The sequence below is a fragment of the Chelonia mydas genome, chromosome 5 (assembly GCF_015237465.2).
Source record: "Chelonia mydas isolate rCheMyd1 chromosome 5, rCheMyd1.pri.v2, whole genome shotgun sequence".
Taxonomy (NCBI): Eukaryota; Metazoa; Chordata; order Testudines; family Cheloniidae; genus Chelonia; species Chelonia mydas.
Window position 1 is genome coordinate 122,165,525 of NC_051245.2, and position 141,605 is coordinate 122,307,129.

The following is a 141,605-nucleotide window of genomic DNA, read 5'->3' on the forward strand; positions in this document are numbered from 1 at the left end:
CGTTAAGGCCCCATCCACAACTCTGGCCGCACAAAGGAGTCCTAGGGTGTGGCTGCAGAGCAGCTGTGGGTGCCATTTGCCGCTCATGTAGCCATGCCTGCACTTTAGAAAACTAGCAGAGAGAGGATGCCACAGGGTGGGTTTCACAAGCATGCCTGCCTGCCCACCCCCCTGCCCAGGTACACGCACACACGGGGCCTGCACAGACGCTCATGCTGGAGCATCCTCACTTTCCATTTCAGTGAGCTAGGTAGAGCACAGCTCGTGCTGGTACATAGCCACCAGCTGCAAATCACACCACCAGCTGCAGCACGCACAGCCCCCCACCGCCATGAGACTCAAGCCTTCGAAATCTAGTTTGGGTGGGGTTTTTTCCCCCATTTAAATGGGGGGGAAAAGCGTGTTCAACAAAGGTAGGTGGCAACAGCACTGGGTGAGCTAATGAACTTCCCTTGATGTGCACTTTATACTTAGAAACATTTATGCTTTGTTCCTGGAATATATCCTGGCAGTACAGGGGGAATAGGTAACGTGGGGTGACAGTATCAGTTTGGAGTATCTTCCCTGCAAGAACTGTTTTCATCCTATTGCTTGTTTCAAGAGGGCAGACAGCGGTGGTTAGTGGTGGGGTGGGGGAAATCAAGAGTAAATATTCTAACATTAATTAGATACTAAGTAGCAGAAATATGGGCACAGCATTACAAGAGAAACTTTACTAGATAAGAGCGGTGTGTTTTACCTGTGAAAAGATTGTTAGCAGTTAACTGCTACACTGGTGTAATTAACTACTATAAACCCACATTGCTTACTTGTAATTAACATGACAGTAAAAACCTTAAAGGGATTTTTGTACATCTTCTCCCCCGCCCCAAAGAGGAACTGGTAGTACAGTGGTGCAGACGTTTCCAAAACACTAACAAAAACATCAGCAAGAAATGACAAATTCCGGTTGGTCTGTATTTGAATCCCAGGGATGACCCTTGTTTTCCAGCGATACACCAATGAGGTAGAATGTATGAAACCGATGAGCTCATTATGCCACTTGAGCCGCATTTCACTGTACACAAGCTACGCTGATGCCTCTGCTTGAAATAATGAGGGAGGAGTTTGCTTCCTCTGGCCGTGCAGCCCATTAACATCACAGAATAAAGAGTCGTCTTGCGTGTTGCTAAGCAGATGCGTTTTCCATCATATAGCTGTGTCCTGGAGAACATAGCCTTTTCCAGGAGGAACTCCAGCTTTCAACGCTTCTGGCCAGCTCTGGGTCTCATAGTAAGTTGATAAGGCATCAAAGACTGTCAAGAAGAGTGATCAAGATCAGTATAAATACAGCGATCACTGGAAATCTGGGCTCGTTAGAACAACACAGTCTGGAAGATTTGACAGCTGACATCAGCCAGGCATCGTTGCTGTTGGTTAGAATCTGATGGGCAGGCAACCTAGGAAACTCGTTTGTGACCAGAGGTTATGTATTGGTAGCTAAAGATCAATGGCATGAGGAAATTCTGCCTTCTAGCTGACAGCCATGTTGACCTCTTGACAAGCCACCATGGAACAACTACAGCTTCCCGGAAAAGCAGAACATACCCAGGGCCTCTCCACTAAGAACAGCTTCTCCAGTCACACTCCTGTGTTTCCTAACGCTGCTCGTCATGTTTTGTAACTTTAAGGTGAACACTTTCACGTTTATTAAACTTGGGCCAACTTTTCACACATGGGTGCCTCAAGATAGCTGCGTACTCCGGAGCATTAGGAAAAACAATCAGGCCCCCTTCAGCAGGTGCCTACAGTGGGCGTAGCTTCTGGCACTCATGTTTGAGAACCTTGGCATTCCCATTTAAGGCAAGCTGATGTGAGTACTACTTCCCGTGCCTGGGTCTACTCCTCACTGCTTAGACTTGATTCTTCTGATACATTCAACAAATACATGCAGACTCTAGCCACTTTCATGTAACTACCCCCTGCCACACACACACACCTATCCTAGGCAGTATTTTGAATGCTCCTCTTCATTATCCTTTCCTCCACACACCACACCTTCATTAAGACCTATATGGACAGCACCAGCAGGGTTCCCCAATACAGCAGCCCTACTGCGATGCGCAAGGCAGCTCTGAACCCACCCGCTCATCTGAGCAGTAGCAATTCATGTGTTTTGGTAAGATGGGGAGGGGAATTTCAGTCACAAGGGATAATGATAACTCATTTTCCCACAAAGAAAAGGAGTACTTGTGGCACCTTAGAGACTAACCAATTTATTTGAGCATGAGCTTTCGTGAGCTACAGCCCACTTCATCGGATGCATACTGTGGAAGCTGCAGAAGACATTATATACACACAGAGACCATGAAACAATACCTCCTCCCACCCCACTCTCCTGCTGGTAATAGCTTATCTAAAGTGATCATCAAGTTGGGCCATTTCCAGCACAAATGGGCGGAGGGTGAGAAAACCTGGATTTGTGCTGGAAATGGCCCAACTTGATGATCACTTTAGATAAGCTATTACCAGCAGGAGAGTGGGGTGGGAGGAGGTATTGTTTCATGGTCTCTGTGTGTATATAATGTCTTCTGCAGCTTCCACAGTATGCATCCGATGAAGTGAGCTGTAGCTCACGAAAGCTTATGCTCAAATAAATTGGTTAGTCTCTAAAGGTGCCACAAGTCCTCCTGTTCTTTTTGCGAATACAGACTAACACGGCTGCTACTCTGAAACCTGTCATTTTCCCACCCCGCTGCAATTACTGCCCTCAGTCCTTACGAGGATGTTCATGAGTCAGGGAGCAGTTCTCCAGCCAGAATACCGCATGGATTGGCAGCAACCAGCGTGTAGACGCAAGCTGGCCCAGGTCTGACAGAGCTTGTCCTCAGACTAGTTCTTAGCAAACAGGCGTTTGCTTTGCCGAGCTATGGCACCTCCACAATCGGTGGCTCTTCCGCTGGCAATGTTAACGTGAATGGGCATTGGCTACCGAGCTAGCCTTCCAGCAGAGTGAGGGGCCACGTGCCCATGTTAAGGCAGAGGTTCGGGAAAGCTTCATAGATTATCAGGGTTGGAAGGGACCTCAGGAGGTCTAGTCCAACCCCCTGCTCAAAGCAGGACCAATCCCCAATTTTTGCCCCAGATCCCTAAATAGCCCCCTCAAGGATTGAACTCACAACGCTGGGTTTAGCAGGCCAATGCTCAAACCACTGAGCTATCCCTCCCCTCCGCTATACATGTGCAGAAGACAAACTGGTATCTAGGCCCTACCACACACTCAGCCGTATCTTTTGGTGTTCTAGTCCAATTAACTCTGGTGCCTGAACTTTCCTCCCCATTCTCTGGCCCATGATTGATACCAGGGTGTAGAGCTCTGGCCTGTAGCTGCATTCTGGCAACAACCAGCCTGGGAGCCATACCTTGATTGATTGCTAACGTCTCTGAATGATAGTTCTTCACATTGGTGTTCCTCACCATGTACTCTGCAATGGGCAGCCGAGCTGTCTGCAAGGAGTGCTCCTGTGCCTTCTGCAAGGTCAGTTTCTGTAAGTCAAAGTAAGAGATTATGCACGCACATGCCAGCACCCTGACCTTTTATAGTCTGATGACCTTGTAACACACACACACACGCACACACCCCTTTGCTTAGGAGGGGCTAGGGGTGTGGGAGACAGACCCACACCCTCCATGGCTGGGTAAAGCCAATTAAGACAGACTGGAGCTGTCCCTGTCCCTCCATTCCCCATGGAAATTGCCACCTCAGAACAGACCGGGGCACCAGCTGCCTGAAGCAGGCAGTTCTGGAAAAACGTGCCCCCAGGGGAAGTTCCTTCCCAGACCCCAAGGGGCAGAGGTTAGCTCATCCCTGAAGCATGAACACTGATCTCCCTCCCAGAATGTTGCGAGGAAGCTGCCAGCCACACTTAGTAACAAGCAATGGGCAGGCTGCTGCCCAGAAGGCCATTCGGGACATAGTCTCCTGCCGGTTCCCAGCCCGTTTCTACCCTCCCTTCCGCAGCTGGCAGAAGGCGAATGAGTGGAAACAGATGGACACTGGAGTCCAGACTTCTTTGATCTGTTTCCAGCTGAGGCTAGACCTGGGTTTGGCGTGGGGGGGGACAAGTTCCATTGCCTTGTTTGTGGTGCCTACTGGGAATGGATTGAGTGGCTTTCAGTTTGGCTCCTTCCTCTCAGGGAAATTCCCTCCCTGAGGGCCAGCCGTGCACGGCCTCGGGCAGGGTCCCAACCTGCCAGCCCTCCTGCTCAAGGCCTGTACGAAGCCAGGAGCATAGCCCGAGTCAGTCTGCGCAGCCACGGGCTGGGGGATTCACCTCGGTCCCCCTGGAATCGGCAGCCTCCTGGCACTCCCAGTGCCTCGCAGACAGGAAAGGAAGGCAGTCGGCCAGAAGCGCTGCTTGTCGGCAGCGGAGGAATGGACAGCGCGGACATCTGCACCAGCTAGTGAAGATGTATTTTCCACTGACACATGAGCCGAGGGGATCCCTCGTTGCTCCTGGATTCCCAGACAGCAGCAGTAGCTGGCAGTTCCTGTCACCATCTACCACAGGCCAGGAGCCTGTAGACGTTCCTCCCAAGCATGGCTCCTGCATCTGCGTGTTGGTGCCTCCAGGCTAGACTGCTGCATGCACTCTACACAGGGCTTGACCCTCAAAAATAGTTAAGTCCCTAATGCCCACAGCCTTCAATGGGAGTTAGGTGCCTCCATACTCTGAGGGCATGGGCCTCACTGACGATCTTTAAATTGTGACTTGTCTGGGCCATGCTTAGTCAAGAGCTTGCCCGTCGCCTACACCCCGAGTATCTGTCACCCAGACCCTGGCCCAAGGGTGCCCCTCAGCTGGGGGACTCATGCTGTCAGAACCTGGGTTTAGCGCCTCCAGGACAGCAGCAGTGCTTTCCCTGCCCATGGACTCCACGCCCCTTGGAAGGCGCCACGTCTAACAACCTCCAGGGCACAAGGTGAGACATCTATTCGGGTCTGGTGCCAGATGCTATGGAACTTACAGCATCACACACTTGAAACGCTTTGATTAACACTGCGAGCCAACGGCTTTCTAACACACTGCCTTATCTGCCCTCTGGTAATTTGCGTCTCCAAACATGTCCGGCGGCGGGATGTGTGTGGCCCCAAACCCACAGAGGGATGGCGCCGTTCCCCACTGGGACTCTTTGCGGTGCAGGGGTCCATGCTAGAGCATCCGACTCAGGAGGGGGGCCTCAGCGATCAGGAGAGATGGCAGGGTTGGAAGTCACCAAACTTACATTCACGACATAGTTTTGTGACCATCCATTAGGAATAGTTTGCAATAACCTGATCGCACTGCTAGTGAAGAGGAGAAAACTGCACGACGGCCGGCATCATTTCCTGCCAGGGGCTCCACTCGTGCTGGGTGAAGGTGCCAAGTGTTTGGTGCAGCTTCCACCGAGCACTCACCTTCTGAATGCTTTCATCCACGAGCCCGCCGAGGACGTACACTCTGTGGGGGTCGATGTCCTGCAGAGCTAGAAAGGAAACAGAGCGCACATGTGGCCACCCTAGCGCCATGGTTAAACAGAACACTAGGCCGGTTAGCAGTAGCAGATCTGCTGCAGAGGAGGGGTTGGCTCAAACTGTTCTCTCTGCCCAAGCCGGGCCCCGTGCGCTCCAGGAAGCTGGGGCCATGGAGTGTGCTGCAGAAGCCACCCGGTGCCCCAGAATTGTGCTGCGTACCCTAAGTTTGTATTGGAGGACGGGGTCTAACCCTAATGGTTACAAAGGAAGCCGTCAAAACTTGAACATCTGCCTGAGCCTGCAGAGAGCCTGAAACAACCGCTCCGAGGTGGGCTGAAAACTGAGGAATCGGAAGATGCAAACTGCAATGGCAACACTTGTTAATTCTTTCACTGCTGATCATTTTGACATGCAGCTTGTGTGCTTACCCTACAACCCCAGAGAGCCAGGCCTCACCACATGCCAAAGGCTCCAACTGTATCTACAAAGCTTCCCGCACACACCTCTGAACAGCTTCCATAGACCCGATGCACCTTTCCACTACGAAATTTTGCAGCAGACTGTCAGTTCAAAATAGAGGAGCAGCATACAATACATTCACTAGCAAGCCATAAGAAGGACCGTTTTATTTTCATGTTTACTTCAGTAAAAACCTCTTTTTTTAAGATAGATCTGAAACAGCCACTGAATTTCCAGCCTGCTGCCCTGGAGTACTGCAAAGTGCAGGGTTCTACCCACACAGCACATGGGTCAAGACATTCAAAGGTATTGAAATGCCAAATTCCCATTGATATTAATGGGAGTTAGGCGTCTAAATACCTTCAAGGATCTGGGGCTAAACCTTCATTCGTTGCTGGGACATCTTGAGCATTGATTAGTGTAGATCAAATCCAGATAGAGATCCCAGCTACACCAGTTCGGAACTGATCTGTCTGAAGTAGTTTTAAACACGGTTTAAGAAAGGCTTTCAAACCAATCTTGGGTCAATTGTTTTTTAAAATAAATTCTAGATTTTAACAACATGAGTTCTCTCCCGCCACAGCTCCCCCAAACAAGCAAAGGGCTCACCATTCTCTGAGTCAGGAGTGAGGTAGATAATTGTCTCTAAAGGAAATAGGTCAAGATAACTTTCTGGAGTGGTATCCATCTGAAAAATGCAAAGGGAGAACACGCATGTGAAGTAGACAAGAAGTGTCTTCAGCTAGAGTCCATCTGCCGGGGTGGAATACCCTTCTCAGACATGAAGCATAACAGAATTGGTAAGGCTGCTGGGTCATTCAGACCCACAAGGGCAAGATATTTTTCAGAAGAAACTAACACACATGCCATATCTATAAATGCCACTGGTAATTTTCAAGTTTTGTTAAATTATTTCCTGACCAAAATTAGGAGACGTATTGAGGGAAAGAGATTAGCAATAATCCTAACTAATTTCACTGCCTCTGTTGAGAATTAGAATGTTCTCCATGATTAGTTATCGCAAAGTCATGCATTTTCCCCCTTTAAATGCCCAGCTCGTGAAGTTTATTGGAGGGAATAGAGCTCAATAGTATCCAGGGGTCAGGACTCCATGGTGCCAGGCGCTGTACAACGCACAAGACAAAAAGATGGGCCCTTCCCCAAAGAGCTTAGTGGGCTTGATTCATTCCTCGATTGCTCTGTCTTTTTCCCATGGAGATGCTGGCTGGGAGAATCTGAGTTTTATTCCCACAGATTGGCTGTGCGACCACTTGTAGGGCAAGCCATGTGGGCCAAAATTTCTCATCAACTGCTCCTCTGCAATTCCACTGATTGGCACCAGGGAAACACTGTTGCTCTGAAAACAGGGTTACACAGGTTTAGCTTAGGTCATAGTTTGGCCTACAAAGCCTTAACTACGGCTGACCATGGGCGCGGAGGAAAAAACCCAGCTTGACTCAGCCAATCTAGGCTGAGGTTGCAGGGCTGGCGGTTAGGAAAAGCATCTTTTTAATTTGTGAACTGGACAAGTCTGATGTGAAGTCTGAGATCCAACAACCATGGAACACCCCTCCTCCCGCAGGCCATATTCCAAGTATAATTACCGATGAAGCCAAATCTCAGTTAGCAATGAAAACGGAACATGTGAATTGACGCAGTGGGTCAGACCCAGGGTCCATCTCACACAGTATCTTGTCTCTACTAGTGGCCAGCACTAGATGCATCAAATCCCCACATATCTGCCCAAAAAACAGTGTCCCTCCACTGCACCAGGGGCTGTCTTTTTGTTCTGTGTTCACACAGCATCAAGCACAATAGGGCCCTGGGTCACGGCTGGGGCTCCTAGGCACTTCAGCAATGCAAAGAATTAATAATAAGAATTTCCCTTTCATCTGCAGCAGTTCTACACGCAATTTTATGATCCCACTGAGTGTCATTCACTCTTGTTTCATTGACTTTGAATAAGACACTTGTCTCGAAGATCAAGCTATGATACATATTTTAGAGTAACAGCCGTGTTAGTCTGTATTCGCAAAAAGAAAAGGAGTACTTGTAGCACCTTAGAGACTAACCAATTTATTTGAGCATAAGCTTTCGTGAGCTACAGCTCACGAAAGCTTATGCTCAAATAAATAGGTTAGTCTCTAAGGTGCCACAAGTACTCCTTTTCTTTCTAAGATACATAGCGGCTGTGTTCATAGGAGGAGCATACGAAAAGGTACAATGAAGACGGGAAAGATTCTAGCTTGTGTTACTGCGTTTTAAAAACAAACAGTCTTCTAGATTATATTGATATGAGTCACAGGAGCAACGTGTTTTGCTGTGTAAAAAAGGGTAGTAGCCACTGTCTTGTAGAATTCGCTCACGTCAGTTACTTTTACGATACTTACGAGGTAATTGGAAAACCCATCATTCATTCGGAAGCACTCTTCAGAAATAGGACTGCCTGCCACAAATCCAGTAAGGCAAATCCAAAAGGGCTTTCCAGCTTTCTTGTTGGAACCATACAGCCTCCTTATCTGAGCAGCAAGGCGACTTATTTCCTTCCAAGAGATGACAAACATCTTCACACAACTGGCCCGGATGGGTATGGGCTCAGAGCTAAGGGCACCACTTCCTCCCACCTCAGGCCCAGCTTGGAGATCTCCCATCACAGCCCAGCTTAGCATGCAGAAGCCGAGGAGGTGGTTGAGCTCCTACCTTATACAGATGGACTAGCAGGCGTTTTAAAGGCCATTCATGAGGGACAGTGGAGATTTATGCTGGCCAGGGAGAGTGGGGTAACTAAGGCTCTGTTCTGCCCTTGGCCTTTGGGTTCCCATCCTGTGCGCTGCGTTTCGGAGAGACAGCATGCCAAGGGCAGGGGCACACTGCATGGGTACAAAGCAGGCCGAGGACAGAAAGGCCAATCAAATACATGCAGCTATTGGAGAGCAAGCTCTCTTGGGAAGCAGAGCTCTATGCCTAGTGGTTGAGGGCTGGGATTTTCCCCCATGTAAAAGCCTTTGTTTTTTTTACAGTAGCCCCTGACACTCCAGCCCTGGGATAAAGCTTTGCAGAGCAACCCTGCTTGCTGAGAGATATTGTTGGCATTGTTGGACCAACCCGCCACCCCTACCCCCAGCTCCCATCCCCCATCCAATCTAGCTCTGACCTCACTGGTTATTTAAAAGGAAACACACTGGTTGTGCAGCAGACGAGCGTCAATAGCGGAAACAAAAAAGAATCACCCGTCAAAAAATGGATGCCTAGACAGTAACTCCTCGCTTAACGGTGTAGTTCTGTTCCTGAAATATGCGACTTTAAGAGAAACGATGTTCAGCAAATGCAATTTCCCCATAAGAATGAATGTAAATGGGGCGGGGGTTAGGTTCCAGGGAAATTTTTTTCACCAGACAATAGTCATATATACACACACACACACACACACACACACACACACACACACACACACATTTTAAACAAACAATTTAATACTGGTACACAGCGACGATGATTGTGAAGCTTGGTTGAGGTGGTGAAGTCAGAGGGTGGGATATTTCCCAGGGAATACCTTACCGCTAAATGGTGAACTAGCACTCAGCTGAGCCCTCAAGGGTTAACTCATTGATGTTAATGTAGCCTCACACTCTACAAGGCAGCATGAATGGAGGGAGGGGAGACAACATGGCAGACAGAGACACACACCCTGTGTGTGAGAGAGAGATGCGCACTGCCCCTTTAAATACGCTGACCCCACTCTGAGTACACTGCCTTGTTCAGTTAATCAGCAAGCTGAGACGGTAGCTGCTGCCAGGAAGCTCCCTCCATCCTGAGCCCTGTCGTGTGTCCCCTTCTGCTCTATGGAAGATGGGTAAGTGGGGTGCAGGAGCAGGGAGGAGGGGGACAGCCTGACATTAGCCTCCCTCTTTCCCCACCCCCGCAGCAAGCAGGAGGCTCCTGGGAGCAGCTCCAAGGCAGAGGGCAGGAGCAGCACATGGCCATGCGGGGAGGGACAGCTGAACTGACGGCAATTGGTAGCCTGCTGCCGCACAGGGAACTTAGGGGAGCGGGGAGCTGATAGGGGGGCTGCTGGCCCACCCTGGTTCCAAGCCCCCACCAGCTCGCTGCAACGGGCTGCTCTTCCTGCAAGCAGTGGACAAAGCAGGTGGCTGCCAAATGACACGTTATAAGGGAGCACTGCGGAACGAGCATGTTCCCTAATTGGTCAGCGATGTAACAAAGTTAACCGGGACGACTTTAAGTGAGGAGTTACTGTAAATGAATCGTTCTTACCAGCCAGGCCCCAATCCTGCAATGGGACCCAGTGGCTCAGATCTGTGCAATGGGACCCACTGGCACGGATCTCTGCTAAATACCTCCCACCGACCTCAGGGAGATGCCTCTGCTGGCAGACCTCATTGTAAGATTCCTCCCCAAGAGGCTCCCAAGCACTCGGGACAGTTAGCGGTTGCAGAGCATACCTTCTTCGTCATGTGGCTGGTCAGACTCAGATCTACACACAGCCAAGGCGCTGCCTCTTTGGCCGCCAGAAGCCGCTCCTTGGCAATCTCTTTTAAAACACGTTTGCTGTGCTGGTGAGCAGCACCTGGAATGCAGAGCAGAGAGAGAGATGGGAGGGGAAGTGTTAGGGTGAGTTGTGGGGAGGGGAAGAGAGGGAATTTAATCGCTGAAATTATGCAGGCACCTGTAACATTGCCCTAAATCCTAGGCCCCAGCATTCTTGTTGGGGTCCTCAGTGGCAGATGAGCTTTCCCCCCTACCCCCGCCCCATTTCCCTGCTTGGGTTCCCCACCCCCTCACTCCCCCAGTGGCCCCTCCCCCACAGATCTATGTTGGTGTGGGGGCGGCAGGGTCTCCCGTTGGTCACATCCCCTGGTGAGGTATTTGCAGTAGAGAGAGAGACATATTAATGCCGTTGCCCACGGCACTGGCAAGGCCTCTTGCAGAACGCTGAATTCTGCTCACCGTGGTCCAGGGAGAGGAATTCAGCCTGGAAGAGGTAGCGAGAAGGGCTGCTAGGGTGATCAGGGGAACGGAGGGCCGATCTCACGAGAGGAGGCTCACAGAGTTTGGCTTGCTCCGTCCAGCAAAAGGAAGGCCGGGAGGGGATCTGACTAAACACACCAGGGAGGGAGAAGAGCTACTGAAGCCAAAGGACAAGGCTGGCACAAGAGCCAACGGGGATAAACTGGTCAGGAGTAAATTCAGGCTGGAAACGAGAAGAAGGTTTCTAGCCACCAGTGGGGCGAGGGTCTGGAACAGCCTCCTAGCAGAAGCCAGGGGGGCAGACAGCCTGACTGCTTTCAAAATGGGCCTTGACAAGTCCATGAACAAGATTATCTAGTGGGGTTGCCTGCGAGAGCAGGGGCCTGGACTCTCTGACTCAGAAGGGCCCTTGCAGTCCTTGTGTTCTCAGGGCTGAGCCCCGTGCCATGGAAACGGAAGAGAAGCTTGGTCTGGCAAGCAGCTGCCTCGCCACGTGATCTCCTCCCACTGAGGGCCACGGAAGGAGCAGAAAAGGGCGGTGGTGGCTGCAGTTACAGAGAGGATCCAGGGATATGCAGCAGCTTTCCTTATCCCCACTGCCTCTCATGTCTGCTCCACACCCCCAAACTACTGTGACCCCCCACGAACAGGCCGGGAAACGCTGCCTTAAAGAAACACAAAGGGGATGGTTTGTTGGTTTCAATACGGACATGCTCGGTCTTCGATCTCAGGGCTTGAAACAGATTTAGGTCATTGGCTGGTAAATTTTCACACCAATTTCTTGGTGGCAGCCACTCTAAATGATTGTAAGTTTCAGATTTTCCATGAGGAGCTGCTGGCCTCAGAGAGGATTCTTGCTGCAGTAACTGCATGGAAAGAAGCCTCTGAAGAAGGGCCACATACAGATTCCTCCAAAGGAGAAATTTCTCAGATGGGAAAGGCATGACGAGGTGTCCCATTCCTAGACACTTGTACCTGAAGATATTACAGGTGTTACCCTGCACTCACTCACACGTGGGAGTAACTTCACGCAGATAAGGATTCCCACGGACGTACATGGGAACGCAGCAACGTGAAGTACCTGCCTGCACAACATTAAAAATGTGTGTGTATAAGTCTTTGTAGGCCTTAACTGGCAGGACGTTTCATTCTGATGTTGAACAAACAACTCCAGGTAAAATTTACGTTTTAATAAAGCACGGGCCTCAAAAATCAAACCGGCTAATGTTTTAGCAGCTCATATAAGATGGGTTTGTAAAAAGGCAATATCATTGTCTTGTGTAGATTGCTCACTTTTGTATCGTTGGATTTAGTTCTATATTACAAGGGGGTTGGGCTCTTTATGAATATGCCAAACTCCAGAGGTATTTCTGGACACCGTGTTTGGTGGCTGCTTATTTTGAAGCAGTTTTAAAATGGATTCCCCCACCCCCCGTGTTAAAAGCTTGATACTCTGTTGTCAATAAGCAGCAGAATCTTGGAGGAGGACTCTCTGTGAGCGTCGATGGGCTTGTCTTCACCGCAGGGCTATCTCAAGTCTCAGCCACACACACAAATCTGTGAGCATGGTGGTGCTTTCATTTGCAATGGCCAGCAGGACCAGAGGGATAGGCAACAAGTCAAGTTAACACAGTCACTCTGTGCAGCTCCAGTGTTATTCTGCAGTGTAGCCGCTTTCACTAGAGCTAGGCTAACTGGAGAGGACTGAACTCAAGTGTAGATCGTTTGACTTAACTCCACAGTAAAAATAAAACATGCCCTGGTCTACACTTGAAGTTTAGGTTGACATAGCTACATCCCTCAGGGGTGTGAAAAATCCACACCCCTGAGCGGCAGAGCTCTGCGACATCACCCCCGGTGTCCTCGGGAAGGTGGTGTTCCTACAGTGGCGGAAAAACCCCTTCCATCGGCGTATGCTGCATCTACACCACGACAGTACAGTGCTGTTGCTATGCCCATAGTCCCTGTCGTGTAGGCCATGTCATAGGCTAAGAATCAAAGTCATTAAACCACAGAGCCAGATTCACAGGTGCTGTAAGATGGCCATTGTCCACCAACTGAAGAGCTAACCCCATACTTTTCAGTTTGCTTGTACCTTTATCTTCAGCATGTTTAGCTTTTCTCCTCTCTTTTTCCTGTTTTCTCTTCTTCTTCTTTGCCGTAACTATTTTCTCCCAATGCCTCTGTTTCCTCAAAACATTCCTCTTTTAACACAAAGAGAGCAAAAGGATCTGAGAAGCTCATAAAGATGCAAAAGATTTAAAGTGCTGACCTAACCAGGTTTTCTAAAACCCAGACCTAAGTTTGAGTCACCTTTCACAAAAGGACACCAAGTTTTCGGCTGCAGCTTTGTGCAGCCATAGCCCTGAACGTGTGCACACAAGTTGAGCAGATCCCTACCTACCCAACTTGTGTGCACAAATTTAGTTTTTGCTTGTGCAAAATCATGGGGGCAAATCAATAGGCTGCACTGAAGCACCATTAAACGTTTGGGCCTAAACAACAAAATTTAGGGGTGGATTTAAAAAAAAAAAAATTGTTTTGAAAAGCATTTTTGTCTTTCAAACTACGCAATAACAGTCAAGGAAACAAAGCCACCAATCAAGTCTATTTCTCTTGATAAGAGCCCGTTTCAGCTAAACTCACTTGACTTCCAGGCTGCAAGATCAAGCCTCTACAAATATTTTCTTTTTCCAAGATTGCTGCTGAGTGACAGTTCCTGTTTACATCTAGCTCTGTCATGAATTTACCAAAGGAACACTGTCAAAATTAACACCATACAGCTAAAAAACCACCTTTCTTACCTGAGTCACTAATGGCTCAGATCATTAAAACAGAGCTTTAAAAGATCCACTATGCTTTCCCACTCTCCCACATTTGTGCTATTTCTCCCCTACTTTGTATGTGTCTCTCAGCCTGGAAGATGCAAACAGACTGGTCAGTTTCATGGCCTGGGGACCAGTCTCTAGCAGGATGCAGCTGTGTTTGGGTTCCCAGTTCCACTAGCGGGGAATGTTTACATGGGTCTGTTAAAGAATATAATTTCTAGTTTTAGTCATTACTTTTAATAGATCCAGCATCTAGCTCTGACCTTGTGTGGAATGCTGTTAAGCCCTGATCCTGCCACTGGATCTGTACGGGCAGTGCTGTGTGCCCATGCAAACCCCCTGGCTGCAAGGGGCTGCCCATACGGACCCAGTGGCAGGATCGGGGCCTTACCTTATACTGTACGTACCGAGTACCACTTCTCGCTCCCCACAGGAAGGTCCTTTGGGCTGTCACCGCCCGTGTCAATCTGCAGGAGCCGGAAGCTTTCACAGATGCTTTCCCTGTCCCCTCCATCATCCTGCCAGGCAACGTCGCATTCCCATTGTCGATCTGCTCCCCCCACAGGGTCACTCTCCTCTGTGTCATGCTCTGCATGTTTCATCATTGCCCTGTGCTCCGGCACGGTGCGGAGTGGTGGCACTGCATAGAACGGGAAGGTGATCAGAGTCTAATGGAGACTTTGCACATTTAATTCAACGGACCGGATTGATACTTCCTAGGCGCAACGCACACCTGCTTGGCTCACGGCGCCCGGCACCGGAGGCAGAGAAAATCAAGCAGGATTTCCACTGCTGCCCTCCTCCAGGGCTTCTACTGGGGGAAAGCAGCTTTGGTCTGACCCCCAGGAGCCTGCCAGGGAAGGCTGCAACAGGGTATGGGGCTGCAGCCCATTCAGGCTGCACCAGCTCTCAAAGGCTCCTCCAGAAAAAGGGAGGTTGTAGGAACCTTGAACCACCAGGGGATTCCCTGGCCCGGTGTACACAGACCCTGGAGCAAATCTGGCCCCATACATCTTTAAACCCTGCTAGGTGAAAGTGCAGGCAGTGACATAAATACCCACTGAGCGGGGAAGAAAGCAAGAAGAGGTTTTGTACATTTCAAGATTAATGAGCCTGCTGAGTCACTAACAATGTGGGGCTCTCCCAAGGGACAGTCAGATGCAGACAGGCTGCAGCAGGATGGGATTATTAGAATGTATGCGTGGAAGGAATCAGCCTTCTGGCACTGGGACATTTCTCTTTGGAGAGGAAGTGAGTAAGCAGGGCAGCAGATTGCAATTGACTAGCAGATAGAAATATAGCACCCCATAATCCAGAGGGACAAACTCATGACACACACAACCCTTCTCAGCTACATCTTCATTTTCCACATTTTTATAACAAAGCATAAAAAATATTAAAAATAAAGTTCTGACATTTTTTACCCCAAAGCTTTTTCAAAACTGAACCGACCCTTCTTTGTAAGGGTGATGGTACTTGATTGTTCCCTAGTGCTTAGGTATACCTTATCCCTTTTGGGCAGGACTGTGACAGAAACCGAAGTGAAGATGGCTTAATTACACTTCTCTCTATTTGGCAAAAGAACTCCAAACTCTCCATGCTACAAACTGCACCTGAAAAAGAGCTCTGTGTAGCTCAAAAGATTTTCTTTTTCACCAACAGAAGTTACCTTTTATTGGACTATTAACTCACTCACCTTGTCTCGCTAACACCCTGGGACCAACACGGCTACAACTACACTGCAAACCACAAACAGCACACACTCGGTAGGCCAAAAAGAAGAAAAAAAACAAACAACAACCCATATTATGCTTATGCGCTAATAAATTTGTTAGTCTCTAAGGTGCCACAAGCACTCCTGTTCTTTTTAACCCATATTACTGTTACCCCATCCACCCTTCCCTGTTCTCTTGGTTCAACCATCTATTGCTATCCTAAAACTAAGCTTTTGAAGGCAAGCATTGTCTTTTATTGTATGTCTATACAGTGCCTAGGGCTGTGATCTGGGTGTGACCTCTAGGCACTGCTGTAATAATAATGCTGCTGAACATAGACAAGCCCATAAAATTCCCAGCATTCCCTTCTCTATTACATATAGATTTTGCAGTCTCAGCTAAACTGGTTTAAATCCAGAGTAACACCACTACAGCCAAAGGAGTAAGGGAGTTACTGGACATAGACACTGGTGTAGGAAATCAGAATTTGGCTCCATGGCTTTAAAATAAAAATACACATCTGGCCTTCAGCAATTCCTTAGTTCTAGTAACAGGCTATCCAGAACCAGCCATGTGGAGGCAGGGACACCAATATTTCATACGATTTCATTCTTTACAAGTCTGAATGTTTGCTACTCACCAGGCACGCTTGGTCCCCTAGTGACAATGGCCAGCGCCCAGGACACGACCAGGCTGTAACAGCACCTGCAGCTTTAAGAAGCTTGCAGGCACCAAACTTCCCGAGTGATGGCTGGACATAGTCATGTGGCTCACCCTCAAGGTCACTTCCTCTGCTGAGCCAATTGCATTCTAGGAGTTGTAGTCCTAATACTCTGAATAGCTAGGAGAACGAGCACCTTGGACATCTAACATTGCTGGTTTTAAGCCATGTGAAAGAAGACAGAAAGAGCTGCTCTTGCTCCTCTCTGGCTTCTTTTTTAACCTGAAAGCAAACCTTTCTCCCCTTTAGTAATGTTCTAAACCCTCTTTTCCTTTGGGAAATTGGGGGTTAGAGGGTTTTTGCTTTAGATTTTATTTCCATAGTTCATATTTCTTGGTATCTATCCTTAGTTCAGGTTGTCTGACGCTTCCCACTGTAAGCCCCTGTTCTCAGTTGCCTATAACTTTGCCAAACTTTAAACGTTTGTGCTGAAATCTTCCATGCCAGGTGTCTGCCTCATGCTGAATTTTTTGGAAAGTTTCAGCTAAAGTGATTCAGTTGTTTCCAAGAATGAGATTAAAGACATTGTTTAGCCCATATTAAAATAATTCTTTAGAGTTGTTTCTCTGAGAAGCACTAGTGCATCCATGTTTTGGAGCAAGGACTTGAAATCTAGCAGGGAAATTTTGCCCTATAGTGTCAGAGAGTTGCCATTTGTTGTCACTATGAAAATCCGCCCAAATTTTGCCAAATTATAAACTTCTGAAAAATTGCAGTTCACACATGCTCAGTATAGACTTGTTTGAGTTTGGCAGCTAAATTTTCCAAAGATTCCATTTGGACCGAACATGCTCCATCCCCACAGAATTCCCACCTGAGACTCACACCATGTGCCATCCCGACAGAGCAACGGAGCACGTTCCATCCTGGGCCTGCAGGGGCTGAGCAGGACTTTTCCTGGAACTATATGGGCAAAACTTAATTCTGGCATTTCTTAACTTTTGAGCATTTGACTTTGTAACCTAAGTGTTCTTTTAACGTAGACTGTCGTTTAAATGCAACTATGTCATCTTTGTATTATGGTGGTTCATAGAGGCTTAAACTGAGATCAGGACCAAATAAGGGCTTGTCTACACAAACAACTAGACCACAGCAGCTAACTGTCCATGTATACGCTACTGACACACGTTAAGAAATTTGTCTGAGTGCTTTGAGCTAGTCCTGTTTCAAAGAGGAGCATATCTTTTAAGTTAATACGTGTTACATTATTCTCACAGCAGGGAAATATACCCATTTTACAGCGAGTAAGCTGAAGGCAGACAGCAGTTAAGTGACAAGGCAGTTAGGTTCTCCACAGGTGCAGCTGACTGACTGACTCCCACCAAGTCCCACCAAGGAATGGTTTTCATGCAAGCTCAGAAGAACAGCTGACAGTCTGCAGAGTAGGAGCCACATAGCAACTCCAAGCATAGGCCTAGAGGGACCTGAGATGACAGGTGGTTACTATCCTGATTTTGCTAAGCAGTTTAGGATGTTGCCCTACCTAAGAATAGATCTCACAACAATCATTCGATTGATTTAGCTGTAATGGGCTGAAATATGCATGCATACAAGTCAGCATAGCTGTCTTTAGAGCCCTGACACACATCATGTCATGAAGTCATACAGGTTCCTCCTCATTCTTGTCATAAATCAATTGTTTTCTGGGTGATTCCTTCCTCTGAAATGTTGTTAAGGTAGCTCTGCGAATCCACATCAGCATTCTTTGATGAGTGAACTGCAGGTCGACTCAGCAAGCAAATAGGGGGGAAAATACAGAGAAATAGTAAACTAAAAAGCTGACACCATGAAGCGGTGAAATGGCAGTTACTGGTATTGCTGGCTCCTTGGAGGATCTGGGCCCAAGTCACCATGTTCCATAAAACCCCCAAACGAATGATATGCCTGCCTTCTCTGTACATTTGAACAGCAGCTCTGGAGAGGACAGGCAAGCATTGATCTAGCTGGCCACACTGAACTACTCCTTCTGTTTAATTAATGTATTTGACTAAGATAAAAGCCTACAGGTCATGGCACATTTTCTTTGATGTCTATAACAGAAGCAAAAACAGTCGTTGCCCATTAACTGCCCGGCACACATTATAACAACCCAATACACAATGACTTTCCCATACATCATTACAAACTCTTTAGTGTACACTTTTCTACCCACAACTCACTCCTCTTGACAAACTGACATCAAACGGGGTTATCTCAAAGGATGTATCTGGATTTGTAGGGTATGTTACCAGGAATGGATTTAACCGGATTAGCACACAGTGTAAACAGATGTTATCCTGGGTGTTTTCTCTCCAAAGGCTTGGAAATGATGCATCTAAAATTGTCTGTCAGGGTAAGGAAGCAATCATCAGGATTTCTTGAGATTCTTTAGAATGCTCCTGGGAAACTCATCCAAAATATTTGCTGGGCTTGGCTTCTCAATCTGACAAGAGAGTGCGTGGGCTAATTCTGGGGTTCTGAAACAGTGAGGGGAGAGGGTCGGTCAAAAATAGGCACTGAGGGGGGGGTTTCCAATCACTCCGCCTTTCCCTGGTGCTAAATGGATGTGACCAGGATACAACTGGCCTACTGGACTGGCCATGAGACGGGAAGCAGGAACTCTTGCGTTCTAATCATGATCTATTAGTGAGTCGCTGCATGGCCTCGGGAAAGTCACTGAGCCACTAAACCATCTTATTATTTTACTTGGAATAAAGCGATCTCTTCTGAAGGGCCTCAAAGAATCAGTGAGATTTCAGCTGTGCCCTGGGGCCTCTTTGGCCTCCGGTTTCTGAGCCCTGGATGCTGACTCCAATCACATTCTCAACGAGCAGGGCTAGCAACTGAGCAGTTTGAAATGAAAGCTGAATTCTCCCCTAATCCCAAGACTCCAGGAGCTGAGCCACTCCAGGCTGATTGTGGTTTCTGGCACTCTGGGCCTTAGAGGGGGATGGAGGGGAGATTCCTTAGGCCCCGGCTGCCCTCAGACTCTCCTGCTGTCCCACGATCTTGTCAACCTTCAGGAAAGAGGCAGTGATAAGTATTTCTAATATGCTGTTCTCTTGTTTAGTCTTGCAAAAAAGAAGGCCGAGGGGGATATAATGCTCTCTAAATACACTGGGGGAAGGGAGGTAAATACCAATGAGGATGAAGAACTATTGAAGCTAAAGGACAAGGCTGACACAAGAACAAATAAACTGCCCAAGAACAAATTCAGGCTGGAAATTAAAAGGTTTCTAACCATCAGAGGAGTGAGGTTCTAGAACAGCCTCCCAATAGGAGCCGATGGAGCAAATGACTTAATTAGTTTTAAGAGACAGTTGGACAAATTTGAGTGAGATTATATGACATGGTTGCTCATGATGATGATGGGATTCACTGTGAGTTTACATCTTACGTTCCCAAAGTTCATGCTTCAGGGTTTCAGCCAGCCACTGGCAAGGGTCAGGAAGGAATCCCCCCCTTGTATTCTGGGAGGGTTCATATGCTTCCTTTGAAGCATCAGGATGGTCACGGCTGAAGATGGGATACTGGACAGGGAGGGCCCAGGCTCTGAGGTGGCACTGAGTATTCTCTCTCTCTTAGGTGTTGGCTGGCTGGTTCTTCCTCACATGCTCAGGGTCTAACTGACCACCATTTTCACCCGGACTGGCAGTGACGGGGTCGGGGGGGGGGAAGGGGTGGTCATCTTCCTCTGCAGGGTGTGGGTGACTGGCAGAATATCTGGGTATATCTCATATAATCATTTCCCTGCCCTTGCAGGAGCCTCTGGCACTGGTGCACCTCGGGCCCTCCTCTTCTCTGTCTGTGACAGGTAATAGCCTCCTGGGGGTCTCATTGACTTTGGTCTCACTTCCGTTGTTGGGTTTAGTGTGTGGTGCTGGGTGGTGTTGGTGGCCTGTGATATATGGGCAGAGGGGTCAGATTAGATGATCTAGTGATCCCCTCTGGCCTTAAACTCCATGAGACTAAAGCCCCGATTCATTCACCCTGCCCCGGGCAGGGCCGTTTACCACTCACTGATTTCTTCTGCAGAGATTCCAGGGTGCTTGGAGATCCTGCCAGCCACCTTGGGACCCAGCTACGACTAGCCCCTCGTCTTGTGGCTCCAGCCAGGAAAAGCAGGGCAAGAAGAGTCCCTTGTCCTTGGGCTGGGCACCCTGGGGGACTACTCCTGGCTCTGGAGTGACTGGGTGACTGGGTGACTGAGGCAGGCAAGTCTCCGTGCCTCAGTTTCCCTCCTCCGTGCAGCGCGGATGAAGACACGGGCCTCCTGTGTGCGGCGCTGTCACACCCTCCGGGCGCGGCGGGGCAGGCCGGGCCGGCCCCCGCCGCCCAGCGCCGCTGCCGGCAGCCCGGGCACTTCCCGCCCGCCAGCGCCATGAAGGGGCCGCTCCTGCGCCTGCTGCTGCCGCGCCGCGCCTCGGTGAGTGCGGCCCCGGGCACCCGCCTTGCCCGGGCCGAGCCGGGGAGCCGGGCCCAGGAGCCCGCGGCGCTGCACTGGTCGCTGCCGGGGCCCGCGGGGGACTGGAGCCAGGTCTCCCCGGCTCCGCCGCAGGCCCGGTCTCCCCGCGGGGCCGGATTCCCCCTCTCCCGCTGCCTGATCCTCTCCGCCCCGCGGGGCCGGATCTCCCCCCCGCTACCGGATCCCCTCCGCCTCGCGGGGCCCTACCCCCCCGGATCCCCTCCACCCCGCCGGGCCAGATCCCCCCTCTTCCCGCTGCCGGATCCCCTCCGCCCCGCGGGGCCCTACCCCCCCGGATCCCCTCCACCCCGCCGGGCCAGATCCCCCCTCTTCCCGCTGCCGGATCCCCTCCGCCCCGTGGGGCCGGATCCCCCCCCCGCTACCGGATCCCCTCCGCCCCGCGGGGCCGGATCCCCCCCACCCCCCCCGCTACCGGATCCCCTCCGCCCCGCGGGGCCCTACCCCCCCGGATCCCCTCCACCCCGCCGGGCCAGATCCCCCCTCTTCCCGCTGCCGGATCCCCTCCGCCCCGCGGGGCCGGATCCCCCCCACCCCCCCGCTACCGGATCCCCTCCGCCCCGCGGGGCCCTACCCCCCCGGATCCCCTCCGCCCCGCGGGGCCAGATCCCCCCTCTTCCCGCTGCCGGATCCCCTCCGACCCGCGGGGCCGGATCCCCCCCGCTACCGGATCCCCTCCGCCCCGCGGGGCCAGATCCCCCCCCCCGCTGCCGGATCCCCTCTGCCCCGCGGGGCCCTACCCCGCCCGGATCCCCTCCGCCCCGCCGGGCCAAATCCCCCCCTCTTCCCGCTGCCGGATCCCCCCCACCCCCCCGCTGCCGGATCCCCTCCGCCCCGCGGGGCCCTACCCCCCCCGGATCCCCTCCGCCCCGCGGGGCCAGATCCCCCCCGCTCCTGCTGCCGGATCCCCTCCGCCCCGCGGGGCCGGATCCCCCCTCTCCCGCTGCCGGATCCCCCCTCTCCCGCTGCCGGATCCCCCCTCTCCCGCTGCCGGATCCCCTCCGCCCCGCGGGGCTGGATCCCCCCTCTCCCACTGCCGGATCCCCTCCGCCCCGCGGGGCCGGATCCCCCCTCTCCCGCTGCCGGATCCCCTCCACCCCGCCGGGCCAGATCCTCCCACCCCCCCGCTGCCGGATCTCCTCCGCCCCGCGGGGCCGGATCCCCCCTCTCCCGCTGCCGGATCCCCTCCGCCCCGTGGGGCCGGATCCCCCCTCTCCCGCTGCCGGATCCCCCCTCTCCCGCTGCCGGATCCCCTCCGCCCCGCGGGGCCAGGCCCCCCCCTCCTCCCGCTGCCAGATCCCCTCCACCCCGTGGGGCCGGGTCCCCTCAACCCCCCGCTGCCGGATCCCCTCTGCCCCGCGGGGCCAGATCCCCCCTCTCCCGCTGCCGGATCCTCTCCACCCCACGGGGTCAGATCCCCCCTCCTCCCGCTGCCGGATCCTCTCCACCTCGCGGGGCCAGATCCCCCCTCCTCCCGCTGCCGGATCCGCTCCACCCCGCGGGGCCAGGCCCCCTCCCCCCCGCTGCAGTATCTTTTAAAATCACTTTAGAGCATGGTTTCTAATTGCACATCAGGATCTGGCTGCCGGAGATAGCTGTGTTACCATTTCAAGAAATTTGGACAGACTTCTTTCCCTGATTAATAACAGTAATTTGTACTGCAGTGTCTAAGCAGCTCACTCATAGACCAGGACTGCATTGTGCTAGGTGCGGTACAAACAGTGAACAAAGAGATCCCTGGTGCTTACAATCTAAGCAGTATAATTTCCATTTAAAAGTGGCAGTAAGATGACAGCCAATGCATTTCCACAAGTGATTCTGTGTTCTGGGATGGTACTATGTGAAGTTCTAGGCTGCAGGGTATGTGTGGATTATTACACCTTTCTGGGAGAAAGAAGGAACAGAGTAAATGATGTTCGGTGGTAAGAGTCGGGGGACCTAAATTCTATTCCTAGCTCTGCTACTGACTTACTATCTGACCTTAGCCAAGTTTCCTTCCACCCGGTGCTTCAGTATCAGAAATGATACTGACCTTCCTGTGTAAAACACTTTCAGATGTACGGATGAAGAGTGCTACATAACAGCTAAGCATATTAGGCTAACCCAATGACAGCAGAGTTCTGAAGTAAGGGATGTGATCCAGTTAACTAAACCCATGCCAGTGGGGTAGGAATTGCTCAGGTTTCAGCAATTGATTGTACTTTGGATGGTGGTGCCGCTTTACAGTACTTAGAATTAGGATGGATTTTGTTAAAAAAACTGAATCCAGGAGTCCCTAGTATCATTCTTTACTGAGGGAGGTGTTTCTGGACAATTCATTGCACAAACATTTATAAAGCAAGCCTCTAGAAATAATGCTATTTTTTCATCGTGTCAGTTAAATGCCCATACACTAACTATGTCATAAGCATGAGTGGGCATGGTTGTATTGATTTTTGTTGATGCACATCTCAGAGGCAGGGTATGACCAGTATTTGAACCCACAAGCACTGGCATCCAAAGCTGAGGTGCTAAACCTATGCCCCAGAGCAATTCAGCAGAGGTTGGTGCATTTATACCAGTGGTAGGTTTAGCCCTTTGTTGATACCATTAATTTTGGTTAATTGATTTGATGTATTTTTTCTTGTAGGGTACTGCAGTGATGGGCTTGTGTTGCATTAGTTCTGAGAAACAGCTTTGTGGCTTTAAGAGGATACCATGTAGAAGTGGAGAGGGTGAAGATAATACACCAGCATGGTCATTGCAGCATTATTGCAACAGTGCCTGGAGGTCCCAGCTGAGAGCAGGGCTCCATTGTGCTAGGAGCTCTACAAACACATCCTGAGAGACAGTCCTTGCCCTGAGCTGCTTACAGTTGAATTAGGGTGGAAGGGGAAACTGAGGCACAAAGTGAGGCCCTGAAGAGCATGCAGCAGGTCAGTGGCAGAGTCAGGAATAGAAGCCAGGTCATTTGGCCCAGTGCCCTGCACACTAGACCATGCTGTCTCCCAATGGTCAGTTGTGTAGGTTGTCATGGTGAAGTGAGATCTAGCAGTGCCTGTGGTTTACATGAATCCTGAAGTAGTATCAGAGCAGCTAAGCGGAGAAGGGAGCTAATAACCATCCTGCTGGCTAAACAAGCCTTTCCCCTCTCTCTCTCTTTAGCCTCGGCCTCTCCTTGTGTCAGGGAGCCTGTGGGGAAGAGCGCAAATGGCAGCCATACGCCATGCATACAGTACGCAGGCAGGGAGCACCAGGAGGCCGACTGGGCGCTATCCAATACCCAACAAGAAGGACCTGCCGTACGATATAGTGGAGCTCATGGAAGAAGTCGAGATGAAGGTAAGTAGAGTCTGCTGAGAAAAGCTCTTCCCAGAGGACACAACCCAGCCTCTGAGTTTGGCCAATAGCAAGAGACAGTTTCTGGATCAGCATTAGGGATGGCCCCGGCACCCTTGGAGTTCTATGCAGGCCCACCACATGGAACAGCTTGCAGGATCAGGCCCTTTGTTGGAAATACTTGGGTGACTCAGCGTGGTTCTTATTCGCCTTGTTTGTTCCGGGAGGTTACTGTTGGTTCCAAATGGCTTCTAGCTCAAAAGGGCAGCAAGCGCCATTCCCCCACCTTCCCTGTTCGTTTTACTGGGGGAAAAGGGGATGAAGTTAAACCTGATCCGAAACATTCTTTTCATTACTGATGATGCATTGAAAAGGCCGGCAAGATTTTTCTCCTGCTTGTTTTTCTCCTTTCCTCAAAGCTAAAGAGCGAGAGTGGGTGTGAGATGCTTTTGCATCCAAATGGGTGTACGTATTCTAAGGAACACCACAAGGTACAAGGCCATGGAGAATCAGGCTCCTTGTCTCCTTTTTCTCTTCCCCCGAATGTCTTTCTGCTCCTTTCTGTCCCACTCCCCAGAACCCCCCTCCGGGCACTATTTCCTGCTTCCCTGCCCTGTTCCTCTCTGCGCTGCCTCCTAGCCCTGAGCCCCCCTTCTCTGCTCTCTCCATCCTGAACACCCTCACCGAGGAAGATCTTGGCTAGGCTTTCCTGGGAGCTTTGGTCCATCAGTTCCTACCTTTTTCCTGTTGGGCTAAAATCTCTGCTCCCTGATCCTGTTATATGGCAGTGGCCCCTTGTGGAGTCTGCCAGCCTTGTTCCTCTTTTCCAGGCATCACAACTTTCTGTTGAGCCTGGTGGTTTGTAGAGTCTTCCCCTGCAATATCCCTCTCTCCCTCCCCCAGGTTCCTTCTGCCTCAGGCCCATGGTGTACCTTTTTATTCCCCCTGTATTGGAGCTAACAAGACCCACTGGGTCTGACTGCCAGGAGGAATCAGCAGCAATAACTCTGCCTCTCTGCACCTGACTGGCTATTAGTTATTTGTATTACAGTAGTGCCGGAAGCCCCAGCTGAAGTCATTATATCAGTAAAACATGGCATAGGCCAAAGTGTATTGTAACTGGGCTGTCTAAGCAGTACCCCCTTGTGGCCCATCAAAGCACAGCCCACCCAGCTGTGGGTCTCTGACAGTCAGCTGACGCCCTTGCTCCAATCCAGGGTAGCATGCCTGGGCACACTGCAGTCCAACCCTTTCCAAGGTATTAGAGTCCAAGAAAACAAAGGCCAACTATGACCTCAAAACTCAGGGTCATGCTAGGGATCTCAGCAGGACCCTGCCCTTCCGCTCAGGGTTTGTGTTGCCGGTTTCTTCTGACAGTCTCCCTGGGCCCCATTGTCACCTCCACCAGGTAGGAGTTTGCCTCAAGTTTGGGCTGGAACCCAGCATCCCTCTTTGAAAGAGATGAACTCTGCACTCGTCCCTGGCCAGCCCTGAGCTGGCCAAGGCCTCCTCCTTTTATCACCCCATGACTGACATTGGCTGTAGGCGTAGTGGGCAGGATCAGCTGGGTCCACGGGCTTTCCTCAATCCCCCAGTCCCCAGTGTGGAGCATACCTGCCTCATTAACTCCATCACTACCAACATAGGGCCGGTCAGCCACATGGTACGTATTTTCCACCTTGAGCTTCTGTAGCATGCGCTCTCTGGAGTCAGGTTACAGCCATTGACTTCTCTTCTCTTTACGCCTTGAACAGAGTGGATTTTTGCCCAACGTGTTCAGTGTGATGTCTCATCGGCCTGCGGAGTTCAGAGCGTTCTTCGCATATTACAATGCCATCATGAACAAAGAGAGAGGTAAACGATGCAGCCGCCTTGAAACTGCCTTTAGCTTTGTAGGTCAAAAGTTGCTAAAACGTGGCACTTGGCTCTGAGTTCTGTATGTCCTGCAGCCAGCCTCATCTTCACCTAGAGAGTTACAGCCAGCAGAGACGACAAGCTCCAGCATGCAATGGTAATCCACACTCAGTGAGGTCTGGCTGGTCCACATAAGAGGCTTGAGTCGGCTGCTGCTTCCAGCTGAAATAATATTTGAGGCTCATGCATTTAGCGCTGACAGTCCTGGGTTCAAAACCAGCTGTCAGACGAAGCAGGGCTGCACAGTTGCTCCGTGTTCTGCTTTGTGGATTTCTAAGCCAGCAAAGTTATTCATATCCTGTGGGAGCAGTAATAATGTGATATGCTTTTTGCAACAGTCACTGGAAGCAGTAAGGTTGCAGGATATGCTCTCAGTGTTTCTGTAATGAAAATAGAGGTGCCCGTTGGCTCTTTCAGTACTGAAGAGCTGTTTTGACCAAGTGTGGTGTGCATAAAGAACTGCTCAAATCACATGGAAATCTTTAGAAAACATTGTATTAGGAACATTTCTGTATGCGTCACATTTTCAGTAGGGGAGAGGTCCCCTCATTTATTTTACCTTGGAGGACATTTCCATAAAGTCGGAATCTCTTAAGACGCCTTGAAAATTTTGACCTAACCTCTATTGGCTTGAAAAAAACAATCCAACCCCCTGTTAGCTAGAGGCAGATGCAGAAGAGCTGTGTCTTCAGAGGAGGGGATGTCACTAAGATACAAGAGCAATGCCCTGGAGTGTGACCACACCTTTCAGAGGGCGCTGCATCTCCTACCATGGTGTTTTCCCTGGTCTTTGCTTGTGGCTTCATATTTTGCAAAAGTGGCTGGCTAGTAGCTGCCTAGTAAGCTTGAGCCCTGCCCCTCTCCCCTCAATTCTAGAAGGATTTTTCCTTTTCTTTCTTCTCTACCCTCCATCACCAAGTCTCCTGTCAGCAGCTCCAGTGACTACTGTAAAAAAAAAAAAAAATCACAAAAAGAGTTTCCTTCTCCTAACACTGAACTTAAGGTTCTCTCTTTTCTCTGTTTCACTGTAGAGCTTCTACCTAGAGCCTTACCTAGGCCTGCCTGCCTGCTACTGATTTAAAAGAAAGTAAACCAGTAGCCTCACACCTACCTCTGCTGCTTGGCCCAGTAGCCAGAAGCCTGCAATGTGAAATTGACATGATTTTCATCAGTGTCACAGCTGCCTACAGAATTCTGAAAGCAGCAGTGAAAATGAAACTGACCAGAGTTTTATTTCATCGGGCTCAAGCTTGGAAAGCTAGCAGGAGCAGCAGAAGTGGGCTCAGGAACACAGCATAGTATAGGTTTTCATGGGGAAGGCTGTCTTCCCAACCATAAGGGCAAGAAACATAAGTTAAAAAAATGAAATGCTGCGAAAATCGGTGGCTTGTCTTGAGAACCTGACTGTGTTTGATGTTGCATATGTAAATCCCTAGATTTATATTTAACTCTATCACAGCTCAAGTCACATTCCTAGGACTTCTTTGTAGAATGATGGGCTTTAGTCTGCTCAGGGTATTCAAACACCTACCAACAATTACTGAGAAAATCAAACTCTCTGGAAGCTTGGTCTAGGTGACTTGCCCATCCTGATGGTTATAAAACATGATCTCAAGCCCATCAACTTAAGGAGAACCTCATTATTTCTATTTTGTCTCCTGCACAAAAGCGAACCTCCCCCTATCCCCTTGGTGAATAGGGCCTGCAACATTGCATTTGCCTATAAGAACAAAATTCCAATTGAAAATTAAGGGTTCAAGAATCAAGTAACAAGATGCAAACTTATTAATCATTTGACTCTGAAATAGCCGCAGAAAAGTACTGATTAAGGATCTGTATACTGCAAACATTTAGGCACATTAGTATTTTTACTTATGTGAGAAGTTGATAGGACTAATTAGCAGCTCCACTAACTACTTACATGAGTAAAATTACTTTTGTTTGAAAGTTAGGGCCCTAATTATCTCATCAAAACTTAAATAGGAATTTTGCCTGAGTGAGAACTGCAGGATTCAACCCTCTATCTATTAAATTACTGGCATAACTGTACTGATCAAACATAGGTGCTGGAACTAGGGGTGCGGCAGCACCCCCTGGCTTGAAGCAGTTTCCATCATCAACAGGCTTTACAGTTTGGTTCAATGGCTCTCAGCCCCCCGCTATACAAACTGTCCCAGTACCCCTGTAGTCACGATGTCCCTCTGTATGCTTTCCTATGTACTTTCTTGCATGCTTCAGTACATGCCGACCACTGACTCTACAGCAGGGGTTCTCAAACTAGGGGTCGGGACCCCTCAGAGAGTCGTGAGGTTATTACATGGGAGGTCGCGAGCTGCCAGCCTCCACCCCAAACCCCGCTCTGCCTCCAGCATTTATAATGGTGTTAAATATATAAAAAAGTGTTTTTAATTTATAAGGGGGGGGGTCACACTCAGAGACTTGCTCTGTGAAAGAGGTCACCAGGACAACGGTTTGAGAACCACTGCTCTACAGCATCTGTTATTTCCCAGTACCATTGATCCGTGTGTATTTTTTTGTAATAAAATGAAAAGCTTCAATAAGAAATCCCCCTTAGATTATTTATTTTTCCCCCCATAGGAAGACTCAGCAAGGCTGACAAAGAACTTATTGTTGTGGCTACAAGCGTTGTTAACAGATGTCCCTACTGTGTAATTGCACACGGTGCTTTACATCGGATATATTCTAAAAAGCCAGCTTTGGCTGATCAGGTTAGTGGGATTGTTTGTTTTTAAACTAAGTAATGAAAATATCAGAACAAAAGGGCATACTCTGTGCCTGCTTTGTAGGCTGTCTTGAGATGGGGAAAAAATATAATCAAAATAAAGTCTCTTCTTTTCCTGACTGCTGAAGATGTCTAAGGTTCCAATCCTACAATCTGTTCCATGCAGATGGACCCCACTGGGACTGCGTGAAACAGTTTGCAGGATTGGGGCCTAATACAATAGCTCTCTTCCTCCAAGCTAGTCCATTTGTTTCTCTGCCCATGACTGGGTTATCCTCTGTTAACAGCCAGCACAATAAGCTAATGCAGAATTTAGTAGAAAGCTTTAGTGGGGACTGTTTAATCCATCCTTCACGTCTGAGGAGCATTGAAGCACTCCTCAAATTGATAGTGCACCACTTTATTTGCACTCATATTTTTAGTGGCGGGAAGGTCTGAAAATTGCTTTGTGAGGACCAAATCCTGATTACCTCTGCATAGCCCGGGTAAACAGGCTGGGTGCATGGCATCTCTGGTAGGGGTTCAGAGGAAACTAAATCTTCTTCCTCTTCCCACCCTGCGTGGGGGTTTCCATCAGATGATTTGTGTAGGAAATGGCCAGTAACATCACTAACTTGCTCCCACCTCTGCTCTGGAGAGACCTGTGACAAAGCAGTGATCTCCAGCGTGCTGGCTGTGTCTGGCCCCCTCTGCATAGCCTCTGTGTGGCTTTTCCCTTCTTCCCATATGCTCAGCAGTACTGCTACAGACCCAGTGCATCTAGGGCCTGCCAGATGCCGGGGGAGGCACTGAATTTGAAAGAAAAAGAGATACTTCTCTATCACAACAGCCAAGGGCAGTCACACAGAAATTGACCAGCCCAGCTACCAGGGGTGAATTCTCCATTCTGTCAGAACTCCAGTTGGTGCCAGAATGGAGGGGTAGGGGGCAAAGCCACATGCACTACCCCAAAATCTGATACTGGCTGAGGGCCTGCCTGATCTAGGCCAGGCCAGATTTTTCAGATATGCTGAGCAACCTACAGCTTCCATGGACTTCAGCTGGAGTTGTGACACTGCACTGCTGACAGTCAGCTGCCCCTGGTCTCTCAAGTTGGTGTTCCCAGAATCAGTGGCCAGTCTGGGAAAATACTGGCCTTGATTTCTCCTTTGCTGCCATTGCATATGTCTTTTCAGTACTTGTCTCTCTCCTAGGAGGTAAAATTTTCTAGTGAACATCTCTCAGTTCTTCCATGAAACAAAACAGCCATCTACTCAGGTGCCAGTTCAGGACAGGGCTGCAGGCTAATTCACTCAGATGCTAATAGAAATTAAAGGAGTGTCAAAAGATATTGTAGTGTAATCAGACTGTGACGGGGTGTACCTACCCTGCGCTGGGGTGGAGGGGATTAACCCCATGCTATAGGCTGAGGAAGCCACGCCCCCTCACCCCAGCTGAGCACAGCGTAAGAGGGAGCAGCTCAGTCTGGGTGGGCTGCTGATGGGAGCAGATATGTGCGGAAGGCTTCTGCTGGGAGACTGTTGGATCCACCAGATGCTGATGCCAGCCAGGTTGATGCCTCTACCAAACTCCAGCCAACCACTGAGGCTGACAGAGGCAAGGCAGCGATTGCCGGGGGCCCCCTGCATTGGAAGAAGGGGTAGGATGCAACCCAGGGAATGGGATGGTAGAGGCAGGTGACTGAGACTGAGCAGCGAGGTATTGGTTCCCTAGGGCCTTGGGTCAGGACCCGGTGGAGAAGGGTGGGCCCGGGTCCCCCTATCCCATCTGACCTGCTGTGGACACTTCCAACGGGCAGGGAGGTGAATTGGGCTGCCAAATGCCATTACATAGACTCTGGCTATTGCGCCATACTATCCTGGGAAGAAAGGTTGCTACTTAGACTTTGGCTACTAGACCTTACTGCCCTGAAGCCCAGGTCTGCCTTAGTTGACTTGGGCTGCGAAGCCATATTGCCCTAAAGGGCTGACAGGGTGTACCTGCCCCGCAACACAGGCCAATTCACTTGTATTGGTTTGGTTCAAAGGAAATGTTAATGGTATTGTCTTCACTTATCTATAACCTGTTGATTTTTATTGCATTACGTTATGCATATCCCTGTAACTTCTTAACCCGAGGTCAAAAGGTTAATGTTAAGATGAGAATGTACTTGAGTAAACTTCATGAAAACTAATGAAGGATTGTTTACTCTTCCATTACCTTTTATATTGTGTATATCCCTGTAATTAAATTACCCATCAGATGTGGTTGGAGCCTTGGCAATGTAAATTAAGAAGAGTGCTACCTTCAAAGCAAGGGCCATTTTATTCAACAATGGAAATTCACTGGCCTTTGTGGGTAAAGACATTAATCAGATTGTCTTTTGTGAGCATGAACTATAAATAACTGATTCAAAAGAATAATCCTGCATCTCTGGACAGTTTGAATTCTAATAGGGTGGAGTTTCTGGACAAGGAGACAGTGATCCCAGAGTTATTGTGGGTTACCCAGAAAAGACTTCTGGGAAACTAGCAGACTATCTCTGCTATCATTTTGGATTACAAACTTTGACTCACCTGTTAACATATTTTACCTGTTTTAACCTCTCATTAATGGATCTCTTTTCTTAGCTAATAAATCTTTAGTTAGTTTACTAGAGAATTGGCTGTCAGTGTTGTCTTTGGTGTGAGATCCAGAGTACCAAATTGATCTGGGGTAAGTGACTGATCCTTTGGGATTGGGAGTAACCTAATGTAATGTGGTTTTTGGTTTACATAAACTTGTATCACAAAATCCAGTTTGTCTAGATGGCAAGATAGACTGGAGGGTTGACTGTGACTCCATAATGAGACTGGTTCAATGATCCAGGAGGGCACATTTGTTACTGGCTTGGTGAAACCTACTTTTAGAATATACCATCAATTTGGGGTATCTGCCCTGCTTTCTGACAGTCTGACCTGAGATTGGCACTCACAGTTGTAAGCCACTCCAGACAGCCTGACAATAGCCTTGATGAATGAAAGGTTTTTAAGGTTTTGACCCAGCTGCATTGTTTTATAGGCGCGGAATACATTTTTCTGTAGCTTTTTTTTCTTTCTTGCAGGTTGTTGTGAATTGGAAACTGGCTGATCTAAGTGGTCGGGAGCAGGCAATGCTGGAGTTTGCTCTTGCAGTCAGTCACAGTGATAACATAACTGAAGAGCACTTCCAAAAGCTGGAGGCGCAGGGTTTTGACCGGGAAGATGCCTGGGACATAGGCATGATTGCCTCCTTTTTTGCCCTGTCTAATCGTATAGCTCACTTTACCGACCTGCGTCCAAACGAAGAATTCTACACCATGGGCAGAATACCTCGGGACAAGGAAAAGGCAGAAACTCCCTAATGCCGCCCACAATTTTGTGAAGACCTATCAAGCACTTAATGATGTGGCTAATGTTGCTAGTTGCTGAATATATAAAAGGCACAAGCTAATAGCAGATTGTTACCAGAAGAGATCAGATGGGAAAATGGGTTACACTTTCCTCCAGCATGCAAAAAGCTGGAAAGGGTTTTCAGCTATGGGCCAGTGTCATAACGCTTTTAATTCCTAAAGTAGCTGCAAGATCAAAACTTTTGTCTTAAACCTTGTTTAGGTTGGGATAAATTTTCTGGGTAACATATCGTGATTGATAAACAAGCTGATAGCAACTTTGTCATCACATCTGTAACAGAGTAAATACCAGATGAGCTTTTGTATGTATAGTATTGTACCATTGTCAGACAGGGAAGGGCTATAATAATTTCTCATTGCACTTTTGCTAATTATCAGAGATTAATGTATAAATAAGGGTTAGGGAGAAGGTTTTCTCAGCCCTATTAATTACTCTTATGTGATCCTGCAGTGAAGGCATAATGCTGCTGGTGTAATAGCACGAACATTCCAAAACATCCCACTGGTGTCAGTGGAAAGTCTCTGCTTGGCTTCATTGGAAGTCAGATCAGGTCGTTAGTGCCAGAGTGAGCAGAGCTGTGCAGTGCAGGTGTGACAGTGGGAAGTTTTTACTCAGTCACGGTACCGTATCAGTAATAACGGCCTGTAGAAAGTCCCTGACAGTGAAATATTGGTTTTTTTCTTCAAATGCTCAGATGAAGAAATTCTCTTGACTAATGCTGCTGGGCTGAGTGGTGAAGGAATGAAGCGTTTGTGTGCATGATACAGTGTGGCCAACTCTCGCAGTTTTATCAAAGGTCTTGTGATATATGGTGTTCTGCTTGCAGCCCTAGCTGCTGGAGTGAGGTGATTTGGGTGAGAATCTCATAGTCCATTGTTTAAAAAAGAAAGTTTCTAGCCCTCATGATTGCAGAGACTCTTGTGCATCCTAAAGACTTAAAAACCCCCTGACAGAGAACCCCCCAGTTTGTTATTTTGTCAAATCTCTTGATTTCTATGTTTTACGGCCTGACCTATGATTTTTGAACACTTTGGATTGGCAACATTGCAACTTTCCTCTATCCAGTCCAGGGCCGGCTCTAGGATTTTTGCCGCCCCAAGCAAAAAAAATTTTGGCCTTCCCTGCCACTTTTTTTCATGCCCCTTCCCAACCCCTTCTCCAAATCCCCGACCCCGCCTTCTCCCCCAGGCCTGTTGCATTCCCCCCCCATTGCTTCCTGTGGCTCCCACCCCGCAATCTCCCACGCTCGCTCACCTCCGCTCCGCCTGCTCCCCTGAACACCCCGCCACCCCACTTCTCCCCCCTCCCTCTCAGGTGAGGGAGAGGCAGGGCGTTCAGGGGAGCAGGCGGAGTGGAGGTGAGCGAGGGTGGGGGGAGCGCAGGAAGTAACGGGGCGGGTAGAGAAACTGTTCCCCGCCCCAGCTCACCTCCGCTCCACCACCTCCCCCTAGCGCTGCTGCCCCTCGGCTTTTCCCCCCCCCCTCCCTCCCAGGCTTGCCACGCGAAACAGCTGTTTCGTGCGTGGCCAGCCTGGGAGGGAGAGGGGAGAAGCGGAGCGGCAGCGGTGCGCTCAGGGGAGCAGGCGCAGGCGAGCTGGGGCGGCGGGGGCACATTTCTAGGGGCGGCATGGCCAGCGCCAGCATATCACCCCTAGAAATGTGCTACCCCAAGCACCTGCTTGTTTGGCTGGTGCCTAGAGCCGGCCCTGATCCAATCTACTTCTCACAACTTTTCTAAAATGTCTCTACCGTAAATGGATCATGGACAAACTCCATTCACTCACTCCCCGGTAGTTAGGAAATGTGATTTTCTTGCTTGAGTTGTTTCCAACACAAAACCATGTCTGTGAAATGCAATTGTCTTGCCTTATGTGTATTTTAAAGTAAATTGTAACATTAAGGTTCTTGACTCAACTTTTAGTCATACAGGTCAAAAAATATAAGCCTTTTTTGAAAATGGTTGGACTGTGTGAACTGTGATCTTTTCTCCTTTCTCGGTGACTAGCTGACCCCCCCCCCCCCCCATTTTAGTGATAAAAGGTTTGTAAGTGAGAAGCCTCCGGCTAGATCCAAAATCCACGGAAGCCAGGGAGTGCCAAAGGAGCAGCAGCTCTTCCCGCCGGTACTACCCTGCCCCCCACGCCCCCTTCCCCAGCTGACAGCAGGCGGGGCGCTTCCAGGGAGCGGGGGCAGCCGTGCAGGGGGTGTGCACGCGCGTGTGCATTTCTCGGCGTGCCCCCCCCGCCCCCAGCAGGATTTGCTCAGGGATTGATGAAGAAGGGGTGAAAGGGGCGGTAACGCGGCAAGATCCCTGACTTCCCTCCCTAGCCCCACCCCATTCACACCCTCTTCCCCTGCCCCAGCTTCACTCCAGTGTGTGTGTAGACAGGACTCCCCCATGCCGGGGGGGGCTGGGCTCATCCCGCGCGCGGGCTGGGTCCGGCCCTGGGGGCACGTGGGCGGGCCGATGGCGGGGGACGGGAAGGGGCGGGGCCTGTGGGTGGCCCCGCCTCCGGCGTGGGCGGGGCCCGGGCGCGCGCGGGCGGTTTCCGGCCGGCGGCGCGGGCAGCAGCGGAAGCGGCGCTCGGGGGCCGGGCCCCGCTGCCGACGCGTCCCGCGCGCTGTGATGCGAGCGGCCGGGCGCGGCGCGGGATGAGCTCTGCGCGCGGGGAGGCGGACGGCCCCTCGGGCCCGCCCCGCCGCCCGTCCCCCGCCCCGCCGCCGCCCGGCATGGAGCCGCCCAGCGCCAAGGAGCCGCCGGGGGAGCCGCCGCCCGCCTCCCCCCAGGCCCCGGGGGGGGCGGCCGCGGGCGGCGGCCTGTTCGGGTGGCTGCGGGGCCGCTGCCTGGGCCGGGGGCTCTTCGTGGACCCGGCCCGCGACAATTTCCGGGCCATGACCGGGCTGTACAGCTCCATCCAGCCCGCCGACTCCGTGTACCTCAGCACCCGCACGCACGGCGCCGTCTTCAACCTGGAGTACTCGCCGGACGGGTAAGGCCCGGCCCGGCCCCCCCCCGCGGCCCCGGCCTCCCGGCCCCCTCCCCCCGGCACCACCCTGCGGTCGTGTCCCGTTCCGGCCCCGCGCCTCCCGGCCCACATCCCTTCCCCCCCGCCGCCTCGATCCTCCCGTCCCCAGATACCCCCTCCCCACAGCGATCCTCCTGGTCCCATCCCTACCCCCATCTCCTCCATACACACACGGATTGCAACTCTTGCTCCTCCACACACACACACGCTGCTTTTCCTCCCTCCTGGCCCGGACCCACGTCCAGCCCAATCCTCAAATCCCCTGCCCAGAAACCCCCCCCCCCCCCCTTCCCCACACAAACACACCTGTGCCTGTCCCTGTCCCTCCCCCACCCCTGGTCTGGACCCCCCCACACACCACAATCCTTTCCTGCACCTCCCTCTGCCCTATGCTGAGCCCCCACTCTTTCTAGCCTGGACCTCCACCACGACAGGGACCCTGTCACCTCCCCTCTCTGGGGAGCCCCCACCTCCAGATCAGTAAGAGACTGTGACCCATCTGGATATGTACCCTTGGGCAGAAAGACTCCTTCCCATTCAGGTGGGGGACTGAGGGGAGGCCCTGCTGGGGCATAGTCCAGTATCTTCCCACCCCCGCACCTGGACAGGTAGGAGACTGCTGGGAGCCACCTGAGATACTCCCACCCTGACATTCCCTGGGGGAGGGACCCCCTGAAATCCCTATGGGTACCACAGAGCTTCCTACCCACCATGGGCAACCAGTGGAGATGATCTGCTCCCTGGCGGAGCCCCGAGAGACTCTCTCATTCCTGGTTTCAGAGTAGCAGCCGTGTTAGTCTGTATTCGCAAAAAGAAAAGGAGGACTTGTGGCACCTTAGAGACTAACAAATTTATCTGTGCATAAGCTTTCGTGAACTACAGCTCACTTCATCGGATGCAACTCTCATTCCTGGGACAGAGGGATTTTGGCTCTGATGGGGATGGAGGGTGTCTGCCATGTGTGGAATCGGGTGCAGATGGGCCTGTCTCTGCACCCCCATGTGGGTCTGATGGGGTTTGGGATGATGCTTAGGTCACACTATATGACAGAGGACTGAAGGGTGCGTAACACTGTTGTACTCAGCTGCAACAGTAGGTATCATGATCACAGGATGGACATTAATTGCCTTGAGGGGGGAAATAGAGGGCCAAAATCCACTCATTAAACAGCACTTAGATGACTAGAATGTTTTTCAAAGGTTGAACTGTATCTCTAACCAGTTGGATGCTTAATACAATTACAATTAATAGTCTGTGGATCTCAAGGAAATTGACTGAGGTCAGTAACTATCCCTAGCCCTGCTGGGGAAATTGAAGGAGAGTGAATTGCACAAGATCACACAATAAAGCTGTGAACAGAACTTGAGTTTTCCACCTCCTAATCCTCTGTCCCATCTGCTGGACTTATATGATAATGGAGGATAAAAGTACTGATAGATGCAACTTACGATCCTTGGGGAAAGTCTCTAACAAGAAGCTGCTAAAATTGGCAACTGCAAGATGACAGGAGATATCCTGTGAATGGGTAAACTGGTTAACAGGCTGCAAAAAGTAGGAATAAACAACCAGTTCTCTGTAAACAAAATGTTGAGTAATGGGGTGTGCCTCACCGACGAGCACCAGTGGTCAATACCGGACTTTAAAGAGGAGTAGATGGTGAGGTGGCAAAAGTTGCTGACACATGATTTGTTAGTCAAGATTTAGGAAGGGGTTGTGAAAAATTCCTACCCAACCTAGCAGCACAGAGTAACTGGGCAGCATGATGGCAGATGCAAGTGATAGAAAACAGTTCAGTATTCAGTGGTGGGTAAAAAAGTGGCTTAGATGTTAGGCTGTATTTAGGAGAAAATAAAGAATAATACGGAAAACATTATGTAAACTTGATGGTATGTCCTCACCTTGAATAGTTCATTCAGTCTCTCTGCTAAACCTCTCGAAAGCAATGAATGGGAAAGGCCAATTGCATAATAAGGGAACCAAGAGGGTGCCCATTAAAACTATGAAATCAACTACTGAAACCAATATATTTAAAATATATCTAATTCTGTGGAACTTCCTATGTTAGGTTATTAGACTGAACAGTGATTAGACATGTATATAAACAATAAGCAATAAATGGATATGCTATTTTAAAAGAAAGCACAAAGTATCCTTTCAGGGCCTATATAATCTAATAACGATTTGGGATAGGAAAAAAGTCTTCTTCATAGACCGGGGGGTAGTAAAGTAGATACTGGGACAAGACTGACTCTTGACCTGTCTTGGAATAACAATAGCTGTATTCCTACTCCTAGGCAGGTGTTAAAAGTTAAACCGTGTTTCCTATTTGACAAACCCATTCCAGTTTCATTTGCTGTTCTGAAAGTTTAACCAGTACAAATCCAATGTTGGTGTGTGAGTGCATTATTAAAGTGTGTGCTTTGTTATTTGGCTGAAGAGAGAATGAATCTATAGGTCTCCTGTTCACTGATGTGTGTGTGAGAATAAGGAACTGAGCAGATGCCGTTAGAGACGCTGTCGAGATTTGTAGGCCAAAAAGTTTTGATCACTTCTTGCTTGCAAAGTCTTTGTCGTTCAGTGTGGTAATTTCACCAAATCTTTTAAAAAGATTTTTACACTAATAAAGTGGGGTGTATTCATGTTGCGGGTAGGGAAATTCAGTAAAGAAATAAATCTGTCTAATGTTTCAAGAGTTGATTTTAAAAAAAGCTACGCTGCCAAGGCTTAACTATACAATGACACCGTGTATTGGGACCAAAGATTTTGTGTTAAGGCTGAATCCTGTTTGCCTTACATATGCAAATAGTACCACTGAAGTCAGTGGGACTTGTGAATAAGTAAGATGAGCACAGCTTGGCCCAGGGAGTGGCGTGGTATGTAAATGGTTACAATTCTGTTGTAAAACAGCTGGTCACAAGCTACTGGAGACAACTTTGAACCTCTTTGACTGAACCATCGCTTTAATGACTACCTGTGCCATGTTTGAGCCAATGGGCATCTGGGTTACAAAAACTAGTTCAAGGTCTGGGACTTGCTGTATTCACTTTTGTGCCAAAAAGATAGTGCTAGGCTGGGGGAGACCAATGTCAGTTCTAAGGTCTTACCTTGGGAGACCCACCTGGACTACAAACAAATGACTTGAGCCATTGGAAAGCTGTGGATCTCCACTGTCCAACAATATAAAGTATTTGCTTATAACTGCAGCAGGTCCTATGACGGGATTACGTAGTCGAGATCTGATTACTATCTTGTTGCTTTTTCCACTTCCATTGACTCTAGTAGAAGATATATTACCAACAGTGAGCACTCAGTAACAATAGTAGGAAGCATTTATGGAGGATTAAACAAGTGCTGTTTTGTGTGATGAGATAAGTTTTCTTACACTGGGACTCTTGCACTGGCATAGCTACAATGAAGCATCACTTCATACCCCTAGTGTACATGTGCTGCACAGATATAAAAAGTCACTTGCAATGGTGCCAGCGTAGCTTCCTCACTACAAAAGTACTCATTGTAGACAAGGCCTAAGCTGCCTTTACACATCCGATGATCCTGGGCTGATTTGGGAACCAAATTGACACTTGGCGCAAGTTAGCAGGCACAGGCCTACTGTAACTTATGCTAGCTAGGACATTCCCCATGGGATCATTCTACTGGGTGAGGATTTGGTGGAGCACATTTTTTTCTTGGCTGAAATACCCCATTGCATCACTCTACACCACTCAAGAATCCTCTTATGTTGGGGAAATCCTTAGCTTCCCATTTAAGGCAGCTCTGACATCAGTTTATGTAGCTCTAGGGATGCAAAGTGAGTTTAGTAATGCTCATCATCTGGCTCAGTGATACTCGGCTAATTTTAAAAACATAAATGTTGTTTGGTAGTGAAATGGGATACCCTTGACTCATGCAGAACCAGACTTCCCCAGAAGATTACTGCCATCTTATATCTATGTGCCTCTCTGGGATTTTTGTAAATTGTCTTGCTGCCATTTGCTTTCCTAGTATTATCTGTGAACATGCCCCGAAAAGGATCTTAGATTCTCAGATTCTGCGAACAACTTTTGACAACTGTTAACATCAGTGAACAGGTACACCTAGGCCAGTCTTCACTGCATTTATAGCAGGATAATTAACACCTGCTAGCTATCGGTCTGTAAAACCCTCGTGGAGAACAAGGCTTTGTAGTTTTTATCGCAAAGTGGGGCTCAGTGAGGTGAACGGGATGTTGATCTTGCTTACGTACATTGTGGTAAAAGCTACCTGTGTCTTACCTCCTCTAGGATTGTACAGTGAGATAGCTAACCCACATTTAGTTTTATCCTGCTGTAAATAACTACCTTTTGGTTGTGAAGACACCCTTAGCCACAGCTAGTGACAAATGACACATTTGCAAATCGTTCCTCTGACTTCTGCCTGTGTTTTAAATCTTTAAGATTTAGTAACCCACATCAGCTTTATTTTCTTCCAAAGTTTTAACAATAAATGGTTGAGTCCTAAAATAGCCAAGTATTTTAAAATTCTAAATGATTGCCAAATTCTGCTCCAAAAGCGTGGGTTTTTTTTCACATGCAGAATAATTGAGAAGTTTAACAGAGCTCCTGGAATGGTCAGATTATCCTTAAATGGCACTCTATTTGAATTTTTTTAAAATTAGTCAGTTTAAAGGAATTCTGCTTTCTGACAGAGCACTATTTAAAGAGTGCTCTATCCTGAATGTTTTCTTTCCACTGACTTCAGTAGGCTTTGGATCAGGCCCCAAGTAGCAGCTACCTAACTCAAAATTATTATAGAGAAAGGGATGAGCTATTATGACTGAGTGCAAACTAATTTGACTTTCAGAAACAGCTGCCTGAAATGAAGTAATTATCTGGTTTGGTTAGTATTGGTAAACATCAAATAGTTTAAATTGCAAATTTTTTTGTTTATATTTACTGGTCAGTTGCTGATTACAGAACACCTGCCTGTGTATTAGTTTGAAATGATCCAAACACATACATTACAACTGGCAGGGTGGTGAGACATGACCCAGATTCTAGAGTTCTCACATGTGTTCCAAATGTACTTAAGTACTGCTACTGTCCATTGCGTGTGTATTAGAGGTTTCTATCTGAGGATCTCAACACATGAATTAATATAGCTTCACAGTACCCTTCCGAGAGGCATGTATTCCCATCGTATAGCTAGAGGAAGATTGTTAAATGCCCAAGGTCGCATGGGAAGTCCGTGATAGAGGTGGGGAATAGAACCCACACCTTCACTATTACTCTTCATCCTTCTTTTCCTGTTCTTATTACAGACGATAATCCTTAACCAATCAGTGCATGCTTTCCCACCTAGGAACCCCTAGGTTAGAATATAAAGTACTGCACTGATAGGGCAAAGTGTCCTTAAAGAACACTGTAAAAACTGTACTAAAATATACCTAATTGTGTCAGCAAATGTTATGAAGTAACACATCCGTTCAATAGCTATAAAACAACCATACTACATATAAAACACTCTGAATAAAAAGATCATGTGATCACACCAGCTGTGCATCAATGTATGCCAACAGCCAGGCTGTTGAGGAGATGGAATCTTTCTGAAAAGGTAGTAGAGGAATTGACTTGGTAAGGGAGTAAGCAGTAGACCAGTTTCCACTGTACAATCATGAAGTAGGAAGGGTTTGAGAAAAGGTAACTGTACAAAGCCCATTAGAACCGTATCCATCTGTAAAATGTGCACATTTTAGCAATAAAACAGAGATGAAACAATGACAACAGCTGTAAGGGTTACTCGTCAGTGTTTGCAGCCTTCATTTCTCTTTACTAACTGCAAGATACCTCTCTCCCTTTTCAGGTCAGTGCTGACTGTTGCTTGTGAACAGACTGAGGTCCTGCTTTTTGACCCCATATCTTCAAAGCACATCAAAACTCTCTCTGAAGCTCATGAGGACTGTGTGAATAATATCAGGTTAGTATCATGGGAAACAAAACCAAACTTTCAGTAAATAGAACTCCAACATTTTTCCTAACTGTAGGTGTTAACATGTTCATGATGCTGTAGTGATATACAGATCAGTCCTGTGCTATTCTGTGCTTTTTGTGTTGTCGGCAGACAATGTGGTATAACTATACCAGTTCACAAACTGCAGTATGGGTGTGGGGAGAAAGCTGATGGAAAATCTTACAAATAAGAGAGCGCACAATGCAATATTGAACATATACATATGACGCACCTTTGTCCCTTTAAATCTCAGGAGCAAGTATAGCTAGAAGAAGGAATGTTACTGGAGGCAATGTAGTATAGTGGATAAGGGCCTGCACTGTGCATTAGGAGACGTGGATTCTAGTCCCAGCTCTGCCACTGCTTTACTATGTGATCTTGAGCAAGTCACTTCACCTCTTTGTGGCTTTTTCCCCTTCAACACTTTGTCTGTTTTTACTGTGAGTAAGCACCTTCTTCCATCCTTCCTAGAGGTGGGGATGGGACAACTCCCACCCAGAGGTGGCTGTGAAAGATAGGCCAGCGTGACATATGGTGGGAAGAGTGCAGGGACTGAGTTTCTCAACATGGCATTGACCTTCCTGCTAGAGCCCTTTACTCTTGTCTTTTATTTCCTCTAGTTTATAGATACTTGGTGTATTGTCAACTCCGCTTTTGCTTTTAGAGATCCCACTCGCTGTAAATGCTCATTCTGATACCCTGCCCTCCTTTATATTGTAAATTTCCAAACCTGGGATTCTTAAAATATTCTACTCCTGAAAAGTGAAAGAGTAAAGATGGCTAATGAGGTTCTGGGTTCTGTATCACAATGTTTTTCTTATCAACTGTGCTCAGTTTACAACTAAACCTGTGGTGATTTAACCTGCCAGCCCTACAAATGCAACGTGAGCTCGGAGTCGAGCTGAATTCTTTCCTCTTCACGCAGCATCACCAACAATAAACCAGACCAAGTACGCCCTCAGTGTACAACCCAGATACCTAAGAGATCTATGGATGATAATGTTACAGAAGTAATTTTTTTAATGTGTAAAGATAACTGACTGGAACTGAGTTGATCTGCAAGGAAGGGTAGAATTAAGCTCTCTCAGCCATAGCTATGTTGGCCCGATAGAGCTAACCAGGGTCCTCTCCAGTGTATTTGGTCATGTCCACCTTGAGTGAAAAGGTGCCATTTTTACATAGTTACTGAGCAATGTAGAACTGGTTTCTATTTTGAAAAATACAACATGTCTCTGGTGTGTTATCACCATTCTTTTTCCGTGGTTTGGGGTTCTTGCCTTGCTGCAACCTCTCCCCTTAAAGCCAATCCCTGCTGCACTGTCTTTATTTATTCTGGATCTGTTTAATCATTTCAAGCACCTCCCTTACAACGCTTTCATCTGCACAAACAGTCTTGTCATTTTCCTCTGTGCTGAAGCAAAGCAAGCTCATAGATTTTAATGCCAGAAGGGATCGCTGTGGTCATCTAAGTGGACTTGCATTGTGTAGGTCATAGAACGTCACCCAGTGATTCTCCCATTGAGCCCAACGAACTTGTGGTTGAAGCAGAGTGGATATTTTTAGGAAGAATCTTGATTTAAAGACTTTCAGTGATGGAGAATCTGTTCCTTCCCTTTTTAAGCTGTCCCATTGGCTAATTACTCTTACTGGTTTTTTTTAATCACACCTTATTTCCAGTTTGAATTTTTCTAGCTTCAGCTTCCAACCCCGGGCTCTTGTTCTGCTAGATTAAAGAACCTTCTGGTATTGGCTGTCTCCTCCCTGTGTATACTTGTAGACTGTGATCTAGTCAAGTCATGGGTCTGAACCAGGGTTTTTGTCTGAAGCCCAGAGATTATCAGGATAAAGAATGCTATCAGGTGATACCTAAGTGCTTCATTTGATGACTGTAATAATCTGACTAGACCATCCATAGTCTTGCACCATTCCCGTTTCAAAGTCTTCTTACTTGGCAGAAGGTAAAGTGCCTGACTTCTATTTTTCCCAATGTGTCTCCTCGCTAAATAGTGGAGAGCCACTATGCACATTTGCGGCAGACGTTGGGTGGTGTGTACAGACTGATGCAAGCGTGTAGTACATCTGCCTCGTTTCATGCATAGGTTAGTCAGTGTGGAGTGAATGAAGTCGGGAACAGCACATTGAACGGTCAGAATACTCAGGGTGGATAAAGATCATGGTTTTCTTAAAGATTTTGTTAACCGTTTCTTTTTTAAATATATGTTTACGTTAGTTATTTTTATTTACATGTTAGTTCTTTACTTCCTGTTTTGTAGTCTTAAATTACTGAAGCTGGTATACTCATTTTAGTGAGCATCCTTTCAGACTTTTTTTCTTCTAAGAACTTTTGCACTTAAAATCCATGTCCGTGCTGAAAAAGAAAAATCGGGGGCGTCACTGATATATTTACTGTCAGACATAAAACTGATATGCAAATGGCTGTAAATATAGCACAGGCTAACACCATGTTCCTATAGATTGAAATTCCATAAACCAAGAAAGCTGATATGCTTTGACCAGGTTATGCTCCTTCATCAGGGTTTGCAACCTGAAGTCAATGGGATTTAGGATTTTTGGAAAAATCCCACTTTTGCGTGTCTAAATATAGGTTTAGGAGCCTAGGCCCTGCTTTTGGAAACTTTGGCCCGTGTATTAGTTAATAACTTTTTCACTGTTAACGTGGAGCAATTTTTGTTTTCAAGTGACAGATTTTGACACTAATGCTTTCAGTAATGATATCCCTGATGCTGCGGGCACTTATGGGCATGCTTAACTTTAACTACACTGATAGTCCCACTGAAGCCATTGGGACAAATCATGTGGGTAAAGTTGTTATCTTAAGCATTTGCAGGATCCAGACCTTCACTTCCAATATTCTGTGTTTTTTGCCTCTAGCAGTTTTGCAACATTGCGGTGATACTGTACCAATAGTGGCATTTAGAAAAACAGCACTTATAAATTAGGTTTCGGAGTAGCAGCCGTATTAGTCTGTATGCGCAAAAAGAAAAGGAGGACTTGTGGCACCTTAGAGACTAACCAATTTATTTGAGCATAAGCTTTCGTGAGCTACAGCTCACTTCATCGATGAGGTGAGCTGTAGCTCACAAGCTTATGCTCAAATACATTTGTTAGTCTCTAAGGTGCCACAAGAACTCCTTTACTTATAAATTAGTTCATTTTAAATTCTAATCTAAAGTTGCAGTATCATACATTTTTAAATTAGTTTTACAAAGCCTCAACCTGATCTAAATCAGTGACTTTTTAGAAAAAATCCAGTGGCTTAAGTCACCTTGACTTTATATTATTCCACCCTGAGAATAACTAAATTATTGAATTGCCATGTTCACTGTTCAGTCCAGCGTGTGCACTGAGTGAGGCAGAGGTCCTGTACAGGAAAAGTGTGCGGTTGTCATTAAAAGCTGGATCATAATCCAGATGCACCAAGGGGTGGAGTTCCAGCTGTGCAGGCATTCCCTGGCTCTTGAGTGCGTGACTACACAACTCAGTCTTTTAGTGCAGACTTTTTAGTATGGAATTATTTAAGATTTTAAATTTCTTTTTGTAGAGGGAAGTGATTGGGGTTGGGGGGGAATAAAACTGTAGGACCAAGTAGGGAGAGGTTGGAGGAAGATGGGGAGAAAGGCCAAGAAACTAGAAGAATGAGGTCTGGCAGCAGAAGTTAGTGATTGGAGAAAGGTGGGAGGAAGGTATACCTGACCTCCTATGATGGCAAATCCTAGGAGAAAATTGCACAGGTCTGTCTTACTCCTGTTACCGCTTTTTTAGATATGTGTTCAATCCTGTACAGAGCTCCCTCTGCTGGCTCTTGTCGCCACAGCGAGCAATATTCCCAGAGTTTTACTGTCTTCATGCTGGTGCCTACAATAGGCAGTGAAGGAAACTACAGACGAAACCAGTAGGGACTGAAGTGTTTGCATTTGAGATTCTGGAGATATTACGAACACTCTGGATAAATAAAAAGAAACAACGCCAAAACATCAGTAGTGTCTTTAAACATTTTCATGAGTCGCAGTAAAAAGGCAAATACTAAGCTAGGAGGATAAAAATGCATATTTCACTATGTCCTGGTCAGCTCTTTGTTGGACTAACTCTCCTGTATTGTTGAAGGGCATCTTTATACACTTCTCAGTCAGTTTGGGGCCAGATTTTCAGAAATTCTTGTACTCAGGGTAATAATGCAATTACCCTGGGTGGTGGAGTACAAACATGGCCCTGCCCAGATTTAGTTAGTTGTGTGGCAGCACGTCTGAAAGTTTGACTACCGTTAACTTTCTTCAGGCACCAAAACTTTGAAACAATCTGCTTTGTCAATGCCATTAATAGGTCACAATGAGGTGAGGTCTCCTTGTGCTCGGGTCAAAATCCCATACTAATTTCCTTGGATATTTAAGTGACAGTGGTGTGCTGTATAAAACCCCAAGGAGTTTGTGACTTTGCCAGAAAATATTTCAGGCATAAAATGCACTGGCTAACCCAGCTAGGTGAGTGCTTTTTACAGTGGGACAGAGTTTAATAATGGGCTAATATTGGTAGGCTTCACAGAAAATGTGTTGTTTTTTTTTAAAGGAGGGATTTGAATGGAGAGAAGCTAGTGATTTTGTCCAGCAGGGATGGAAGGGACAGCATGGGAGGAAGAGTCAAAGGATGTGGTAAGGAGGGAGGGGAAAAAAGAGTAAAGAACAATACCATGTCATCTTAATTCAGTGAAACCTACTAGAATCTTGTGCTATCTAAAGTGTGGAGATGAGGATTCCTGTATCTTTCAGCACTCTGCCTGCTGACAAGAGTGGAGCGATTCTGAAACCAAAGTGAAGGCTGCAGGTCTAAATGAAGTCTGACAGCCTTGAGAATATCCCTCTAATAAAGAGGCTCCCCAATGTGAGTCTCATGCTAACGGTGGTCTGAAAGCTGGCTGGTCACGTGATGCTAATTTTTAGCGTCCAGCTGCTAAACTGTACTAAAAGGCAGTTAAAAATACAGTCAATCCTTCCCTAGTATCTTCCGCATGAGCAATTGCTTTAGTTGCCACAGGGATGACAGGCTATATATAGTACAGTGTTGGGTGCCTATATAGATCTGTAGAGAAATAAATGACTAATTTAATAATATTTGCTTGATTCTCCATCAGTTAAGAAATGTATTTTATTCCCCTGCCCAAAAAGTATTTGTGGGGGAGATCAGTGTCACCAGTGCTACCTAAGACTCATTTGGGCGCCTTTTCTATTTTAGTGGCAAGCCTTATAAATCCAATAAACACTTACCGCACATCTTCCATGGCAGTTTGGCTTTCAGTGGCGTCATTCCATACATCTATTAAAAGGCCAGCCATTATTCTACAATCTGCTAAAGATGTGGTAGCAGGTAGTGGGACATGGAGGGACTTGGGGGGGTCATTGCATTCAAAGCACATGTACAGCGCTATGGCCGCAAGTGCTAATGGATGTATAAACAGATCAGTCTCAAATAGGAGCAGGGGGTGGCAATACATCTGCGTTTGGCATTGGCGTGACCATTACTGGAATGCTGTATCCTGGTCTGGTGCCCACAATTCAAGAAGGCTGTTGATAAATTGGAGAGGTTTCAAAGAAGAGCCACAAGAGTGATTAACAGAATGGAAAACATCTTGTAGTGAGAGACTCAAAAAGCTCCATCTATTTTGCTTAATAAAGAGTAGGTTAAGGGGTGACTTGATTAGTCTGTAAGTATCTACATGGGTAACAGAAATTTGATAATGGGCTCTTCAGTTTAGCACACAAAGGTGTTTAACAAGATCCAATGGCTGGAAGTTGAAGCTAAACAACTTCAGACTGGATATAAGGCATACATTTTTAACAATGAGGGCAATTAAAAATTGGAACAACTTATCAAGCGTTGTGGTGTATTCTCCATCACTGGAAATCTCTAAAATCAAGTCTGGATGCTTTTCTAAAATATATGGCAGGTTCAAACAGGAATTAATTCAGGAAAGGCTTGTGTCCTGTACAGGAGGTCAGACTAGGTGATCACAATGGTCCCTTCTGGCCTCATAATCTATGAAAACCACGAATGGGAAGATGTGGTCCATGCTATGAAAAAATATTGCCCTCCCCTGCTCTATTTCCATAGATCTTGTTAGCTGCTCTCTTTAGTTTGTCCCTGGAGATGAAATATGAAACTGATACTTATGTTTTTGCCTCAAGAAGAGTGGTAAGATTCACATCACTAAACTGTCTGCTACTGCAAACTATCCATCCTTTGTGTGTGGCTTTATTTTTATAAATCATGATTCCCAGTTCAGGAGTAACAGTCTGAAACATCTTAGACACACAAGGCAGACAAGACTGTGCTTGCTTTACAATATTTAACTGTCTGTCAACTTCACAGGTTTCTAGATAATCGACTGTTTGCAACTTGCTCTGATGACACTACGATAGCACTTTGGGATCTGAGAAAGCTAAACACAAAAGTGTGCACTTTACATGGTCACACCAGCTGGGTGAAGAACATTGAATATGACACCAATACCAGACTACTAGTAACATCAGGGTTTGATGGTAATGTGATCATTTGGGACACCAACAGGTATGTGAATATGGGTTATGTATGGTCATTAAATATATGAACTGTGATAGGGACAGGGCTCTTTTAAAATAGATACATTCATCTTGGATGAAACTCTATTGCTCTGAATGGAAACTTAATACATTCTTAAATTTTGTCACTGATGGCTCATCAGCCAATGGTGACGATCAAGAATTAGGATTGCCTTATTGCGATGAAGATCTAGCAACTCAAAGGAGGCTACGTAGGTCAGATTGAAACAAAGCTGAAAATGTGCTGTATCAATCTAGAAATACAAGTATGCACATTGAGGATCCCCACCCCCCTATTTAAAGTCCAGTTTAAATGAGATCCATAAGAGTGTACAAATAGTGGATGAGTCAGTGGGGGACACAGAGTGCTCAGCACTTTGAAAATCAGCTCATGTGTTTATGAATTGACCTGTGGATTTCAGAATCTAACTTTAGACTCCTGTTTTTGTCAATCTTGGCCCTAATCATCTCTCTCATTTTGCACTATCCAGGTGCACTGAAGAAGGATGTCCTCACAAGAAGTTTTTTCACACCCGTTTTCTCATGCGGATGAGACTGACACCAGACTGTTCAAAAATGTTGATCTCCACCTCCTCTGGGTATCTTCTGATTTTGCATGACCTTGATTTAACCAAGTCCTTAGAGGTTGGCAGCTATCCAATATTAAGAGCCAGAAGAACTGCATCAAGTTCAGGTGAATTCTTGTTAGTAAAAATCTGTACATTGTGATCCATTTGATAGAGGTATACGTATACTGTTCCCTTAGAGGAGTGGCTAAGAAGATTCTAGCAGGAAAGTGGCACTATGATAGCTATTTTACCTTGTTCAGGAGTGACTCTGGCCTGTAGTTAAGCTGACCTAAGTCCCCATATAGACAGCGCTAGATGAGTCAAACAACAAAATTCTTCCATTGACCTAGCTACTGCCTCTTGCGGAGGTGGCCTACCAGTGCTGACGGGGGAATCCCTCCCGATGGTGTAGGTAATGTCTACTCTGAAGCTTTGCTAGCAGTTTAAGTGTAGATAAGCCTTAATAGGATACCACCAGAGAGTGATCAAATATGAAATAACTAATGTGGGAGACTGACAGACCAACAGGAAACACATGGGTGCTGTGAGATACTTAGTAGCAGGGGGAGGGATAGCTCAGTGGTTTGAGCATTGGCCTGCTAAACCCAGGGTTGTGAGTTCAATCCTTGAGGGGGCCATTTAGGGATCTGGGGCAAAAATTGGGGATTGGTCCCCTTTGAGCAGGGGGTTGGACTAGATGATCTCCTGAGGTCCCTTCCAACCCTGATATTCTATGATCCAGAGAACTCAGCAGTAGGAAATTCTGTGGTTCGTGGTTCATTTTGCCACATTGCAAGAACTTAACAAAATAGTCCCCCAAATTAACAATGTACTCTGCGCCTCCCTTACTGTTTGGTGTCAGTCACTTTTGTCTTAGCAGAGCTACTATAGGCTGCCCAGTGGTCAATACAAGGTAACCTACTAAACATGCAGTGCTGCTTTGAAAAGGGACTTTACAAATGGCATAATGGGGCTTCATGTTATTTCCTAGCAACTTTTCTGTAGTTACTAGTGAATGGAGCAGATTTTTTCTAATTGCTGTCTGCCATTCATACAGACCCTGAATCCAAGTTGAATTTTGTTGTTTGACTCATCAGCACTGGTGGCAAAGATGCTGCGGGTCAGACCCTGACCCAAGTTACCCCTGTGCAGCCTCGGTCTAAATGGAGTTGCACAGGTGTGAATGAGAGACTGTTTTACCTTTCGGCATCCATTACTGCAGAAGCATGAGCAGGAGAGAACCCAACTCCTGACTCTTAGACCCTAGGTTGAGTTTGTAGTGCTGGCAGTTAGTTTACTTGTAACAGATGCAAACATGGATCCATAATGGTACTTCTAGGGTTGTTTTTCAGAGCAGAGCCACACTTTAAATTGAAAAGAGTGCACTGAACACTAGCTTATTTGGGGTTAGAAGGAGTGGTTTGGTGCTCAGTTGTTTGTGGTTTAAGGCACTTCTTGGGAAAGCACTGTCTTCATTAGTGAGCCATATTTGATTAGGGCTGTGCTGGTTTACGTTCACAGGAGGTTAAAATGAGATACATACAAAGCAAAAGAGCTTATCCCATCTGTCAGATTTACATGGCTGCTACTCTGGTTTCAGACACGACAGCTACCAGTTCATCTGGTCCTAGAGCTGTGGGTTCACCATGTCACCAGAATGATTCCGGTCCGTTGTCTGAGAAACATATGTCGCGACCCTCCCAACGAGAAGGTATGTTAAGACTAGAATAAAATGCATAGGTTCTTATGTGTAAGTGGGTCCAGTGAGTAGCCAAAATGTAAACGTGAATAAATAGTGTGTACTTTACTTTCCTACCTCTTATTGCTTAGGCTATTTTAAAAATCTCACTAGGCTTTACACAAATTCCGTACTATATATCATCACAGAATATAGAATGGTGATGTCCGGAGTTCTAATGTTGTTGCTTTCAGATTTCAAAAGAGAAACAAGACACTTGTTTTACATTTTACATTAATGTATAATATGTGGACAAATGGATGAGTCCAGAGGGGAGAGACGGGGAAAAAAAAACGGGGTTTAGAAAACATGACATATGAGGAAAGGTTGAAAGAATTGGTATGTTTAGCCTAGAGAAGAAAGGGCTGAGGGAGAACATAAGTCTTCAAGTATGTAAAAGGTTGTTATAAAGATCAGTTGTTCTCCACTGAAGGAAACACAAGAAGTAATCGACTTAATCTGCAGCAAGGAAGATTTAGGTTAGACATTAGGAAAAACTTCCTAACTCTAAGGATATGTAAACACTGGAACCAAGGGAGGTTGTCGAATTCAGGTCCTTGGGGATTTTTAAGAACAGGTTAGCAAAAACCTGTCAGGGATGATCTGCCTCCGTGCAGGGGACTGGACTGGACTAGATCGAGGTCCCTTCCAGCTCTACAGTTCTATGATTCTATGACATAAGCACCTTTATGTACATGATGAAATCACAGTTATTTTTTTGTGTAGTATTTCTCAGTGCAGCTTATTCATTTGAGTACACCTCTACCCCGATATAATGCAGTCTGATATAACACGCATTCGGATATAACACAATAAAGCAGTGCTCTGGGGAGCAGGGCTGCTTTATCTTGTTATATCCAAATTCGTGTTACCGCAAGTGGTTCCTCTGCACCCTCCCCCTTACTTGCTGCCCCCCCGCCACAGCTCATCTCCGCTCTGCCTCCTCCCATGAGCGTGCTGCAGCTCCGCTTCTCTCCCTCCCAGGCTTGTCAGGCCAATCAGCTGATTGGTGTGGCAAGCCTGGGAGGGGAGAGAAGCGGTGCTGCGGTGCGCTCGTGGCGGAGCGGAGGTGAGCTGGGGCGGGGGGGGCTGCAGCAAGTATGGGGGGGTGCAGAGGAAACGCTCCCTGCCCCAGCTCACCTGGTGTGGGAAGCCTGGAAGGGAGGGGGAGAAGTGGAGCGGCGGCAGCGTGCTCAGGGGAGGAAGCGGAGGTGAGCTGGGGCCGGGAGTGGTTCCTCTCCCTACCCCGATATAACGCATTCTCACTTACAAGATAGTAAGATTTTTTGGTTCCCGAGGACCGCATTATATCAGGGTAGAGGTGTAGTTGGGGCATTTATGCCACCATTGCTAGAGGAAGACATACAGCTTCTTTTAGTAAATGGAAGCAGTTTTGAAAGAGTTTACACTTGGAAAAGTGATTGTGTAAAAATAACACCTTCTTACTCAGTACAACTACTCCCCGCTGCTTGTATGTTCAGTTTCTTCTGTTTGCTAGAGACAGGAAAAAAACATTTACTGCTTCTCTGAGCCAACCCAGTGGAGAGTGAGACAGATTTTATTCGTCCTTGGGCATCAACAGAATTGACCATGAAATTCCAGTTACAGGGCAAGTTGTAGACCTCTAAAAACCTATTAAAGTGAGAGAGACGGAGGGTGGCTTCATGCTTCATACGCTGGACTGGGACTCAGGAGAGTCACTGCTCTGCCAGAGACATTGTGTGACCTTGGGCAAGTCACTAAATCTTTGTGTGTAGGGCTGGAGGGGCTTTGAGTGGACATCTAGTCCAACCTCCTTTCCCAACTCCATCCCACACTGAGGCAGAACCAAGTATATCTAGACCATCCCTGACAGGTGTTTGTCCAACCTGCTCTTAACCTCCCATGATGGGGATTCCACAGCTTCCCTTGGTAACCTATGCCAGTGCTTAACTATCCTTAGTATTAGGAGAAATTTTCTAACTGTATCTAACCTAAATCATCTTTGCTGTGGGTTAAGCCCATTACTTCTTGTCCGACCTTCAGTGGACATGGAGAACAATTGACACAGCTCTCTCTATAATAGCCCTTAATGTGTTTGAAGAGTGTTATCAGGTCACCCTTCAGTCTTCTTGACTCAAGACTAAACATGCCCTGTTTTTTACTCTTTCCTCATAGGTCAGGTTTTCTAAAGCTTTGATCATTTTTGTTGCTCTCTTCTAAACTATCTGCACTTTGCCTATATCTTTCCTAACGGGTGGTGCCCAGAATTGGACGCAGTACTCTGAGGCCTCCCCAGTGCCAAGGAGAGTGGGACATCTCCTGTGTCTTACAAAACTCCTGTTTTTGCACCCCAGAATGATAGTAGCCTTTTTCACAACTGTATCAATTGTTTACTGATGTTCACTTTGTGATCCACTGTAACCCCCGATCCCTTTCAGTGATACTGCCATCTAGCCAGTTATTCTCCATTTTATATTCTTGCATTTGATTTTTTTTCTTCATTGAATTTCATCTTGTTGATTTCAGACCAATTCTCGAATTTGTCAAGATCGTTTTGGATTCTAATCCTGTCCTCCAAAGTGCTTACAACCCCTTCCAGCTCGGTGTTATCTGCAAATTTTATAGGCATACTCTCCACTCCGTTATCCAAGTCATTAATGAAAATGTTGAATAGTACCAGGCCTAGGACTGACCTCTCTGGAACCCCATTAGAGTTACACGTACCCCCCAACTTGACAGAGCAGTTATCAGTGGCTCACGTCAAGTATGGTCTTTCAAGCAGTTATGCATGCACCTTATAATAAAGTCATCTAGACCACATTTCCCTGTTTTGCTTATGAAAATGTCATGTGGGATGGTATCAAAAGTCTTGCTGAAATCAAGATATACCATGTCTACTGCTTATCCCTATCTACTATGCCAGTTACCCTATCGTAAAAGGAAATTAGGTTGGTTTAGCATGATTTGTTTTTGATAAATTCATATTGGCTATTACTTATTACCCTGTTATCCTCTAGGTGTTTACGAATGGATTGTTTTAATAATTTGTTCCATTATCTTTCCATATATCAGTTCACCTGTAAAATAGGGATAGCGTTGAGCATAGTCACTAATGACTGTGCAGTGCTTGGATGTTATGGTGATGTGAGGGTTGGTTATAGGAGTACCTAAATGTGAGGGCAGAATCTGCCTGCGGAACCTTTTAGTGGTGATCAACAAAAAGGAAAGAACCCAGCTTGAGATTCAGATCCCAGGGTGAGTTTGCACAGCTCGCAATAATATAAACATTGTTTACTTGTGAACTGAGCAAGGCTGATACAGGAAGGCACTCCTTCCAATGCCTATTTTAGCGTTACTGTGGAACTGTGCTCTTTAAAAATATCTTGCAATGATGTTGAAAAGCTGAACGTTTGTGTGATATCCTCTATCTTTGCACATGCGTATTAATGTCATCTGAGATGGGTTCACACAGACTTCTTAAAAGATAAGTTGTCAGAGCAGAATCAGGACTCTGGTGGTCTCTTGCTGCTCTGCTACTGACTAATTGTACCCTTCAGCAAGTTACATAATCTCTGCCTCAGTTTACTTATCTGTGGAACTGGTATAAATACTTTTTAGGGTGGTTAAGTTTTGTGTTAAACCACTTAGTCTCTCTTACAATGTGATGTAAGTTTCAAAAATTTATTTTTCATTTGATTGCGTTTTGCTATGTAGAGTTGGTCAATAGTGAAAAGAGATGAACTGTTGTGTAGTGATACTGTGTGACTTGTGGGTTGGTATCTCCCTCCTAGGTGGATCTCCACGAAATAGCCTTGAGGTTTTAACACCAGAAGTTCCTGGAGAAAGGGACCGTGGTAATTGCATTACATCGCTGCAGCTCCATCCCAAAGGATGGGCTACTCTTCTTCGGTGCTCAAGTAATACAGATGACCAGGAGGTAAAACAAACAAACAAAAAAACCATGGCACATACTTAAAAACTTAGCACTTAGAATAAGAAGTGTCAAATCCTAGAACTGCATATCAAATTCCTTAATTGTAGGTGAACGTGGATTTTGCATCTCCATGATTGAGTGCGGATTAACTTTTTCTGGTTACAGTACACTGTTTTGGATTGAATTAGGAACAGGGTGACTAGTTGGTATTCAATTTATGCCATTTTCCTAATCTTTGCATTCCTATCTTTAGGAATGATAGGAAGCGAATAGTAATGTGGGGAATCACCTGCTTTTCCTGACCACCATAGCATGCCTCTCTCTGGGAGATTTGCAGTGTGAATGTTTGTCCCATTCCATTTGTCGCATGGCATGCAGGTGAGAGCAGGGATTGGGTAGGCAGCCTGCATTTCAGTCTGAGTGTGACCAGTAAGGACACAATCAAGGAAGAGGCGTTTGAGCTGAGATTTTGTCACTCTGACAATCTGGCAGAAGGAGCGTACAGTCTCACGGTAACAAGGACTTCAGGCTGCGCTGTCATCTGTCTGACTCGCCTGCCATGGTGCGCAGTAGGTAAACAGAAGCTGCACCTGAGCGCTCCAGAGGGCTTCAGCGGAGCTCCTTAAAGACGGGCAAACGTGAACTGTGGAAACACTTGGAGCCAGGGGAAAATGTGTGGCCCTTGGCAAGAGAGCAAGGGTGCAGATCCAGAATTATCGAGTGTTCTTAGTCAGAGAATAGCATACCACCTCTTTTGCCATTCCTGGTGTTTTGCATGTGCTAGCAAGTTGAATCACTGACCCTACATTACCTGTGTGCTTCACGCAGGACCCCAGGAACTCAACACCAAAGACCAGGAGGACCAAGTTGTTGTTTTTGTTTTTTTTTAAAATGCAAGTTTTGCCTTCAGGTTTTTGGTGGAGAAAACCACTCCTGCAAATCCAGAAGCTTGTCTACAGATGCTGAGAGGCATCAGATTGCACCATTGTTCTGAATAATTGTGCAGACATTAAAGCCTCAAGGAGTGTTCATAATAGCGTGTGGCGTTTATGTACGTAATACAGCTTTGTATTCACAATACTTGGCTAAGCCAACAGTCTGCAGCAAATGTGATTCTTTACCAGTAGAGAATTTGTTGGATGTCCTAAGCGTTTGACAACAGCAGTTCCTAAATGTCATAGTATATGCCTGTTGGAGGTTATCGAGATCTCTTGTTTAATTATCTGCTTATAAAAGAGAGGCTTGTGTGCGCTGCTCTAAGAAATCTGATGTTACACTGCTGGCTCCTTAGCAGAATATCTGTGGATCAATGAATACCCTTCTGGAGAGACTTTGGTGGTAGAAGTTAGCATCTTGGTGTAAAAAGACTGTCATAGAGTTTAGGGCCAGAAAGGCAGCATTAGATAATCTTGTCTGATCTTCCTTATATCACAGGCCATTAAACTTTTATCCAGTTACCCCTGTGTTGAGCCTGATCACTTGTCTTTAGCTAAAGCAGCTCTTCCAGAAATGCATCCAGTGTTTATAATCAGCTGCAGAACATGCAGAGCTATCATTTGTGAGCCACCGATTCTATCCTCTAGCAACCTTCTCCATCTTTGAAATGGTGAAAATAAAATTGTCCCTGAAATCTCATTGCCATTGCTGTGTTGTGCTGGAGCTCGCCTGAGTAGTGCGCTAGGACACCGAGGGCATATATTCAGGTCACTTTCTAAGAGCAAAAAGGCTTATTTTTAATAACACGTGCCAGTGATAAACCACATTGTTTAGCTCCATCTGACACGTTTTGCATTGGAATGGCTTTGTTCCATACCAAAGCAACTTCCACGTTCTGCAAGTGTCTTGAAAAGTAATTACTGGAAGCTTGGCAGACTTGCACTGAGATGGATAATGACTAGTCTATGAATTGACAATCAAACCATTGTAAGATGCATTGTGTTACTTCGCACTAAAAAGTACTTTCCGAATATGCAGATAACTGAGTTTCCTTGGCTAATTCAATGTGAGTGGCCTAAATGTTTCTCTTCTAAGAAACCAGTTTCTAACTAGGACACGTGGCTGCCTCATTCTTTCCTGTGCACATTTACATAAAGAATTAGACTCCAGTCCATACATTATGACTTAAATCGAAAAATTGTTACAGGTTGCTTTCCCAGCTTTGCTCCACACATCTCATTACGGTTGGAAATCATGAAAATTCGTCCAAGCTCAAGTCACAGTGGTGTAAACTCCAACTTGCCATAAGCTTAAAACAAAAAACCTCACCACCCTTAGGTGCTTATGCTGCAAATTAAAATTCTCTACTGGTGGCTAGTCAGGACAAGCAGAACACAGAGCTGCCCATAATGGACAAGCATTAGTAACTTCAAGAGTGAGCTCCGTTACAATGCAGTCAGAGGTGCCTAGATACAGGATTGCCTTTCCCTATCTATATAGGGGCAAAGAAACATCCAAAATAAATGGATGATTATTGGATAAGCATAAAGGATGGAAAGGCTTTTCTAAAAGGTTTTGATGATGCAGCAGGTAGCTTAGTTACAAAAGAAGCTGGTAATGATACAACTCAAATGAGACTGCATGGACAGATTCATGACTCGGGTCAGTTCAGTATAGTGAATTGTTCCTCTTATCTGTTGGCTACATAACTAAAGGCAGCTTCTACACTCTCTGCAAGGGTACAACCAGCTTCCTTTGTGAATGGTCTTGTGAGTGCTTCAGTAGATTAGTCTTGAGGATAATGAATGGAGTACCCTTCTTGTTGTTTTCAGAGGGATACTGAGTTCTGACCTTCTGTTAAAGCCAAACCTTTTCCTCACAGTTTCATGAGTAGGATACAAAACTTTGCCAGATTAAGATATAATAATGTTGCTATATAGTTGGTTTTTTACAAATATTAGCGTCTCTAAAGCTAGCGTCTTGAATTGTGTTTTCCAGTCGTACAGCACTTCAATGAATTGTTGCAAAAAGTGAAATTCACATTTTAAATGTAAAGACTTCTATGTTGTGTGCTACAAATTTGCATTTGAATAGTGATTTCAGAGCACTGGTAAAATTTTCAGTGTTTTGCATTAACATCTGATTTACATTCACAATTTAAACCCCAATCCTGCAAAAATGTAAGTACATGCTTCACTTTAACCACAAGTAGTGCCATTTGAGTTCAGTGAGATTGCTCATGTGAGTAAAGTCACGTGTGCACGTCTTTTCAGAATCAGTGCCTTAAATGTGAATTGCAGTGACCTGTTTAGTAGGCCAACAAATACAAAAGGTACGACCTTGTCCTCTCCCTAACTTTAACCCCAAAGTGCCAGAGTGGCTTTCTCTCTAGTTATTTGTTCAGCAGTAGTTTGAGAAGCATTCAGTATGAATGAATGCCTTTTCCTAGGATACAGTTTCTAGATTGCCAGCATTTGGATTAATGTTGGCTGGGACTAATGTACATATTGACATACTGCCAGTGATCTTCCTACAAAAGTTTTCTCTATTTTCTTCTAAATGTTTTTTCCAATTTGTGCTGAGATTCAAACGGTGCAGAAATTGCAGTGTCTAATCATGAGTCACTGTATCACAGTTCCAGCTGAGCCTCTTATTTCCTTGAGTGTTTCCTATGCTGCAGTAGGTGCATCTTCTCTTCTATTGAGCAGCCCTGCATTTTACTTCCTCCAGTTAAATCAGATGTTGTATTTTGAATGATTTATTTTAGCAACAACATACCTGCTTCTGCACTGAGAGAAATCCTGTGTCAGTTTTACCTATTCGGTTTAAAGGGGGGAAATGGCCTAAGGGCTGTTCTGTTTTAAATAGCTCACAGCCATCAGTGGTATCAAAGGGGAGAGAGAAGTAAAGTGTTGGCTTTAGTTCCTGTGTCTCACTCCCTTCACCTACAAGGTGGGGTGAATGAATAACTGGGTTGCTCCTCGTGTATGTGGACAAATATAACTTTCCTCTCTCTCCCTTGTCTAGTGGACCTGTGTGTACGAATTCCAAGAAGGAGCCCCAGTGCGCCCCGTCTCACCTCGTTGTTCTCTCCGATTGACTCACTGCATCGAAGAAGCCAATGTAGGCCGGGGTTACATCAAAGAACTTTGTTTCAGCCCTGATGGTCGAATGATTTCCTCCCCACATGGCTACGGGATCCGCTTGTTGGGATTTGACACGCAGTGCAGTGAACTTGTCGACTGTTTGCCCAAAGAAGCCGGTCCCTTGCAGGAAATTCGCTCTCTGTATTCACACAACGATGTGGTACTGACGACCAAGTTTTCTCCAACACATTGTCAGATTGCCTCAGGGTGCCTTAGTGGACGTGTTTCTTTGTATCAGCCAAAGTTCTAGGCACATCTTGCATCAACAGGAACTTCACGGATGTTTGTTTTTATAATTACTTCAGTTTGGTTGAAGTGTGTTCTTTTAACAAAAATCTTGTAAATGTGGACAAGATCATAATTACTATGGTCTGTGAACATAGCGATGAAATGAGTACTCAGTCCAGCACTGTGTGTGTTCTGACACTACAAGTCAGGCTCTGTGCATTCTGTTTTCAGCCTTCCATGCAAACCTTTGCTTCTGATGATCCAGTGCCACTGATTTCCAGGCTTTCTGGTTTCACAGTAGCACTTGTTGGTCTTTCAGCATGACTTAGGGTGGACTATCCGCAAGATGTCTGGCTAGGGCTGAGGGAATTGTTACACCAAACAATGCCCACACATTTCCTGCTGGTACGATCTTTCCTTGCCACAAAGGAGCTGGACTTCCTGACATCCTCTCACTTGGCCTCCTATTGCTGTAACTTTTCTCTACAACAGTTAGGTAATGGAGCTGTTCTCCTGCACACTAGATTAGTTTAGCCACAAAGAAGAGAAACACTTTCCTTTCACAATATAATGATTGACTAGAAAAATGTTTTCACCTTTCTGTAATGTTTTGCTATAGTTAAATCTCTTAGCTTGTTTTCCTTAATGTGCATATATTGTGTTTTATTATAAGATGGTAGAAGGTCAGGGTGGAGATGCATTTCCTCCGTGAATTCAGTAGGAAGACATTGCCATATTGAGCAGGGAAGCCAGAGTTGATCATGGCAAAGTTGTTGTTTGGAATGTTTTGACATAAAATGACAAGTTAAAAATGCCCCCGGCGGAGTAAGTTGTGCCCCAGACACTAAGGTTTCTAATTGCTGCCCTTGTTGTAGGAAGCTTTCCACATTAATAAAAAATCGTAATCACATTTTGTTTTGAAACGTAAGAAATGCTGCACTCTAAGTTTCCCTTTGTGTTACCAAGGCTGAGCTGCATAATAAAATACCCTTTTGTAACATGCCCAGATCTTAGCCACCACCTTTGCAAAAGAATTAGCCTGCAGAGAGTCTGTTGTCATTCTGCCAAACGAAGCAGCCCTTCAGATTCCACAGTCAGTCTGGAACAGAGCACAGTATATACAGGCTAAATATATAATTATCTGGATTCAACTGGATTTTTCAGCAGCAAGAATACAGGGATATAATTACTCAGTTTCACTTATCCTCAGTGCTGTTTACCCTTCTGAACATACAGTTGCTTCACTAGTAATCACAAGAACATAATGTTCTGGATATCATTTTTATCTGCAGAAAAAAAGATTGTCCTCTAGTGGCTCAAAACCCAACAGTGTGCAAGTGGATGTAGGTATAATTTCATAGTATGGGTAGAAAGCAAATGAATTTAATCATATTTAAAATTTGGAATTCCTATTGCATGAAACTAGGAACTAAACTTCTCAAGACTTGACAAGTGCACAGACTATCCTTAAGGAGGAGATGAACGTGGCTTCCTCCTAGTCCCCTTCTGGAGGCAGCAAACCTTTCTACATGCTCTTAGTAGGGACACTTGCTCAGCTACATTACTAACTAGGTTAAAAAGCTTTTTTAAAACCCACAGTCAGTTTAAATATACAGGAATGAGACTTTACACTAGAAATTGCCAGTAAAAGACTTCCTAACCTAAATTGTACTTAGCTTATCCGTGAGGCTTTAGTAAATGAAACGCTCCTGGGGACTTGTCCTGATTTGGACCCAGTGAAATGGGAGAATTTTGCCTGAAAGAATTTAGATTTTAGTCCGCAGTGGTATCTGAAGGGATTTTAAACAAAATATACTTTAATGTAGATTGACTCTTGAACAAAAAACAGTCTGCAGAAGGCACTACAGGTCCAGGGTGGAAAATTAAATGCTGATTAGGTCCAGTAGATGAAGATCTGGAATCCTGCCAATGGACTGGATCACTCCATGAGTCATGCCCTGTGTGTGTGTGTACCAGAATGGATCAGTGGAACTCGCTTTGAGTGGCTGGTGCCTCATGGGAAAGCTTTGGAGAAATTGATTTAGGAACCCGGCTGCTTTTTGCTACTGAGGGTATTTGCATGAAGATTGGATTGTTGTTGCTTCTGGAGGAAGGTTAATCTACTCCTGTGTCATCTCCTGTTTTGAAATTATATTTAACTCCATAGCAACTAATTGTTTGAGGATTGAGTTCAAGTGACGGAACGTGCAGCAATTGAGAAACGAAATTCCCTATTTCCACACACAATAAGCCGGAGTTGTTGAATCCTTCCCTACCCACCCCCATTTCTCCTGTATTAAATGAACTCTCTGTATAACAGCCTTGCGTTTTGAGGAGGCAGTGGCTCTTAACCTAGTCATACTTTTATGTTTAATGGAGCAAAGTATAGGGCTATCCCTTCGTCGTCTTACAGCAACTGATGTACACAGGTACTTATGCCCAAAATGAAAGGACATGCCTTAGATTCAGTATGTTGAAGTGAAAACTGGGTACTACATGAGCTCTTTTTTTTATCATTGGCGCTACCACCAGGAGCTCAGAATAGCAGTGATGGGAGATGTACAAGTAAGTGATCAAATTATGTATTCTCTTGGCATTAAAAGCTTGTTTTAAAACAAATATACTAGACTGTGGGAGCAAAATCATTCACTTTGACACCACTCAGAAGAATATGCATTAGAAATAAACCATTTTCAGCATAAAGCAGAATGATCAAGTCAAATAAGTTTACTTGTTTTTTCTCAAAGAAAAATAAAGGGGATTGAGTGGCTGTAGTGGGACGCATGCTCCTACATGCCAGTTTTACTCATCCTATAAAATGACTTGTCCAAAATACAAATTATTGAAATGAAAAATCCCTTCAGTCTTCACCTGCCTTTGTTATGTATCTATTTTGTACTGTTCAATAGTCTGAAAATTTAATTCTCAGTCAATCTGGATTTGTTGAATGAGGGTAGGTCTGCTTTCAAGGTATTTTCCTTCTTTATGATGTAAGGGACTACAAATTACATTAAATACCCAATGTACTACTCTGCATGACCAGGATGCAAGCTTCTGATCCGCAAAGTAGTTAAGCTCCTGTGGAGAATGTCTCTCTAATTTGGAAACAGTTTTTAGATTAGGCTTTATATTTAAAAAAACAGTTTACAGAGGAACAGGAATCTGCTGTTATCTGTGTTTGGGTGGCAGAACTCCTAGATATAAATTGTGCTCTTGAAATGAACTGTAGTGGAAGATTTACAGCTCACAGACCAAAGGATGGCAAATCGGGTTAAGTTTGTGTAGCCTTTTAGTACTAAGTTAATTTTAAAAACCAGAATGAAGAGTATTTTCTCAGCCAGCATGCACATATGCAACTATCATACCCATTAAGAATAATATATCCCTACAGAATTATGTAGGACCCTAATTCTCCAGCTTTTCTTTCTGTGGACCACATGATAAGGAAAAGTTCTTCCCAGGGACCATCTCGTCTCAGAATACCCCAGTCTGCTACTCCTTGGCTTGCTAAATGATTTGCTGAAAAGATCAACGGTCAATCCTTTCGAATTGCTCTAAAGTACTGTCTGCCCAGGTGTATTGATTCGAAATGCAGAAAAGCACCCTGACGTAATTGCAGCTTTTTGTAATTTCTATTAAGACTATCGGAATTCCTTGAAATGAAATGCTCATTTTGCATTTTTTTTTTTAAAAAAAAATCTATGCCTGTTGACATGCACTGAGTATTATTTTTAATTCTACCTCATGACATGCTTTTTTTAAAAAAGGTTATTGCTCTGAAACATTTGACACGAATTTTTCTGTATAAATAGAGAATGGTTACTGTGTTAAATAGATGACATATAGCGACTATTGAAAATGCACAGCACCAGGAGTCACCATCTAAAACAGCTCATCACTTTGAAGCGAGACCATTGAAAAGTGCAAGGCTGATGATAGAGGTTGCCCTGTTTTGGGGGGTTTGATCGTGTTTTGTGGTGCTTTGTAGTGTATGTATAGTGTATTGTAGGAGCAGATACATTTTTATATTAAGACCAATTCCGTCCATGTATGCTGTAAGAATGTTGCCTAACTTTCCTGATTACATTTTGCAATAAGTTGAATTAGAATGAAATTTGCAGTTGTGATTATTTAACTACTCCTTTCAATAATAGCTGGAAGTCTTCAGTGAAAGCAAATAGATTTTACTTCAGTATAGTTAACAGTACCTTGAAACACTTCGTGCAGTGATGCATAACGGACTAGTTAGATGCCTTGCAGTTATAGCTCCAAAAAATTATTCTCACCATTTTTTGTCTTTCTAAATCACATTATCTTGCCTTATGGAATTAACAAAGTGACTTGGGGTGAGCTTTGGCATTTTTTTCTAGGTAGCAGAAAAGTTATACACTTGCTTTGCATTAAATTCTGAAAGACTAACCCTCTTCCATCCCAATACTCTATAAGGAGCAAAATGGGTTAAATAGATAACCCCAGAATTAAGGTAGTGGTTTATACCAATCATTTTTTATCATTGTTTTGTATTGGTATATTTTATACCACTCAAGTATTAAACCTATTGCTAAATTTTAAAGTATTTCTCTGCGTTAGTGATCTTAGCTGGACTGTGAAGTGTGCAATATACTTTCTAAATGCATGGTTCATATTCATTAGTTGCTGTAGTAAAGTGTAATTTTTCCATCTTCAGCATGACGGATAAGCAGAAGCAGATCTCCATAGGAATGTTTACTTTTTAGAAGTGTTTATGAAAACCACGCCTAGTGTGTTTGAAGCCAGTAACTCTTGTATTTGTCCCGTGACCATATTGTTGAAGTGAAGTGCATTTTTCACATATTCCTCTAGAGGTCAGATGTAAATCACCAGAGCACTGTCAACATTTTTGGCAAGGGAAGAGGTAACTGAGTAAAAATGAAATTTTAAAAAAAAGTTTGTAGCTCAGTGAAAAGATCTAGCTGGCATGTCTCTATTTTGAGGTGGGGAGAATGGGGAAAAGCAAAATATATCTAGACACACTAAAGGACTGAAGCCCAAAACTTGGCTTGTTTTATTGTTAATCTGAAATCTCCTAGACAAGATTCTAACTGTTTACATGGAAAATGTACTAGTGAAAACTAACATTTTTTCATTGATCCTAAAATATTTAGGAGGAGTGCAAACACTGTTCCTTGAGGATGCCACAAATGCCAGTACAGAAAAGTTTAGGTATTGCAAAATAAAACTGAAGTCTTAGCTAAACAGAAGAGCTCTGAAATTCAGGCTCTTCGTAATGCAACAAATACATTTGCTGCATGGAAACTTAAAAAAAAATTCCCTAGTTTCCAAGATTATGATAGAAAGAAAAATGTCTGCCTCTTTTCCCCTTATAGCTTGATTGCTCTGTTGGAAGGGGGGGAAAGCATGATCTTAGTCAACGGTGCATTCTCTGCTACAATGATATTAGTATTCAACAGGGTCTCCAACCAACTGTAGAAGTCTTTTTTTAATACAAGAGTAAGTTATGCGTGTAGAATATTTTGAAATACTCAAAGTTTCATAGTCAGAGGGGGTAGACTTTTAATACAATACATACCAAGTAGCAGAGCTGTTCTGAATATACTGTACTTGCTCCTATTCAGTAACTTGTACTGTTTGTGAACAGTTTCTCTTGCTTGCAAAATAAATTAAACATTTAATAAAGCAATTCAGTGCATTTTTTGAAAGGTGATAGGGTGCATTTTTCCCAATGTTAAGTTATATTCCATACTTCTAACAGAACCACATAGGCCAGAAAGCTATTTACTGCACTATTTGCTTCCAATCCTAGCCACTCCTTCAACTTGAGAATCTTAATTTATTTCACTAAATATTATATCCCTTTCAAGGGGTGAAAAAGAACCAGTCATTGACTGTTTATTTTTGTGAATCTTTTTGCACACTGTCAGTATTTGCTATTATCACAGCTTTTGCCTTTGCTAGAGAAGGCTCTGGAGATCAGATGTAGCATCTGGTACAAAAGAGCAACCTACATTACTGTATCTCCACTTTTATTAGATTGACTCACCTGGTGCAAGAGACTGGTACATCAAACCACTTATCTACATCTCATACAATGCTGGCAATTAGGAAATTATGTATTTGAGTCTTGCCATGGAATATGAAATATGGGAAATGCATGTAACCCCAGGAAAGGCAACCAAAAAAAAACCTGCCCACATTTATTCAGATTAATCTAATAGCAAGAATAGGTACAAACATTTAAGTTGTTCACCAAGATGGGGGTAATAAGTCAAAAGTTAGCTTAATAAAATTTAAGCAGAGATATTTTGTAACAATCTTCCACAATGCCAACTTGTGTCCATCAGTATGTTTTCTAATACCCCATGTGTCTGAATCAGCACCCTAATAGCTTGGTACTGTGCTTTTACTGATTTTCCTACTTCATTTTGATACCGAGCCCAGACATGAATAATGTTCCAGCTAGCCTGACTGGAGTCAGATGGACTTCCCTGCTCTAGCACATCTCTGTAAATGCAGCTTACAGTCTAATTCCCATCCTTTCATGTATTTATACCTGCTCCTGTATTTTCCACTCCATGTATCTGATGAAGTGAGTTCTAGCCCATGAAAGCTTATGCCCAAATAAATCTGTTAGTCTCTAAGGTGCCACAAGGATGCCTCGTTGTTTCAGTCTAGTAAGGGTTCTCTTCTCCCATTCCCATCAGTGCGCCTTAATCCATGCTTCTGTTTTGGGTCATTTGACACAAACACTTATTCCTAGAACAATCTAGCCTCTGTAGTAACTAGACTGAACTCCTTGGGAGCAGGGACCATACTTGTGTTAGCACACTCTCTCACCTCAATCATTCTTTCCCACACCTGCATCCAATTCGTTTTTGTCCATTTTAACACTGTAGCTCCCTTGGTACTATTTATCTTACTGATACTGGCTACCCATCCCTGTTTGCTAAACTGCACAGTACATGTTCCTCCAGCTCAGATGAAAATAGTAATCTGGACCTACTCAAATACTAATTTGTTGTATTCTGCCACAACCTACCTGTCTCTAACTTGACACATTGTTTATCATTAACCTTTGCCTACAGACTTCAGTCCATCCAATAATCCTCATCTCAAGTCCCTGGAATATAATTTCCGATACTATCAAATCTTTATTAAACCCAAGAGATCTCATCTTTTGCATTCCCATTAACTTCACTGACAACTCTCCTGTACACAGAATATAACTAAGTTGTATAATTCTGTTAAGAGGTATTTAGCCATGCCTGGTGTCCTCTTTAAACTCCTGATAACCATGACCTAAAAGTTGAAAATGGAGTTAGAAGACGCTCTTGGCTCTTCCCTTGTAAAGTGGTGTATAGCAACAAACAAGCATGAGGCCAAGCCTCAATAAATGTTCTGTTTTATTGAACTATAATTGCTAACATTCGCTTTGTTTGCTCCAACTTATGTTCTTTTCTCAAGTGCCAGTAACACACTATTAGGAAAAAGTATAAAATATGTGCTACAAAAAACTAAGGCCAGGGAAACATTTTCTTTTGTTTTATTCCATCAAGGAAAGGTTACAAAAACAATACACTGGTAAAATCAGATTCCACCAGTAACATCCAACAGACAGTATATTTAAATCCATAGAATCACAACATTCAAAATATCAATGTGCTTTATTTGTGTTTGGCCATCTTTGACTGTGAAGCTTAGTAGTACAGAGCTAGATTATAAAGAAACAGGACACTCTGTTTGGGAGTAATTATTTAGGGGCAGTTACGTCAAGTGAACAACTGAAATGGGGTAAGAAAGTAAACCATAAGCATGTGAAAACTTAAGGATACAAAAAAAGTAATGTTCACTCTAAAATTAAAAAAACATCCAAAATTTCTGAAAGCTTTCCTGGTCACCACAAAATATGAAAATACTTTATGAACCATTTTTGCATAAAAATATACAAAAAAATTAGTCTTTTATATGAAGACCACTAGTTTGGTAATCACACTTGTGTTCCTGCCCTCTCTTCTCTTCTCCAAGGCCTTAAAGCACATCCACCTGAATACCAAGTACATTACTTTTGTTTAATATTTATGAGAGTGTTTATCAACATGATTAAATGATCACAGAGAAACCCCCAAGCCCAGCGCTTATATGGTCCTCCTCGCCATAGTATTGGAGTGCCTTTTCCACTACACTGATATACCCTGAACAAGGCATAAAATGGAGGGTAGAGCAAGTTTCAGCTAAAAATACTGACTGAAGTGATCTGTTATGCTACAACCTCACATGAAGGAAGTAAAAATAGTTGCAAAAAGACATGTTACCTTAATACAACAAAAGCTCTCTACAAAGTACTTTGACTCCCGTCAGTTTTCATACGACTTCTGTACGTGTTAATGTTGCAGAAACCAAGTCATCTTTCTGGCGCCATGCCTGTTTGCAACAGAAACTAAGCAGCACAAAAGACAAAATAAAAGACTCCACATTCACAAATAAGTGATACTGTAAATGAAGGACACTTTAAAGCTTTTTAGATAAAATTTGTTTCATTTCCCCGCCACCGCCCCCCCCCCCACCCGCTACTCCCTTTTCACATAAGTACACATACCCCTACTTTGCACTAGATCAGCTTACGCTGAAGTTGAAAATGTAGGCTATGTCTACACTGCGTACCTTACAGCAGCACAGCTGTGCCGCTGTAAGGTCCCCGGTGTAGCCACTCTTTGATGGCAGGAGAGAGCTCTCCTGCTGGCAAAATAAAGTCACCTCCAATGAGGGGCAGTTCCTTTGTGGGCAGGAGAGCATCTCCTGCCAGTAAAGCACTGTCTACACCAGTGCTTTTTGTCGTAAAAAAATGGTTTAAAAAGTGCATTGTAGACATAGCCTTAGTAGCTACCTTATGTTGCTTGACAAGATGGCATTCATATTAGGAGACTAGCAAAAACCAGCTGGCAAAAATAATTCATGTAGGCTTTGTTGAATCTTAAGGCTTAGTTGAGAAGTAACACCATCCTCATTAAAAGTTGGCAGTCTGGTTTCAAACAGTAAAGATACCTGGGAAACCTGAAACATGATGGGAGTTCAGAGTAGTCTTACAACAACTGCATCAGCTACATCATATCTTCCAAGTTTACCAAGTAGGGAAACTAAATAGCTTTTGTCAGCCTCCCTCACTTTCATATTCCACAAAGTGCATAATCAAGCATAGTTTTGATCACCAGGAGTGTTAGGAAAGGTTGAGGGTGACCTGGAGTAAGTTTCTAGGCCAAGGCCAATATTTAAAGAGAAAGTAAGTTTCAGTTAGTTTATTCAGGTATGGGTGAATTCACCTTCCAGCATCTAAATACTTTAATAAAGAGGGCACTTTTGAGCAAACTGATTTTTCTTAAATTAAGATCTAGACACAATGCCAACATTCACCCCATAAAGATTGAAGACCATTAATGAAGACGGACTGTAATTACCTTTCAGACTAAGCAGGCATTGGTAAAAATTACTTCTCTCCCTGCTGAAATGTAACCACCGTTTTGCAATTAAACTCTCCAAATTTCAGTGTTATTCATGAACAGGTCTGATTATGACAAATTTGATCCTAGGAAATAAGTAACCTCAATGTGCCACTACCCAACTGAGCCAAGGGACTTCATAGAAGGTAACATTTTTCATAATAACTTAAGCAAGAATTCATATGTTGCATTGATTATGCCCCAGGATATAATAGAGCGATGGTAATTCAGATGAGCTCCTCTGAAAAGACGTGTCAGTTTTCTATCACGTTCCAGCCAAATCTTCATGAAAACTTTTGGAAAAGACTGAAATTCCCCACCAATTTGAGATTGCATGCGAGCTTTTACAACATTCATTGGGAAAAACAAGAATCCCAACATGGCACCCAACAGCCCTCCACAGATAAAGTCATTGACCAAATGAGCACTATAAGAAGTTGCTTCGGGCAGACACTGCTTGATGGGTCCTCGCAGACCAAAAAAGAGTACATTACTCGGTCCATTTCGGATCAGAATAGGTACCAAACCCCGATAATATTCTTTAATTCCATAGTCTTTTAGCACCTTGAAAGCCTGGTAAGTGTTTGTAAATCTGTCATGATGTTTGTAGTCCTGAAGCAAAGTCTGGACCCGCTCAAAAGGTGTAAGAAGAGCTTCTGTGGTTCCTGCAAGCACTGCTGCCACACTACAAGTCACAAGTTCAGGTGCATTTGTGTGCCTTTGGAGCAGGGAGGAGAAATCCTGATACAAGCCAAACATCAGGGCAAGAGTTGTAGTTTTCTGCATTAATGGAGGGAGGAGTCCACGGTACAGGTTTCGGATTCCATCTTTCTGTAACTGACACACTGCATCCCTTATTCTCACTCCATACAGTTGTTGTCGAAAGAGGACCTTCTGGATGGGAAAGGTGATTGCTATATTGGTGAAGGCTGCACAATATCCACAAAAATAATGTTTACCCGAGCTAACTTTTACAATGTGATGAGCAATATCTTGCTTTGAACTTGTTAGGACAAGATCTTCTGAATCCATCATACTGCTCTTTCTTTCGTCATACGGGTGTTGTCCTCTCCTACATTGAGAAGGCAAAGGAGAACGTGAACACAGCTGCACAGAACCCCACTTTCTTTTTTTTAATTCATGTATATAAATCCTTTGCATGCATAAGGTCTTCAGGCAATTCCATGAAAATTCAGAGGAACAGAATGATAAATGCCACATTTGATAGCTCACACATGTACAAGTGGTTTCAGTGGCTGCATTACAGCTCTCAAAGAACTGAAAGATTTATACATTGTTCAGCTAACTGACACAAGGTAGGGTAAAAAAGGAACTTTTTTGTTGATTAAATGCAAAAAGTTATACACAGAAATAAATTTTAAAACAACATGGCATATTTAGTGCCATGTGAAAGCTGAAAATGTAAGTGGAAGTTAGGAAATTCAGAAGTTAAGGTTCCTACGCTACACATTAGTAATTTTGACAATTGTTAATACAAAACAAATCAATGCATGTTTTTGTTTTTTAAACTTGCTATTACAACTCATCTTGACTATTCAGACTCATATTTTACATGACCCTGTAACAGACCAAACGTTATCTGTAAAGAACACATTTGCTATGGAGTAGAAATTACAGATTACAAACTATAGAAAATATGGGTATAGTCTCTAAAGAACTGTCTACACTATAACAACTTAGCTCAGGGAAAGTAAGCAGTTGGACAGATGTCAATTAGCAACCTACATGGTTTTATCCAAAGGCAGAACACCACAAAAATATAATGGGATGGGTCGGAAGGAATCCGAATCGGTGCTGAGTGTACAATTTTGAAAGATCTTTTGGGTGAGATGCATTAAGGCAGGGGTCCCCAACACGGTGCCTGCAGGCACAATGACGCCTGCCGGGGCAGTTGTGTGCACCTGCAGGATACCGCACCACCAAAATGCCACCGAGAAGCGTTGCCGTTTCTTGGCGGCTTTTCAGCGGCAGGGCTTCTTTCCGCTGCCACTTCTCAGCGACGGGGTGTTTGGCGCCCGCCACACTCTGTTGGGAATAAGAATGTGCTATTCCCACAGAAAGGTTGGGGACCACTGCATTAAGGGATGGAAAATAAAAACCCACACAACCTGATTACATAGAGAAACAGCATTCCATAAAATACTGAATGCAACCTGAACATACAGTGGGTTTGGGGATGGGAGGAGAGAAGTTATCCCACTTAACCAAGCCATAAATTCAAATGTGGCTTGTCAAAATGGTAAGGTAATTTAAATAACTATGTCTGCATACTTGGCTATGCTATAATACCACGCAAGTATAAAGAGCTGACTCCAGAATTACAATTAATCAATCCTAGGTGCACATATTGTCCTGTTAAAGGTCAGAGAAGAACTGGGACAACAAGTGAGTTCTTAATACAAGTATTATCTACAGAGAGTTCTAAATATCTGCAATTTCAAAGTTTTGTGACCTACCCAAGAAAAGCTAGGGTGTCTTAGACCCAAGTATATTATTTGTGTTTGGTTTTAATATAATTTTTTTCCTTTAACATCTGATTTTAGGCTATATTGTTTGGAAATTTCATTCAGTTCCAGAATAGTTAAACATAGCTCAGACTTCTAAAGGAGATATTTAAAGGTGTCTAAACTCTAAAGCCTACTCTGCTTTGCATTCTCCATCAGAAGGCATGAGCATATGGCAGAGGTGGGCAAACTACGGCCTGCGAGACCCTCCTGTCCGGCCCCTGAGCTCCAGCCGGGAGGCTCGCCCCTGGGCCCTCCCCTGCCATCCCCTCTCCCCTGCAGCCTGAGCGCGCCATGTTGCCAGCACTCTGGCCCGCCGCTCTTGCAAGGCAGCGCGGCTGGCCTCAGTATGGTAAGGGAGCAGGGGGTCCCGGGGAGGCAGTTAGGGGACAGAGAGCAGTTGGATGGGTCGGGGGTTCTGGGGGGGCCAGTCAGGGAGCAGGGGGCGGTTCGATGGGTCAGGAGTTCTTGGGGGGGGCAGTCATGGGACAGGGAGCAGGGGGGCTTGGATGGGTCGGGGGTTCTTGGGGGGGCAGTAAGGGGACAGGGAGCAGTTGGACAGGGTGAAGGTTTGGGGGAGGTGATCAGAGGATGGGGAACAGGGGGGTTAGATAGGGTGTGGAAGTCCCAGGGGGTCCGTCAGGGGTCGGGGGGTGAGGATAGGGGTTGGGTCAGTTGGGGACAGGGAGGGTTGGATAGGGGGTGGAGTCCCAGGGGGGCGGTTAGGGTCTGGAGTTTGGAGGGGGGGCAGTCAGGGGACAGGGAGCAGGGGACGGTTGGATGGGTTGGGAGTTCCGGGGGGGGGGGGGGGGGGGGGGGGGTGGTCAGGGTACAAGGAGCGGGGGGAGGGGGTTGGATGGGTCTGGGGTTCTGAGGGGGGGCAGTCAGGGGGTGGGAAGTGGGAAGGGGCCAGGCTGTTTGGGGAGGCACAGCCTTCCCTACCCGGCCCTCCATATAGTCTTGCAACCCCAATGTGGCCCTCGGGCCAAAAAGTTTGCCCACCCCTGGTATATGGGGTCATTTCCACAAGTGCAGTCACTGCCAGCCTGTGGTAGGCAGGATGCATGGGAAACCCTGAATAACCACAGCCAAGAACTGATCTGAACCCGATTTACCTTTAAAAGTTTTACTAGTGTAACTGATTTGATTAGGGGTGTGATTTTTTACAGTACAATTATAATCTACACATTGTAAGGAGAGTGGTCACTTTAGATAAGCTATTGCCAGCAGGAGAGTGGGTTTGGGGAGGGGGGGGTGAGAAAACCTGGATTTGTGCTGGAAATGGCCCAACTTGATTATCATACACATTGTAAGGAGAGTGATCACTTTAGATAAGCTATTACCAGCAGGAGAGTGGGGTGGGAGGAGGTATTTTTTCATGCTTTGTGTGTATATAAAAAGATCTTCTACACTTTCCACAGTATGCATCCGATGAAGTGAGCTGTAGCTCACGAAAGCTTATGCTCAAATAAATTGGTTAGTCTCTAAGGTGCCACAAGTACTCCTTTTCTTTATACATGCAAAGTACTCCTACTGTGAACACAGCTTTACTGGCAGAGCGGCAACTTGTACCAGTATAGTAAAAACACCCCTCTGAACAAAACAAGCTGTACCAATAAAAGTGCCGTTTTGATGGTATAACTGCATCCTCACTAGGCGTGTCTGCCAGCACATCTGTGTTGTCAGGGGTCACAGCTCTGACCAATTATAGCTATGCCAGCAGAAGTCTTTACTGGAGATCTCGCCTTGGTCTCTGCTAAGACAAACTACAAGAGTTCCAATTATAAAGACAAGGGCTTTTTAATTTTTGTTTGTTTAAATTTGGCCACATGTTCATTAGGAATTTGACTGAGACCATCAAATCATTCCATATAGGTCACTAAGAAGCCACCTTTGGTAACTTTAGACTAATACTAGTTTGGGACATATCTGAACTAGTTGGTCAACAAGTAACATGCTCCCTTATTCCCTGCATCACCCACTTCCCCAGGTCTGAGGTCTTCAGGGACTTGTCCATAAAAGCAAAAAGGGTGCCTTCTTCAATCATTTTAGCTCAACGTGACTGAAAAGCCCTAGTAACATACATGTAGATGCAGGCTAAGACCTCTGAATTTGTGTTAGCTGGTCATATTTTAGCCTTTTTTACTCGGGTAGTCGAGACCCTTGTGAGAAAACATATAGTCTATTACATTTATTATTTTTGTGCAAAGAGGACTAAAACCATGTAAAGGCAGGAAAGGCAGAGGTGGGTAACACTGGGATTTGTTAGTTCAAAGCCATATCAGGAGATAAAAATGTATAAATGTAAACAAGCAATCATATACTGAGGACAGTCTAATGCAGGCCACTCCCGGTAGACAGGATACTGGGCTGGACAGACCTTTGGTCTGACCTAGTATGGCCATTCTTATGACACTGCTGCAAACCGCTGACAAGACAAACTCAACTAGCACATGACAAGCCTTACATGAATGTTAAAGCTTGGTTCTGCTCCAAAAACTGACTCTAAAAATGGCATTGTCTCACTGTTTTTGTATCAAATTGCCCAAATTTGCAAATAACAGAATTTTTTTCTAAATGCCAACTGGATGTTTAATGGGGGGGGGGGGAGAGGGAATAAATGGTGATACTCTCTGAAAATCTTCTCATAACCAAAATTCCACCCACTAAAGATGCTAAAATGGGATGCCACTCAGATTGGCTAGATCCTCATAAGAATGTCCCTTTATTTATCACATTCTTTGATCAAAGTTAAATAGTTAGCTATGATGACATTTAAGTTATTACGCTTCAGAGTTAAATCTCCCTTTAAATGAATAGGGACAATTTAGACTTCCCTTATAACTGTTTCTGATCAGGCAGGCTTAACTATACATTGGTTTACATTTGAAGATTACCTTCACAGCTACTAAAGGCTAAAGATTTTATTTTTAAAATAAATTTTACATTCTGGAGCAAGAGGTAGTCACCAAAGAAAATCACTGGCTAACCTAAATCAGGAGTGGGCAAACTTTTTGGCCCGAGGGCCACATCTGGGTGGGGAAATTGCTTGCAGAGCCAGGGCAGGGGGTTGGGGTGCGGGGGCGGAGTGTGGGAGGGGGTGCGGTGTGCAGGAAGGGGCTCAGGGCAAGGGGCTGGTGCAGATGAGGGGTGCAGGCTGTATGAGGGGGCTCATGGAAGGATGTTAGGGTGCAGGAGGGGGCTCAGGGCAGGGAGTTGGGGTGCAGAAGGGGTGCGAGGTGCAGGCAGGGGGCTTAGGGCAAGGAGTTGGGGGGCAGGGTGCAGGAGGGGTTCAGGCTCTGGCCCGGCGCCACTTACCTAGAGCGGCTCTGGGTTGGCAGCGGCGCGCACCGGAGCCAGGGCAGGCTCCCTGCATGCCTGCCCTGGCCCCATGCTGTGCTGCTCCAGGAAGCGGCTGGAACCATGTCCCTGCACAGCCCCTGGGGGGAGAGGGCCCACAGGGCTCTGCCTCTTTCCCTCGCCTATGGGTTCCTCCCCCGAAGCTCCCATTGGCCATGGTAACCCGTTCCTGGCCAATGGGAGCTTTGGGGGAAGTACCCACAGGCAAGAGCAGTATGCGGATCTCTCTGCCGCTCCCCTCCACCCCCGGGGGCTGCCGGGACATGGAGTGGCTGCTTCCCGGAGCGGCGCAGCGCCACTAGGGTGGCAATCCTGAGGGCTGGATCCAAAGCCCTGAGGGGCCGGACCCTGCCCGCGGGCCGTAGTTTGCCCACCCCGTCCTAAGTGCTGGTAGAAGGTGGAACATAGAAAGATGTCCTCCAGTCCCACAACACCGCAGTGCAATTTCTTGCAGTTACTATCATCCTTTACAGACTTTCGGTAGGTATTACAAGAAACAGATGGTTTTAGGGTCCCCATGCAAAAAAAAAAAAAAAAAAGTTCGAGCACCACTAGAGCACAGAAGCAGCTTAGAATAGGATCTAAATTTAGAACAGAAGGTCCCTCCCCGGGAAAAAAAGGTTGAGCCAACTTCTAAGCAGGTTTTTCTTGTGCTTATAGTTTTCCTTTGCATTCACTCCCAGCTGAGAGCTTTTTAACGTTCTCTACTTTCCCCAAGCTATAAGGACATTTTCTTTTAATTACCTAGTTTTCTTTATGTTCATTCTTTAAAGGGGCACAATCAACATAAAACTCGTTTTAAAAGTTTGCATTAACATTGCAGATTAAGTCATCAAAGAACTGTAAAAATCTAATTTATTTTTCTCCTGGTATGCTGTTTGCTTTGTTACAATTCAATCAGCTAGAACACTAAAAAGAGACTCATTCAGTTTCAGCTTTGTTCCCAAGGCATTTTCACTTTCTATGGGTATGTCTACACTGCCCATGTTACAGCGCAGCCACACTGTGATGTGGACAGTGTAGATACGCTTTATCACCCGGGGGAGGGGGGTTCTCACGGCGATAAAAAAAACCCACCCTGAATGAGCAGTGGTAGCTTTATCTCTGGGATAAAGCGCTGTCTATACTGGTGCTTTTCAGCGCTAAAACTTTTGTCACTCGGGGGTGGCGGGTGTTTTCACCTCTGAATGACTAAAGTTTTAGCGCTGAAAGTGGCAATGTAGACACAACCTGAGTCTCTTCATACATAGAGTTGAAAAGCAAGAAGAGACCACCAGATCACCTTGTCTGGCCTCCTGTATATCACAGGCCACCCGCACACGATACCTAACAACCAAAATGAGATCAAACCAGGGTAGATAAAAATTCGATTTTTTAAATTTAAATCAGGTTTTTTAAATTTATATTATGAGGAGTTATTTTTAAAAATAAAGCTGCTTAAAATGAAATATGAAGTTACCATAAGTCACTCAAAACATTTAAATAAAACTGAGCCTCTATCAAAAACGGAGTTAAAAGCTGTTTCTCTATATAAAGGAAGATGTTTTTCCCCAGTCTAACTTTTGAGGTCAAGCTTTATAAATATGGCACAATTGGTTAGTAGGAGATGGTCTCATTTTCAAGAGACCAAGGCTATGTCTACACTAGCATTTTGGTGAGTAAAATTTATGTCACTCAGGGGTGTGAAAAAAACACCCCTTGGACTGACATAAGCTGTGGACTGCACTATGTCTGCAGGAGACACTCTCCCATAGCCGTAGGCTGGAAGAAACTTAAGCTCCTTCACTTAAGCATATTTGAAAGTTTTTGAAGGTTGGCCTGAAATAATCAGTTTAGTTCACTGACTACAGTTAATCCCTCTGTTTAATAAATCATTTAGTTGTAAATGTGAAACATGTTTTGATGAGATGTGTATGTATCTAAACATTTAAGGGTTTTTTTTAAAATAAAAAATAAGTTTTATATATGCTTTTTGTGTATTTAAATGCCAGTTACCCTTCTGCTTCAGCTTGACACAAATCATGGGGGGAAAGTTAATTGTCCAGGAAATAAGCAATATATCTATCATTCACCATTTTCTACTATACTAAAAACGTACAACAAATAAGACTGAAAATACTAAGCTATATAATAGCTTAAACAAGTGGACAATTATCGTGTGCCCTCCCAGGTGCAAAAAGATGTAACAAATCCCGTGTAAAGCCTCTATTTAGTTATAAGTGAAGACCACTAAAGCGGGTGATCAACCAGTGAGAACATGCCTTTCTTCCCAAAATAAACTTCTCCATTTGTACTTCAGTTATTTAAAAAAAAAAACAGAAATAAAAAAGCGCTTTCAGTGGAGGCTTTCCCCGGGCTCCGTGCAGCCCGAAGCGGAGCCACCCGGCCCAGGGGAGAGCGGACTGTGACACGCCGACAGGGAGCGCGGGAGAGGGGGGCGCGCCGCTGCCCCGGCACAGCCAGGGGAAGGCGGGAGCTGCAGCCACGCAGCCCGGGCAAGTGACCGGCAGCCGCTCGCTGGGGACGAAGGTGACCCCCCCCCGCCACAGGGCCACGGGGGAGAAGACCCCTGCCCGCCCCCCACGGCCCCGGGGCGCACGCCGAGCGCGCGAGGAAGACCCCGCCGGAAGCACAGGGCACGGCCCACACATCACTGACATGACGGCGGGACCCTCGGATCGGGCTGCTCCCGCTGCGGCCCCGAAGCCCGACCCCGGCCGGCCCGGCGGCGCGGCCCCAAGCGCCCGAGCAGCGGCTCGAGCCAGCGGGAGGGCGGGTCCCGCGCGGCCGCCAACGCTCCGCCCCGCGCCCGTGCCAGGAACGGCGGCCGCGGCGAGCGGGGGCGGGTCGCACCCAGCGCCCACAGGCCCTAACCTGTCCCCTCAGGGCAGGCCCCGCGCGCGGGGGTGGGGGGGAGGGGCGGCGACTCACCCGCGCCGGCTCCATGGCCGCTCGCGCCCGCTGACAGGAGCCGGGCCCGGCACCCTCCTCCTCGGCCACCGCCGGCCCAGCCCGACAGCCCCCCCTCTGCGCGTGCGCATGTGCCGGCCAGGAGCGGCATGTGACCCGGACCCGCCCCCCTCCCCGGGCGGCGGCGAGGCAGAAACGCGCCACGTGACCAGCGAATGTGGCATGGCTCCGCCCCCCTCACCCACTCTCGAGTAGCTTCGAGCCCCCAGTTCCGACCCAATCAGCTGCAGAGCCGGCCCCTGCGTCGACACGGTCTCGCGCCAGGCCTGTGTGCGCGCGCGCGCGGAGCACGGGGGTCAAGGGAGGCGAGGCAAGGGCGGCCGGGGGCAAAGGGAAGGCGTGAGCGGGGGCGGGGCTCCGCAGGGGCGGGGGGGCCCGGCCTGTGCCAGGCGCTCCCAGCCCGGACCCCTCCCCCCCGTGATAGTCCAGCAGAGCCCCCAGGCCCCCTCGCGTGCACTGGGGGGACTCCTGGGCCCCCCTCACCCTGCACAGCGCCCCACTCAGCCCCCCTCCTCTGCTGCCTCGCCGATCGCGGGGCGCTCCCCTCCCAGGGCCAGACGCCGCTTCCCGCAGGGCTGGTGCAGCTGTGCCCTGTGGCACTTGGCGAAGATGCCACTACAGCCAGGGTAGAGCGGCTCCTGGGGCGTGGGTCCTCCCCTCCCCCCCGGGGGGCCGTAGCCCCGTCCTCCTCTCCCCCCCCCCGGGGGGGCCGTAGCCCCCGTCCTCCCTTCCCCCCCCCGGGGGGCCGTAGCCCCCGTCCTCCCCTCTCCCCCCCCCCGGGGGGCCGTAGCCCCCGTCCTCCCCTCTCCCCCCCCCCCGGGGGGCCGTAGCCCCCGTCCTCCCCTCTCCCCCCCCCCCCGGGGGGCCGTAGCCCCCGTCCTCCCCTCTCCCCCCCCCCCCCGGGGGGCCGTAGCCCCCGTCCTCCCCTCTCCCCCCCCCCCGGGGGGCCGTAGCCCCCGTCCTCCCCTCTCCCCCCCCCCCGGGGGGCCGTAGCCCCCGTCCTCCCCTCTCCCCCCCCCGGGGGGCCGTAGCCCCCGTCCTCCCCTCTCCCCCCCCCGGGGGGGCCGTAGCCCCCGTCCTCCCTTCCCCCCCCCGGGGGGGCCGTAGCTTCTGTTGACCGAAGACTTTCTACTCTGGGGGTTAGGTTGGCGTCATAGAATATCAGGGTTGGAAGAGACCGAGTCCAGCCCCCTCCTCAGAGCAGGACCAACCCCAACTAAATCACCCCAGCCTGGCCTTAAAAACCTCTAAGGAAGGAGATTCCACCGCCTCCCTAGGGAAACCATTCCAGTGCTTCACCACCCTCCTAGTGAAATAGTGTTTCCTAATATCCAACCTAGACCTCCCCCACGGCAACTTGAGACCATTGCTCCCTGTGTCACTCAGAGGTGTGAGGTTTGTAGGATAGAGGAGGGCAAAGTAGATGTGAAGTGTTGCAATTGACAGTGGAATAGAATCATAGAATATCAGGGTTGGAAGGGACCTCAGGAGGTCATCTAGTCCAACCCCCTGCTCAAGGGAGGACCAATCCCCAACTAAATCAAACTAACTTGTGGCTGAGAGAAAGCTTTGCCTTGAGCACAGATTCACTGCCCCATAACTTTCTTTCCATGGAGATAAGGTTGACTGGCAGTGCCTTGTGCCCTTCTAGAATATTCAGGGCACCTATACTGAAAAGCACTATGTAAGTGGTGATATACTTAAACCTCTGAGTTAAGCAGTGGTGAGCTGGAGCCGGTTTGCGAGAACCGGTTGTTAAATTTAGAAGTCCTTTTAGAACCGGTTGTTCTGCGAGGGACAACCGGTTTTAAAAGGGCTTCTAAATTTAACCGGCCAAAAGTGGTGCCTTAGGCGCCGACTCCATGGGTGCTCCAGCCCTGGAGCACCCAAGGAGAAAATTTGGTGGGTGCAGAGTACCCACTGGCAGCTCCCCACCCCAGCCCCAGCCCCAGCCCACCTCCGTTCTGCTTCCTCCCCTGAACACGCCACCCTGCTCTGCTTCTCCGCCCCCGCCAGGCTTCCCCTGAATCAGCTGTTCACGCAGGAAGCTGGGGCGGGCTGAGAAGCAGGCGGTGGCTTCGCATTCAGGCCCAGGGAGGCGGAGGTGAGCTGGGGCGGGGAGGTGCGAGGAGGACCACCTGCGCCGCAGCAGGTAACCCGGGCGGGGGGGGTAGCGCGCTGGGGAACCGCTCCTCGCCCCAGCTCACCTCCGCCACCCTCAGCCTGAGCGGGAAGCCACCACCTGCTTCTCAGCCCTCCCAGGCTTTCTGCCAAACAGCTGATTTGCGGGAAGCCGGGGGGGGTGCGGAGAAGCAGTGTGGGACGGTGCGTTCAGGGGAGGAGGCGGAGCGGAGGTGAGGTGAGCTGGGGCCGGGCGCGGGGCGGGGAGCTGCCGGTGGGTGCTCTGCACCCACCAAATTTTTCCAGTGGGTGCTCCAGCCCCGGAACACCCATGGAGTCGGTGCCTAAGGTGCCACTTTTGATGTGATCAGTGGAGGGAGCGGCCGCTCCCCTTGCTTCCCCTGCTCCCCACTAGCTACGCTCCCCCACCCCTAGGAACCAGAGGGACCTGCTGGATGCTTCCTGGGAGCTGCCCCAGGTAAGCACTGCTGGGACTCCCCACTTCGCCCCCCGGCAGGTCCCTCTGGCTCCTAGGGGTGGGGTGGGCATCCACTACGGTGGCCCATGAGACCCTCCTGCCCGGTTCTGGGGGCAGTCAGGGGACTGGGGAGGGGGGTGGATGGGGCAGCAGTCCTGCGGGGGGGCGTCAAGGAACGCGGGGGGTTGGATGGGGCAGGAGTCCTGGGGGTGCGGGGGTGGGCGATGACCCCCTCGGGGGGTGAGGAGGGAACCAGTTGTTAAGATTTTGGCAGCTCATTACTGGAGTTAAGATGTGTCACCTGCACAACACAACCTTAACTCTGCCTTCTTTGAGTGATACCCCAGCATGCCAATTACATAGGTTAGTACTCTACCATCCAAGATGCTACGGAAGTTAGAACACTTCAGGAACAGAACGCTTGAGCACTGTTGGACAGAATCTAGCACCTTTTTGCTAAAGAAAATTCGAGTTTAGGCAAGGCATAGCAAACAGGAGCTGTCGCACGCCTGGCCTACACTTAAACACTGAGCCTACTCCACACAAGCCACCCTTGTCCGAAGGATTCTGTATGAGATGTTGCCTGTGCTTACTCCTTACTAAGCCTCAGCAGAGAGTCATATGCCAGCAGACTGCTGACCAATCCCCGTAGCAAGAGGACCTTGTTCATCTCAGCTGACACAACCTGCAGAACTTTGTGCTGGAATGAATCGTACCTGATCCCTGAGGGTACCGATACATGCACCGATCCTCATATCACAGCAACAGATCTGCCAACCCCTTCCAGCTAATCCCTCCACCATTCAATATACACTGAACCCTGAGTGGCAGTCGCATGCACATGTTGGATTTCAACTCTGTGTAACACTGTACAAACAATGGCATATTCTTTTAGTCTTTAATCATATCTGCTTATTTTGGCAGCACTTCTACTGCAGATTTCCCACTGGCTCTTGCCAGCTCCAGTGGCACAGTTAGAGTTGTGGGAGTGGCACATACCTTTACTCTTCATAGGCTTGTTTTCAGAGGGTGAAGTGTAGGTGCGCTCGACGTTCTGGAAGAGTCTGAGGCAATGCCACACAACTTGAACTTGGCATCAGTGAAGTTTAAGAGCAGTGAATTCTCCCCGTCAGGCCGGAGGGGCTACTGGTAGGAAGAAAGGTAATAAGCAAAGGACTGTGAGGGGCACATCTGCCACCAGGAGGCGCTGATGGGGCGTGGAGTGGACTCTATACTCCATTTAGGATCTAGTGTAGGGGAAAGGGACTCTGCACAACCCTCTGCAAATTTGCTCTAAGTAGTACACTGCTGCCCCTGTTGGACAGTTTTCAAGACAATATGGCTATGCTTGTGGATTATAGAGCATGCTGATTATTAAAATAATCTCCTTAGTGGAGGATCTGTATCTGGAGAACCCAAACGTCCCCAGCTTGTGCCATTAATCTACCCTAATATGGCACAGCTATCGTATGGTAGGGCAGTAATGCCACCACAGCTAAGGTTGTCTGGATTTCATTTTTAATAGAGGTGAAAAAAATCTACAAAACCCTGTCTTTTGGGTTAGCGAAATGTTTACTGTAGTTTGTACTGTGCTTGATTTTTTCTATAACAGTCTTGGGGGGGGGGAATATCACAGGGTTGTTTTATAAAAAGGGCTAAAAAGTGACTAAAATATTTCTGTGGTGCATTCAGTGGAAAATGCATCTGATGAAGTGGGCTGTAGCTCATGAAAGCTTATGCTCAAATAAATTTGTTAGCCTCTAAGGTGCCCCAAGTCCTCCTTTTCTTTTTGCGGATACAGACTAACACGGCTGCTACTCTGAAACCTGTCTTTTGCCTGAGGATACCATGCTGGCATCATATTAGTTGGTGTTGCCCTTATGGCAGTCATTAGAATAGGGTTCTCTGTTACTGGTGTAAGCAGTGTCAGGATGAGCTCCACCCTGACATCTGGTGGTGAGGTGTGGCAAGTTGTGAAAAAAAAAACTTCAGGGGCTGATCTCATTTGCATAGGCACACCCACCCCGCCTAGACTGAGGCCATAGCTGCCCAAATGGTCACTTCGGCTGCTGTGGGATCCCCAGTGTCTCTGTTATTGGGGCAGGAAGAATAAATTGTTATTACCCTGATTAGGGGAACTGTGCTTGGAACTGTACTTGGCCTTTTGCTATGATGGAGGGACTCACCATCAACTAAGTAGCACTCGCTAGGCAAGGGTCATGGGTTCCAAAACTGTGTGAATGGAGAGAGACTTGAGACAGGTATTAGTACCTGGTGGTGTGGGCCCCTTTGTGAGGGCCTGAAGCACCAATTGCACCTCTGTCTCTCTCCACTGTGGAATGTCAGAGCTAATTTTGGGTCTATTAAGAGTCTTGCTACAGGTACTGTGCTGCATTCACTTTGGCCTTATGGTGCACCAGCAATAAGGCCCCCACTACTATGAGCTGAAATCACTAAGAGCTGAAATCACTGAGCACTGTGTCAAGTAGTGGGGAGCCGGAAGATCTAGACTGCAGTGGTGCTGTTCGTGAGACGGTGAGCTGTGCAGAGCGGAGCCGTTCGTGAGACGGTGAGCTGTGCAGAGCGGAGCCGTTCGTGAGACAGCGAGCTGAGCAGAGCTGTTTGTGAGACAGCGAGCTGTGCCGAGCAGAGCCGGTCGTGGTGGAGCGGAGCCGTTCGTGAGACAGTGGCGTGTTTGTGAGACGGCGAGCTGAGCAGAGCTGTTCGTGAGACGGCGAGCTGTGCAGAGCGGAGCCGGTCGTGGTGGAGCGGAGCCGTCCGTGAGACAGCGGCGTGTTCGTGAGACGGCGAGCTGTGCAAAGCGGAGCCGGTCGTGGTGGAGCAGAGCCGTTCGTGAGACAGCGTAGCAGAGCAGTCAGCTTCAGGACACGTAAGGTGCCCCTTACCCCTTTCCCCCACACACAGGCACATTTTAGCCAGACTGGGGGAGTAACACTATGCAGATGAACTTTTGAACTCTGGGGCTGGACCTTTTGGACTTTGGGTGATTTGTGGATTGCTGGACTCAAGAGACGTTTGGGTGCTGGGACTCAAGAACCCGAGGGAAAGGGGCATGCCCCAATTTGCTTGGGGTGGTTTTTTTTGCTCATGGGTTGTGTTATGAATCCTGTTGGTGGTGTTTCACCAACATAATGCCACATTGTTTCTCTCTGTTATTAAAAGGCTTTTTGCTACACTCAGACTATGTGCTTGCGAGAGGGGAAGTATTGCCTCTTGGAGGCGCCCAGGGGGGTGGTATATATTTGTCCCAGGTCACTGGGTGGGGGCTCGAGCCGGTTTGCATTGTGTTATTGGAATGGATCCCCTAGATATTGAACCCGGCCCTTGTTGCTGCCAGCTCTGATGGGCAGAAGGGTTACACTGGTCTTTCACCTTGCTCAGCCACTCCTTTGATCATGCTGACATTGATGAGAGTTGGAGCTACTTGCTTTTCCCATTGTTCAGGAGACAGATGAGGTGTATGCAGCATGGTTAAATTACCCGAATGCTGCTGCTTACAAGAGTCTTTCCTTTTCCCTCTATTGAATTAATGCTATTTTCTTTGACAATACCTCTCCAATAAAAATCTGAGTTTGCATGAGGATTGTTGAGCACTCTGAAATATTGCCTCTTAAACCCGAAGCTTTACGCTCAGAGCAGAGCTTCCAGAGGCAGCCCCTGCAGAATGCAACTAATTTGCACAACACACAAATCTGAGCTGCCAACAGCAGGACTTGACTTGACAGTGCATGAGAGCTGTGGAGGTTCAATGCCTGTAGCATGTCATCTAGATGGAGCCACATTTACTCTGCCATCAGCCTGCCTGCAAACGCTCTGATTTGTGACAGAGCCGCAGTCTTGCTTTCAGAGTAGCAGCCGTGTTAGTCTGTATCCGTAAAAAGAAAAGGAGGACTTGTGGCACCTTAGAGACTAACAAATTTATTAGAGCATAAGCTTTCATGAGCTACAGCTCACTTCATCGGATGCATACAGTGGAAAATATAGTGGGGAGATTTTATATACACAGAGAACATGAAACAATGGGTGTTACCATACCGACTGTAACAAGAGTGATCAGGAAAGGTGAGCTATGACCAGCAGGAGAGTAGAAGGGGAAATAAACAAGGGGAAATAGTTTTACTTTGTGTAATGACCCATCCACTCCCAGTCTTTATTCAAGCCTCAGTTAATTGTATCCAGTTTGCAAATTAATTCCAATTCAGCAGTCTCTAGTTGGAGTCTGTTTCTGAAGTTTTTTTGTTGAAGAATTGCCACTTTTAGGTTTGTAATAGAGTGACCAAAGAGACTGAACTGTTCTCCAACTGGTTTTTGAATGTTATAATTCTTGAATGTTAATTATTCAAGCGAGATAATCCCTGACTGGGTGAGATCAGTTTGGGGAGGACAAGAGCCATAGTTTGAGCCCCAGTTGCACCCATCAAAAGCTGTAAGAACCGTAAAAAGTTGATGTCATTATTTTTGTAAGTGTGTGTAGGTATCTCAGGAATCTCTAGCTTAAACTAACTCCAGTTTGAACCACTAACCCTCCATCAGAGCTCCATGAGGCACAGCAGTTTTCAAGGAACCTGAAAATAAGCACATGGATTTTAGAACACTTGGGAAAAATCAGCTGTTAAACATTAAGCTTATCTCAACCTTAACTACAGTGGGCGCGACTACCCCACCATCATTTCCTTCATGCTCAGCAGATCTGACGTCCACTGAACTGCACTAACACAAGGCAGGAATTTCATTACCCTTCCCTGTAAGCAGAGTTTCAATATCTCTGAGTTCACCATAGGCACTCTGCTGGATCTTGTTGCTTCAGACGTCGTTTTTGATGGATCTCAGAGAGGCCTGTTTCCAAATGAAGGAAAAAAGCCATGTGATCTTAGGACATAAATCTTGATATGCGCCACTGCAGTGTTCTGCCTAGTGGCAAAAACAACTAACTTGCTTTTGTGTTTGGCTGCTGCTGAACATACCTCAAACACAGCATTGTGTTCTTGTAATGTCTATCTCATCTCTCCTTAGATAGTGACAAGGTGCTTACAAACTGGATATCAACATACTTCATCTACTGATTTGGGATGGTTATAATGGCATTACTATTCTCCCTGACAGAATGAAAATTCTAGGATTTTCATGATTAAAATGTATGAGTCAGTGGTTTATTTCCCCTCTAAATTCATCGTAACTGGAGATTGGCCATATAAAATTTTAACCAGGCGATTGAACAAAGTTTTTTAATTTTTTAAAATTTCTGCTCCAACCTGTGGCACGGTGAACACCTGTGATCCTTGAGGGCAGCTGTTAAGAAAATGTGTATTTGATTATGAATTGAAGTTGCCCTGTGATCTGAATCAGCCCTCTCACTGAGGAGTGGGTAGGATGTGCCTTCTCCCCAGCTGTCTTGCACCATTTCCCTGCAACCTCAGGGGTAGTTCTCATAGGACAAAGGGTTCTGACCTGAGTGAAAATATGTTTATTTTGTTTAGTCTTGGACTCTTTGTTATACTCTGGAAGGGGACTGATTACTTAGCCAGAGGGCCAAATCAAACCCAATCCCCAGAGCTCTGCCAAGACACCAAATTGCCTAGCCAGCCAAGGGGCACATTTAAGCTTTGATGGGGTAGAGGAACATAGGACTGGAAAGGACCTCCTGGGTCATCGAGTCCAGTTCACTCCAGGCAGTCCTGTCATATTATCCCATTCCTTGGGCAGTGATGCTAGGTTTGAAGGCTTTCCTATACAGGAGCTGGAATGTTGGGGATGGGGGTCTCAGCACATACATTTTGGTGCAAACAGGATGTGTACAGTGAAATTTTATTTTGAAATTTTTTTAAAAAGTATTTCTTACTCATCTGAGCTACCATATTTTTGGCTACTGGATCTGGTAGTGCTAGCAACTTCCAGAGTTTCTCTCAGTGATGTCAGTAGCTGGTAGAGATGGCATATTTGGATAAAAGTAGAAACACACAAGGAAGAGATCACTGTCATAAGACGGAATTTACAGAGGTGGGAATCTACGAGGGCAGAACTGAGTGGTCAAGGTATTTACAAAGCACTCACTTCATGCCATTCCAGGTTTAAGTACTTGAAGAAGAAATGACAATTCCAAAGAAGGAAAGAGGGTGCCATTCGTAGTGTCTTATCAAAGCGGCAGCAGACCCTACCAGAACAACAGATGCAAAACCTGCAGCCATATCTCCACTGCTAAAATGATCAATGCCACCCACAACACACCTTTCGAGATCTGTGGGTCCTATGCAAGCCTGTCACAACGTGTGGTGCATGTCATTCAGTGCACTAAATGCCCCAATAACACCTATGTGGGTGAAACCAGACTATCACTATGCTCTCGAATGAACTTACACAGAAAAATGATAAAAGACAAAAGCACCATCTCACCCATGGGCAAACACTTTTCACAAAACGATCACTCCTTTATCTGGCTGCTCAGTCGTCATCCTCCCAGGAAGCCTGCACGCCACTTTCAAACCATGAGCCTGGGAGCTTAGATTCATAACTCTGCTAGACACTAAAACAGGGACGGGCAAACTGCTTGGCCTGAGGGCCGCATCGGGGTTCGGAAATTGTATGGAGGGCCGGTTAGGGGAGGCTGTGCCTCCCCAAACAGCCAGGTGTGGCCCGTCCCCCGTCCCTAATCCCCTCCCTGCTTTTCGAACCCCCAATGCCCCCCCGTCCCAGGACCCCTGCCCCTGTCCACCCGCCCTGTCCCCTGACCGCCCCTGGAGCCCCCACCCCGACTGCCCCATCAACCCCTCTTCTCATTCCTGACTGCCCCCAGGACCTCTGCCCCATCCAACCATCCCTTCTTCCTGTCCCCTGACTGCCCCCCGCCACCCCATCCAACCCCCCCTCCTTCCTGACTGCCCCCTCCCGGGACCCCTGCCCCATCCAACCACCCCTTCTCCCTGACTGCCCCTGGAAGCCCTGCCCCTGATTGCCCCCCGCCGCCCCATCCAACCCTCCCACCCTTCCTGACTGCCCCCCCCCCCCCGGGACCACTGCCCCATCCAACCACCCCTTCTCCCTGACTGCCCCTGGAAGCCCTGCCCGACTGCCCCCCGCCGCCCCATCCAACCCCCCTGCCCTTCCTGACTGCCCCCCCTGGGACCCCTGCCCCCATTCAACCCCCCTGTTCCCCGCCCTCTGACTGTCCCATCCCCTATCCATACCCCTGCCCCCTGATCTCCCCTCCTGAATTCCCCTGTCCTCTATCCAACCCCCTGCTCCTTGCCTCTTTACCGCGCTGCCTGGAGCACTGGTGGCTGGCGGTGCTACAGCCGCGCCGCCCGGCTGGAGCCAGCCACGCCGCCGTGCAGCACAGAGCACCGGGTCAGGGGATGGGCCGGGGGCTAGCCTCCCCAACCAGGAGCTCAGGGGCCGGGCAGAACAGTCCCACGGGCTGTAGTTTGCCCACCTCTGCACTAAAATCATGGTCTTAATAAAGACACTGGATTTATGGCTTATTACAACAGTCTGTAACCCACTAACCCCTTTTTTCTCCTATGACTGCAGCGGTGTTAACGGGCCACTTCATCATGAATGGACCCTTAGAATATGTGTTAACTCCTTACGCTAAACAATCTGTTGCACCCTGCATTTAGCTGTGACATTCTCAGTACCTTCTGCAGATCTGGAGGGTCCGTCTACACTGCAATAAAATACCCACGGCTGGCCCTTGCCAGCTGACCTAGGCTTGCGGGGCTCAAGCTGCGGATTTATCAAATTGCAGTGTAGATGTCCAGATCCTCCATCCCAGAGTCTAGACTCCAGCCCGAGCCTGGATGTCTACACTGCAATTTTATAACCCCGCAGCCCAAGTCCCATGAGCCTGAGTCAGCTGATATGGGCCAGCCACAGGTGTTTTACTGCAGTGTAGACATACCTGAAGAAGAGCTCTGTGTGGCTTGAAAGCTTGTCTCTCTCTCCAACAGAAGTTGGTCCAATAAAAGACATCACCTCCTGCACCTTGCCTCGGGAACAATTGCTCATTTTCTAAAATTGTGTAGCAGTTATGAGCAAATTGCTGCAAAGCAGCTTTTAAAACAAGCCAGCAGTAAAGAGCCAAGCCTGGAACTCAATCTGGGGGATATTTTAGCAGGTCTGTGTGGAACAAAGGAGTGTCAGAGGTATAAATAGAGGCTTAATTCAGAGCAACATTGCATGTTGAAGAGTGTGGGCCTCCTACATAGATTCTTACTCTTAGTTGTGCACAGTATAATTGGCAGGAATAGTGTAAATTGCTATTGTGGGCTAAACCAGATAGTCATGATGTAGGGAATTGTATGCTTCACAGCTAATTACTGTGTTAGGCATTTTCATCACAGGTTTCATGCCATGCTGCACTTTTGTAAGGTGAAAAGAATGCTCCATCAGAGGAAGTGGAGCATTAATTTTGGAGGGTGGAAAATGCCATTCAGTCATATGTGATTTACCTTCTGCCTAGCAAGATTAAAAATCCGTGTCTCAGAAAGCAGCTGCATTATTGTCTGGGTCACTATCAGACTGTGCAGTTCTGGGGGGACAAGACTAGAACCCAGATCTGTGTGACGGCAGAGAGCACCCCACTATACCAGTCATGGTAGGGCTGTGTGCATTACCCACAGACTCTGTGGAGATCAACACTACAGGAAGTGCTACCTGGTGAAGCTGGACTGATAGCTTCCTCGTGGCCCCCAATTGAGCCAGACGCCCTGGGCCCAAGAGAAGTTCCAGGAAGCCTCTATTCAATGAGGTGGACTCTGATGGGAGCAGTAGTGATGGACCTGCCTCTTAGCTTGCTCTCTGACTCCCAGCCCTGGCTCAGACCCTCAGCTTCCACCCTTGAACTCTGACCCCTTTGGGACTTGGACTCTGGCTTTGCTCCCTAGCTTCGGTATTGGGACTCTGACTTTGACCCTGGACTTCAGCACTTGAACTCCTACTCTGGCTATGGACCCTGGCTTTGCCCCTGGAACCCTGGCTCTGTTCTGGCCCCCAGCATCAGTACTAGAACCCCAACCCAGTCCCACACTCAGGCAACCACTGTTGGGCTCCAACCCTGGTTCTGGCCCCCAACCTAGGCTCCTAGACGCTGGCATTGGCCCTGACCAGTAGGTCTCTCTGTCCAAGATTTGCTTTCCCTCCAAGTGTCTGTACAGTGCCTAGCACAATGGGATCCTGGTCCATGAGTGGTCTCCTCCATGTCACCACGACTGTACAAATAAATAACAAGTATGCTTGTTTGAATTATCTTTTCTCTACAGTTAGACACCACCATTTGAAGGCCACATCTATGAAGCAGATGCATAACCTCCATGCAAGTGGAAGGAGAGATGTACTAACGATTTGAATTGCTCCATTGTTTGGCTTGACAAGCAAATGTGGATGTGCAGTTTTTGGCACACAGTTTTGTAGTTTTAGCTACGTCTATCACGGGGTGAGCAAACTATGGCCCGGGGCCCACATCCAGCCCTCCAAATGTTTTAATACGGCCCTTGAGCTCCAGCCAGGGAGCGGGGTTGGGGTCTTGCCCCACTCCGCACGGCTCCCAGAAGCAGCAGCATGTCCCCTCTACAGCTCCTATGCGTAGGGGCAGCCAGGGGCTCCGCATGCTGCCCCCACCCCAAGCGCCGCCCCCGCAGCTCTCATTGGCTGGGAACCACACTGCAGACAAGGCAGTGCACAGAGCCACCTGGCCATGCCTCCATATAGGGCCGGAGGCAGGACCCTGCACCCCCAGCTGAAGCCCTCCCGCAACCTAACTCCCAATTTTGTGAGCATTCATGGCCCGCCATACAATTTCCCATATGTGGCCCTCGGGCCAAAAAGTTTGCCCACCCCTGCTCTATCACCATGCACATCACCATGCGCGAGAGGGCAGCCCTTCATCTCTTTGGGCAAGAGATTTATGCTAATCAAGACATTGTCAAAGAAACCACCACGAGTGCTGGAAGGAGGACCCATTGGGAGTGGGGTACAGGAGGCAGCTGAGAGTGGCAACTCGTTTTAGGAAATGTGTTGGAAGGGAGGTTTTGAATTTGAAGTAAGAGCATCACCAGTGAAGAGCATTAAAGTGCTATCAGGATCTCCAGCCGATTACAGAGAAGCAGCCTCATGATCCTGATTTATTAAAGTCTAATTTTGCTGTTACTTGTTATTCCTCAGTGAAGTCTGCAGTTTGGAAGCCTGGTGTTTGTGGGAGTTGGCTCAGTGGTTTGATAATCAAGCAGAAGCTAGTGACGCTGAACAGAATTCTGAAGCCTTTGTGCAGTGCTATTCTGGGTAGGCGGTTTTGGGACCCACGTGGATCCTTACACTCAAGTGCTCAGGTACTACAGTGATGGGCAGTGTAAGAACCTATATAGAACACAATGACCTATCCACAGTAGCACAGAATTAGTATCAATGCACCACTGTACAATAAGACTGTGTTATTTGGGTGACATTATTTCTTGAAAAATGTTAATATCCTATGTTACATTTCTTCATTTAATATCATATTATTTAACATTATATATATTTGCTGTAATTTCTTCATCTTTACATTCAGTTTCGCTTTATACCATTTACAAGTTTATGCGAATCGTTGAGTTTTTACTGTAGCTAATTAACAATCCCTAGCTCTTCTATAGCATTGTTCACAGTAGATCTCAAAGCACTTTACAAAGGAGGGCAATATCGTTATTCCCATTTTACAGAAAGGGGAAGTGACTTGCCCAAGGACACCCAGGAACACAGTAGCAGAGCTGGGAATAAACCCCAGGTCTCCTGAGTCCCAGTCCAGAGCCTGGGGACAATGCGGCTCCATTTTCATTGTGCACCCCATGAGTTCTCTTCTGAGGAAGCAGCAAAGAGCACACCGAATCTGGAAAATCCGGATCCCAGTTACACTGAACTTTCTTCCATCTCTATTGTATCACTTGTCCATTCACTAATAAAAATATAAGCGAGTGCACTTATCGACTAGGCCAGAGAGTCATCAGTTGTCACAGGTTACCTGCTCCGTATCTATTTAATGAAGGAGGTCTGACCATGCTGGGTAATGACTGGGAGAACTCTCTCTCATTTCTTTGCAAATATTTTTGGCAATATCTTATCCGTTGTATCAACTGAGGATACAGGGTGGTAACTGGGACACTGCTGTGAGCTGGAGCCGTACTGGGATAACGGCAGCTCGTAGCATGGGAGGCAGAACACCCCATCATCTGGCCTTGTTAAGCATGCAGAAGTGGGGCACAATTGTTTCTGAAAAGTGTTGAAATCTGTGGGAAAAATCATACTGGACATAAGTCTGAGCGCTGGCTAGGTGAGTAAAAGGGTCAGATTGTGTGAGAAGAGTCACCTTAACTCAGCCCTTCTGGATGCTCGGATATTCGCTATTTTTTATTCTATCAGTCTGGGTATTTAGCTGGCCCCCATCACCATTGCATAAGAGCACCTCACAATCCTTAGTTCTTTTTATTTGGTATCCTCACACCCCATCGGGCAGTAGGGAAGCGCTCTGACCCCCATTTTACAGCTGTGGATCATTTTACTGATCCACAGAGAAATGAAGCAGAGCAATGAATCAACCCCGTTTCTTGAGTCACAGACCAGATGTTTTTTAACCATAAGCCCATCCTTCCTTACAACTCTAACATTCTTGCAAGGGTGCCAGGCGGAGAGGCTAACTCCGCATTTCCTGGTTCTCCCGTAGTTGGGTATTTAAACTCCTTTTTAAGAAGTGTACAATAACTACAAGGCAGTGTTATGCAGCCACACCCTAAACCCCACTCTGCGTGTGTGTGTGTCCGTGTGTTTGTGTGTGTGTCCGTCCGTCCAGTGAAGTTCTCTTATATTTCTGTCAGGGGAGTTGCTATAACATGTTAAGTAGGACTATTTCTTATATAGACACCATCATTGTACCCTCAGGCTTGATAGGGATCTCCGGGGATTATCACGTATGCAATGCTGTATGAAGTCCACAAGTCCTTAAAAGCAGTGATACCTTGCAATTATTATTTGCATTGCAGTAATGTCTCCTGGCCCTAATCAAGGATCGAAGCCCCCCTGGGCAGTGAACCACCACAGAACAAAAAAAAATCCCTGCCCCAAAGGAGTTTACAGTCATGGATCTTACAGACCACAGTCCCCCAGGCTCGATGGATACACCAAACCACAGCTTTTCTCAATACCATGTAAACAATTCGCACAAGTGTAAATGTCGCTTTGCAGAAGGGCTGGTTACTTTGTATCGCTCTAGCGCCACCCCGTGGCCAGATCTACATTACTCCTAGGCCCTCCAACATAGAAGGCACAGCTTAACTGAGGCATATTCCGCAATACGTAAGTGGTACCAATCTTAGTACTGCTAACTTATTAATGCAACATAAACAGAGACCACAGCATACAGTAAAAATCTGAATGCCAGCAAACTCCAGCGAGCAGCCTGCAGATTGGGACAAATTATCCAAAAGGCCAAAGGATCTGGAGGTTGCCTACACCCTTATAAACAGAGCTTAGGGGTCTGCTGCGGGGTTCTGGATCCAGGATCAGACCCTCGCAGCAGGAATGATTCTAAAGAACCATCCACCTGTTCGGCTTTTTGCTCAGCACTATGGGAAAGACGACATGCTCCCACCCCAGGCCTGCCTGCTCCGTACATGACTCAGTTTAGAAAACGTATTTGTAGCTGTGACTTAAAGAGCCCAAATCAGCCCCATGTAGTGCTAGCCACATACTTCTTCATTCCCTAACACTGTGGCCCTGATACTCTGGTCCGGCCAAGCTATGCTCAGTGCAAACCTGTGGAGGTTGGGGAAAGGGCTTTACACCACATCTGTATTCCCCACATCGGACACTGCAGTGGGCCAGTTTTGTAAGTGGAATATTACAAGCCAGCTTGATGGCTACTGTAGCTTATGACCACCTCCAACATACCAGTTCTTGGCCCTGTGCTGTTTAACATTTTGATCAATGATCTGGAAGAAAATATAAAATCATCACTGAGAAAGTTTACAGATGACACAAACATTGGGAGAGCAGTAAATAAGGAAGAGGACAGGTCACTGATTCAGAGTGATCTGGATCCCTCGGTAAGCTGGGTTCAAGCAAACAATATGCATTTCAATACGGATAAATGTCCATGCATACATCTAGGAACAAGGAATATAAGCCATCCTTACAGGAGGGGGGACTCTATCGTGGGAAGCAGTGACTCCCAAAAAGATTTGGAGGGTCTTGGTAGATAATCAGCTGAACATGAGCTCCCCGTGTGACCTGTGGCCAAAAGGACTAATGCAATCCTGGGATGCATAACCAGGAATCTCGAGTAGGAGCAGAGAGGTTATTTTACCTCTGTATTTAGCACTGATGCAACTGCTGCTGGAATCCGGTGTCCAGTTTTGGTGCCCACAATTCAAGGGGGATGTTGATAAATTGGGGAAGGTTCAGAGAAGAGCCATGAGAATGATTCATAGACTATCAGGGTTGGAAGGGACCTCAGGACCAATCCCCAACTAAATCATCCGAGCCAGGGCTTTGTCAAGCCTGACCTTAAAAACCTCAAAGGAAGGAGATTCCACCACCTTCCTAGGTAATGCATTCCAGTGCTTCACCACCCTCCTGGTGAAAAAGTTTTCCCTAATATCCAACCTAAACCTCCCCCACTGAAACTTGAGACCATTACTCCTTGTTCTGTCATCAGAGAACAGTCTAAATCCATCCACTTTGGAACCCTCTTTCAGGTAGTAGAAAGCAGCTATCAAATCCCCCCTCATTCTTCTCTTCTGCAGACTAAACAATCCCAGTTCCCTCAGCCTCTCCTCATAAGTCATGTGTTCCAGTCCCCTAATCATTTTTGTTGCCCTCCGCTGGATGCTTTCCAATTTTTCCACATCCTTCTTGTAGCGTGGGGCCCAAAACTGGACACAGTACTCCAGATGAGGCCTCACCAATGTCGAATAGAGGGGAACGATCACGTCCCTCGATCTGCTGGCAATGCCCCTACTTATACATCCCAAAATGCCATTGGCCTTCTTGGCAACAAGGACACACTATTGACTCATACCCAGCTTCTCACTGTAACCCCTAGGTCCTTTTCTGCAGAACTGCTGCCGAGCCATTTGGGCCTTAGTCTGTAGCAATGCATGGGAGTCTTCCATCCTAAGTGCAGGACTCTGCACTTGTCCTTGTTGAACCTCATCAGATTTCTTTTGGCCCAATCCTCTAATTTGTCTAGGTCCCTCTGTATCTTATCCCTACCCTCCAGCGTATCTACCACTCCTCCCAGTTTAGTGTCATCTGCAAACTTGCAGAGGGTGCAATCCACGCCATCCTCCAGATCATCAATGAAGATATTGAACAAAACCGGCCCCAGGACCGACCCTTGGGGCACTCTGCTTGATACCGGCTGCCAACTAGACATGGAGCCATTGATCACTACCCGTTGAGCCCAATGATCTAGCCAGCTTTCTATCCACCTTATAGTCCATTCATCCAGCCCATACTTCTTTAACTTGCTGGCAAGAATACTGTGGGAGACCGTGTCAAAAGCTTTGCTAAAGTCAAGGAACACCACGTCCACTGCTTTCCCTTCATCCACAGAGCCAGTTATCTCGTCACAGAAGGCAATTAGATTAGTCAGGCATGACTTGCCCTTGGTGAATCCATGCTGACTGTTCCTGATCCTCCTTCTCTTTTTTAAAGATGGGCACGACATTAGCCTTTTTCCAGTCATCCGGGACCTCCCCCGATCGCCATGAGTTTTCAAAGATAACGGCTAATGGCTCTGCAATCACATCCACCAACTCCTTTAGCTCCCTTGGGTGCAGCGCATCTGGCCCCATGCACTTGTGCTCATCCAGATTTTCTAAATAGTCCCGAACCACTTCTTTCTCCACAGAGGGCTGGTCACCTCCTCCCCATGCTATGCTGCCCAGTGCAGTAGTCTGGGAGCTGACCTAGTTCGTGAAGACAGAGGCAAAAAAAGCATTGAGTGCATTAGCTTTTTCCACATCCTCTGTCACTAGGTTGCCTCCCTCATTCAGTAAGGGACCCACACTTTCCTTGACTTTCTTCTTGTTGCTAACATACCTGAAGAAACCCGTCTTGTTACTCTTAACATCTCTTGCTAGCTGCAACTCCAGGTGTGATTTGGCCTTCCTGATTTCACGCCAGCATGCCTGGGCAATATTTTTATAGTCCTCCCTGGTCATTTGTCCAATTTTCCACTTCTTGTAAGCTTCTTTTTTGTGTTTAAGATCAGCAAGGATTTCACTGTTAAGCGAAGCTGGTCGCCTGCCATATTTACTATTCTTTCTACACATTGGGATGGTTTGTCCCTGTAACCACAATAAGGATTCTTTAAAATACAGCCAGCTCTCCTGGACTCCTTTCCCCCTCATGTTATTCTCCCAGGGGATCCTGCCCATCAGTTCCCAGAGGGAGTCAAAGTCTGCTTTTCTGAAGCCCAGCGTCCGTATTCTGCTGCTCTCCTTTCTTCCTTGTGTCAGGATCCTGAACTCGACCATCTAATGGTCGCTGCCTCCCAGGTTCTCATCCACTTTTGCTTCCCCTACTAATTCTTCCCGGTTTGTGAGCAGCAGGTCAAGAAGAGCTCTGCCCCTAGTTGGTTCCTCCAGCATTTGCACCAGGAAATTGTCCCCTACTCTTTCCAAAAACTTCCTGGATTGTCTGTGCACCGCTGTATTGCTCTCCCAGCAGGTATCAGGGTGACTGAAGTCTCCAAAGAGAATCAGGGCCTGCGATCTAGTAACTTCCGTTAGTTGCCGGAAGAAAGCCTCGTCCACCTCATCCCCCTGGTCCGGTGGTCTATAGCAGACTCCCACCACGACATCACCCTTGTTGCTCATGCTTCTAAACTTAATCCAGAGACTCTCAGGTTTTTCTGCAGTTTCATACAGGAGCTCTGAGCAGTCATACTGCTCTCTTACATACAATGCAACTCCCCCCGCCTTTTCTGCCCTGCCTGTCCTTCCTGAACAGTTTATATCCATCCATGACAGTACTCCAGCCATGTGAGTTATCCCACCAAGTCTCTGTTATTCCAATCACATCATAATTCCTTGACTGTGGCAGGACTTCCAGTTCTCCCTGCTTGTTTCCCAGGCTTCTTGCATTTGTGTATAGGCACTTGAGATAACTCGCTGATCGTCCCACTTTCTCTGTATGAGGCAGGAGCCCTCCCCCCTCGCGCTCGCCTGCTTGTGTTTCCTCCCGGTATCCCACTTCCCCACTTACCTCAGGGCTTTGGTCTCCTTCCCCTGGTGAACCTAGTTTAAAGCCCTCCTCACTAGGTTAGCCAGCCTGCTTCCAAAGATGCTCTTCCCTCTCTTCGTTAGGTGGAGCCCGTCTCTGCCTAGCACTCCTCCTTCTTGGAACACCATCCCATGGTCAAAGGATCCAAAGCCTTCTCTCTGACACCACTTGCGTAGCCATTCGTTGACTTCCATGATTCAATGGTCTCTACCCGGGCATTTTCCTTCCACAGAGAGGATGGACAAGAACACCACTTGTGCCTCAAACTCCTTTATCCTTCTTCCCAGAGCCACGTAGTCTGCAGTGATCCGCTCAAGGTCATTCTTGGCAGTATCATTGGTGCCCATGTGGAGAAGTAGGAAGGGGTAGCGATCCGAGGGCTTGACAAGTCTCGGCAGTCTCTCAGTCACATTATGAATCCTAGCTCCTGGCAAGCAGCAGACTTCTCGGTTTTCCCAGTCGGGGCAGCAGATAGATGACTCAGTCCCCCTGAGGAAGGAGTCCCCGACCACCACCACCCGCCTCCTTCTCTTGGAAGCGGTAGTCGTGGAACTCCCTTCCCTAAGACAGTGCATCTCATGCCTTCCAATCGGCGGAGTCTCCTTCTGCTCCCTTCCCTCAGATGTATCATCTAGTCCATTCTCCGCATTAGTACCTGTGGAGAGAACATGAAAACGGTTGCTTACCTGTATCTGCATTGCTGGTACATGGACGGTCCCCTTTCTTCTTCTGGAGGTCACATGCTGCCAAATTTCTTCACCGTCCTTCTGTCCCCGCTGCACAGCCTGCTCTGAATCTTCAGAACGTTGTGCTCGTAGAAGCATATCCTGACATCTGTCCAGGAAATCTTCAGTTTCTTTTATGCAACGCAGGGTCGATACTTGTTTCTCCAGACTTTGAACATTCTCTTCCAATACGGAGACCAGCTTGCACTTTGTACAGACAAAGTCGCTTCTGTCCTGTGGAAGAAAGACAAACATGGCACATCCTGTGCAGGTAACAACAGCTGAACGCTCACCATCCATATTAGCTTCCTTCTAAGAGCTTCCTCGGGTGTTGTAGTAACTACTCAGAGAAGCCTACAAGATGAAAGCCTCAGTGGGCTCTCCCCAGGCAAACTCCCTCTGTTAGCCTCTCCACTGTTCGCTGCTCAGCTAGTTAGCAGCTGACTGCCTTTTTATAACTGTCAGGCCCACTGAAGGCTCACCTAGAACAAAGCATTATGGGATTAGAAAACCTGCTTTTATAGTGATAAATTCAAGGAGCTCAATCTATTTCATCTAACCAAGAGACGGTGAAGGGGTGACTTGATCACAGTCTATAAGTATCTACATGGGAAACAAATATTTAATAATGGGCCCTTCAGTCTAGCTGAGAAAGACATAACACAATACAATGGCTGGAAACTGAAGTGAGACAAATTCAGACTGGAAATAAGGCATACATTTATAACAGTGAGAGTCATTAAACCATTGGAACATTTTACCAACGGTCATGGTGGATTCTTCATCACTGGCAATTTTAAAATCAAGGTGGGCTGTTTTTCTAAAAGCTCTGCTCTAGTAATTATTTTGGGGCAGTTCCCTGGCCTGTGCTATGCAGGAGGTCAGACCAAATAATCACAATAGTCCCTTCTGGCCTTGGAATCTATGTATCAAAGAATCACTGTGGGGTGCAGCATGTTCTAGCTATGTGTCTTCCTCTGCAACACCCCACTATGCTTGGGGCAGTGAGGTGGGTCACAGAGCTGGCACAGCCCCATTGACTCAACCCCATCCAAGGATCCCTTTGCTCCCGGAGAATTCACAGGTAGGTCCCTTAAGGTGGCTCTACGCTTAAAAATTAGATCCATGTAGCTATGCCACTCATCTGAAGAAGTGGTTTTTTACTCACGAAACCTTATACCTAAATAAATCTGTTAGTCTTTAAGGTGCCACCGGATTCCTTGTTGCTGAAGCTGTGAATAACGTCGTGCCCTGAGCGCCGTAGTTAGGTTGACCTAAGCCCCGGTGCAGGCACAGCAAGGTCGACTAAATAATTCTTCCATCGACCTAGCTACCACCTGTCAGAGACATGGGGCTTAGCAACACAGAAAACCCCCTTCAGTGGAGGTAGGAAGTGTCTATGCTACAGCGGCACAGCTGCATCAGCTGTAGCGTATACATGAGCTCCGGACAGGGCTGCACAGCAAGCTGGAGTGAGCCTGGGCCGACAGCCTGGGGCTAGCCGAGCTCGCGGAGCGCAATAAACATAGCTGTGCACGCAGTGCTTGGAAGTTGTGGCACGACCCACAGGCCCTAGGGTGGCCGGATGTCCCAATTTTATAGGGACAGTCCCGATATTTGGGGCTTTTTCCTTTCTAGATGCCCACCTCCACCTCCTGTCCCGATTTTTCACATTTGCTATCTGGCCACCCTAGTGCAAGCCCCCCTCCCGCGGCTTCAGAACTTGGGTTCCAGCCCGTCCACACCGCTGTTTCTAAAGCCCCAGCGGTGGGCCCGGGCTGGGCGCTTGGCTGCGTGACGCTGGCTAGACACCCCCTTCGCCTGCAGCCACGCAAACAGCCTTAGGGGCAAAGCGCCGCCAGGGCCCCTGAAAAGCTCTGGAGGAGAGCTGGGCGTTATGATGATGATGAATAGGCCCCGGGGGGGGGGGGGGTCAGTGGCTCCCCCAGCGCCCCGCTCTCAGCTTGCACAGCCCTGCGCGGGCCGCCAGGGAGCCTGCTGCAGGGCCCGGCGCGCGCTGAGCTCCCACCGCCCCGGGGGATGCACGCGCCGTTCCCGCCCGGCTCCCAGCGTTCCCCGCCCACGCGCCGGGTGCCGCAGCGCCGCGACCCCGGCAGAGGCTCTCTCTCCTCCCGGCTCTCTATGGTCTGGGCGGGGGGGGGGGAGGGGCTCCCGCTTGTTCCTCCCGGCTCCGCTGGGCGAGCGTCGCCCACCGCAGCTTCTGCGCGGCCGCAGCCGGGATGTGGCGGCTCCGCGGCAGGATCTAAGGTACGGGGGGGGCGAACTCTGCCCTCCCCCCCGGCAGGGCTACTGCCCTGCAAACTTGCCCGGTGCGTTTCCCGGGGGGCGCCTGGCGGGCGGGAACAGGCGCGGGGTGGATTGTGCAGTGATGGGGGGCGATGGGCAGCCCTGCCCTGGCTCGGAGCCTGGCTTTTCCCCCCGTGCTCAGCCAGGGCTGCAGGCGCTCCGCTGCCCGTTCCCCCGCTGGGCACGCTCGGCGTTGTGTGTGCCCCTGTCTCACTAGCAGCCGGGCGGCTGGTGAAGGCTGCGGTGAGGCCAGTTTCATGACCCTCGCCCTCAGCTGGGAGCAAAAACTTGCCGTTTCTGTGTCGGAAGGGAAATAATGTGTGTGTGAACGCAGCCTGGAGGGGAGGCTGCTTTAAGGAGGGGGAAACCATCTGCAACTTGTACTTAGGGTCAAGTTAAGGTAACTTGTGCTAATGGTCCTTAAGGAAACCGCATTCTGTTGAAACTTGTATTCCGAAAACCAGGGGATTTACACACACTTGTGAGAGGACCGGAGTTATGTAATATGAGTGCTGTGTGCTTGTGAGGCTGCCAGTGCTCCTCTACTACCGTGAGGCACCCATCAGTGAGCGTGGTCACAACCATTTTAAGGCACAGCACGGAAAAGAAAACCAGTTTCTTTTAATGCTCACTTAAAAGTTGTGTTTTGAAATAGTTGTGTTGTGTTTTGAAATAGTTTTATAGTAGACATAGTACATGTATCCCCTTTGTTCTTTTGTTAGGTGTATTTTCTATCACATTTTACTCATCGCTGCATTCTGCAGTTTTTCTACCATTCATTCAGATATTTGGCCACCAGAGCTCTACTGTTGCTTTAAATATTGTTTTGATTTAATATATAGAACATCTGTTGAAGTCAATTATTTACCGTAGGGGAATCAGTTGTCTAACATGTGGTTTTAAAGTGATTTCAGTGCTTTCTCTAGTTACTGGGGTAATATTTTTTAATAAGGGAATTGAGTGTTAGTGGAGGTAGGATCGGTCTCTAGAATTACTTGCAAGTATGCCGAGCTACATCTCTAACCTGTTTTGTGATTGGAAGGGTGGCTTAAAATGAGTGGTGGGACTTTTGGTTTTCTTTCCTCGCGTGCAGTAGGGTTTTGACATGAGGTGACCTCAGAGTAGGGTGTTGTTTCAAAACAGAGTGATCCATGGCAGAATGGAGAGGAGAGGGAATCATTCAATAGTCAGAACCTGGAACAATGCAGGATCTCGGAGATCTGCCAGTCTTTTGATCAAAACTGCATGAAACCCCATTAGAATACAAGCAAAAGGGAAAGGTGGTGGTACCTTTCTAACATGGGCATCCAGCGTGGTTTTCTGTACTGCTGGATTACTTGTTGTAATTGGCTGCATTGTGTACACCAGATTAATATATTTCCTTACACTAAACCCGGAGTAGGTACTTTTTTGGAATGTTACCGCAGGGAAATACAAAGATCTACTTTCATGACTATATTTCAGGTGGGGCAGGAGGGAGGGTACGCTGCCTGCCCACCAAGCCATTGTGCTTCTGAAACAGGATTCCTCTGGTCCCACCCTGGGGCAGTAATGGCACATTTAGTCCTGGGTACGGTGCGATTTTGAGGCACTGTCCCTAAGGCAGGTCTGTAGGGAGAAGTTGCCGAGGGAGGCTGGAGGCACATCCGTGGGGAGAAGCGGCTGAGGGGGGTCAGTGGGGAGAAGCAGCCCAGGGAGGTTGGAGGCGGGTCCGTGGAGAGAAGTGGCAGAGGGAGGTTGGAGGCGGGTCCGTGGGGAGAAGTCGCCGAGGAAGGTTGGTGGAGAGAAGAGGCCGAAGGACTTTGGAGGCCGGTTGGTGGGGAGAAGTGGCCGAGGGAGGCTGGTGGGGAGAAGTGGCCGAGGGAGGCTGGTGGGGAGAAGTGGCCGAGGGAGGTTGGAGGCCGGTTGGTGGGGAGAAGCGGCCGCGGGAGGTTGGAGGTGGGTTGGTGGGCAGAAGCGGCCGCGGGAGGTTGGAGGCTGGTCTGTGGGCAGAAGTGGCCGAGGGAGGTTGGAGGTGGGTCGGTGGGGAGAAGCGGCCGAGGGAGGTTGGTGGGGAGTGGCTGAGGGAGGTTGGAGGCGGGTCCGTGGGGAGAAGTCGCCGAGGAAGGTTGGTGGAGAGAAGAGGCCGAGGGACTTTGGAGGCCGGTTGGTGGGGAGAAGTGGCCGAAGGAGGCTGGTGGGGAGAAGTGGCTGAGGGAGGTTGGAGGCCGGTCGGTGGGGAGAAGTGGCTGAGGGAGGTTGGAGGTGGGTCGGTGGGGAGAAGCAGCTGAGGGAGGTTGGAGATTTCAGACAGCTTCATGGATCTAGTTGTGTTGTGAGCTGTTCCTGACCCCTTGAGGAAATGCTGCTGTTCAACACAAAGGCTCCCCATGGCAGCAGAGAGATCTTTCTGGTCTCCCTTCCTGCTCCCACCATTTTCAATGGTTTCTTGCCATTCAGCTGCCCTATTGAACAGCCCTCAGTGCTGCAGCCTGTATATAATCACCCCACCTGTGAAACTCCAGACACCGACTGGCTGCTTTGTCCTCCTCTGCAAAGCCACCTGGTACAGTGCACCGGGGTGGGATCGAGGGAGCTGTCTTCTTCCCAGACCAGTTAATAAAGCATGTCTGATCTCAGGTACTTATCTGGGCCCATCACCCTGGTATCTGAGCAGCTCACAGACTTTAATGCATTTATCCTTGCGATAACCTTGTGAGGTTGGGCAGTGTCATTGCTTCCCTTGTACAGATAGGGAACTGAGGCACAAGGAAGCCTATGGTGGATCAGGAATTGAACCCAGGTCTCTCACCCAGCAAAAATCAGCCATTTTTCCTCTGCCCTCATCTGTCTCAGCTCCCCCTGGAGATGTACATTTGTAAACGGGTGGGTTGGCAGGCTCCTAAAAGACTTGTACCTGTTGTTTTTGCCCTTCTCCTGTCTCTGCACTCCTCATTCAAGCTGTTTTTTTCCAGTACCCCCTTCCACACTGAGACGCCACTGTCTGATCTCTCCTGTTAGGGGAAGGCAGTTCCTGCTGTCAGGATGAATCCATTGTGAGGCGTGTTGTTGTTCCAGCCCCAGGTGTATGTGGTTTTATGTAACCCCTGCGCCTGGTGTCATAGATGGGGCCCGTTATACAGTGTTTGCTACTTTGGAAAACATGAAATGTTTCCTGAGGGGTGACTGTGCTCATTTGAGGGATTCCTGCCTACTTGCTGCTGGCTCAGAGGTCCCTGGTACGAATGTGGGGACCCCAGGATAGTGAGGTGGGGATCGGGACAGCAAGGGACCAGCAGGAGACAGAACCTGCATCTGCACTGTCAGAGTCTATCCCCCGTCACCTTATGTGGCCTGTTGCTGTCCAGGGAGCAGCCCTCCCTACCCCCCCGAGGAACCCTCTGCTGTGACCCCATCACTGTGGTTGGATAGGGGAGAGTCCTGGAGGCTGAGGGCTCCCTCCCTGCAGCGGAAACAGAGGCAAGTTCTAGAGATGGGGGTGAAGAACAGATTGATGGGACAGGTTTCCGTGGGACTGTTTCTGACAGGGCGAAGATTCTGGAGGCCCCTGAGCTGCTGGCAACAGCTGAGAATGGAGCTATGTGCCCTGAGGAGGAGGATAGCGTTGTGCTGGGTGGCAGGTCTGTTGTCTGGAGCTCCCAATGGCTCTGCCTTCCCCTGGCACGGGGAGTTCTTGAGCCCCTGATCCTGCGTGATGTGGTGATGACGCTGGATCCCGGCTTGGGGCTGCACTGCCTGTCCCTCTTGGGACAATCGGTATGCGAGCTTCTCCCACTCAATCTCCCTCCTTTGGGAATGAGAAGACTGTTCCAGTGGCTGCTCAATGTCCTCCTGGGCTGGTGGAGTCTGCGGGAGAAGCAGAGGACAATGAAGATCTCTGGGACTCCTCCCTGGTTCCGGACGTCCCTGCCAGTCAGCAGATAGGAAGGGTGAAGGAGATTGGTGGCAGAGATCGGATAGGGTTACAGGGTGAAGGAGATCTGTGGCTTTTTGGCTAGCACTAAAGGGAGGTGTGCACAGTTCCACTGACTGACCTCTGGAAGAATTGCTCCTGTGCATGTGGGGGCAGATTGTGACCCCAGAAGTTTGGGACTGTGTCTGATCGTGATCAGGGGAAGCCAGGCTAGAGCTGTTGTCAAAAGCATTTCTCTGGTGAGAGCTGGGAGGCTCCCATTGTGTAGTGGGAAGAGACTGAATGCATGTGTGGTGTCTAATGCCTTTTACCCCAAAGTCCAGTTCCTCTAAAAGTCACTCACGTCCCCTGATGATGGTGTATGCTGCCCAGTGCTGCTCCTGTTTATTCAAGCCATATTTTCTGCTGCTGATGGATGTCTATGACCGATGTCTGTGAAATCTTTTAGAAACCTGGGCTGGTATTTATCATCTGTCTCATTTCGGTGGATTCATCCCATGAATACCTCTAATTAACAGAGCTGTGAAAAGTAAATTTGACCTTTACAAATTTACCCCTTACACCTGCATCCACTGAAAAAATGAGTTTTCTAATTGAAGATTTCACAGGCAAAAGAAGATTTGTTATAATGAAACAGAGCTTTAAAGCTGCCAGACAGACCCTTCCCCCGGTACCATTCATCTCATAGATCTTAAAGCCAGAAGGGACCGTCCAGCAGCGGTGAGATGCACAAGGTGGTCCTTTTTACTGCATTTAGCCTGTGGCGTATCTGTGGTGATTTGATTAATTTAGCTACAAGGACACCATCAATTTAAAAATCAAATTTCTGTCTGTCTGTTATTTTTATTTATGTATTTATTTATTTGCCTACAAGCAGCAGCTCAGCTGACTGTAGCTTAAAGAGAGCAAAGCGGGGGAAAGTCTGCTGTTGGTTTGTTTTTTAATTTGTTTACCCTGTGGCTTCCACAGTGCTTTGTGTACAATCAGCATCATTGTTTTCCCCTCTGTAGTAAGTGTCCCCTGTTGATGTGAGTCTTTCACAAAAGCAATCGGGGAAATAGAAAACATTGACCAATTACTGTAAACCCCCATAAATGGACCAGGGACTCAGGGCAGGGTGAATATGACTTTTAACTTCATTTTTGAAACGGAGTTGATTATAAATTGGCGGTGCCCTCTTTAGTTCAAAAAACATGGCCCCAATTCAGGAAAGTATCTCTCTTCAAGAAAGCGTGTAAGTACCTGTTTTAACACCACGCACTTAAATAGAAATGGACTTATGCCCAGGTGTACGTGCTTTCCTGAATCAGCAGTAGCTGCATATTATGGGCTTCAGATTGGCATATGCAGTGATCTCCATGTACTCTTTGATCACTCCAAAACATTTTGGGGACTGCATGGGCTGGTGAGGAAATTCTGGGTTCAAATACTGACTCTGCCACTCACTGACCAGGGCTCCCTGCCTCACTTCCCCAATCTGTTGGAGGTGGAAGATCATTTTTAGCACACTTCACAGGTCTGGGTGTGAGGATCAACTCGTGCTTGTACAGTAACTGGGACATATAAAGTGCTATACAAGTGCTTATAGGTGATCTTTGTTGTTATTGTTATGTAAATAATAATACTTATTATTAATTTATCCTTACCGGGCTCCATCCATAATCCCCAGTCTAAACAGACAAGGTGGACAATACAAAGAAGTAGGGTATCTGATTTTGCCACTATTACTTTATTCTCTGAGATATGGGAAACTACTCTGTAACTATAATAGATAGTAGCTGAATAACAGGGAGCCCAGGACTAATAAATTTCCCATATAAAGCCCTGGGTAGAACGCTACTCCCTTAACTATTGTGCTTCTGATAGCTATTTGATTGTGATGGCCATGATTAAGACTATGGAAGACAAAAGACTGTAAGACTTCCAGGGTCACATAGCCTTCAGTCATAAGTGAGGGCCCCAAAGACTTCTTCCTGAATGATCCCGGGGAATAGATTTCACAACCTCCTGCTGCATATAAAGAAGTAATCATTAGTTTTGGTAATGTTAAAGCTTATTAGGTGACTTAGACCCAGAATTTCAATTTTGTGTAAGAAATAGAAAATAAAACATGATTCTAAGCATTTTTTAATACAAATTGTAAGCGGTTTCAATGCAAATTTGTGTTTGTTTTGCAACATGCCCTAGTACAGAGGTGGGCAAACTATGGCCTGGGGGCCACATCCGACCCTCCAATCTGTTAAATCCGGCCCTTGAGTTCCCGCTGGGGAGCGGGGTCTGGGGCTTGCTCTGCTCCCGCGCTCCAGCCGGGGAGCGGGGTCAGAGGCCTCTCCGCTCGCATATGTCGAGACTCCTGGAAACAGCAGCATGCCCCCTTTCTGCTGGCTCCTATGTTTAAGGATAATCAGGGGGCTCCGTACACAGCCCCCATCCCAATCACCACCCCTGCAGCTCTCATTGGCCAGGAACTGTGGCTAATGGGAACTCCAGGGGCGGTGCCTGCAGATGGGGTAGCGCACCGAGCCGCCTAGCCGCACCTCCACATAGGAGCCGGAGTGGGGACATGACACTGCTTCCAAGAGCTGCTTGTGGTAAGCGCCACCCAGAGCCTGCACCCCTGACCCCCTCCTGTGCCCCAAACCCCTGTCCCAGCCCAGAGCCCCCTTCCACACCCTGAACTCCTCATTTCTGGCCTAACCCCAGAGCCCACACCCCCAGCCAGAGCCCTCACCCCCTCCTGCACCCCAACTTCAATTTTGTGAGCATTCATGGCCCACCATACAATTTCCATACTCAGGCCAAAAAGTTTGCCCACGCCTGCCCTAGTAGAATTTGTGACCTTATCCTAAACACCAGGAAATGAAACGGACTAGAAAGAAAAGTGAAATTTATTCAGCTTGGACAAAGACAATAATCAAATTTAGGATAGGAAATAACTAGGGCTGTCGATTAATCACAGTTAACTCATGTGATTAAAAAAATTAATCGCTATTAATTGCAGTTTTAATCGCACTGTTAAGCAATAGAATACCAAGTCAAATTTATTAAATATTTTTGGATGTTTTTCTACATTTTCAAATATATTGATTTCAATTACAACACAGAATAGAAAGTGTACAGTGCTCTCTTTATATTATTATTTTTATTACAAATATTTGCACTTCAAAAAAGATAAAAGAAATAGTATTTTTCAATTCATCTCATACAAGTCCTGCAGTGCAATTTCTGTATTGTGAAAGTGCAACTTACAAATGTAGATTTTTTTTTTGTTACATAACTGCACTCAAAACCAAAACAATGTAAAACTTTAAAGCCTACAAGTCCACTCAGTCCTACTTCTTGTTCAGCCAATTGCGAAGACAAACAAGTTTGTTTACATTTACAGGACATAATGCTGCCTGCCTATTATTTACAATGTCATCTGAAAGTGAGAGCAGCTGTTCACATGGGACTTTTGTAGCCGGCATTGCAAGTCATTTCTGTGCTAGATATGCTAAACATTCATATGCCCCTTCATGCTTCGGCCACCATTCCAGAGGACATGCTTCCATGCTGATCACACTTATTAAAAAATAATGCATTCTTTAAATTTGTGACTGAACTCTTTGGGGGAGATTCTGCCATATATTTCATGTTATAGCAGTCTCGGATGATGACCCAGCACATGTTTGTTTTAAGAACACTTTCACTGCAGATCTGACAAAACGCAAAGAAGGAACCAACGTGAGATTTCTAAAGATAGCTACGACACTTGTCCCAAGGTTTAAGAATCTGAAGTGCCTTCCAAAGTCTGAGAGGGACGAGGTGTGGAGCTTGCTTTCAGAAGTCTTAAAAGAGCAACACTCTGATGTGGAAACTACAGAACCCGAACCACCAAAAAAGAAAATCAACCTTCTGCTGGTGGCATCTGACTCAGATGATGAAAATTAACATGCGTCGGTCCGTACTGCTTTGGATCGTTAATTGAACAGAACCTGTCATCAGCATGGAGGCATGTCCTCTGAAATGGTTGTTGAATCATGAAGGGACATATGAATCTTTAGGGCATTTGGCTTGTAAATATCTTGTGACGCCAGCTACAACAGTGCCATGAGAACGCCTGTTCTCGCTTTCAGGAGACATTGTAATCAAGAAGTGGGCAGCATTATCTCCTGCAAATGTAAACAAACTTGTTTGTCTGAGTGATTGGTTGAAGTAGGTCTGAGTGGACTTGTAGGCTCTAAAGTTTTACATTGTTTTATTTTTGAATGCAGGGTTTTTTACATAATTCTACATCTGTAAATTCAACTTTCATGATAAAGAGATTGCACTAAATGACTAGCAATGGGGGAATTGAAAATACTATTTCTTTTGTTTTTTACAGTGCAAGTATTTGTAATAAAAAATAAATATAAACTGAGCACAGTACACTTTGTATTTTGTGTTCTAAGTGAAATCAATATATTTGAAAATGTAGAAAACATCCAAAAATATTTAAATAAATGGTATTCTATTATTGTTTAACCGTGCGATTGTGATTAATTTTTTTAATCTCTTGACAGCCCTATAAATAACCAGTATAAATGGTAAAAAGTAAATTAGATTTCCCAAATGTTATTTTGAATAATCTAGATTCCTAGTAATAGGGAAGTAATTTGAGTTTACTTTTTTTCTGATTCATATATCATCACAAGTCATAAAAATTCTGCGGCCAATTACTTTAGTCTAACTAAAGTCACTGGGCTCAACATAGGGGTACCTGGATGCAATCTGATATCTTGTGATCCACAGAAAGATGAGCTAGTGGTTCTTTCTGACTTTAAACTTTATGAAACATAGCTTGATTTTTCAAGTAACAAGTTGAGCTCATGACTCAGCTCGTAAGGGGTGATAAAGTCAAATGAGTAGGTCATTGGGAAAGAGTAAATACAAAACCATATGATGTTGTGTTTAGAGCCACTGACCAAAACCACCACACTGTGTTTGAGGCGTGTGGTCTGGTGGACTGAGCACTGGACTGGGCCTCAGGACATCTGGGTTCTGTGCCCGCTCAGTCAATGGCCTTCCCCTGGACGTTGTGCAAACCACTTCTGCTTTCTCCCCTTGCCTACCCTTTGCTTGTCTTGTCTGCTTACGTGGTAAGTTCTCTGGGGGCAGGTGCTGTCTTTTACTGTGTTTGTGCAGCTCCAGTACACTGGGGGCTTGATCTCAGCTGGGGTTTCTAGACACTTCTGTAATATACATCATTAATTCAACACCGTTGCTCTGCAATAAGGAGAGCCTGGGTGGAAGATTCAGGACCCTATTTTTCATTATAGATTTATTTCCTGGTCACCAGTAATGATATTTCCAGCCACAGAGCTCATATTAACAGGACATTTTATTTTTAGCCATTTTCATGCTGAGAATAAATATTTGTATTATGTTGAGAGCTATGGATAGCATGGCATTATGAAAATATTGTTGTGAGGATTGTGCTTGCAGGTCTCCAGTAGGAGAGAGATGTATTGTGGCTTGCAATTAAGGTAGAAATCCTGGGTGAAATCCTGGTCCTGTTGAAATCAAAGTGAGTTTTGCCACTGACTTGAGTGGAGTTAAGATTTCAGCCAGCCAGCTAGGTCTTATGTTCCTTTTGCACCCAGCCCTCCCATTGGAGGAGTGCAGGGTTGGGCCCATGGGAGAAGGAGCATAATATTTAACAAATATAACAATGAGCTAAAATAGAGAGAAATTATCTTAAATCTCTTGTGGAGACAGATTTGACATAATGTCTGGCCCCACTAATCCTTGAACGCTGATCTAAGTTTTCAACAGTTAACTACTGTCCCTGTTTCTTTGTGACATTTGTGGGCTGTAAAGAGAAACTTCTGTATGTGTTATGGGCATGATCCAAACCCCAGTGAAATCACTGGAAAGGTGAATATGGGATGGTGCAAGATGTACTGGGCACATCATTATGGAAGAAATGTAATCCTCTGGGTCTGCTTCACATAGCTGCCTCTTTATCATAACAGAGAACCAGTGAGCATAGCTCAGCTGCGAATGCATCCCAAATCACGTTCCCCAGGGTTCTTCATGGCTAATCCCTCATCTATTGATCTGGATACAAATGTTCCATCATTTAGAAGTGCCTCTTTTACAGGCTTCTTATGTTAATTAAAGTCTGTTTCAGCTCAGAAGCTGGATTTCCCTTTCTCAGATCATGGAATCCAAACCAATGAAAGAAGAACTCATTTTCTGAAATATGAAGCACAGTTTTCAATTGTTTGAAGGACTGACTCCCTCCCCGACCCCTCCCCTGAAAAAAATACTGAGCTGATGAAATCAGGCTGCAGAGAATCTCCAAGCGCTCCTAGTTAGACCTGTGTCCCAAATGAAGAATGAGAAGCAGAGGCAAGAGCTCCAGAACTTCATCAGCCATTGCTGGCCCCACTTCTCCTGAGCTTGGCATAGGGGTATCCAGCTGTACAGAGTCAGGAAGCTGGCTATGACTGTCCTGGCTCGGGTGGATTCCAAGTAAATCCAAAAGGTCATGATGGGTTCCCCAAAGGTAAGGCCTGAAGCTGTAGTTTGAGCGGCTAGGGGATCAGGCCCCCAAAAGTGAACATCCGTCTCATACACCATAGTTCCTCATTTAATACAGTTGCCTGTTGGGAAGCCTACCTCTGGCATACGCCTTGGAAAGTTCACCTTAGTGCACAGTTCTGCTGTGTCACGTGATTGGGGTTTGTTTGTGAGGTTCCCTGTTTATTTTGTATCCATGATGCTAGCATCTTGCAAGCATATTATATTCTGAGGTCAGGCTAGGTCCTTTTCTCTTTGCACTTCATCTCTAGTTATAAAGGCACTTGATAAAGGCCAGATGCTACCCTTGGTCAGGCCTGTACCCACTCTTGTTTTAAAAGTGAGCTCTTACTGTAGTGGTTCTCAGCTGTGGCCCGTGGGCCACTTGCAGCCCAATGAGCACACAGCTGTGGCCCATGTGACCTCCTCAGGGCTATAAAGGTATACGTGTTGTTTGGATGCAGCCCACATAACGCTTAGAGAGCTGCATATGCGGCCCACAGTGGTAAATAGTTTGAGAACCACTGCCTTACTGGTACCAGCACAGCCCCACTGCGTCTGCACCCGATTCACTGATTAGAACCGAGTGGTCCGTTTTGTGGATGATGCACAAGCTGGACGAGAATCTGGCTCACAGACCCAGAGCTGCGTTAGGACCGTCAGAGCTCAAAAAGCAGCAAAAGCTTATTTATGTCACTGGAGCCAGTATGTCTGACTCTCAGTGCACACCAGAAGCTCTGTTCAGCCAGATGGTGTCATTTTACATCATCGCTTTGCGGAGTGCCGCTGCACTTCATGCAAACGGTTCAGTGTTCTCCTGGTAAATGCACTCTCGTCAAGCCCTGGACTTCACTCCTTCCTTCAGTTGTCTGCTGTGACCTTCTGCAGACAGCGCCTTCCACACAGAGATTTTCCTGCTTCCCTAAACCCAAACGCCTTTCGTTTCTGAGTGTGAGGTACAATGCTACCTCTTCCTCTGTTTGATTTATTTTACAGCACAGGGGATTATTGTGCTGGCGGGATCTATAGAGCCAGGTAGTCCTTTTTATCCCCCACTCCCCTTTCCTGGGAGTCCTGAAGCTGCAGGATAGAAATGAAAAGCAATGCTTACCACCCTGGGCATCCTAGAGTGACCAAGGTGCATCTGAAGAATTTAATGAGTGTTACAGACTACAAGCCTAAAATTCAGCCCTGTTTGTGCTGAGATTCTAAGAGCTGCCTGGATGTGACAGGACAGAGTCACTCATCTCACACAACATCTCAAGAGATGTCAAGCCACAGGGCTGAATAGCAGAGCCTTTAACCAGCCAGGTTTCAGAGTAACAGCCGTGTTAGTCTGTATTTGCAAAAAGAAAAGGAGTACTTGTGGCACCTTAGAGACTAACCAATTTATTTGAGCATAAGCTTTCATGAGCTACAGCTCACTTCATCGGATGCATACTGTGGAAAGCGTAGAAGATCTTCTTATACACACAAAGCATGAAAAAATACCTCCCCCCACCCCACTCTCCTGCTGGTAATAGCCCATCCAAAGTGATCACTCTCCTTACAATGTGTATGATAATTAAGTTGGGCCATTTCCAGCACAAATCCAGGTTTTCTCACCCCCCCCCCCACACCAACCCACTCTCCTGCTGGTAATAGCTTATCAAAAGTGACCACTCTCCTTACAATGTGTATGATAATCAAGGTGGGCCATTTCCAGCACAAATCCAGGGTTTAACAAGAACGTCTGGGGGGGGGGGGGTTGGAAAAAACAAGGGGAAATAGGTTACCTTGCATAATGACTTAGCCACTCCCAGTTCAAGCCTAATGGCGCAACTTAATTATCATACACATTGTAAGGAGAGTGATCACTTTGGATGGGCTATTACCAGCAGGAGAGTGGGGTGCAGGGAGGTATTTTTTCATGCTTTGTGTGTATAAAAAGATCTTCTACACTTTCCACAGTATGCTTCCGATGAAGTGAGCTGTAGTTCACGAAAGCTTATGCTCAAATAAATTGGTTAGTCTCTAAGGTGCCACAAGTACTCCTTTTCTTTTAACCAGCCAGTAAGTCAGCTTGCTACAGAGGGATAACGGAAGCGTGTTTCGTGCTTCCAGAACCCCTATGGGTCTCAGAGTAGCAGGGATTTATTTTTTAAATCTTGGGAGGGCTAAATGTCCAGTAAGGATCTTGCTGCTCACGAAGAGGCAGCTATATTCTGTAGGGGAAGATCTACTGTCTTCCCATGCCTGACAGCTGAGTGCCCAAACTATGCCCTAGAGGAGCAGTCTTCAAAGCCCCACAGTTCTAAACACCCAGTCAACTTAAAAAATTCAACCTTGTCCTTTGGCTTGCTGAGCAGCCGGCAGCATGGGTAGCACGTGAGGATCAGGAGGATGCAACCCATGACCACCCTGATCCTCCTTTAGACCTATAAGGGCAGGTTCAGCCTCTGATATAGCCTGTCCTAATTTGTGCCTCCTCCTGCCCACAGCCTGTAGGGGATTTGCAGCAGCCATCTGCTGAAGACACCCTGTGCCCTGCTGTTTGGGTTGTTATACCTGTCCCTTTGCACTGGTGTAGATGGTCACAGGGCAACACGGAGTCTGGCCCAGAGAACAGGCGTACCTGATTGGTTCCTTGGTCTCCAGGTCACCCGCTCCAGGGGCCCATCGGCTGCTAGGTGTGGTGGTTGTTTTTTACATCCGTGCCCAGTGGCTGTGAAAGGCCATCATTCTGGTCAGGTGGCACCAGGCTCTGCCTTGGCACTGGTGTAGTTGCCCACATGAGGCGCCGGGCCGTGCTGAATGAGGCCCCTGATGTGCATTGAAGCTTGACTTGGATTCTGCAGGGAGTGAGTTGTTGGTGCTCTGCACAGCCATCCAGGCAGGCTGGGTTCACTTTTCAGTCCTGGCCCCTCTCTCTGGGTCAGCAGGGGCCAGGAGAAGGGCAAAGGCAGCACAGCCAGCCCTTGAGGGGGGTGGAGCTAGTGGTTGCAGAACAAACCCAGTGGACATCTACAGGGAGTGAAGTGAGACTGAGGCCACAGGAAGGAACTGTCACAGGTCTAACCAGTGCCTGCCTTTGATGGTCTAACGCCTGTCTGTGTCCCACTGTTGCTAGGTGACGATGGAGGTCAGTGGTCTCCCGGTGGAGTTGTGGCGCCTGATTTTATCCTACTTGCGTCTGCCCGACCTTGGCCGCTGCAGTCTAGTTTGCCGAGCTTGGTGCGAGCTGATCCTCAGTTTGGATAACACCCGATGGCGCCAGCTGTGCCTTGGCTGCATTGAATGCAGACACCCGAACTGGCCCAACCAGCCTGATGTGGAGCCCCAGTCCTGGCGGGAAGCCTTCAAACAGCACTACGTCGCCTCAAAAACCTGGACCAAAAACGCCCAGGACTTTGAGTCCTCCAACTGCTTCTACTTGTTCCGAAGGAAGAAGGACCGCCATGTCCTCCGCGTTGGGCAGGGCTGCGAGTTCGATACCCTCCGAGCCGCCTTGGCCTCGGCCGACGTCTACGACCGGATCGTGCTGCTGCCGGGGGTATACGAAGAGCAGAGCGAGATCATCCTCAAGGTGCCAGTGGAGATCGTGGGGCAGGGGAAGCTAGGAGATGTGGCCCTGCTGGTCAGCATTGATCAGCACTGCCCAACCACTCGCCTGTGCAACGTGGTCTTTATGCCAGCCTGGTTCACCCCCGTTGTGTACAAGGTGGGTCTGAAACTCTCACAATGGGTGTCGTTAGGGCGTTCGAGATGGCCCTGGCTGGGATGGGACATGGGGGGGTGTGGAGCTGGGACGATGCTCTGAGGGGGCACTGAGCATTCTCTTCTTTGGCCGGCTGGTTCTTGCTCTCGTGCTCAGGGTCTAACTGGTCGCCATATGTGGGGTTGGGAAGGAATTTCCCGCCGGGTCGGGACCTGGAAGGGTTTTTGCCTTCCTTTGCAGCTTGGAGTGTGGGGCATCTGGGTGAATCTCAGTAAATCAGTTCCCTGCCATTGCAGGGCTTTGGCCGCCGGTGCACCTCAGTCCCTCCTGTTCTCTGCCTGTGGCTCACAGTAGTTTAGTCTCCTGAGGGCTGTAATACTTTGATCTAATTCTGGTTGTTGGATTTAGTGTGCGGGTGCTGGGTGGTATTTGTGGCCTGTGAGATGCAGGTCAGACTGGTCCCTATGACATGTCTTCTTGGAGGATGCACACACATGATATCATTCATGCTCTTTTTTAGTAATGTTACCAAGGCTTGGAGAAGTCAGGACTCCTGAATTCTCTTTTTGGCATGGTAGCTGTTTGACCTTGCCCATGTCACCTTGAGGCCTGGTCCAGACATTTGTACTCCCTGAAGCCAATCGGCTACTCGAGGCGCAGCCATGGGAGTAAAAGTTTGAAAATCTGACCTCTTGCCTCTAGAGCTTTGCCTCAGTTGAGCTGTCTGTAAAATGGAAACCTACCTTACAGGAAGTAGTGGAACTCTGTTATTTTTAGAAATAATTTAATTATCTACTTCATTTAACTTAATTGTTTTTAAAATGCTCATAGGAAAAGTGCTATACAAGTATTAAAAGGAAAAACTGTCAGGGTAAAAAAAAAATCTTATTTAATAAACAATAGATTTCCTGCTCTGTGTTTGTTTAGATTATTGAAACACAGATTAATTTACTCTTCACTGTTGCATGCTGTTTAGTGACGTTGTACATTTCTCTCAGCCTCCACAATGAAAGTAGATACATTTCCCTTTCATTGATCGTCAGTTTTGCTTTCTGGATCATAATCAGCTCAACGCTTCAGCATTTGGGTTTCAGACAGTGAATGGAGAATGTTTCCTTCCAAATAAACCCATTTCCCATTGGTGTTTTTATTTTAAAAAGAAGATGGAGCCATGAATTGAGCTTAGATTTTGCAAAAGCTTTTACAAAATAATTTGTTTAGCCTGAAATTGACTTGACAGTGTCCCTTTTAAGTAGCTTTAAAAAAAGAGGAGGGGTAAAGATGTAGGTGTTAAATGCACGACCTAGCTGATCTCTCACTAAAATACTGCAATGTTCTTCATTTGTTTATCTTAGCGCTTTGATCTGAAAGTCTGCTCCTTTACCCTGGGAATGTGCAATGTGTGGCTGACGAAGAAAAGGTCAGGTTTAAAAATTGGAGAGTTGTGCAAAATGATTCCTGTGGCCTGGGAGCTCCTGTCCCCAGTCACTGATTGTATCTTCTTATCGAAATCTCTCCAACTGTTTGGGGACCACTGTACCAGACCCCTGTGGGTCATGGCTCATGTATGTTGTCAGTGCAAGGTGGGGACACTGACACTGCGTGTCTCGTACTTGTTGTGGGGATAAGCAGAGAGCTTTATAGCACCTGCTGTAGGAGAGTCCTGTCTTTTCTCACCACAAGGTATCTAAAGATTACTGAGGCTGATCTCCAAGGCTTTCTGCACACAGGCTATGAGGGTTTGTGTCACAAAGCCTCCCGAGCCATGGAAGGGACAGCTGACGACATGACAGATGTCAGCAATCCAGCGCCACGTTCACATGGATAACAGTGAAGAGTGAATGAAGTTTCCAGTGCTAAGGCAAATCTCCCTGCCTAACGCTGACCCATAGATGTGTGAGAGAAACATTTAACTTCCTTGCAGAATGCTTGGGACCTGGCATACAACAGATGGAGCATGTGTGATAGTATGTAGAGCAGATGCTGTATATGCTCCTGGTACAGTCGTAAATATTAAGGCAAGAAGAGGCCATTAGGATGTCTAGTCCAACCTCCTCTATATCACTGGCTATTACATTTCACCCACTTACGCCTGTACTGAGCCCAACAACTTGTGTAAAAAAGGCTGACAACAATTAAAACTGCCAAGGGTAGGGACCAACTCATAGTAGATGGATGTTGCTCAGTTCAATGGTCACAACAGGTCATGTTGAGCCACCTAGTTGATGGGATGTGGCAGCTGGAGCATGCCATGCTATCTAGCATCATAAAGGTAACTGATCAAGATTGGGGCAGTTAAATGCATGGACTCTTGGTGCAGAAGCCAGTGGGTGTCAGTTACCCATGACACATGCCAGTTCCATGTGCCATTAGATGTGTGTGTTTTGGAGGGGGAATGGTTTGAGAAGTGGAATGGGACATAATGGTATCCCCAGGAATGTGAGTTATTTTTGTATTTATTTTGTCTCATGATCATTCTTCTCCAGACAACCTCTGGCCACGTCCAGTTCGACAACTGCAACTTTGAGAATGGGCAGCTGCAGATCCACGCCCCGGGGACATGCCAGGTGAAGTTCTGCACCTTCAATCAGTCCAGCATCCATTTCCACAGCGTGGCCCTTGGGGTCCTGGAAAACTGTGAGTTCACTGGCAGCGAAAACGCCTCTGTCACCATAGAGGGCATCCCTTCCTCTGAGAGGAACTGGGCCTGCAAACACCTAACCACACTGGCCAAGTCCCACTGCGTGTTCTTACAGGCGTCAGACCCTGCGCTTTGCAACGCGTCGAAGCGGGGCGGCTGGGGCGGTCCGCCAGTGAGGAGCTTAAGGACCTGTGAGATCGTGGTGGGTGGGGACCAAAATAATTTACTTCCTGCTTCCAAGACTCAGCTGGTGCTTGAAAAAGCAGGTGAGAGAGAGGCTGAAGTTAATGGCAAACTTTATACAGCAAAGGAGGGGGATGCCATGACCCTGGAGACAGACTCTAGTGATGGTGAGCTGAGCACGAGCAGCGAGAATGAAGATGATGACCGGTCGATGTACAAACTGTCCTATCGGGCCCACGGTCTGAGCCACATGCTGGCCCATGTGATCCACAGCAGGCCGCAAACCAGTGGGCTCACCGCCCTGCAGAGGGACCTGGAGCTCAAAACTCTGCAGCAGGAGCTGCAGAGGGACAAGGAGGCCCAGTCTCTTGCCAGCTCTCTGCAAGGATGCCTCATTCGGAAGTGCCTGTTCAGGGACGGGAAAGGTGGGGTCTTTGTCTGCTCGCAAGGGCGAGCCAAGCTGGAGGGGAGCGTCTTCAGGGAGCTGACCTATGCCGTGCGGTGCATACAGAACAGCAAGGTGCTGTACAGGCTGGTAATGAAACCCTCCCACCCGCCTGGGGATTCAGTCGGCAGAGCCTACAGGCCACATTGTTAACCAGCCTCATTCTTTGCACCTGCACTTAAAGTGTGGGTGAAATGAAAGCACTTAGATGTCTGCTTGATTGTACCTTCAGATCAAGTCGTTAGACATCCAAGTGCTGTCAGGTCTGGAGGCATCTGACTCTCCCTGCAAAGTTAGAGGCTCGATGGAGACCCCTTTAAAAGTGTGGTGCTATCAGTCAGCATTTCCAAGTACATCTGTGAACATGCTGAACGTGCCAAGGGGCCACCCAGTTAGGAACACAGGAATTGCCAGACTGGATCAGAGTGTGGTCCGTCTAGCCCAGCGTCCCACCGCTGACAACAGCCAGTACCACCTGCTTCAGAGGAACGTGCAAGAAACTCTGCAGTAGGTAGCGAGGAAGTAACCTGCTCAAAGAGACAGTTCCTTCCTAACGTCCGATAGCTGGAGGCTGAAGCATAAAGGTGTATACCCCTTTATCAGCATAGATTTGTAAAGTGGCCCTGTGCGCTATGCATGCTAAAGAGTTCAGAATGTCGAAAAATTAATATCCCTTCAGAAAGGATGTAGGAAATGAAATTCACCAAAAACCCCCCACAAACCAATTCAGACTATCAGAAAATACTTCCTGACAGTGAGCTCTCGTGGAGGGATACTGGTGTAAAGGAGTGAAGGATCAGGTCTTGGTTTAGTATACGGGGAGTATAAGATTTCTGATGCGCTTAACTATTCATGTCCTTGCTCTCAAGTGCCTGGTTCTGTCCCTGTTCGCACTTAGCAACCGTAACTGGTTTTCTCAAATGAAATGCGTTTACCATGGTACCTGTGACTAGTTTTGGGTCCTCACTGTTCCACCAAAAGCTGACCTGAAGCTAAATGGTCAAGATGATTGTAGCGCTGTAGACACCATGTGGAACAGGTGCTTATCCCTACAGCAGCACGCAGGAGAGGTGAATGTCTGAGAGGTAGCCCTCAGCTCTTGGCAGTTCGCAATTTTGGGCAGGAACAAGAGGTCTCCCACGCAGTGGGGTGGTGACACGCATGTTGTTTAGGCCACAGGCTTGGAAACGTTTGTTTCTTAGCAATAAAGACGTGGAAAGGGCACATGAACTGAACTGAACCGTAGCATTAAACACTCAGAGGAGGGCTGCTGCAAGCTGATTGGCTGCACTAGCGAGTGAGGCACTAGGTGGGAGATTACATTCATTATATAACGATGCTTCCCAGATGAAATGCTTTGCAATGGCACCTGGCAGTGTCCTCATCCTCCCTTCCAAGTCATTAATTCCATCCATCTGCTTATAGGGAAAGAGATTTTAGTCAGTTTTTAAGGCAACAGCTAGTTCTAACACCTACCCCCTTCACCACAAACACATCGTAATCCTGGTAGATCCTAAACAAGTGATCTTACAGCATTCTCCAGCCAGGACAGCAGCATATGCTCTAGTGCTGTGCTCAGCCGTGTGTTAAACGTCTTTCACGTTATCGCTTCCATTACTTGAAGTCTGATAGATTAGTATCAAAACATGGGAGAATTGCACGAGAAACAAATCTCTGTATGCAAATAGCGAATGTGTATCAGGGCCTTATCCAAAGGCAATTACAGCCTGTGAAGACTTTCCACAGACTTGAGAGGGCTTTGGTTCGGGTCCTGGTGTAGTAACTTGGGCTTAGTGAAGCAAACACTTACACAGCACATAACTGTGCTAACGCAAGTAGCCCCACTGGGGCAGGGAATGGAAACAGGAAGGATGGAAATACCTAGGCTGGAGGTGGAACTGTTGTGGTGAAAACGGGCCAGAATTTAGCATTTGGGTTAACACCCCTTGTGACACTTTCTCGCAGTGCCCAGGACTGAGGGGCAGGTTTGCTGAGTTGGAAAATGAAGGGAAGAGGCAGGCAGTAACAGAAGGGAAGAGTGGCTGGTTCTGCAAGACAAGGGGAAGAGTCAATGGAGTTCAGAGCCTCTGGAGGACAGAGGATGACTCTCAGAAGTTTGCAAGTGAGAACAGAAGACAAGAGGACTTGCAGTCAGAAAAAACAGAAGGTGGAAGGCTGGAGAATTGCACCATCACCAGGAAGAGACAGGTCCATGTGATTGCAGATTCCCTGCGATGAAGAACAGACAGGCCTGTCCCCAGAGCTGATGCGGAGAACAGAAGGGTGCGCCTGTAACCCACACACCTTCTGGGCATGGTGCTCTGTCCCGTCTAGCGGCACTGAGACCACTTAGAGAGAGAGATAGCTAAGGCTGTAGAGCAAACTCATTTCAACAGCCAGTTGGCTTTTCGCTCATGCAGTAGAAGCTCATGCACTAAGCTCCGGAGGCCCCGGGTTCAATCCCACCTGCCGACGACCGGGAAGCTAAGATATGGGATGTGGACCTGAGGCTGAAGAGGATCCTAATGGGAGCTGGAAAGAATCCACTGATTGTCCTTCATGCAGGAACAAATGATGCTGCGATGCTTCAAGGGAGACTCTGCCAGGCTGGGGAAGATGATTAAAGAAATGGAGGCTGAGATGATCTTCAGTGGGATTCTACCTGTCCCTGGGGGAGGAGAACGAAGGCGAGACAAGATGATGAAGATCAACAGATGGCTCAGGCAGTGGTTCCATAGGGAGGGCTTTGGGATGTTTGACTACTGGGAGGCATTCATGGGCAGGGGACTGTTCTCATGGGATGGACTCCCCCTGAGTAGGGAGGGAAATAGACTTCGAGGATGGAGGGTGGCACAACTGATTAAACTAGGAATTCAGGGGAGATGGTTGGGAGATGCTCCTCTCATCTCCACGCCTGAGTCTAATATTGAGCAGGAAGAAAATCAAGTGAAAGAGGAAACGGCGATGGAGAAAGGAACAGAGGGTAGGAGAATGGACATCAAGAGGAAAGGTAGTGCCAGTAGCACCGACAGTAACAGTCAGATAGGCGATACTGGCAGTAGGATTACTCTGTCTAATCAGGTGAGGAATCTGGGCAAAGCCAAGCACAAATAACTAAGGTGTGGGTAACAAAATGCAGGAACTAGAACTACTGGTGCAAGAAGTGAGAGCAGATATTATAGGGATAACATAAATATGGTGGAATAGTTGTCATGACTGGAGTACAGGTATTGAAGGGTATGTGCTGTTTAGGAAAGACAGAAATAAAGGTAAAGGTGGTGGAGTAGCATTGTATATTAATGATGAGGTAGTTAGAAGTGATGGAATGGATAAAACTGAATCTGTTTGGGTCAGAATCACTTTGGGGAGGAAAGGTAACAGAGGCTCCTCTGGGAGAGTGCTTGGGGTCTGCTATAGACTCCCAGGATCTGATTTGGGTATGGATAGAGACCTCTTTAAAATATTTGTAATGAAATAAGCACTACTGGGAATTGTGTGATTATGGGGGACTTTAATTTCCCAGATAGAGATGGGAGGACAAGTGCTACTAAGTATGGTAGGGCCCAGACTTTTTCAGTTATGATCGCTGAGAGATTTCTTCACCAAATAGTTGCCAAACCGACAAGAGGTGATGCCATTTTAGAGTTTGTGTTGGTAAGTAGCGAGGACCTCATAGAAGAATTGGTTGTAGGGGACAACATTGGTTCGAGTGATTGCGTTAATTCAGTTTAAACTAAATGGAAGGATCAACAAAAATAGGTCTGCAACTTGATTTCAAAGGGAAAACTTTATAAAATTAGGGGAATTAGGGAAGTGGACTGGACTGATGAACTCAAGGATCTGAATAAGGAGGAGGCTTGGAATTAGTTTCTGCAACTTTAACTTAAAGTATCTAAAGCCTGCATCCCAAGCAAGGGGAAAAAAATCAGAGGGAAGGGTTGCAGACCAAACTGGATGAACAAGCATCAAAGACAGGTGATTAAGAGAAAGCAGAATGCCTACAAGGAATGGAAGATGGGTTGGATCAGCAACGGAAGCTACCTCTGGGAGGTGAGACTGCGTAGGGAAAAAGTGAAAACTGCCAAAAGCCAAGTGGAATTGGACCTTGCAAAGGGAATTAAAACCAATAGTAAAAGGTTTTATAGCCATATAAATAAAAAGAAAATAAGGAAAGAGGAAGTGGGACTATTAAACCCGAGGATCGGGTGGAGATTAAAGATAATCTAGGCATAGCCCAACACCTAACCAAATATTTTTCCTCAGTTTTTAATAAGGATAATGAGGTGCTTGGACAGTGGCTAATGGGAACAAGGATGTAGAAATAGAACTGAGAACATTTGAGGTGGAAGCCAAACTCAAGCAGTTTAATGGAACCAAATCAGGGACTCCAGAAAATCTCCATCCAAGACTATTAAAGGAATGGGCATATGAAATTGCAAGCCCAATAGCAAGGATTTTTAATGAATCTGTACTCTCAGATGACTGGGAAATTGTTAATATAGTACCTATATTTAAGAAATGGGGAGGGGGGAAGTGATCTGGAAAAGTTTGACTTCAATTGTATGCAAGGTCTTAGAACAAATTTTGAAAGAGAGAGTAGTTAAGGACATAGAGGTAAATGGTAATTGGGATAAAATACAACATGGTTTTACAAAAGGTAGGTCGTGTCAGACCAACCTGATCTCAGTCTTTGAGACTATCCCAGTTTTTTAGACAAAGAAAATGCAGTAGCTTTAATCTACTGGGATGTCAGGAAAACATCTGATACAATTCCACATGGGAAATTATTTAGTTGGAGAAGATAGGGGTTAATATGCAAATTGAAAGGTGGATAAGGAATTGGTTGAAGGGGAGACAACAGTGGGTCACACTGAAAGGTGAACTTCCAGGCTAGATGTAGGTTACTAGTGGAGATCCTCAAGGATTGGTCTAGGGACCAATTTTAATTCTCATTTTCATTCATAACCTTGGCACAAAAAGTGGGAGTGTGCTAATAAAATCTGCAGGTGATACATAGTTGGGACATTTTGCCAATATGGATGTCAGCTCCCTAATGCCTCCAGCCTTTCAGACACTCAAGCTCTCTTCTGAGGGCTGTGCCAGCCTCAGCTCTGCTTTGCCAGCTGTACCCCAGTCCCCAAACTCCTTCGAAGCAGCCTCCAGTAGTGTCCAGCCCCTGTCACTGGACACTCACAGCAATTACCAGGGAAGGTGTCCCCAGAAAGACAACACCCCCACAAGCGTATTTGATTCAGCTGAGTATCAGCCCCAGTGTAACACCACAGCACTGCAATCTATTGATTGTGAAAACACATCTTGCCCTTTGTTACTAAGTATGTGTTTTTAAGAGACAGTGAGCAAGGATAAGAACAGGTTACAAAGAAAACAAAAGGTCTAACATGCTTCTTACAGTCCAGAACTTAACTTTAACAGGCTAAAATCCTTGTCTCACCTAAAGCACTAGCATCCATGACTAGGATCCTGCTTTGAAGAATGAAAACAGCGCTGTCCTTTGTGCTGCCTCAGTGAAGGATGACAAAATGTCATTTTGCTTCTCCGTACATTTCCAAACTCTGTGCCCACTCCCTCCACCTCTCCCCCAAAAGGCAGGATGACCCTTGTGGTTCCCTTCCTGGGGTGCTGGCTCCAAGGTGTCTTCCCCTCCTCCTGCACTAATTTGCTCTTGTGGATTTCTTCTTGGCCTGGCATCTGAGACCATTCACTTCCAGTTCATTTTCTGAGCTTGATTTGAATTGATTGTCTAATCCCCATTCAGTTTGCTGTGTCCTGTCATTGCTCTTGGAGAGAACGTGCGAGGCTAGAAATTAGCCTGTTTGGCTCCACAGGGCTGGCTATTTGAAGTGGATGAAATCTTTTAGCTTTAGAACTCGGAAGCTGTACAATAAAATCCCTGCCCCGTTTCCTCTTATTACAGAGCTACAATGACATGATTCTTATCTAAAACAGCTTCCCTCTTATCCCCATGGGAGCAGCTGGGCCATGTTATTTGCAGCTGAGAGCGTTATATCACAGCTCCAGCAGGCCCCAGCCATACACACACAAAGAGGTATTAGTAACAATAAGGGCCTGATTTAAGGCAGGGAAACTCAGAGTTCAGACTGAAGATGCTTCTTTACAGTTTGTGCTTCATTCATGCCTCTGTGAAGGTTGCGGGAAGGAAACTGGCTGTGTATAGGGAGGGGACAATGGGCCTCGCCCTTGCTCTTGGTTTGATGGTGTTTGCAAACCAGGGAGCATGCCCTGTGGTACTGGGGGAATCTGGCCAGATTCGCTGCTGGAGTAAGTGGGTGCAGCTCCATTGTGCTCAGTGGAGTCTTCTCCCATTTCCAGTGGCAGAGAATTTACCCAGTGGATTGAGGCCTGGGAGAGTCACCCTAGTGCAAAGGGAGATCCTGTGGTGGGACAGTCGCTCCTGTGCCACTCCCCTCTCTGTCGTAATGGGTGTGGCTGGAGGAAAGGGGCAGGCCAGCAACACTCCCCACTATCCCACCTGCAGGTTTGCCACTGCAGACTGTTAGCGGCTGATGTAAATTAGAGCATCCTCTGAGCGAGAACCAGCTGTGCATCCAGCGGCCCCGAATCAGGGGAGTGCGGCGCTGAGCCGGAGGAAAGCTATGGCAGGCGAGCCTCCTGACACAGGTGCAGGCCCAGGCCAGCTGAGCTCCTCTGTGGCACCTGGCACTAGACAGGGCCCTTTCTGATGCCAGAATGGAAACTGGATTAGCAGTTCTTACTGCCGGCTCTGCTTAGCATAAATTCCCCACTTGAAAGCAAAGACTCTCCAATCTAAGGCTGCCCACTCTGTTATCAGTGCACTTTACACTACCTAGTTATTATTCCGTGCTGCATTGTAGGCAATACCGAAGTGCTAGGGTGGGGTGAGGAGCGAAGTATCATCCGTACCTTGTCCTTGTCCTTTGTTGGATTAATGATGATTTCTCTGCTGTCCATCACTATAGCATGGATGAACCAAGGGCCTGATCCAGTGGCCACTGGTGTCCGTGGGATCAGCTCCGCTGACTCTAATGGGCATCGGATCAGAGCCCAGCCCAGCAAAGCCCTTGAACAAGATGCGCAACTTTCAGCAGTGCCCGTGCTTAGCTCACAGGATAAGTCTTCCTGTTACCACTGCTCTGCTGAGCAGGGCTTGGCATTCCACGGTGAACTTGCTCTCCCCACCAGGACAGTGGGAAGTGACTAGTCTTGCCTGCCTAGCTCCATGTTTAATTAACAGATTGAATTAAGCACCTTTTTGGAACAAGCAAATAAAGGAAGTGTAATTTAATTACCTTCTGATCCATGTTGTTTATTGAAATAGGAATATGTGAAAGCAATTTGTAGATTATTTCTCTCTCGTAAACAGACATGGGGCTAGGGGTTCATTTGACTGGAAAGAATTAAATACCATAACTGCAGGAGTATTTAACTACTTGTTTGCTTAAATAAAACAATGCAGCGATTAAAAGGTAATCTGCCTTAATTTTGCTGGGCTGATTCCACATCTAGATACCAGGCGTTCTGCCTTCTGTGTCCTCTTGTTTAGTAGGTGTACTTTCACAGCATGCAAATAGTGCATTTGCTGGGCCAAATTCAGGATGGGTGTAAGCAGGCACTGCTCTATTAGTGGAGGGCTGCCCGCTTTTACCAAGTCTGGATATGGGTCTCTAACTTCAGGGTAGCTCTATAGCAGGGAAGTGTGCAAGCATGTTGTAAGTTCTGCTTTGTAACCTGACTTCGGAATCACCTCACTCTGGGTGAGAAGCAGCTGATGAAAGCTCGGTGAATGACTCCCTGGTTTGCTGAGCTGTGTTTGTCTGCGTCTCATGAGATCGGTTACCATAGAGTGGCTCTGCTGTAGCTAACAATATCCAACATGTGGTTAAAGTCCATGAAATGTAATCTGGAGCATTAAGCACACACTAGAGGAAGGGCGCGGATGAGAAATACTAGTGAAAACATAGAGCACGTTGTATTCAAGGCTAGTCACCCCTGCTCTGATTTGGCACGATGGAGGACTCTGACCCTAGTGCTTCTCCTGCTCCATCAGCACCTCTCAGCCTTGAAGACTGGAGCCCCCAAGAAGCCTCCAGATGAATAGAGTCATGAAGCCGGCACAGGACAGCCAAGGTTCCAACATCATGACCTTTGTGCAGGTCACCTCGCCTTGATGCACCATCTCCAGGGAGACCTTGGTCAGGATTGCTTTGTGGCTCCGCGGTCCTGTTCAGCACTCTGTCTCTCTACTCCGGGTGCGGGCAGCGGGCATTTCTCCTCTCCACCTCTTCCCTGGCTGGGTGCTGCTTCCGTTTGCTCAGCATTCTCCTCGCAGCCTCGCTTCTAGGGTCAGAGCTGTGCTGGTCTGGGGCCAGTGGCCTCCATCAGAGATACACATGTGACACTCCCATCACGTTGCCAGGTTTTGGGGGAGGGGGCGGGGGATTCCATTCCCCCACCCCGAGCCTGATGCACACCCCTTGAGAATGATCCATTTACACGAGCATTGCAAGAGGCAGGTGGGGAGGGGCACAGGCCCGTAGGAAAGACCTTACCAGACTCCATTTGGCGAGAGACTCAATAATCGTACCCCACAGGGACCTAGCCCCTTTTATCCACTGCTCTGGATACAGTCTCCCAGCACCCGAGGTAGGCAGGGATGTGCTCCTACGCTGTCGTACAGGGGAACAGACTGAGGGGCAGAGAGAATGGGGTGACCTTGCCCGGGGTGACACAGCAAGGTCCTATCACAAGAACAGGGGGATGTTCTGCCATATTAACAGGTGGCAAATTCAACACTGATAAAAAGCACTGATTTTCCACACAATGGTTAGACGGTGGAACTCACCTCTAGGGGAACTGGCTGAAGCCAAGAACTTAGCTTGGGGATTGGACTTTTGTGTGGATAACAAGAATATCCAGAGTTATAATTAACACTAAACATTTTGGAAAGGCTGTAAAACCTCCTGCTTCACTCTCACCAATCTCTAACTATTAGCACTCCGGCTGAGAGCTAATGTGGGGCAGATTATCTCACATCTGCTACTGTGGGGTTCTTACACCTTTGTCTGAAGCTTCTGGTACTGGCCGAGACGGATACTGAACCAGATGGACCTTGGCAATTCCTGTGTTCCTGTGCCTTGCCAAAGGCGGGAATAGCTTTCAGAGTTCCTGAATGGGCACTCTAACCACTAAACCACACGTCCTGCCTTTAAAATAGAGGGAGATCATGGACAATGTAAAAAAAATCCCTCCAAATGAGATCTGACTTGACTGTTTTGCAAACAACCCAAAATCTAGTTCTGGGTTTCTGCATGTGGCAGAATTCTCTCGGCAGTGTTTGTCATTCACGCCCATCATACTTTATTTTAAACACTGTTATTGTTCCTGTGATGACTGTTTTGTGGGTGTTCGTTTGTTAACTCGTCTCCAGAATTGTGCATTGCATCTTGAGTAGAGAGTACCAGGTTTGCTGCTAATTTGCTCTGATGGCATAAAAAGGCCTTAAAGTGTGTGGAAAAATTCCCCCATGGATGCAGCCTGTGCAGGGGTTTCCCTGCTTGGCTTAAGGGCTCTATCTCTGCCCCACCCCAGGCCCTGGCATAGAGAAATGACCTGGGGCATGACCAGAGGGCTCTGCAGTATGGCTTTTCTGTGCCTCCTGGGTTGATAGAGAGCCTTGGGGAGCAGTGCACAAGTTAGAGCAGCCCTGAGGCTTTGTGTCCTGCATGGCCACAGAATGTGGGAAGCACCAAGGTGGCTTGAAACCACGAGCCAAGTGCAGGAGTGGAATAACTGGGGATCAGGCCCAGGATTTTCCAAAAAGAGTCCATTAAAATATTATTTGTGTGTGTGTGTGGATATTAATAACATCCAGCTCTTCTCACCAATACTTCTCAAAGTGCTTTGCAAAGGAGGTCAGTATCATCCCCACTTTATAGGTGGGGAAACAGGCAGAGGGCAGGAAAGTGACTTGCCCAAGGTCACCAGCAGAGCTGGGAATAGAACGCAGGTTTGCTGGGTCCCACACCAGTGCTCTACCCACTGGGCCGCATTGACTATCTGTAGCCATCATGGAGCATCTCAGTCCTGCAGGAAACTGACTGGCAAGGACACTTAGTCAAACCCTAATCCTGCAGCTGTGGGATTTGTCTCAATGATATTGTGGTAGCTGCTGCAGTGAAGTAGGGAGCAGCTGACAGAAACAAGAGAGACAGAGATAGAGAGAAATTCACGGTAAGGATCTTAAAGTCCTGGGATGACAGGAAATGTTTAGCTCAGGAATGATAACCCATGGTAGTAAACTGGTCTCTCTGCCATCAGAGCAGATACTGAGAGCTGCCCAAAGGAATCAGGTGCCCAAAGCATAGTGAAAATGAAGGCAGTGTTGCTACCTCTTGTGATTTTATTGAGTCTCACACTTCGGTGTTTTTTTCCTTAAAGCCTCACCTCCTGGAGTCCCGTGATTATGTGAGACTTGCTTTCATTTTAAAAAATAAGTTGCTAATCCACGTAGTGATGGAGGGCTTGAAAATGTGACCTCCTAAAGGCTCTAAACACAGCAGGAAAAGAAAAAGGATCCAAAACAGATCATTTTAAATAGTGTGTGATTTTTAAGTCAATCTCATGATTTCTGAGGACCTCATGATTTTTGAACTCGGGGTCGGCAGTGCTCTTTGTGGGCAGGAGGCTCCCAGTCCCAATAGTCCACTGTGCAAATCCCAGCTCGCTTCTAGGCTAGGTGATTTCTTTCAAGGGGCATCTTGCTTTGCTAATGTATTTAGATACTAAAGGGGAAGTCCTTTGTTCTCGGAAAGCAATTAGTTTGAAGATGTTCTGTTGGGTCTTGAGTGTGCTTGGAAGAAAAATAACGATAAACAATGTCTTCCAAATTCCTTGATGTCGCAGCCTGTTTAGGGCAATGTTTTAAACCTTCCCCACTCTCTGAATGGGGAAATGGCTCTGCTTTCACATAGTGAAACAGGGCCTGCTCCAAAGAGGTTACAGATCTAGTGGCCCTCTTCTGCGTAGGCTGCCAAGCCACGTGCTATATCTTGTGGCATTGGGCAGACGTCACTGGGGAAAGTGCTGCGACCCATACATTCAGTTTGCAGAAACCTGAGCCAGGGATCCAGCGGTGAAACAGGAAGGGATTCAAGACAAAACTCGCCCCATGCAGAAGCCAGCCCCAGCCCCATGTATCAGCTGATCCTACTTATCTCCTGTTGGAGGGAGTAAGTACCATTTAGCTTTGCATACAGCTTGCACTGGCCGTCTGCTGGGGGAATGTCCCCCGAATGAACGTGATACCTTCCTCCCGCCATACACAGCTGCACGTCTTGTATCGGAATGTAAAGCATCTGCAGCCAAGTGTATTGGTTCCTTCTAATATCAGGGCTTGTAAGTAAGGTATGGGAAAAGATGGCTGTGTTATCATACTGAATGGATGAAGACTGTAGGCCCGGTCCAGAAGCCTTCTCTGGATTTAGGCCCTGATCTTGCAAAGGGGTTCTTGCAGGTTCTGCCTCTTGCACCACAGAGGGGGTGTGTCACTTTGGGAACACTAACTGCCATTGGTGAGCAGTCTCTCACGAGAGTGTGCCCACTGATGTCAGTGGGGCTAGGGGTGCGATTTACTGCTCACCAGTGTGAACAAGGGGCTTGCAGTCGGCCCTGCTTCCTGTGAAGCATCAAGGAAAGAAGAAGTCGGACCACTAAACCCGGAGGATGGGGTGGAGATTAAAGATAATCCAGGCATGGCCCAACACCTAAACAGATGCTTTGCCTCAGTTTTTAATCAGGCTAATGAGGAGCTCAGGGGTAGTGGCAGGGGGGCTAATGGAAATGAGGATTTGGAAGTAGAACTTACCCATCCAAGGTGGAAGTCAAACTCAGGCAGCTTAGTGGGACCAAATCAGGGGGTCTGGATATCTCCATCCAAAAATATTAAAGGAACCGGCACGTGAAATGGCAAGCCCAATAGCAAGGATTTTTAATGAATCCATAAACACGGGGGTTGTACCCTATGACTGGAGAATTGCTAATATAGTTCCTATTTTTACGAAAGGGGGGGAAAAGTGCTTGAGGAAACTACAGGCCTGTTAGTTTGACCTCAGCTGTATGCAAGGTCTTGGAACAAATGTTGAAAGAGAGAGTAGTTAAGGACGTAGAGGTAAACGGTAATTGGGATAAAATACAACATGATTTTACAAAAGGTAGATTGTGCCAGCTCAATTTGATCTCCTTCTTTGAAAAAATAACTTTTTAGACAAAGGAAATGCAGTGGATCTAATCTCCCTGGATTTCAGGAAGGCATTTGATACAGTTCCACATAGGAAATTATTAGTTACATTGGAGAAGATGGGGATGAATATGAGAATCAAAAGGTGGATAAGGAACTGATTAAAGGGGAGACTACAATGAGTCATCTTGAAAGGGAACTGCCTGGCTGGAGCGGGAGGTTACCAGTGGAGTTCCTATGGGGTTGGACTTGGGACCAGTCTTATTTAATGTTTTCATTCATGAACAAAAAGTGGGAATGTGCTAATGAAATTTGCCGATAGAATCAGAATATCAGGGTTGGAAGGGACCTCAGGAGATCATCTAGTCCAACCCCCTGCTCAAAGCAGGACTGATCCCCAATTTTTTTTGCCCCAGATCCCTAAATGGCTCCCTCAAGGATTGAACTCACAACCCTGGGTTTAGCAGGCCAGTGCTCAAACCACTGAGTTGTCCCTCCCCCCAGTGACCATGAAAACTGGAGTAATGGAAATGGGATGAAATTTAGCAGTGCAAAGTGCAGGGTCATGCAGTTAGGGGCTAACAACAAGAATTTTTGCTATAAGCTAGGGACATATCAGTTGGAAGCAACTGAGGAGGAGAAAGACCTGAGAATATTGGATGACGGTGAGCTGCCAATATGATGTGGCTGTGAAAAAGGCTAATGCAATCCTAGGATGCCTCAGGCAAGGTATTTCCGGTAGAGACAGGGAAGTGTTAGTACCATTGTACAAGGCCCTGGTGAGACTTCATCTGGAATAGTGTGTGCAGTTCTGGTCTCCCATGTTTAAGAAAGATGAATGCAATTGGAACAGATGCAGAGAAAGGCTACTTGGATGATCCGAGGAGTGGAGAACCTACCTCATGAGAGGAGACTCAAAGAGCTTGGCTTGTTTAGCCTAACCAAAAGAAGGCTGAGGGGAGGTACGATTGTTTCCTATAAATACATCAGAGGGATAAACAACGATGGGTGGGGGGAGTTATTTAAGTTAAGTGCCTTGTTGACAAGAATTTATGGATATAAACTGGCCATCAACAAGTTTAGGCTTGAAATTAGATGAAGGTTTCTAACCATCAGAGGAGTGCAGTTCTGGAACAGCCTTCCAAGGGGAGTAAAGGGTGGGGGAGAACTGGCTTCAAGACTCAGCTTGAGAAGTTTCTGGAGGGGATGGTATGGTGAGTCTGCCCACGATGGCCTGTGGCCCATTGGTGACTGCTAGCAGCAAATATCCCCAACAGCCAGTGATGGACACTAGGTGGGGAGGGCTCTGAGTTACTACCGAGAATTCTTTCCCATGTGTCTGCCTGGTGGGTCTCACCAACACGTTCAGGGTTCAGCTGATCACCACATTTGGGGTCAGGAAGGATTTTTCCCCCAGGTCAGACTGGCAGAGACCCTGGGGGGTTTTCACCTTCCTCTGCAGCATGGGGCAGGGGTCACTTGCAGGTTTGAACTAGAGTAAATGGTGGATTCTTTGTCACTTGAAGTCTTTAAATGATGATTTGTAGAGTTCAATAACTCAGCCAGAGGTCAGGGGTCTGTTACAGGAGAGGGTGGGTGAGGTTCTGTGGCCTGCGATGGATGTCAGGAGGTCAGACTAGATAATCACGGTGGTCCCTTCTGGCCTTAAAGTCTGAATCTAATGAACTTTTTGGCATCATAACACAGCACATGATACTGCTAGTAGTTGAAGGCAATGGGAGTTTTCCATGCACCAGGGACTCCTGAGGTGGCAGAAGGTTAAAGCTATGCTTTTCCTACGAGGTTCCTTCTTCAGACACACAGACTAAAATTGCTTTTCCTCTGCCCTGTAGATCATCATGCTGAAGAATGACATTCACCACTGCAAAGCATCAGGGATATTTCTGCGCTTGGCAGCTGGAGGTCTGATTGCAGACAATAACATCCATTCAAACTGCGAGGCGGGGGTGGATATCCGGAAGGGAGCCAACCCTTTGATACTGGTAGGTACATTCTCTCAGCCTGGATCTGTCTGAAGCTCCTCCTTTTTGGGGGCCAGACAGGCACCAAACATTCCTGTCTGAACTGCCCTGGAGAGTCACCTTGGGCTTTAAGAACTAAAGGATTTTGGCTTCTTGCCCCAAGTCTAACCCTTTTCAGTTCTTCATTAGTGAATTCTGCCTCAAAATAGTCTGCTTGATTCAGAGGGCCTCCTGTTGGACAAGTGTATTTCATTTGACATTGAAATGATGGCTCAAGGCAAACAGGCTATAGGGCTATTTAAATAACCCCCAAATGTCACCTACCTTGCAATTGCTCTGCTTAGGGAAAGAACAATTACCTACAGGGCATCAGGGCATTCTCCTCATTCTAAATATCCTATCAAATGGACATTGAAATATAGCAATGAAGTCACCTGTGCAACCATGTGATAAATCATGCAGTCATGTGATAAATTGCACCTTGCACTTTGGATCAGCTCACCTGCCTTCTGCCCACTGTTCCATCTGCCCTGGGGTTTAATCTCAAACTTCAAATCTCTGAGCAGCAGCCACTAATGGGGGAAAAAACCCCAACCAACCCCAGTAATGCGTCCTCTTGCCCTTCTGATGTGGAATTTCCTCCCTACGTTGCCGTGAGCCGACTTCCACAGTGTTGTTATTTATTAAACATTGTTATTACAGTCGCACCCAAAGGTCTAAATCATGACTGGGACGCCAGTGTGCTGGGTGCTGTACAAACACTGCTTCCAATCTGAATTACCTCCCCAAGGCTGCGCTGGCCCAAGCCCCAGGATGGGTAATATTCAGCCCTGCACCAGGGTCACGTTTAAAGTCCAATATTTTGCAACTCTGCAGCACTTGAAACAGGAGCTTCCCATTGGGAAGAGCTGAGCAGCCAACAGCTCCCATTGCTCTCAGCTGGGGAGAGGGGAATCCCCATTGTTCTCAGCTGGGGAGAGGGGAATCCCCATTGTTCTCAGCGGGAGCTGTGGGGCACAGAGCATTTTTGAAAATCTGTCCCATAGCTCTTCTGTCCTTCCTTCCCTCACCCCGTCTGGCCCGGGATCAGCTTAGATTGGGCCCTTATCCTGTCTGTCAGCACGCTGTAACTACTCCCTTGGTTACAGGGAGCACTCAGATGACGTAATGAGCTGAGTTGATGCAGGACCAAAGCAGGCTGACCTGGGCTGTGTTCCAGGGCTGCCAAGAAGTATAACATTCTTGCGTAGAGCCCGGAGAGATCTTTATATGGAGGAAACGGGAAGACTGAGCCTGACAGACTTGCCGTCCTTGCTCTAAGCTTGCTCATCAAGCTCTGTTTATCCCTCTGTTTTTGTCCCCTGAAAGAGCCGGTTGCGGTAAAGGCAGTGTGTTGCCATTTGAGTGCACCTAGCAGGACATAGAATCATAGAATCATAGAATATCAGGGTTGGAAGGGACCCCAGAAGGTCATCTAGTCCAACCCCCTGCTCAAAGCAGGACCAAGTCCCAGTTAAATCATCCCAGCCAGGGCTTTGTCAAGCCTGACCTTAAAAACCTCTAAGGAAGGAGATTCTACCACCTCCCTAGGTAACGCATTCCAGTGTTTCACCACCCTCTTAGTGAAAAAGTTTTTCCTAATATCCAATCTAAACCTCCCCCATTGCAACTTGAGACCATTACTCCTCGTTCTGTCATCTGCTACCATTGAGAACAGTCTAGAGCCATCCTCTTTGGAACCCCCTTTCAGGTAGTTGAAAGCAGCTATCAAATCCCCCCTCATTCTTCTCTTCTGCAGACTAAACAATCCCAGCTCCCTCAGCCTCTCCTCATAAGTCATGTGCTCTAGACCCCTAATCATTTTGTTGCCCTTCGCTGGACTCTCTCCAATTTATCCACATCCTTCTTGTAGTGTGGGGCCCAAAACTGGACACAGTACTCCAGATGAGGCCTCACCAGTGTCGAATAGAGGGGAACGATCACGTCCCTCGATCTGCTCGCTATGCCCCTACTTATACATCCCAAAATGCCATTGGCCTTCTTGGCAACAAGGGCACACTGCTGACTCATATCCAGCTTCTCGTCCACTGTCACCCCTAGGTCCTTTTCCGCAGAACTGCTGCCTAGCCATTCGGTCCCTAGTCTGTAGCGGTGCATTGGGTTCTTCCGTCCTAAGTGCAGGACCCTGCACTTATCCTTATTGAACCTCATCAGATTTCTTTTGGCCCAATCCTCCAATTTGTCTAGGTCCTTCTGTATCCTATCCCTCCCCTCCAGCGTATCTACCACTCCTCCCAGTTTAGTATCATCCGCAAATTTGCTGAGAGTGCAATCCACACCATCCTCCAGATCATTTATGAAGATATTGAACAAAACCGGCCCCAGGACCGACCCCTGGGGCACTCCACTTGACACCGGCTGCCAACTAGACATGGAGCCATTGATCACTACCCGTTGAGTCCTGCCTGTGTCGGGATTAGGTGGTGGCCCCATCTATGTGCGTGAGAAGCATGCAGGTGTATTGCTCCACTCAAAGATCATGCCCTCCATGGACCAAACAAAATCCTTTGCATTTCAACTGTACAGGACTGCTCTTCCAGCAGCGGGGAGGGCTCCTGATTGGTTCAGGAGATGTAGAGCTTTCACTTCCATGGTGCTGCCAACAATTCATATTAGGGCTGACCAATGTTTTTTTCCCTCCTCTGCTGGCTGTTTGGTGATGATCGACCTCAACCTGGTAGGTACATCACAGAGAGGCACTGCCCAGCATGGCACCCTAGTTGGGTGTCCGCAGGCCTGCTGGGGATAGAATGGGCATGAAGACCCTCTGGCCCCAGACCTATCCAGGGTCAGGACCCATTGGCAGGGCAGGGTGGAGATGGCTGCAGCGCTGCTGTAGCAGCTGGGTAGACTCCAGCTGGGTAGAGGGGGGACTCCAGTCATGCCAGAGTTATAGATCCAGCATCTGTTTAATAGGCAACAGGTTTAATACAAACAAGAGGAAGTGCTTTTTCACAAAATGCACAATTAACCTGTGGAACTCATTGCCAGGGGAAATTATGAAGGCCAAAAGTATAACTGGGCTCAAAAAAGAATTAGATACGTTCCTGGAGGATAGGTCCATCGAGGGGTATTAGCCAAGATGGTCAGGGATGTAACCCCATGTTCTGGATATCTGTAGCCTCTGATTGCCAGAAGCAGGGAGTGGGAGATGGGGTGCATCACTCAATGATTGCCTGTTCATTCCCTCTGGGGCACCTGGCATTGGCCACTGTGAGAGGCAGGATGCTGGGCTAGATGGACCATTGATCTGACCCAGTGTGGCAGCTTTAAAGTTATTTCAGTGAGCACTAAATTCAAGCAGGAAAATTAAAAGTGGAACAGGACTTAGGACTACTAAAGGGGTTTCTGTTTTTCTGACCGCTCCTGGCAACTGGGTCCATTGTCCACATCCCTCTCCATACAAGCTGCCCATCTCTCTCATGCAAGCTCCTGTCGTGTACTTGTCTGAGTAATCTCTTCCTGTTTTGCCTTTATTCTCTCCGCATGTGCATAAATGAAACCGCAGTGTAATAAGATACACAGTGGCCTTCGCTCAGGCATCGTTGTCCTTGGCAACGGAAAAGGCATCATCCGTAGCAATCAGATCTACGGGAATAAAGAAGCCGGCATTTATATTCTGTATAATGGGAACCCCATTGTGAGGTATGTTATTAAGCAATGACCTCTCTTGCTCCCTCCTTTCATGTTTGTCTCCCTCACTGTATGTTTTTCATGTACTACCTCCTTCCTCAGGTAAGGAGCAGAAATAACACTGTCATGGGGCTTTTCTGTGGCTGCCTCTGTCCCCCAGCAGTTCCCACGTGCAGTTCTCTAATGCTGACCTTTGATTTCAAAGGGAACCGGGATTTGCCGGTGCTGCATTGTTCAGAGAAGGTGGCCGCTGGACTCAGAGTTGGGGGGAGTGAAGCAATCGATCTTCAGACAAGTAATTGCCATTCTGGTTTGTCTTCCTGCTGAAAATCCTCCTAGCACCTTGTTTCTTTTGGAGTTTGCTGATTACATCCGATCCATTTGAACAGGAGTGTCAGAGCCTGGCAGGTTTCCTTCAGACTAGCAGAATTCAGCTGACTTCATTCTTTGGCTGTGGTTCTTCATGAACTCTTCCTACATGCAGTACATAGCTCCTGGTGAGGAGGGGGACAGCATGTGCTGTTTTCCAGGGTGTCTTCTGGCTCCATAGAGCAGAGATTGGATCATGTGCTAATCTGTGCTGGGACTGATCCAGACTCAGTGCAAAATCCACCCAAACATGTCATAGACTCAAGGCCAGAAGGAACTGCTGTGATCATCTTGTCTGACACTGGTCATGTTCTAAAGCCTCTATGTATCCATTCCCCTCTGCCCCCTCATGCACACCCACTGGGCAACCCTGCTGTCAAAGCACAGCAGATGGGTAGTTTGATTAGTCATTGATGCTGGAATTGAAAAGTGAGCTCTGACCTCCTCCCCCCAGGAGTAATCTTTTTAGCCTTGATCAAATGAGTGGGCCTTCTCCTTTGGGTCATATCCTGCCTTCGAATTGTGCATGCAACTCTGCTAGCATGGGAAGCAGAATGTTCCCCCTGAGGGCAGGGCATGGAGCCTGCAGGGCATTGCCGCCTGGACAGGTGGTTTCCTGGCATGGGAGTGAGAGGGTGCACTCCCCTGGTGCACAGCTCCTGGTGAAGGTGACACACATTAACCAGAGCGGCCTCCCCCTTAAATTTGACCTTGCTGCTCTCCCTGGTAAGAAGCATTTCAATGTCTGGTGCATTCCAAGGTGGCGCAGGGGATGGATCTATACTCTGCGCCTGCCAGAGTCAGTGGGCACCAGGCAGAAAAAGGGTACGGCCTAATGGTACATCTCTCCTGAGGGGAAACAGAAAGCCATGCAGCTCACCAAGTCCTCTTCTCTTCAGAGGTTTGCCCTGGTCGTTTTGGTCAGAAATGGCCCTGTCCCTTGCTGTTGGGATAGTTGGTTGCTGCCCTCCCACCCCAGACATGGCTGCATTTAGAGTTATTATTTATATTGCAGTAGAGCCTAGAGATCATAGAATCTTAGAATATCAGGGTTGGAAAGGACCTCAGGAGGTCATCTAGTCCAACCCCCTGCTCAAATCAGGACCAGTCCCCAACTAAATCATCCCAGCCAGGGCTTTGTCAAGCCTGACCTTAAAAACCTCAAAGGAAGGCGATTCCACCACCTCCCTAGGTAATGCATTCCAGTGCTTCACTACTCTCCTAGTGAAACAGTTTTTCCTAATATCCAACCTAAACCTCCCCCACTGCAACTTGAGACCATTACTCCTTGTTCTGTCATTTGCTACCACTGAGAACAGTCTAGATCCATCCTCTGTGGAACCCCCTTTCAGGTAGTTGAAAGCAGCTATCAAATCCCGCCTCGCTCTTCTCTTCTGCAGACTAAACAATCCCAGTTCCCTCAGCCTCTCCTCATAAGTCATGTGTTCCAGTCCCCTAATCATTTTTGTTGCCCTTTGCTGGACGCTTTCCAATTTTTCCACATCCTTGTAGTGCGGGGCCCAAAACTGGACACACTACTCCAGATGAGGCCTCACCAATGTCGAATAGAGGGGAATGATCACGTCCCTCGATCTGCTGGCAATACCCCTACTTTTACAGCCCCAAATGCCATTAGCCTTCCGGGCAACAAGGGCACACTGTTGACTCATATCCAGCTTCTCGTCCACTGTAACCCCTAGGTCCTTTTCTGCAGAACTGCTGCCTAGCCATTCGGTCCCTAGTCTGTAGTAGTGCATGGGATTCTTCTGTCCTAAGTGTCTTTGTTGAACCTCATCAGATTTCTTTTGGCCCAATCCTCCAATTTGTCTAGGTCCCTCTGTATCCTATCCCTACCCTCCAGCGTATCTACCACTCCTCCCAGTTTAGTGTCATCTGCAAACTTGCTGAGGGTGCAATCCACACCATCCTCCAGATCATTTATGAAGATATTGAACAAAACCAGCCCCAGGACTGACCCTTGGGGCACTCCGCTTGATACCGACTGCCAACTAGACATGGAGCCATCGATCACTACCCGTTGAGCCCAATGATCTAGCCAGCTTTCTGTCCATCTTATAGTCCCTTCATCCAGCCCATACTTCTTTAACTTGCTGGCAAGAATACTGTGGGAGACTGTATCAAAAGCTTTGCTAAAGTCAAGGAATAACACGTCCACTGCTTTCCCCTCATCCACTGAGCCACTTATCTCGTCATAAAAGGCAATTAGATTAGTCAGGCATGACTTGCCCTTGGTGAATCCATGCTGGCTGTTCCTGCTCACTTTCCTCTCCTCGAAGTGCTTCAGAATAGAATCCTTGAGGACCTGCTTCATGATTTTTCCAGGGACTGAGGTGAGGCTGACTGGCCTGTAGTTCCCCAGATCCTCCTCCTTCCCTTTTTTAAAGATGGGCACTACATTAGCCTTTTTCCAGTCATCCAGGACCTCCCCCGATCGCCATGAGTTTTCAAAGATAATGGCCAATGGCTCTGCAACCACATCCGCCAACTCCTTTAGCACCCTCGGATGCAGTGCATCCGGCCCCTTGGACTTGTGCTTGTCCAGCTTTTCTAAATAGTCCCGAACCACTTCTTTCTCCACAGAGGGCTGGTCACCTCCTCCCCATGCTGTGCTGCCCAGTGCAGTAGTCTGGGAGTTGACTTTGTTTGTGAAGACAGAGGCAAAAAAAGCATTGAGTACATTAGTTTTTTCCACATCCTCTGTCACACAAAAGCTGTAGCTCACGAAAGCTTATGCTCAAATAAATTTGTTAGTCTCTAAGGTGCCACAAGTAATCCTTGTGGCACCAACACGGCTGCTACTCTGAAACCTGTCACTAGGTTGCCTCCCTCATCCTAACTGAGATCAGGGCCCCATTATGTTAGACACCACGCACACTGAATGGGAGACAGTCCCTGCTCTGCGGCGCTTAGTCCATGTAAATGGAGGAAGAATGATCTTCCCAGGTGTAGAGGTCAGGAACGGAGGCACAGAGAAACAAGTAACTTGTCCAGCCTCTCTCTCTCACACACACACACGCACACAGTCTGTAGCAGGATCAGGAAGTGAATGCAGCTCACTTGCGTCTGAATCTATTGCCCTAATCTTCGGGAACTCTTCCTCTTATTCGGTTCATACATAGGGACCAGAGCTTGTAAAGCATGTTGGGGTGAAAATTGCTGTCTCAATATACAATATTAGAACACTTAACATTGTGAAATAAGCTGCCATATTTCCTTCATTTGCCTTCTCTCCCCCCCACCCCTTAATGATGCTTCTTTGTTCGACTTTTAAGTAATTTGGTTTTTGTATTTTAAATTGTAATAGCCATACTGTGCACTTAGATAAAGTGACTTTCTCCTGAAGGAGCCCAAATTGAATTACAAAGTCTATTTAAATCACTTCAGCCACTGTTGAAATGCAGCCCCCTCTGGGGTGGAATCTAGGATGGAATCCAGCCAGCATAGTAACAGCTCACAGCAACACTACACAACAGTATAGGCAAGGAAGGAAGAAAAATATTATACGGAATTGTAACTGCAAGGGATATATTGTAGGCAAAATGTGATTATTCATGCTAATAATATGTATAATTAAGCCCAAATCTTGCAGTCCTTATTTAAGTAAAACTCCCACTAACTTCTCATTAGTCCACATTCTGTTCTGAGTGCAGAGCTGAAAGTATTATTTTGAGCTACTTGTAAAAATGCTTAAGTCTCGATTGCAGAACCACTTGTTCCAGGATGGGAGCTAGGGTTGGCAAGTGCAAGACAGATTTACTGTGCTGTAAAACACCAGGGTCAAGAGGGGGTCTCTTTTATAAAGGATTATGGAAGTGCTCCATCAGACAAGTAGCAATTTATAAAATGGACCGGTCTTTGTGATGATGTGGCTAATAAGTCTGGAGAAAGACAGGCTGGAGAGCAAGTGATTCATTATGTGGCTTTCATTTTCTCCCTAGTCACAGTGTCACTGGCAGGTTGCCAAAGCAGGTTATAATCAAGAGCAATCAAGATCAGTTGTTGATGCAAGAGAGGAGGAAAGGGAACGAAGAGGCAGGGATAATTTACTCTCGGGTTCCAGTAGGGGAAGAAATTTTATTCTGCACAAGACAGTATTGCTAGCCCAATCATTGCTGAGCAGGCCGTAGGAATTTAAAAGAACCCTTGCCTTCGCTCCCCTACCAGTCACCATGCTTGATTCCCCCTGCATTTGGAAGCACTCTTGTTCCTACCAGCCACGTCATTCTGTGCTGCTCGCACAACACCGTGGGACAATGAGCCTTCCTTGGCTACTGCTGAAACCGAACCTGCTGCCCTGGCTCTATCCCTGTTGTAACTCTAAATATGCAGAGAATAGGGATTGCCATGCCAATAATTGACTGAGTTAGCCTGTCTTCCAAACCCTTTAGCTGTCCTGTCTGGCTGCCTGTAATTCAGACAGATGACTTCCAGACGTTAGGGTTGTAGCCAAAGCTCCTAGGCACTGAACTGCCATTGATTTTGATGCCCTTAGGCCCCTTAGCACTTTTTAAAGTCCCACTAGGTACCTGTGTGCATCTTTGGTGCCTAAATACCTTTAAAAATCTGGCCCTTAGTGACTTCAGAGCCTATGTTCCATTTTCCAAAGCACTTAAGTCAGGACTTAGGCTCCAAAAGGCCCAATCCTCAAAGGTATCTAGGTGCTGGCCCGTTGATTTCAGTGGGAGTTAGGCACCGAAATGCCTCTGAGGAGTAGGGTCTGAAATAATCAAGGGGCTTTTGAAAATAGGGGTGATGCTCCTAAATCACATAGGTGCTTTTGAAGTTCTTACCGCAGTGGAGTAGCTCCGTTTCCCTTCTCAGGCACTGAATCGCATGTGGGCAATAGAACATGAATGTCGCGGTCCCAGGCTGCACCTTTAAAAATACCCTTGTGTATGAGCTTTGGATTTCGGCATAGCAGGGAAATGTGACTGTTAGACAGCCAGAGGGTTACCCCTTTGGACATCTGAACGTCATTTGGATGCATCTCCTGGGCAAGATTTTGAAAATTCTTCTCAACAGTAACAGTGACTCCCATGAAACGGCAAATGTGGGTACCATATCTTCAGCTTTTCAGTTCTTGCGTTGCTCACTGTGTTTTTGTTGTAGTCATGGAACAAGGTTGGCTTCCTCCGGCTGTCAAAACTGAGCTGTGCTGACTAGGCATTAAGTGTAATTGAGCCTGGAGCGACTGCTTTGAATTCAAGCTGTGCAGTCGTGAGCACAGGAACTTCCCTGTGCATATGCAGAAAACGGGAGGGCAGTGCCCCAGGCAATGCTGCTGTCAGGTGCCCAAGGGCAGGGAAAGCCCTTTGTTTCCGGTTGGCCTCGGTGCTTTGTCTGCACTTGGAGAAATACTGTTCTGTGAGTGCAATATGATGCCCACTTTTAGAGAAAATAGCCCTGGCCCCCTTGAGCCCCTGCATTCTGCCTCTAGGCAGGGATTCCAGTCGCTAGCCTGCTCAGTGATGCAGCCCAGGTGGAACAAAGCACGTTAAACATCTCCCTAGAGCCCCCTGTGGGTCATTCTCTGGTGAGTTTGTGTTTGTGGCTTGGATTTCTGTACCTGGGTCCAGTGCTGATTCTCATCACTCTCTTGCTGGGTGGGCACTGAGGCAGGTCCCTGGTGAGGTTCTCTAGTCGGTAGATAGATTTTCCTTTTTGTAAACTCTAGGCTAAATTGTACGGGTTGAGCACAGCCCCTTGTAAGGGATGCTGCACCAGCACAGTGCCCCTGAGAGTAACAGAGGGCTCTGTGCTTCCCAAAGTATCCCTTCTCTGCTAAGGAGGGGAACAGGTTTACTACAGGCCCTTCAATGGTGCAACCTACTCCTCACACAGACCCGCTCTGCTGGACATGGAGGTATGCAGAGTCCTGGCTATGTCTGCCCACTCTGACCTTCCCCTCTCCCTTCCCCATGAGCTCCCACCAAGGGAAGGCCCCACTGACTGCAGAAACCATGATTCTGGGCAGCCCTTGCTCATACTGCCCAAAGGAGGGAGTGGGGGTTTAAAAGAGTTCTAAAAGAGCTGGCTGAAGAGCTCACTGACCATGAGGTCCCAGTGCAACACTGTGGCCAAAGAAGCTAATGCATCCCAGGATTGCATTAGCTGGGGAATCTCGAGCAGGAGCAGAGAGATTTTTACCTCTGTTTTTGGTACTGGTGCAACCACTGCTGGAATGTTGTGTCCAGTTCTGGTGCCCACAATTTAAGAAGGCTGTTGCTAAAGTGGAGAGAAGAGCCATGAAAATGATTAAAAGATTAGAAAACCTGCCTTGTAGTGATAGACATAAGGAACTCAGTCTATTTAATTTAACAGAAATAACGCTAAAGGGTGACTTGATGTAAGTACCTACATGGGGAACAAATATTTAATAATGGGCTCTCCAGTCTAGCAGAGAAAGGTGTAACGTGATCCAGTGGCTGGAAGTTGAAACTAGACAAATTCAGGTTGGAAATCGGGCATAATTTTTTTTAGCAGTGAGAGCGATTAACCATTGGAACAACTTACCAAGGGCCGTGGTGGATTCTCCATCCCTGACAATTTTTAACTTCGGTTTGGGTGTTTTTCTAGGATTCCTGCTCTAGGAATTATTGTGGGGCAGTTCTCTGGCCTGTGCTATGATGAGCATGATGGTCCCTTTTGGCCTCTGAATCTATGAGGTGCTCTCTGCTGCCTCCCGGGTGGCTGCAGAGGGGCTAGCTACAATCTCAGGGCTTGTCTTCCCTGCACAGTTAACCTGAGTTATAACTCAAGTGTTGCCCCTAACCTGAGTCCCATCCACCCCCACCCCCCCACCCCACTTCACTCGAGTGCGGTGGTGCTTTTCCCTTGAGTTGGCTGGTCCATCGGCTACAGCTCGAGTTAGCACAACTCATCAGCTGCTAACACGGCCACCCTGCAGCGTGGATGCAGGCTAGCTCCACTTGAGAGTTACAAGTCCTCCAGTGCCTTCCCATAATTCCTCCGGTATGCCCAGACACGACAGACAAATTCTCCCACAGTTCACTGGGAAAGAGTGCCTGGAGCGGCTCAGCAGAGTGCAGCGCAAAAAACCATGGGGTGGGCTCCCAGAAATCTCAGCAGCACCCCCGAGGGAGGAGCCAGCAGCCCCAGTGTTCTCTTGCGGCCAGGCCATTCTCAGGCGAGCGAGGCTGACCGGAGAGGAGTCACTCAAGTGAGTCTAACTTGCGCTAACTGCGGTGAAGACAGACCCTAAGGTGCTGGAGGGGTGACTATTAATACATGACTGTAAAGCTTGTACCTTCTCACAGTAGATCATGTCATGCTGGAGATGAAGTAACCCTTTCCCATTCCACAGCATTGCCAAAGGCCTCACGTATCCTCTCTGCCTGCAGGCGGAGGCTCTTTTCATCCTGGATGATGACCCATCACTGCTAGGAGGCTATGGGATTTTGGCCCTGGTG

The 141,605-nt window shown here is 47.4% G+C and overlaps 5 protein-coding genes and 1 long non-coding RNA gene across 17 annotated transcripts in view; 3 read left to right on the plus strand and 3 right to left on the minus strand.

Moving 5' to 3' along the window:
• Positions 1 to 385: 385 nt before the first annotated feature.
• On the minus strand, positions 386 to 16,360 carry TRMT10B (tRNA methyltransferase 10B). 8 transcript variants are annotated; one of them, XM_043546946.1, is made up of 10 exons: positions 16,126 to 16,316; positions 14,162 to 14,410; positions 13,589 to 13,702; positions 13,038 to 13,146; positions 10,417 to 10,541; positions 8,344 to 8,496; positions 6,563 to 6,641; positions 5,438 to 5,538; positions 3,402 to 3,525; positions 386 to 1,295 (listed from the first exon to the last, which is right to left on the minus strand). In XM_043546946.1, the coding sequence occupies exons 2-10, from the start codon at positions 14,363 to 14,365 to the stop codon at positions 1,189 to 1,191; spliced, it is 1,116 nt and encodes a 371-aa protein (XP_043402881.1). In that variant the 5' UTR covers positions 14,366 to 14,410; positions 16,126 to 16,316; the 3' UTR covers positions 386 to 1,188. The 8 variants fall into 8 exon arrangements, 6 of the variants coding, with proteins under 6 accessions (XP_043402881.1, XP_043402883.1, XP_043402882.1 ...); XM_043546948.1 differs by having other exon boundaries at positions 5,438 to 5,505; positions 16,126 to 16,288; XM_043546947.1 differs by lacking the exon at positions 16,126 to 16,316 and adding an exon at positions 15,223 to 15,267.
• A 4,089-nt stretch (positions 16,361 to 20,449) lies between these two features.
• LOC102938437 lies at positions 20,450 to 34,013 on the plus strand. Its single transcript, XM_037902183.2, has 5 exons — positions 20,450 to 20,611; positions 23,813 to 23,989; positions 25,741 to 25,840; positions 28,499 to 28,629; positions 31,726 to 34,013. Exons 1-5 carry the CDS (start codon positions 20,567 to 20,569, stop codon positions 32,002 to 32,004), a joined length of 732 nt encoding a protein of 243 aa, XP_037758111.1. The 5' UTR covers positions 20,450 to 20,566; the 3' UTR covers positions 32,005 to 34,013.
• A 654-nt stretch (positions 34,014 to 34,667) lies between these two features.
• Positions 34,668 to 61,872, plus strand: DCAF10 (DDB1 and CUL4 associated factor 10). The gene is made up of 7 exons (XM_037902184.2): positions 34,668 to 35,042; positions 40,917 to 41,030; positions 47,445 to 47,642; positions 48,145 to 48,347; positions 49,823 to 49,933; positions 53,734 to 53,879; positions 57,840 to 61,872. Exons 1-7 carry the CDS (start codon positions 34,705 to 34,707, stop codon positions 58,206 to 58,208), a joined length of 1,479 nt encoding a protein of 492 aa, XP_037758112.2. The 5' UTR covers positions 34,668 to 34,704; the 3' UTR covers positions 58,209 to 61,872.
• A 3,838-nt stretch (positions 61,873 to 65,710) lies between these two features.
• Positions 65,711 to 76,658, minus strand: SLC25A51 (solute carrier family 25 member 51). Its single transcript, XM_037902185.2, has 2 exons — positions 76,494 to 76,658; positions 65,711 to 68,749 (listed from the first exon to the last, which is right to left on the minus strand). The coding sequence occupies exons 1-2, from the start codon at positions 76,601 to 76,603 to the stop codon at positions 67,834 to 67,836; spliced, it is 1,026 nt and encodes a 341-aa protein (XP_037758113.1). The 5' UTR covers positions 76,604 to 76,658; the 3' UTR covers positions 65,711 to 67,833.
• A 21,566-nt stretch (positions 76,659 to 98,224) lies between these two features.
• Positions 98,225 to 141,605, plus strand: part of FBXO10 (F-box protein 10) — a 68,730-nt gene continuing 25,349 nt past the window's right edge. For 3 of the 5 annotated variants that reach the window (XM_043547258.1, XM_043547260.1, XM_043547259.1), the window contains exons 1-5: positions 98,225 to 98,393; positions 111,998 to 112,588; positions 115,072 to 115,944; positions 129,964 to 130,113; positions 133,661 to 133,797. In XM_043547258.1, coding sequence (XP_043403193.1) covers positions 98,268 to 98,393; positions 111,998 to 112,588; positions 115,072 to 115,944; positions 129,964 to 130,113; positions 133,661 to 133,797 — 1,877 coding nt within the window. In that variant the 5' untranslated portion in view covers positions 98,225 to 98,267. The remainder of the gene's footprint in view (positions 98,394 to 111,997; positions 112,589 to 115,071; positions 115,945 to 129,963; positions 130,114 to 133,660; positions 133,798 to 141,605) is intronic. The other 2 variants (XM_037902186.2, XM_043547261.1) reach the window with 1 other exon arrangement.
• The window catches only part of LOC122465948, a 7,727-nt gene continuing 7,126 nt past the window's right edge, over positions 141,005 to 141,605 (minus strand). The window contains exon 3 of the long non-coding RNA XR_006291105.1: positions 141,005 to 141,605. This exon is cut by the window's right edge and continues 915 nt beyond it. This is a non-coding gene — a long non-coding RNA (uncharacterized LOC122465948).

What these genes read in the sequence shown, in the direction of transcription:
- TRMT10B (XM_043546946.1), bottom strand. Translation starts at nt 14,365, where the DNA reads ATGCAGAGCATGACACAGAGGAGAGTGACCCTGTGGGGGGAGCAGATC. An exon ending in TGGATGAAAGCATTCAGAAG is followed by an intron (nt 3,526 to 5,437) that starts GTGAGTGCTCGG and finishes TTTGACTTACAG; the next exon opens with AAACTGACCTTGCAGAAGGC. An exon ending in GACGTTAGCAATCAATCAAG is followed by an intron (nt 1,296 to 3,401) that starts GTATGGCTCCCA and finishes TCTTCTTGACAG; the next exon opens with TCTTTGATGCCTTATCAACT.
- LOC102938437 (XM_037902183.2), top strand. Translation starts at nt 20,567, where the DNA reads ATGAAGGGGCCGCTCCTGCGCCTGCTGCTGCCGCGCCGCGCCTCG. An exon ending in TGCTGCCGCGCCGCGCCTCG is followed by an intron (nt 20,612 to 23,812) that starts GTGAGTGCGGCC and finishes CTCTCTCTTTAG; the next exon opens with CCTCGGCCTCTCCTTGTGTC. An exon ending in AGCCAGCTTTGGCTGATCAG is followed by an intron (nt 28,630 to 31,725) that starts GTTAGTGGGATT and finishes TCTTTCTTGCAG; the next exon opens with GTTGTTGTGAATTGGAAACT.
- DCAF10 (XM_037902184.2), top strand. Translation starts at nt 34,705, where the DNA reads ATGAGCTCTGCGCGCGGGGAGGCGGACGGCCCCTCGGGCCCGCCCCGC. An exon ending in AAGAACTGCATCAAGTTCAG is followed by an intron (nt 48,348 to 49,822) that starts GTGAATTCTTGT and finishes CTCTGGTTTCAG; the next exon opens with ACACGACAGCTACCAGTTCA. An exon ending in GCGACCCTCCCAACGAGAAG is followed by an intron (nt 49,934 to 53,733) that starts GTATGTTAAGAC and finishes TCTCCCTCCTAG; the next exon opens with GTGGATCTCCACGAAATAGC.
- SLC25A51 (XM_037902185.2), bottom strand. Translation starts at nt 76,603, where the DNA reads ATGCGCACGCGCAGAGGGGGGGCTGTCGGGCTGGGCCGGCGGTGGCCG. An exon ending in CGGCCATGGAGCCGGCGCGG is followed by an intron (nt 68,750 to 76,493) that starts GTGAGTCGCCGC and finishes TTCTCAATGTAG; the next exon opens with GAGAGGACAACACCCGTATG.